Consider the following 144,179-nt stretch of genomic DNA (forward strand, 5'->3'; position numbering starts at 1 on the left):
GTTCTCCATCAATACCTCAGATAGTTCTCCCTCAGTACCTCAGAGTGTGCTTCTTCAATACCTCAGAACCTGCTCCCTCAGTACCTCAGATAGTGCTCCCTCAATACCTCAGAAAATGCTCCCTCAATACCTCAGAAAGTGCTTCCTCAATACCTCAGAAAGTGCTCCCTCAATACCTCAGAAAGTGCTTCCTCAATACCTCAGAAAGTGCTCCCTCAATACCTCAGATAGTGCTTCCTCAGTACCTCAGAAAGTGTTCCCTCAATACCTCAGGTAGTTCTCTCTCAATACCTCGAAAGTGCTCCCTCAATACCTCAGAGAGTGTTCCATCAGTACCTCAGAGAGTGCTCCCTCAATACCTCAGAAAATGCTCCCCCAGTACCTCAGATAGTCCTCCCTCAATACCTCAGAAAGTGCTCCCTCAATACTTCAGAAAGTGGTCCCTCAGTACCTCAGATAGTTCTCCCTCAGTACCTCAGAAAGTGCTCCCTCAGAACCTCAGATCGTGCTTCCTCAGTACCTCAGAAAGTGCTCCCTCAATACCTCAGGTAGTTCTCCCTCAATACCTCGAAAGTGCTCCCTCAATACCTCAGAGAGTGTTCCATCAGTACCTCAGAGAGTGCTCCCTCAATAGCTCAGAAAATGCTCCCTCAGTACCTCAGATAGTCCTCCTTCAATACCTCAGAAACTGCTCCATCAATACCTCAGAAAGTGCTTCCTCAATACCTCAGAAAGTGCTTCCTCAGTACCTCAGATAGTGCTCCATCAATACCTCAGAAAGTGCTTCCTCAAAACCTCAGAAAGTGCTCCCTCTGTACCTCAGATAGTGCTCCCTCAATACCTCAGAAGGTGCTCCCTCAATACCTCAGATAGTGCTTCCTCAGTACCTCAGAAAGTGCTCCCTCAATACCTCAGGTAGTTCTCCCTCAATAACTCGAAAGTGCTCCCTCAATACCTCAGAGAGTGTTCCATCAGTACCTCAGAGAGTGCTCCCTCAATACCTCAGAAAATGCTCGCTCAGTACCTCAGATAGTCATCCTTCAATACCTCAGAAAGTGCTCCCTCAATACCTCAGAAAGTGCTTCCTCAATACCTCAGAAAGTGCTTCCTCAACACCGCAGATAGTGCTCCATCAATACCTCAGAAAATGATTCCTCAATACCTCAGAAAGTGCTCCCTCAGTACCTCAGATAGTGCTCCCTCAATACCTCAGAAAGTGCTCCCTCAATACCTCAGAAAGTGCGCCCTCAGTACCTCATAAAGTGCTTGCTCAATACATCAGATTGTGTTCCCTCAATACCTCAGAAAGTGCTTCCACAATACCTCAGAAAATGCTCCCTCAGTACTTCAGATAGTGCTCCCTCAATACCTCAGAAAGTGCTCCATCAATACCTCAGATAGTTCTCCCTCAGTACCTCAGATAGTTCTCCCTCAGTACCTCAGATAATTCTCCCTCAGTACCTCAGAAAATGCTTCATCAATACGGCAGAAATTGCTTCCTAAACACCTCAGAAAGTGCACCCTCAGTACCTTAGATAGTGCTCCCTCAATACCTCATAAAGTGCTTCCTCAATACATCAGATTGAGTTCCCTCAATACCTCAGAAAGTGCTTCATCAATACCTCAGAAAGTGCTCCCTCAGTACCTCAGATAGTGCTCCCTCAATACCTCAGAAAGTGTTCCTTCAATACCTCAGATATTTCTCCCTCAGTACCTCAGATAGTGCTCCCTGAATACCTCAGAAAGTGCTCCCTCAATATCTCAGAAAGTGCTTCCTCAATAACTCATAACTTGCTCCCTCAGTACCTCAGATAGTGCTCCCACAATACCTCAGAAAATGCTCCCTCAATACCTCAGAAAGTGCTTCCTCAATACCTCAGAAAGTGCTCTCTCAATAACTCAGAAAGTGCTTTCTCAATACCTCAGAAAGTGCTCCCTCAATTCCTCAAAATGTGCTTCCTCAATACCTCAGATAGAGGTCCCTCAATACCTCAGAATGTGCTCTCTCAATACTTCAGAAAGTGGTCCCTCAGTACCTCAGATAGTCCTCACTCAGAACCGCAGCTAGTGCTTCCTCAGGACGTCAGAATGTGCTCCCTCAATACCTCAGAAACTGCTCCCTCAGTACCTCAGAGAGTTCTCCCTCAGTACCTCAGATAGTTTTCACTCAGTACCTCAGAAAGTGCTCCCTAAATACCTCAGAAAGTGCTCCCTCAGTACCTCAGATATTGCTCCCTCAATGCCTCATATAGTGCTCCCTTAATACCTCAGAATGTGCTCCCTCAGTACCTCAGATAGTTCTCCCTCAGTACCTCAGAGAGTACTTCATCAATACCTCAGAACTTGTTCCCTCAGTACCTCAGATAGTGCTCCCTCAATTCCTCAGAACTTTCTCCCTCAGTACCTCAGAAAATGCTCCCTCAATACCTCAGAAAATGCTCCATCAATACCAAAGATAGTTCTCCCTCAGTACCTCAGAGTGTGCTTCCCTCAATACCTCAGAACTTGCTCCCTCAGTACCTCATGAAGTGCTCCCTCAATACTTCAGAAAGTTATCCCTCAGTACCTCTGATAGTTCTCCCTCAGTACCTCAGAAAATGCTCCCTCAGTACGTCAGATCGTGCTTCCTCAGTACCTCAGAAGGTGCTCCCTCAATATCTCAGATAGTGCTACCTCAGTACCACAGAGAGTGCTCCCTCAATGCCTCAGAAAGTGCTTCCTCAAAACCTCAGAAAGTGCTCCCTCTGTACCTCAGATAGTGCTCCCTCAATAACTCAGAAAGTGCTCCCTCAATACCTCAGGTACTTCTCCCTCAATACCTCGAAAGTGCTCCCTCAATACCTCAGACAGTGTTCCATCAGTACCTCAGAGAGTGCTCCCTCAATACCTCAGAAAATGCTCGCTCAGTACCTCAGATAGTCATCCTTCAATACCTCAGAAAGTGCTCCCTCAATACCTCAGAAAGTGCTTCCTCAATACCTCAGAAAGTGCTTCCTCAACACCTCAGATAGTGCTCCATCAATACCTCAGAAAATGCTTCCTCAATACCTCAGAAAGTGCTCCCTCAGTACCTCAGATAGTGCTCCCTCAATACCTCAGAAAGTGCTCCCTCAATACCTCAGAAAGTGCGCCCTCAGTACCTCATAAAGTGCTTGCTCAATACATCAGATTGTGTTCCCTCAATACCTCAGAAAGTGCTTCCACAATAACTCAAAAAATGCTCCCTCAGTACTTCAGATAGTGCTCCCTCAATACCTCAGAAAGTGCTCCATCAATACCTCAGATAGTTCTCCCTCAGTACCTCAGATAGTTCTCCCTCAGTACCTCAGATAATTCTCCCTCAGTACCTCAGAAAATGCTTCATCAATACGGCAGAAATTGCTTCCTAAACACCTCAGAAAGTGCACCCTCAGTACCTTAGATAGTGCTCCCTCAATACCTCATAAAGTGCTTCCTCAATACATCAGATTGAGTTCCCTCAATACCTCAGAAAGTGCTTCATCAATACCTCAGAAAGTGCTCCCTCAGTACCTCAGATAGTGCTCCCTCAATACCTCGGAGAATGTTCCTTCAATACCTCAGATATGTCTCCCTCAGAACCTCAGATAGTGCTCCCTGAATACCTCAGAAAGTGCTCCCTCAATACCTCAGAAAGTGCTCTCTCAATAACTCAGAAAGTGCTTCCTCAATACCTCAGAAAGTGCTCTCTCAATAACTCAGAAAGTGCTTCCTCAATACCTCAGAAAGTGCTCCCTCAATTCCTCAAAAAGTGCTTCCTCAATACCTCAGAAAGTGCTTCCTCAATACCTCAGAAAGTGCTCCCTCAATACCTCATAAAGTGCTTCCTCAATACCTCAGATAGTGCTCCCTCAGTACCTCAGAAAGTTCTCCATCAATACCTCAGATAGTTCTCCCTCAGTACCTCAGAGTGTGCTTCCTCAATACCTCAGAACTTGCTCCCTCAGTACCTCAGATAGTGCTCCCTCAATACCTCAGAAAATGCTCCCTCAATACCTCAGAAAGTGCTTCCTCAATACCTCAGAAAGTGCTCCCTCAATACCTCAGAAAGTGCTTCCTCAATACCTCAGATAGTGCTTCCTCAGTACCTCAGATAGTGCTCCCTCAATACCTCAGAAAATGCTCCCTCAATACCTCAGAAAGTGCTTCCTCAATACCTCAGAAAGTGCTCCCTCAATACCTCAGAAAGTGCTCCCTCAATACCTCAGATAGTGCTTCCTCAGTACCTCAGAAAGTGTTCCCGCAATACCTCAGGTAGTTCTCTCTCAATACCTCGAAAGTGCTCCCTCAATACCTCAGAGAGTGTTCCATCAGTACCTCAGAGAGTGCTCCCTCAATACCTCAGAAAATGCTCCCCCAGTACCTCAGATAGTCCTCCCTCAATACCTCAGAAAGTGCTCCCTCAATACTTCAGAAAGTGGTCCCTCAGTACCTCAGATAGTTCTCCCTCAGTACCTCAGAAAGTGCTCCCTCAGAACCTCAGATCGTGCTTCCTCAGTACCTCAGAAAGTGCTCCCTCAATACCTCAGGTAGTTCTCCCTCAATACCTCGAAAGTGCTCCCTCAATACCTCAGATAGTGTTCCATCAGTACCTCAGAGAGTGCTCCCTCAATAGCTCAGAAAATGCTCCCTCAGTACCTCAGATAGTCCTCCTTCAATACCTCAGAAACTGCTCCATCAATACCTCAGAAAGTGCTTCCTCAATACCTCAGAAAGTGCTTCCTCAGTACCTCAGATAGTGCTCCATCAATACCTCAGAAAGTGCTTCCTCAAAACCTCAGAAAGTGCTCCCTCTGTACCTCAGATAGTGCTCCCTCAATACCTCAGAAGGTGCTCCCTCAATACCTCAGATAGTGCTTCCTCAGTACCTCAGAAAGTGCTCCCTCAATACCTCAGGTAGTTCTCCCTCAATAACTCGAAAGTGCTCCCTCAATACCTCAGAGAGTGTTCCATCAGTACCTCAGAGAGTGCTCCCTCAATACCTCAGAAAATGCTCGCTCAGTACCTCAGATAGTCATCCTTCAATACCTCAGAAAGTGCTCGCTCAATACCTCAGAAAGTGCTTCCTCAATACCTCAGAAAGTGCTTCCTCAACACCGCAGATAGTGCTCCATCAATACCTCAGAAAATGCTTCCTCAATACCTCAGAAAGTGCTCCCTCAGTACCTCAGATAGTGCTCCCTCAATACCTCAGAAAGTGCTCCCTCAATACCTCAGAAAGTGCGCCCTCAGTACCTCATAAAGTGCTTGCTCAATACATCAGATTGTGTTCCCTCAATACCTCAGAAAGTGCTTCCACAATACCTCAGAAAATGCTCCCTCAGTACTTCAGATAGTTCTCCCTCAGTACCTCAGATAATTCTCCCTCAGTACCTCAGAAAATGCTTCATCAATACGGCAGAAATTGCTTCCTAAACACCTCAGAAAGTGCACCCTCAGTACCTTAGATAGTGCTCCCTCAATACCTCATAAAGTGCTTCCTCAATACATCAGATTGAGTTCCCTCAATACCTCAGAAAGTGCTTCATCAATACCTCAGAAAGTGCTCCCTCAGTACCTCAGATAGTGCTCCCTCAATACCTCAGAAAGTGTTCCTTCAATACCTCAGATATTTCTCCCTCAGAACCTCAGATAGTGCTCCCTGAATACCTCAGAAAGTGCTCCCTCAATACCTCAGAAAATGCTCTCTCAATAACTCAGAAAGTGCTTCCTCAATACCTCAGAAAGTGCTCTCTCAATAACTCAGAAAGTGCTTCCTCAATACCTCAGAAAGTGCTCCCTCAATTCCTCAAAAAGTGCTTCCTCAATACCTCTGATAGAGGTCTCACAATACCTCAGAAAGTGCTCTCTCAATACTTCAGAAAGTGGTCCCTCAGTACCTCAGATAGTTCTCCCTCAGTACCTCAGAAAGTGCTCCCTCAGTACGTCGGGTAGTGCTCCCTCAGTACCTCAGATAGTCCTCCCTCAATACCTCATAAAGTGCTCCCTCAATACCTCAGAAAGTGCTTCCTCAATACCTCAGAAAGTGCTTCCTCAGTACCTCAGATAGTGCTCCCTCAATACCTCAGAAACTGCTCCCTCAATACCTCAGAAAGTGCACCCTCAGTACCTCAGATAGTGCTACCTCAATACCACAGAAAGTGCTCCCTCAATACCTCATAAAGTGCTTCCTCAATACAACAGATTGTGTTCCCTCAATACCTCAGAAAGTGGTCCATCAATACCTCAGATAGTTCTCCCTCAGTGCCTCAGATAGTTCTCCCTCAGTACCTCAGGTAGTTCTCCCTCAGTACTTCAGAAAGTGCTTCATCAATACCTCAGAAATTGCTTCCTAAACACCTCAGAAAGTGCACCCTCAGTACCTTAGATATTGCTCCCTCAATACCTCATAAAGTGCTTCCTCAATACATCAGATTGTGTTCCCTCAATACCTCAGAAAGTGCTTCCTCAATACCTCAGAAAGTGCTCCCAAAGTACCTCAGATAGTGCTCCCTCAATACCTCAGATAGTGCCCCCTCAATACCTCAGAAAGTGCTCCCTTAGTACCTCGGAAAGTGCTACCTCAATACCTCAGAACTTGCTCCCTCAGTACCTTAGATAGTGCTCCCACAATACCTCAGAAAATGCTTACTCAATACCTCAGAAAGTGCTCCCTCAATACCTCAGAAAGTGCTTCCTCAATACCTCAGAAAGTGCTCGCTCAGTACCTCAGATAGTCCTCCCTCAATACCTCAGAAAGTGCTCCCTCAATTCCTCAAAAAGTGCTTCCTCAATACCTCAGATAGAGGTCCCTCAATACCTCAGAAAGTGCTCTCTCAAAACTTCAGAAAGTGGTCCCTGAGTACCTCAGATAGTTCTCCCTCAGTACCTCAGAAAGTGCTCCCTCAGTACGTCAGATCGTGCTTCCTCAGTACCTCAGAAAGTGCTCCCTCAGTACTTCAGATAGTCCTCCCTCAATACCTCAGAAAGTGCTCCCTCAATACCTCAGAAAGTGCTTCCTCAATACCTCAGAAAGTGCTTCCTCAATACTTCAGATAGTGCTCCCTCAATACCTCAGAAAGTGCTTCGTCAAAACCTCAGAAAGTGCTTCCTCAGTACCTCAGATAGTGCTCCCTCAATACCTCAGAAAGTGTCCCCTCAGTACCTCAGAAAATGCTACCTCAGAAAGTGCTCCATCAATACCTCAGAGAGTGCTCCCGCAATACCTAAGATAGTTCTCCTTCAATACTTCAGATAGTTCTCCCTCAAAACCTCTGAAAGTGCTCGCTCAATACCTCAGATAGTTCTCCCTCACTACCTCAGATAGTGTTCCCCAATACCTCAGATAGTTCTGCCTCAATACCTCAGATAGTGCTCCCTCAATACCTCAGATAGTTCTCCCTCAATACCTCTGAAAGTGCTCCCTCAATACCTCAGATAGTTCTCCCTCAATACCACAGAAAGTGCTCGCTCAATACCTCATAAAGTGCTTCCTCAATACAACAGATTGTGTTCCCTCAATACCACAGAAAGTGCTTCCTCAATACCTCAGAAAGTGCTCCCTCAGTACCTCAGATAGTGCTCCCTCAATACCTCAGAAAGTGGTCCATCAATACCTCAGATAGTTCTCCCTCAGTGCCTCAGATAGTTCTCCCTCAGTACCTCAGGTAGTTCTCCCTCAGTACTTCAGAAAGTGCTTCATCAATACCTCAGAAATTGCTTCCTAAACACCTCAGAAAGTGCACCCTCAGTACCTTAGATATTGCTCCCTCAATATCTCATAAAGTGCTTCCTCAATACATCAGATTGTGTTCCCTCAATACCTCAGAAAGTGCTTCCTCAATACCTCAGAAAGTGCTCCCAAAGTACCTCAGATAGTGCTCCCTCAATACCTCAGATAGTGCCCCCTCAATACCTCAGAAAGTGCTCCCTCAATACCTCGGAAAGTGCTACCTCAATACCTCAGAACTTGCTCCCTCAGTACCTTAGATAGTGCTCCCACAATACCTCAGAAAATGCTTACTCAATACCTCAGAAAGTGCTCCCTCAATACCTCAGAAAGTGCTTCCTCAATCCCTCAGAAAGTGCTCGCTCAGTACCTCAGATAGTCCTCCCTCAATACCTCAGAAAGTGCTCCCTCAATTCCTCAAAAAGTGCTTCCTCAATACCTCAGATAGAGGTCCCTCAATACCTCAGAAAGTGCTCTCTCAAAACTTCAGAAAGTGGTCCCTGAGTACCTCAGATAGTTCTCCCTCAGTACCTCAGAAAGTGCTCCCTCAGTACGTCAGATCGTGCTTCCTCAGTACCTCAGAAAGTGCTCCCTCAGTACTTCAGATAGTCCTCCCTCAATACCTCAGAAAGTGCTCCCTCAATACCTCAGAAAGTGCTTCCTCAATACCTCAGAAAGTGCTTCCTCAATACTTCAGATAGTGCTCCCTCAATACCTCAGAAAGTGCTTCGTCAAAACCTCAGAAAGTGCTTCCTCAGTACCTCAGATAGTGCTCCCTCAATACCTCAGAAAGTGTCCCCTCAGTACCTCAGAAAATGCTACCTCAGAAAGTGCTCCATCAATACCTCAGAGAGTGCTCCCGCAATACCTAAGATAGTTCTCCTTCAATACTTCAGATAGTTCTCCCTCAAAACCTCTGAAAGTGCTCGCTCAATACCTCAGATAGTTCTCCCTCACTACCTCAGATAGTGTTCCCCAATACCTCAGATAGTTCTGCCTCAATACCTCAGATAGTGCTCCCTCAATACCTCAGATAGTTCTCCCTCAATACCTCTGAAAGTGCTCCCTCAATACCTCAGATAGTTCTCCCTCAATACCTCAGAAAGTGCTCCCTCAATACTTCAGAAAGTGCTCCCTCAATACCTCAGAAAGTGCTTCCTCAATACCTCAGAAAGTGCTCCATCAGTACCTCAGATAGTTCTCCTTCAGTACCTCAGAAAGTGCTCCCTCAGTACCTCAGATCGTGCTTCCTCAGTACCTCAGAAAGTGCTCCCTCAATACCTCAGGTAGTTCTCCCTCAATACCTAGAAAGTGCTCCCTCAATACCTCAGAGAATTTTCCATCAGTACCTCAGAAAGTGACCCCTCAATACCTCAGAAAGTGCTCAATCAATACCTCAGATAGTTCTCCATCAGTACCTCTGATAGTGCTTCCTCGGTACGTCAGATAGTGCTCCCTCAATACCTCAGAAAGTGTCCCCTCAGTACCTCAGAAAATGCTACCTCAGAAAGTGCTCCATCAATGTGGGCGGCAAGGTGGCACAGTGGTTAGCACTGCTGCCTAACAGCGCCTGAGACCCGGGTTCAATTCCCGCCTCAGGCGACTGACTGTTTGGAGTTTGCACGTTCTCCCCGTGTCTGCGTGGTTTCCTCCGGGTGCTCCGGTTTCCTCCCACTGTCCAAAAGATGTGCAGGGTCAGGTGAATTGGCCATGCTAAATTGCCCGTAGTGTTATGTAAGGGGTAAATGTAGGGGTATGGGTGGGTGTCGCTTCGGCGGGTCGGTGTGGACTTGTTGGGCCGAAGGGCCTGTTTCCACGCTGTAATCTAATCTAATCTAATCTAAAAACCTCAGAGAGTGCTCCCGCAATACCTAAGATAGTTCTCCTTCAATACTTCAGATAGTTCTCCCTCAATACCTCAGATAGTTCTTCCTCAATACCTCTGAAAGTGCTCCCTCAATACATCAGATGGTTCTCCCTCAATGCCTCAGATCGTGCTCCCACAATACCTCAGATAGTTCTCCCTTAATACCTCAGATAGTGCTCCCGCAGTACTTCTCAATGTGCTCCCTCAATACCTCAGAAAGTGCTCGCTCAGTACCTCAGATAGTACTCACTCAGAACCTCAGCTTGTGCTTCCTCAGTACGTCAGAAAGTGCTCCCTCAACACCTCAGAAACTGCTCCCTCAGTACCTCAGATAGTTCTCCCTCAGTACCTCAGATAGTTTTCACTCAGTACCTCAGAAAGTGCTCCCTAAATACCTCAGAAAGTGCTCCCTCAGTACCTCAGAAAGTGCTCCCTAAATACCTCAGATAGTTTTCACTCAGTACCTCAGAAAGTGCTCCCTAAATACCTCAGAAAGTGCTCCCTCAGTACCTCAGATATTGCTCCCTCAATGCCTCAGATAGTGCTCCCTTAGTACCTCAGATAGTGCTCCCTCAGTACCTCAGATAGTTCTCCCTCAATTCCTCAGAACTTGCTCCCTCAGTACCTCAGAAAAGGCTCCCACAATACTTCAGAAAGTGGTCCCTCAGTACCTCAGATAGTTCTCCCTTAGTACCTCAGAACGTGCTCCCTCAATACCTCAGATAGTGCTACCTCAGTACCTCAGAAAGTGCTCCCACAATACCTCAGGTAGTTCTCCCTCAGTCCCTCGAATGTGCTCCCTCAATACCTCAGAGAGTGTTCCATCAACACCTCAGAAAGTGCTCCCTCAATACCTCAGAAAGTGTTCCATCAATACCACAGGTAGTTCTCCCTCAATACCTCGAAAGTGCTCCCTCAATACCTCAGAGAGTGTTCCATCAGTACCTCAGAAAGTGCTCCCTCATTACCTCAGAAACTGCTCCCTCAATACCTCAGGTACATCTCCCTAATACCTCGAAAGTGCTCCCTCAATACCTCAGAGAGTGTTCCATCAGTACCTCAGAAAGTGCTCCCTCAATACCTCAGAAAGTGCTCCATCAATACCTCAGAAAGTGTCCCCTCAGTACCTCAGAAAGTGCTACCTCAATACCTCAGAAAGTGCTCCATCAATACCTCAGAGAGTGCTCCCTCAATACCTAAGATAGTTCTCCTTCAATACCTCAGATAGTTCTCCCTCAAAACCTCTGAAAGTGCTCGCTCAATACCTCAGATAGTTCTCCCTCAATACCTCAGATAGTGCTCCTCAATACCTCAGATAGTTCTCCCTCAATACCTCAGATAGTGCTCAATCAATACCACAGATAGTTCTCCCTCAATACCTCTGAAAGTGCTCCCTCAATATCTCAGATAGTTCTCCCTCAATGCCTCAGATAGTGCTCCCGCAGTACCTCAGAAAGTGATCCCGCAATACCTCAGAAAGTGCTCCCTCAGTACCTCAGATAGTACTCACTCAGAACCTCAGCTAGTGCTTCCTCAGTACGTCAGAAAGTGCTCCCTCAATACCTCAGAAACTGCTCCCTCAATATCTCAGATAGTTCTCCCTCAGTACCTCAGATAGTTCTCACTCAGTACCTCAGAAAGCGCTCACTAAATACCTCAGAAAGTGCTCCCTCAGTACCTCAGATATTGCTCCCTCAATGCGTCAGATAGTGCTCCCTTAATACCTCAGAAAGTGCTCCCTCAGTACCTCAGATAGTTCTCCCTCAGTACCTCAGATAGTTCTCCCTCAGTACCTCAGAGAGTGCTTCCTCAATACCTCAGAACTTGTTCCCTCAGTACCTCAGATAGTGCTCCCTCAATACCTCAGAAACTGCTCCCTCAGTACCTCGGAAAATGCTTCCTCAGTACCTCAGAAAGTGCTCAATCAATACCACAGATAGTTCTCCCTCAGTACCTCAGAGAGTGCTTCCTCAATACCTCGGAAAGTGCTCCATCAATACCACAGATAGTTCTCCCTCAGTACTTCAGATAGTTCCCCCTCAATTCCTCAGAAAGTGTTCCTCAGTACCTCATAAAGTGCTCCCTCAATACCTCAGAAAGTGCTTCCTCAATACCTCAGAAAGTGCTCCCTCAGTACCTCAGAAAGTGATCCCTCAATACCTCAGAAAGTGCTTCCTCAATACCTCAGAAAGTGCTTCCTCTGACCCTCAGAAATTGCTCCCTCAGTACCTCAGATATCTCAGAAAGTGCTCCCTCAATGCCTCGGAAAGTGCTTCCTCAATACCTCAGATAGTGCGCCCTCAATACCTCAGAAAGTGCTTCCTCTGACCCTCAGAAAGTGCTCCCTCAGTACCTCAGATAGTGCTCCCTCAATACCTCAGAAAGTGGTCCATCAATACCTCAGATAGTTCTCCTTCAGTACCTCAGAAATGCTTACTCAATACCTCAGAAAGTGCTCGCTCTGTACCTCAGATAGTTCTCCCTCAGTACCTCAGAAACTGCTTACTCAATACCTCAGAAAGTGCTCCCTCAATACTTCAGAAAGTGGTCTCTCAGTACCTCAGATAGTTCTCCCTCAGTCCCTCAGATAGTACTCGCTCAGAACCTCAGATAGTTTACACTCAGTACCTCAGAAAGTGCTCCCTAAATACCTCAGAAAGTGCTCCCTCAGTACCTCAGATATTGCTCCCTCAATGCGTCAGATAGTGCTCCCTTAATACCTCAGAAAGTGCTCCCTCAGTACCTCAGATAGTTCTCCCTCAGTACCTCAGAGAGTGCTTCCTCAATACTACAGAACTTGTCCCGTCAGTACCTCAGATAGTTCTCACTCAGTACCTCAGAAAGTGCTCCCTAAATACCTCAGAATGTGCTCCCTCAGTACCTCAGATATTGCTCCCTCAATGCGTTAGACAGTGCTCCCTTAATACCTCAGAAAGTGCTCCCTCAGTACCTCAGATAGTTCTCCCTCAGTACCTCAGATAGTTCTCCCTCAGTACCTCAGAGAGTGCTTCCTCAATACCTCAGAACTTGTTCCCTCAGTACCTCAGATAGTCCTCCCTCAATACCTCAGAATGTGCTCCCTCAGTACCTCAGAAAATGCTTCCACAATACCTCAGAAAGTGCTCCATCAATACCACAGATAGTTCTCCCTCAGTACCTCAGAGAGTGCTTCCTCAATACCTCAGAAAGTGCTCCATCAATACCACAGATAGTTCTCCCTCAGTACTTCAGATAGTGCTCCCTCAATTACTCAGAAAGTGCTCCCTAAGTACCTCAGAAAGTGATCCCTCAATACCTCAGAAAGTGCTTCCTCAATACCTCAGAAAGTGCTTCCTCTGATCCTCAGAAATTGCTCCCTCAGTACCTCAGATACCTCAGAACGTGCTCCCTCAATGCCTCAGAAATTGCTTCCTCAATACCTCAGATAGTGCTCCCTCAATACCTCAGAAAGTGCTTCCTCTGACCCTCAGAAAGTGCTCCCTCAGTACCTCAGATAGTGCTCCCTCAATACCTCAGAAAGTGGTCCATCAATACCTCAGATAATTCTCCCTCAGTACCTCAGATAGTGCTCCCTCAATACCTCACAAAATGCACCCTCAATATCTCAGATAGTTCTCCCTCAGTACCTCAGATAGTTCTCACTCAGTACCTCAGAAAGTGCTCCCTCAGTACCTCAGGTATTGCTCCCAAAATGCGTCAGATAGTGCTCCCTTAATACCTCAGAAAGTGCTCCCTCAGTACCTCAGATAGTTCTCCCTCAGTACCTCAGATAGTTCTCACTCAGTACCTCAGAGAGTGCTTCCTCAATACCTCAGAACTTGTTCCCTCAGTACCTCAGATAGTGCTCCCTCAATACCTCAGAAAGTGCTCCCTCAGTACCTCGGAAAGTGCTTCCTCAATACCTCAGAAAGTGCTCCATCAATACCACAGATAGTTCTCCCTCAGTACCTCAGAGAGTGCTTCCTCAATACCTCAGAAAGTGCTCCCTCAGTACTTCAGATAGTGCTCACTCAATACCTCAGAAAGTGCTTCCTCAATACCTCAGAAAGTGCTCCCTCAGTACCTCAGAAAGTGATCCCTCAATACCTCAGAAAGTGCTTCCTCTGACCCTCAGAAATTGCTCCCTCAGTACCTCAGATAGTGCTCCCTCTATACCTCAGAAAGTGCTCCGTCAATGCCTCAGAAAGTGCTTCCACAATACCTCAGATAGTGCTCCCTCAATACCTCAGAAAGCGCTTCCTCTGACCCTCAGAAAGTGCTCCCTCAATACCTCAGAAAGTGGTCCATCAATACCTCAGATAGTTCTCCCTCAGTACCTCAGATAGTGCTCCCTCAATACCTCAGAACTTGCTCGCTCAGTACCTCAGATAGTTCTCCCTCAGTACCTCAGAAAGTGCTTACTCAATATCTCAGAAAGTGCTCCCTCAATACTTCAGAAAGTGGTCCCTCAGTACCTCAGATAGTTCTCCCTCAGTACCTCAGATGGTACTCGCTCAGAAGGTACTGAGGGAGCACTATCTGAGGTACTGAGGGAGCAGTTTCTCAGGTATTGAGGGAGCACTTTCTGACGTACTGAGGAAGCTCCGATAGTGCTTCCTCAGTACGTCAGAAAGTGCTCCCTCAATACCTGAGAAACTGCTCCCTCAGTACCTCAGATAGTTCTCCCTCAGTACCTCAGATAGTTCTTACTCAGTACCTCAGAAAGTGCTCCCTCAGGACTTCAGATATTGCTCCCTCAATGCCTTAGATAGTGCTTCCTTAATACCTCAGAAAGTGCTCCCTCAGTAACTCAGATAGTTCTCCCTCAGTACCGCAGATAGTTCTCCCTCAGTACCTCTGAGTGTGCTTCCTCAATACCTCAGAAAGTGCTCCCTCAATACCTGAGATATTTCTCCCTGAGTACATCAGATAGTGCTCCCTCAATACCTCAGAAAGTGCTCCCTCAGTAACTCAGAAAGTGCTTCCTCAATACCTCAGAAAGTGCTACCTCAGTACCTCAGATAGTGCTCCGCCAATACCTCAGAAATTGAACCATCAATACCTCAGAAAGTGCTTCCTCAATACCACAGAAAGTCCTTCCTCAATACCTCAGAAAGTGCTACCACAATACCTCAGAAAGTGATCCCTCAGTACCTCAGAAAGTGCTCCCTCAGTACCTCAGATAATGCTCCCTCAATACCTCAGAAAGTGCTCGCTCAATACCTCAGATAGTTCTCCCACAATGCCTCAGATAGTGCTTCCTCAATACCTCAGATAGTGCTCCCACAATACCTCAGATAGTACTCCCTCAGTACCTCAGAGAGTGCTTCCTCAGTACGTCAGAAAGTGCCCGCTCAATACCTCAGAAAGTGCACCCTCAATACCTCAGATACGTCTCCGTCAGTACCTCAGAAAGTGCTCCCTCAATACCTCTGAAAGAGCTCCCTCAGTACCTCAGATAGTGCTTCCTCAGTAGGTCAGAAAGTGTTCCCTCAATACCTCAGAAAGTGTTCCCTCAGTACCTCAGATAGTTCTCCCTCAGTACCTCAGATACGTCTCCGTCAGTACCTCAGAAAGTGCTCCCTCAATAACTCAGAATGTGCTCCATCAATACCTCAGATGGTTCTCCCTCAATACCTCAGAGAGTGCTTCCTCAATACCTCAGAAAGAGCTTCATCAATACATCTGAAAGTGCTCCCCCCATACCTCAGAAAGTACTCCCTCAATACTCAGAAAGTGCTTCCTCAATACCTCAGAGAGTGCTTCCTCAATACCTCAGATAGTGCTCTCTCAATACCTCAAAAAGTGCTCCCTCGCTACCTCAGATAATTCTCACTCAGTCCCTCAGAACGTGCTTCCTCAATACCTCAGAAAGTGCTTCCTCAATACCTCAGAAAGTGCTCACTCAGTACCTCAGATAGTTCTCCCTCATTTCCTCAGATAGTTCTCCCTCAGTACCTCAGAAAGTGCTCCCTGAATACTTCAGAAAAATGGTCCCTCAGTACCTCAGATAGTTCTCCCTCAGTACCTCAGATAATGCTCCCTCAGTACCTCAGATAGTGTTTCCTCAGTACCTCAGAAAGTGCTCCCTCAAAACCTCCGAAAGTGCTCCCTCAATACCTCAGAAAGTGCTCCCTCAATACCTCAGATAGTGCTCCCTCAGTACCTCAGAACGTGGTCCCTCAATACCTCAGAGAGTGCTACCTCAATACCTCTGAAAGTGCTTCATCAATACCTCAGAAAGTGCTCCCTCAATACCTCAGAAAGTACTCCCTCAATACTCAGAAAGTGCTTCCTCAATACCTCAGAAAGTGCTTCCTCAATACCTCAGATAGTGCTTTCTCAATACCTCAAAAAGTGCTCCCTCAGTACCTCAGATAATTCTCCCTCAGTACCTCAGAACGTGCTCCCTCAATACCTCAGAAAGTGCTTCCTCAATACCTCAGAAAGTGCTCACTCAGTACCTCAGATAGTTCTCCCTCATTTCCTCAGATAGTTCTCCCTCAGTACCTCAGAAAGTGCTCCCTCAATACTTCAGAAAAATGGTCCCTCAGTACCTCAGATAGTTCTCCCTCAGTACCTCAGATAGTGCTCCCTCAGTACCTCAGATAGTGTTTCCTCAGTACCTCAGAAAGTGCTCCCTCAATACCTCTGAAAGTGCTCCCTCAATACCTCAGAAAGTGCTCCCTCAGTACCTCAGATAGTGCTCCCTCAGTACCTCAGATAGTGCTTCCTCAGTACCTCAGAAAGTGCTCCCTCAATACCTCTGAAAGTGCTCCCTCAACACCTCAGAAAGTGCTCCCTCAGTACCTCAAATAGTGCTTCCTCAGTACTTCAGAAAGTCCTCCATCAATACTTCAGATAGTGCTCCCTCAATACCTCTGAAAGTGCTCCCTCAATACCTCAGATATTTTTCCCTCAATGCCTCAGATAGTGCTCCCTCAAAACTCAGATAGTGCTCCATCAATACCTCAGATAGTTCTGCCTCAATACCTCAGAAAGTGCTCCCTCAGTACCTCTGATAGTTCTCCCTCAGTACCTCAGATAGTTCTCCCAAAATGCCTCAGATAGTGCTCCCTCAATACCACATAAAGTGCTCCCTCAATACCTCAGAATGTGCTCCCTCAATAACTTAGAAAGTGCTCCCTCAATAACTCAGAAAGTGCTCCCTTAATACCGAAGAATTCATCACTTTGTTGTGTTTAACCCCAAAGCCCCTTAGACAGTATGTCCACAAAACATTCACATCCTCAACACTTCAGGGCTCAGGGCTCAGGGCTCAGCCCCCCCCCCCCCCCCCCCCCCCCCCCCAGACTGTAAGGACCCACATCCACCCCTGTCCAAGATTGGAGTCCAGGTCCCCAGAACATTACTTGTCTCTCTGATCCTCAGCATCCCACCCAGACTCACACCCTCTACTCTATCCCTGTAATGCTGCATTTCCCATGGCATCTTTGGGCGGTGGGAGGAAACTGGAGCACCCGGAGGGAACCCGCACAGATACAGAGAGAATGTGTAATCTCCACACAGACAGTCACCGGGAGTTAGAATCAAACCACTGGGGCACCGTGCTGTCCTCTCTCCTTGGATGCCATCTCATCTAACCTTTTACTAAGCAGTCTCCCATGTGAAACCTTCTCATCTGTCTCCTTGGTCATCCCTTCAAAAGCTCTATCAAGTTGGACACATTATTTCCACAAACAAAGCCAAGCTGACCATCCCTAATCAATTCTTGCTTTTCCAAATGCATGTAAGTTGTCTCTCAGAATGCCCTCCAACAGCTTACCCCCCACTGCCATCAGGCTCACAGCTCCATAGTTCAATGGCTGTTCCTTGCAGCCTTACTTCAATAATGGCCCATCATTAATCACCCTCCAATCTTCAGGCACAACACCCGTTGTCACTGATCGGTCCATCTGACAAGGCCATCTCCATCCTTCTGTAACCTAAGGCTATCCTCCTCAGTATTTATCACCCAACCAATCCCCATATCATTCATGACCCCAATGATTAACCCTCCACCATACATATCTAAATCTTTTCTAACAACCACATCAGCAAGACCCCAACAGTGAGACATGAACAGACAGAGATTTCTAACTGGGCCATCACTGTCTGCTTCCTGCCACTCAGCATTCTGCGCCAAATTCCTTGGATCTTGAGTTTTTATGTTCACTATCAGTTTCCAGTATGGGTCCTGATAAAAGCCTTACTGACCTCCAAGCAGACGACAGGAAAGTATTGCCCTTATTTACACACCTGGTCACCTCCTTAAAAAGTGCAATCCCATTGGTCAGACCTGCCCTCCCCTTAACACAACCATTCTGACTGTTCATCATGAACTCCAGTCTCTGTAAATGCTGATTAATTCTATCTCCCAAAATTGCTTCCAACAGACGTCCCACCCACGATATTAGCCTAACTGGCCTGTAGCTGCCTGGTATATCCCATGTTCCTACTTGAATAACAGTACCACATGGTCAGTCCGACGGCACCTCTCCTGTGGCCAGATGGGATTTGAAAATGTTTGCAAGTGTCCCTGCTACTTCCTCCATCCCCTCATTCGGTAAACTGAGATACATTTCCACTGTCTTTGGAGATTTATTGGTTTGTCAGAAGGCCAGACCACTCAGAACCATCTCTCTCTCTATATATGCTAATACATTTAATTGTATCACAGAGCATCTCCACGATTTCATACCGTCCCTGTCCCAATGAGCATTGACAAAATGCATCCATTCACTGTAGCCTCTGGGTCCATGCACAACTTCTCACTGTGTTCCACAACCTACTCTTTCTCTCATTATCAATTCACCCTTAATGTCACTGTAAAGTCCTTTCAGATTTTTATTTCCTCTCTTAACACTCCTCGCTCCCAGGCAAATAGCCTGCGATACGATTTGGAGGAGTGTGGCATGTCAGTCTGGATGTGGATTAGCATTGGGAAGCTCAGAAATAAGGAACACACGACTGTGCTGAGTGTGGGGCAGTGGGATTCATTTGGGATGAGCAGACGGAAGCTGAGGAATAAGCCTCAGCCCTGTCGGCTGCAAAGGGACTTAGATATGATGCAGAGTTGGGCTGAGGAGTGGCAGATGGAGTTCTACCCTGCCAGGTGTGAGGTTGTCCATTTTGGAAAGACAAATAAGAATGCGGAATACAGGGTTAACGGTAAGGTTCTTAGTAAGGTTCTTAGTAAGGAGCAGAGGGATCTTGGGGTCTATGTTCATAGATCTTTGAAAGTTGCCACTCAGGAGGATAGAGCTTGTAAGAAGGCCTATGGTGTATTAGCGTTCATTAGCAGAGGGATTAATTCAAGAGTCGTGAAGTGATGTTACAGCTGTACAGGACTTTGGTTAGGCCACATTTGGAGTACTGTGTGCAGTTCTGGTCGCCTCACTTTAGGAAATATGTGGAAGCTTTGGAGAGGGTGCAGAGAAGATTTACCAGGATGTTGCCTGGAATGGAGAATAGGTCGTACAAGGATAGGTTGAGAGTGCTAGGCCTTTTCTAGTTGGAACGGAGAAGGATGAGGGGTGACTTGATAGAGGTTTATAATATGATCAGGGGAATAGATAGAGTAGACAGTCAGAAACTTTTTCCCCGGGTACAACAGAGTGTTACAAGGGGACATAAATTTGAGGTGAAGGGTGGAAGGTATAGGGGAGATGTCAGGGGTCGGTTCTTTACCCAGAGAGTGGGGGGGGGGGGGGGGGGGGGGCATGGAATGCGCTGCCTGTGGGAGTTGTAGAGTCAGAATCTTTGGTGACCTTTAAGCGGCAATTGGATAGGTACATGGATGGGTGCTTAAGCTAGGACAAATGTTCGGCACAACATCGTGGGCCAAAGGGCCTGTTCTGTGCTGTATTGTTCTATGTTCTATGTTCTATATCCTCTGACAGTGCAGCGCTCCCTCAGTACTGACCCTCTGACAATGCAGCTCTCCCTCAGCACTGCTCCTTTGACCCTGCAGCACACCCTCAGAAATGACGCTCTGACACAACAGCTTTCCCTCAGTACTGACCCTCTGACTCTGCAGCACTCTCTTTGTTCTGACATTTCCACTGTGCAGCATTCCCTCAGTACTGACACTCATACAGTGTGGCATCCCCTCAGTACTGACCCTCCGACAATGTGGCACTCCCTCAATACAGATGCTCTTACAGTGCAGCACTCCCTCGGTACTGACCGTCCGATAACGTGGCATTTTCTCAGTACCAACCCTCCGGCAGAGCAGAACTCCCTCAGTACTGACAATCTGACAGTGCGGCACTGCCTCATTCCTGCACTTCTGATAGTCCAGCAATTCCTCAGTACTGACCCTTTGGCAGTGCAGCACTCCCTCAGTACTGACCCTTTGGCAGTGCAGCACTCCCTCAGTACTGACCCTCTGAAACAACACTCCCTCAGAACTAACACACTGACCGTGTAGCTCTCCCTCAGTAATGACCCTTTGCGTGTACATCAATCTCTCAGTACTGACCCCCTGGCAATGCAGCAATCACTCAGTACTGACTGTCCGACAGATAGCATGGCACTCCCTCAGTACTGACCCCTCACAGGGTGGTGATCCCTCAGTACTCATCCCCTCAGAGTGCGTTGCTCCCTCAGTTCTAACCCTTTTTTCAGTGCAGCGCTCCCTCAGTAGTAACCGTCTCAAAGTGCGACACTCTGACAGCATGGCCATCCATTAGTACTGACCCTCAGAGAGTGCGCACTTCATCATTACTGACCCTCTCCCTGCACAGCAATCCCTCCATCCTGACGTTCTGACAATGCAGCACTCCCTCCACACTGACCCCCTGACAATGCTGCACTCGTTCCATACTGACCCTCTGACAATGCTGCACTACCTCCACACTGACCCTCTGACAATGCTGCACTCCCTCCATACTGACCCTCTGACAATCCTGCACTCCCTCCACACTGACCCTCTGACAATGCTGCACTCCCTCCACACTGACCCTCTGACAATGCTGCACTCCCTTCACATTGATCCTCTGACAATGCTGCACTCCCTCCATACAGACCCTCTGACAATGCTGCACTCCCTCCACACTGATCCTCTGACAATGCCGTACACCCTCCACACTGACCCTCTGACAATGCTGCACTCCCTCCACACTGACCCTCTGACAATGCTGCACTCCCTCCATACTGACCCTCTGACAGTGCGGCACTCACTCAGTACTGACGCTCACACAGTGCAGAACCTCCTCAGTACTGACCATCTGACACTGTGGCAGTGCCCCCATACCGACCGTGTGACAGTGCGGTACACCCTCAGTACTGACCCTCTGGCAGTGCTGCTCTTTGACTGAGCAGCGCACCTTTAGTTCTGAAATTCTTACAGTGCAGCGCTCCCTCAGTACTAACTCTTTGAGAGTGCAGCACTCCCTCACTACAGACACGCTGACAGTGCTGCACTCTCTCAGTAATGACCCTCCGACAGTGCAACACTCCCTCAGTACTGACCCTCTGACAGTGCAGCACTACCTCAGTACTGAGCCTCTGACAGTGCAGTACTCCCTCAGCACTGACCCTCTGACAGTGCAGCACTCCCTCAGTACTGACCCTCTGACAGTGCAACACTCCCTCAGTACTGACCCTCTGACAGTGCAGCACTCCCTCAGTACTGACCCTCTGACAATGCTGCACTCCCTCAGTACTGATCCTCTGACAGTGCAGCACTCCCTCAGTACTGACCCTCTGACAGTGCAGCACTCCCTCAGTACTGATCCTCTGACAGTGCAGCACTCCCTCAGTACTGATCCTCTGACAGTGCAGCACTCCCTCAGTACTGACCCTCTGACAGTGCAGCACTCCCTCAGTACTGACCCTCTGACAGTGCAGCACTCCCTTAGTACTGATCCTCTGACAGTGCAGCACTTCCTCAGTACTGACCATCTGACAGTGCAACACACCCTCAGTACTGATCTTCCGACAGTGCAGCACTCCCTCATTACTGACCCTCTGACTGTGCACCGCTCCCTCAGTACTGACCCTCTGACAGTGCAGCACTCCCTCAATACTGACCCTCTCACAGTGCAGCACTCCCTCAGTACTGACCCTCTGACAGTGCAGCACTCCCTCAGTACTGACCCTCTGTCAGAGCTGCACTCCCCCAGTACTGACCCTCTGACAGTGCTGCACTCCCTCAGTACTGACCGTCTGACAGTGCAGCACTCCCTCAGGACTGACACTCTGACAGTGCAGCACTCCCTCAGTTCTGATCCTCTGACAGTGCAGCACTCCCTCAGGACTGACCCTCTGACAGTGCAGCACTCCCTCAGTACTGACCCTCTTTTCTTCTATTTCATAGAGTCTTGTGGAAATTTGGAGACATTGAGTCTGCAGATTCTGAGGAAGCCTGAGAGAGACACACAAACCAAACCATGTCTGAAACTCTCTGTAATAGACTATTCAGAGGCACTGAGTCACAGAGGTGCACAGCTTGGAACCAGTCCCTCCTGTCCAACTCGTCCATACCCACCTGATATTCTCATCTCAATTCATTCATTAGCTAGCACTTGGCTGATACCCCTCTAAACCCTTCCTATTCACATACTCATCCTGATGCCTTTTAAATATCACAATTGTACCAGCCCCCATCACTTCCTCTGGCAGCTACCTGCATGCCCTTGAATAAGTGCTCAAACATTCTTACTGTCGATACATACTCTCATAAACACCAACCTACGAAAGCTATCATTGTCAATTTCAACCCACCCTTGGCTTCTTGATTATGCTGATTTCAACACAGGGAAAGAAACAGAGTTAGTGACCATCCACCGTAACCCTGTTATAAAACTTATTTTCACACGTGGCTTGTATGTGATTCCCACACCCTCTAATAGTTGTCTGGAAGGTGGGGGTGAGCTGTACTCTCCTGCTGCAGTCCTTGGGTGTCCCCCAGTGATGTTAGGGAGGGAGCTCCAGGATTTTGACCTGAACCACGTAAAGAGCTCTCTTACTGTAGTGCCCTTTTAAAGTTGGGAAGTTATTATAGACCAGGAGGACCCGAGAGCTGCTGTCTTGTCAGAGAGAGTGGCCTGGTGGGTCACCTCAGGTGAGGGGCGATGTTGAGAAGCTGGGGCCTTCATGGTAATTTCAGACATGATAGAGATTGAGCCAACAATGTTGGCATCACGAACCTGTTAGCTGTGGGACGTGATCCTCCTTTGTAGCAGAGTGATTCAATCCCTTTAATCGACCAAGCTTGAGAATTCAACCCTAAAATCAATCTGTATGGACGCGCTGGAGACCTGAACCATCAATCCCGAGATTGCTGAAGAAACCTAACATGTCCGGCAGCATCTCTGAAGGGAGAGGGAGAAAGAGACAGAGACAGAGTTCACCTTTCAATCCAGTGATTTCTGCGGGAAGGTTCCATCAGAACAGACCGTTTGAGGAAGGGTCACTTGAAATGCGAATTGTTCCTCTCTCTCTTCACCGTTGCTACCTGCTGAATTCTGCTGAATTTCCCCACCATCTGTTTGCTTGAGAATTTGACCTGATCCAAGCGTCACTGAGTAATTCAGTCTGTGTTCAATGTCCTAAGGCTGCTCCTGTAGAAAGTTGACAAACAGGTTTAAGGCTTTGTAAGGTATTGTATTCGGAGGGCGGGGTACATGGGAGAACAGATACAGAACACAGGCACTTCACAAAGATCCTTCTCAATGTAACTTTGTGATGTTAATTCAGAAGAAACAGCTCAGACCTAACATTTCAGTTAATCAGCCAAGGGGAGTATATATGTCATGGCAAAGACTTGTTTTAAAGACTGTACAGAACAGAACTTTAGTGACTATGTTTGTACGTAAAGTTTTTTTTGTGAATAAAGTCTCTTTTTGAAATTGATATAAATATTTTTTCGAGGGGGACCAAGCATCTTGAGCTTGTGGAGGCATTGCCCTTGTCCCTAATCTTTCTTAAATAAACGCTAGACAAGTTCGATACTCCCCGGGTACAGACATCAAACGGTCATCAACGGGGAGGAGATGGTGGGATGGTCACGGGGGCTCAGTGTTGCCTCACCCCACCCGGGTTCGATTCCAGCCTCGGGTGACTGTCTGTGTGGAGTTGGCACATTCTCCCCGTGTCAGCCTCCGGGTGCTCCAGTTCCCACCCACTGTCCAAAGATGTGCAGGCTGGGTGGGTTAGCCAGAGGAAATGAAGGGATCCAGGGACAGAGAAGGTGGGTGGGATGCTCTGCCAAGGGTCAGTGCGAACCTGATAGGCCGAATGGCCTGCTTCCATTTTCTATGATCAATCCAGAAACTCAAATACTGTTCTGGGCCCTGGGCTCCAATCTTGGAGGTGGCTGTGGGTCATCACAGTGAGAACAGGTTTGGGAATGAACACGGTCCAAGGGGGCAACAGGTTTGCTTTCTGAGCTGTTGAGGGCATGAATGTTCTGTCGAGGTGCTTTGGGGATAAACATACTGAGGGGATGGTTTCTAAGGTATTGAAGGAGCACTATCTGTCAGTGCAGGGTGCAGATGGTCGAAAGGTCCAGATACACTTCACAGAACATAGAACAGTACAGCACAGAACAGGCCCTTCAGCCCACGATGTTGTGCCAAACATTGATCCTCATGTAAGGGAAACCTAAAGTATGAACACTCAAATTTCTGTGACCATATGCATGTCCAGCAGTCTCTTAAATATCCCCAATGACCTTGCTTCCACAACTGCTGCTTGCAACGCATTCCATGCTCTCACAACTCTCTGCTTAAAGAACCCGCCTCTGACATCCCCTCTATACTTTCCGCCAAACAGCTTAAAACTATGACCCATGGTGTTAACAATTTCTGCCTTGGGAAAAAACAGTCTCTGGCTATCAACTATATCTATGCCTCTCATTATCTTGTACACCTCAATTAGGTCCCCTGTCTTCCTCCTTCTTTCCACTGAAAAAAGTCCGAGCTCAGTCAATCTCTCTTTGTTAGATAAGCCCTCCATTCCAGGCAGCATTCTGGTAAACCTCCTCTGAACCCTCTCCATAGCATCCACATCTTTCCTATAATAGGGCGACCAGAACTGGACACAGTATTCCAAGTGCGTTCCAACCAAAGTTTTATAGAGCTGTATCAAGATCTCACGGCTCTTAAACACAATCCTCCTGTTAATGAAAGCCAAAACACCATATGCTTTCTTAACAACCCTGTCCACTTGGGTAGCCATTTTAAGGGATCTATGTACCTGCACACCAAGATCCCTCTGTTCCTCCACACTGCCAAGAGTCCTGTCTTTAATCCTGTACTCAGTTTTCAAATTTGACATTCCAAAATGCATCACCTCCATTTATCCAGGTTGAACTCCATCTGCCACCTCTCAGCCCATCTCTGCATCCTGTCAATGTCCCGCTGCAGCATACAATAACCCTCTATACTGTCAACGACACCTCCAACCTTTGTGTGGTCTGCAAACTTGCTGACCCCTCCTTCAATCCCCTCATCCAAGTCATTAATAAAAATTACAAACAGTAGAGGCCCAAGGACAGAGCCCTGTGGAACACCACTCACCACTGACTCCCAGGCAGAATATTTTCCTTCTACTACCACTCGCTGTCTTCTGTAGGCCAGCCAATTCTGTATCCAGACAGCTAAGTTCCTCTGTATCCCATTCCTCCTGACCTTCTGAATGAACCTACCATGGGGAATCTTATCAAATGCCTTACTGAAGTCCATATACACCACATCCACAGCTCGACCCTCATCAACTTGCCTAGTAACATCCTCAAAGAACTCAGTAAGGTTTGTGAGGCATGACCTGCCCCTCACAAAGCCGTGTTGATTGCATTAAATCAAGCCATGCTCTTCCAGATGGTCATAAATCCTGTCCCTCAGAATCCTTTCTTACTCCTTACAGACGACAGACGTGAGAGTGTGTGGTCTGTAATTGCCGGGGATTTCCCTATTTCCTTTCTTGAAGAGAGGAATTATATTTGCCTCCCTCCAGTCCTCAGGTATCACTCCAATGGAGAGCGAGGATGTAAGGATCTTCGCAAGCAGCGAAGCAATCACATTTCTCACTTCCCAAAGCAGCCGAGGACAAATCTGGTTTGGCCCTGGCGACTTGTCAATCTTAATGTTTGTCAAAATGTTCAGCACATCAACTTCCTGAATACCTATCTGTTCCAGCATGATTACCTGCTCCTCAATGGTTTCATTCACTACAAGGTCCTTTTCTTTAGTAACGACAGAAGCAAAAAACTCATTTAGGGGGTTCCCCTGCCTCCTCAGACTCTACACACAAGTTCCCCATGCTATCCCTGAGCGGCCCTACTCTTTCTTTGATCATTGTCTTACTCCTCACATCCGTGTAAAATGTCTTTGGATTCTCCCTAATCCTTCCTGTCAAGCCTTTTTCCTGCCCCCTCCTGGCTCTCCTCAGGCCATTATTGAGCTCCTTCCTCGCCTGACTGTAATCCTCTAGAGCTGAGCAAGACCCTTCCTTCCTCCACCTTACGTAAGCTGCCTTCTTTCTTTCGAAAAGAAGCTCCTCCGCTCTCGACATCCAAGGTTCCTTTATCTTACCCCTTCTTGCCTGTCTCAGAGGGACATATTTATGCATCACTCGCAACAACTGTTCCTTAAACCGTCTCCACACGTCTACAGTGGCCTTGCCATGGAATAATTGCTCCCAGTCCATGGTTCCCAACTCACGTCTGATAGTATCATAGTTTCCTTTTCCCCAATTAAATATCCTCCCATTGTGCCAGCTTCTCTCCTTCTCCATGGCTATATACAATGTGAGGCAGTTGTGGTCACTATCACCAAAATGCTCTCCCACCGCAAGATCTGACACCTGTCCCAGCTCATTGCCGAGCACCAAAATCAAAATGGCCTCTCCCCTCGTCACCCGCTTCAATGTGCTGAGTTAGGAAACCCTAATGAAACACCTTACAAAAATAGCTCCTTCCAAACCATCTGCTCGAAGGAGGTTTCCAATCTATATTGGGAAAGTTAAAGTCACCCATTGCAACAACCCTATTACATTCACTCTTTACCAAAATCTGCTGACCTATGCTTTCTTCAATCTCCCTGCTGCTGTTGGGGGGGTGGGCCTGTAGTAAACCCCTAATAAGGTGACTGCTGCCTTACTGTTTCTAATTTCCACCAATACTGACTCAGTAGGCAGACCCTCCTCGACAATGGTAACTTCTGCAGCTGTGATACCCTCTCTGATTTCCTTTCTGAATTCATTGCATGTGGTGCCCCTCAAGGGTTGGCCAGCACGGTGGCTCAATGGTGAGAACTGCTGCCTCACAGCATCAGGGACCCAGCTTCGATTCCAGACTCGGGCGACTGTCTGTGTGGAGTTTGCACATTCTCCCAGTGTCTGCGTGGGTTTCCTTCGGGTGCTGCGGTTTCTTCCCACAGTCCAAAGATGTGCAAGTTAGGTGAAATGGCCATGCTAAAGTGCCTGTAGTGTTAGGTGCATCAATCAGTGGTAAACGTAGGGGAATGGGTCTGGATGGGTTCCTCTTCGGAGGGTCGGTGTGGACTTGTTGGGCCGAAGGGACTGTTTCCACACTGTAGGGAATCTAAGGGTCTATCCTTGGACCCTACTTTTTCTCACCTACATACTGCCAGGAGGTGACATTGTCCGAAAGCACCGTGTTAGGTTTCACATATACACTGACACTGCCCAGTTCTCCCTCCCCATCATCCCTCTCCATTACTCCACTGTTACTCAGTTATCAAACTGCTTATACCGCTCCCACTACTCGATTAGCTGAAATTTTCTCCAATGGCTACACGGTGGCACAGTGGTTAGCACTGCTGCCTCCCAGCGCCAGAGACCCAGGTTCAGTTCCCGCCTCAGGCGACTGACTGTGTGGAGTTTGGACGTTCTCCCCATGTCTGCGTGGGTTTCCTCCGGGTGCTCCGGTTTCCTCCCACAGTCCAAAGATGTGCAGGTCAGGTGTATTGGCCATGCTAAAGTGCCTGTAGTGTTCGGTAAGGGGTAAATGTATGGGTGGGTTGCGCTTCGGCGGGTCGGTGTGGACTTGTTGGACCGAAATGCCTGTTTCCACACTGTAGGTAATCTAATCTAATCTAATTGTTATGGTTAAACCCATTGCCTTCAGTTGCTATTACAAATTCCTTTCCCTTCCTGCTGAGCCCCTCCCTCCCACTGGGAAATATCTGAGGTAGAACTCCATTCTTTCCAATATTGCTGTAATATCTGACCCCAAGGTGACCTTCTGATCAGACATCCACACAATCACAAACATCAGGAATTCCATTCTCTAAAATGTTGCTTGTCTCCCGCTCACCCCTGCTCCATTGCTACTGAAACCCCTTACCCGTGTCGGTGTTGCCTTAAACTTGATGAATCTGAAGCCGAACCCTTGATTCCGTGACTGACCCAGAATCTGCGAGCTTTCTGTGTTTCCTGCACAATTCCCCCTGGTCCCTTTGTGGTGCCACTTTCTACAGTTTCCACCATTTAAATAGCACTGTTCTTTTATTATCTCCCCCAAAATGACCAATTCCCATTTTCCCAAATTATACTCCATCTGGCAACTTGTTGCCCCCTTCTCCTGTGCATCTCTCTCTCTCTTCACAATCCTCTTAGACCTTTACAGTTATGCCTTTTCTGACAGATTCCCCCCACCCCCCAATTCTTCTAACCGTTTACTGGGAACCCTGGGCAGTGGGAAGCGTGCAGTGTTGCTCTGTTTTCCATGAGACTCTATGGGATGACTGGGAGGAGCTTGCTGCCCATTGGTCAGAATGGAGACAACTTGCCCATCGAGCTGCATGAGCCTTTCACCCCCCATGTCTTATTGATGAGGCACAGCGGCAACATGGAAGGAAAGAAAAGGAAGGAAATCCTGCTCTCCGCATCTCACTGACTCTTGGATCATTCTGTCCCATGTGTAAAACATCTGCCCTGTTCAATCACATGAAATTCCAAGGTGGAAACTCCTAGAAAGCCACATAGATTTCCCCCTGAACTAACTGCTGACCTCCACAAGGGGTAATGTGTCCAGTCATCCTGGGCCAGGAGGAGGGGATGGTGTGAGTTTCTAACCTGAACTGACAGTGATAGATTTTATAAACTTGTATTACAGGATACTACAGGTGGGTATTCAGATGGTAATCTCAGTAACTGTAACGCCAAACTCTTACTCAATTCATCAGGACCTGGATATTCACATTGTGCGTGAACATTGTGTTCCAGCTCAATCCCATTTACTGCAGAAAAGTTCTCCTTTCAATCATCCCATTCTCTCAATAGTTCTCCCCACACCTTCAATGTGTCCTGTAATCCTTGTATAATGAGCTGATGGGTGTCAGGTTTATTATTATAACGGGTAACTTTTGTAAACCCCTCTGTCACAGTTCCCCTCAATTTCCTTTGCTGCAAGGAGAGCAATCTCAGTTTCTCCAAACCCCTGATTCCCCAATGTCTGTTTGCTCTCTATAAGGTACACATCAGAGTTGTGTTGGAACAGTGTCCACTCACCTACATCAGTGCAGCCCCCCTCCCCCCCCCCCCCCCCCCCCCCCAGCAATGTTAAAGAAAGTGAACATCCTCCAGGACAAAGCACTGTGCCTGAGTGGTGTCCCATCCACCACCCTCAGCATTCCCTCTCTCCACCCCCGCGGTACAGTGACATCACTGTGTAGAGGCAAAGTCAGTAATGTCCTACCAGACCACAGGGCTGCTCTCTCATTAGGGAGAGATGACTGGTGGTGGTTTAACCTGAAGGTTACCCCAGCCCAGGCAAGGGGAGAGGTTGGGAAGGAGAGTCCATCTATTGTATATCGATATTATCTACCCAAAGTATCAGCAACAACTATATCATGCCAATGAATAATGTAAAATAATATCCAAAACATGCTACTACAATCCCCCATTCCTTGAACCATCCTGGTAAATCTCCTGTGCCCCATCTCAGGGACCCTGCCATCCTTCCCAATGTGTGGGCGATCTCTGGTTTGCACAGACCCAGCTGCTCTGTGTTCCTGTGGGTGATGCCATCATCGAGCAACAGTTGCACTAAACCTCACTGTCTGTGAGGGTGGGAGACACAGAATTCCCAACAGCATTTAAGACACATTTCGGTGCACACTTGTGATACCAAGACAGATGGTGCGAATGACAGTGTATTGGAAAATGGATCAGGATAGTTTGGTTATAGTTTTCTTTACTGGCACAGACTCAATGGCCCACAGAGCCTTTTTCTTTGCTGTAAACCTCGAGACACTTAATATAGGAATATGACCGGCCACCTTTGAAACCAGGTCAGAAAAAATGATAGTAGAATAGATGACACATGATTGGTCAATGTGTTTGGGAGGAAAGTAAGATGGAGCGGTCTAGGAGGAAATTCTGGAGCTCGATGCAGGAATCTGAAAGAGCCATCATCAAGTGAGAAATAAAAATGGGATATCCTCAAGGCTGGAATCAAAGAAAGGCACATATAGCACAGCTTTGAGAGACTGGAGGGGATTAGAGGTAGGGAGGAGTCTGAGGCTGGAGAGGAATTATTAGAGATAAGGAAGATGTTCGCCGAGCTGGAAATTTGTCTTGCAGACGTTTCGTCCCCTGTCTCGGTGACATCCTCAGTGCTTGGGAGCCTCCTGTGAAGCGCTTCTGTGATGTTTCCTCCGGTATTTATAGTGGCCTGTCCCTGCCGCTTCCGGTTGTCAGTTCCTGAACCACTATAAATGTCGGAGGAAATATCACAGAAGGGCTTCACAGGAAGCTCCCAAGCCCTGAGGATGTCACCTAGACAGGGGACGAAACGTCTGCAAGACAAATTCCCAGCTCGGCGAACAAAACCACAACAACGATCACCCAAGCTACAAATCTTCTCACAAACTTGGAAGATAAGGAAGAGTTGTGAGGCTGGGTGAGGTGACAGAGATAGGGAGAGATGTGAAGAGGGAGGGATGCAGAGATAGCAAGAATTAGAGTCGTAATGTTATGTAGCATGGAAACAGACCCTGTGATCCAATCAATCCATGTCAAACATAATTCCAAACTGAGGTAATCTCACCTGCCTCCCCTTGGTCCACATGTATCCAAACATTTCCTATTAGGTGCCTGTCCAAATGGGTTTCCCGTAGAGTCACTGTGGTGTGGAAACTGGCCATTTAGTGTCAGAGCCATTGAGATGTACAACATGGAAACAGACCCTTCCATCCAACCCATCCATGCTGACCAGATATCCTAAGCTGAAAATGTGTTGTTGGAAAAGCGCAGCAGGTCAGGCAGCATTCAGGGAACAGGAGAATCAACATTTCGGGCATAAGCCCTTCTTCGGGAAGCTTATGAGAAAGGTGGTAAGGAAAAGTCAGCAAACTATAGACCGGTGAGCCTGTAGTCAGTAGAAGGCAAGTTGTTGGAAGGGCTTATAAGGGGTAGGATGTACATGTAATTGGAAAGACAAGAATGATTAGGGATAGTCAGCATGGTTTTGTGCACGGAAATCACTAACTTGGATTTCAGAAAGATGGTCAGCAAGGTTCCACATAACAGACGGGTTAGCAAGTTCATCACCATAGAATACTAGGAGATGGGGAGACTTGGATACAAAATTGGCTGGAAGGTCATAGAGTCATAGAGATATACAGCACAGAAATAGACCCTTCGGTCCAACCCGTCCATGCTGACCAGGCATCCCAATCCATTCTAGTCCCACCTGCCAGCATCTGGCCCATATCCCTCTAAACCCTTACAAAGCATGTTCCCACCGACAGAGGAACCTCAATTATGTGAACGAGTTGGGTGGGCACTAATTCATTCGGACAATCAATGATTCGGTGAATCGATTAAATGCCTTTCCTCTGGGGCTCGGAGTTTTCAAAGTCTGCTCCCCATTCAGGAGACTGCAGCAGCACACAGCACGATTGCCCACTCACACACAGCCCCCAGCCTGACCCTCACTGCCATCCTCACACCGCCCCCAGCCTGACCCTCACTGCCGCCCACATACCACTACCAGCCTGACCCTCATTGCTGTCCAATACCTCCCCCAGCTTGACCCACACTGCCGCCCACACACCGCCCCAGCTTGACCCTCACTGCCGCCCACACACCAACACCAGCCTGACCCTCATCGTCGTCCAACACCGCTCCCAGTCTGACACTCGCTGCTAACAAGATTCCGCCTCCAGCCTGACCCTTACTGCCACCCACACATTGCCCCACAGCCTGACACTCACCGCTATCCACTCAACACCCCCAGCCTGACCCTCACTGCTGCTCACACAACACCCCCAGCCTGACCCTCAGCATTGTCGAACACCGCTCCCAGCCTGAACCTCAACACTGCCCACACATTGTCCCACAGCCTGACACTCACTACCGTCCACTCTTCGCCCTCAGCCTGACCCTCACCATCATCCACCACCGCTCCCAGCCTGACCCTCAATGCTGCCCACACATTGTGCCACACCCTAACCATCACCACCCCCCGCCTAACCATCACCAGCATCCGCACACCACCCCAGTCTCACTCTCACCGGAATCCACATTGCCCCCAGCCTGATCCTCACTGCCATCCACACACCACCCTCAACCTGACCTTCTCCGCTGTCCACACATCGCCCCCAGCCTGACCTTCACCGGCATCCACACACCACCCCCAGCCTGACCCTCACTGCCATCCACACACCGACCCAGCCTGACCCTTACCACCGTCCACTGTCCGCACACCACCCCAGTATGACTCTCACCAGAATCCACACTGCCCCCAGACTGACCCTCACTGCCGTCCACACACCGCCCCCAACCTGACCTTCGCCGCCATCCACACATCGCCCCAGCCTGACCTTCACTGGCATTCACACACCACCCCCAGCCTCACCCTCACTGCCATCCACACACCGACCCAGCCTGACCCTTACTGCCATCCACACACCGACCCAGACTGATCTTCACTGCCACCCAAACAATGCCCCCAAGACTGACCCTCAGCGCCATCCATACACCGCCCACAGCCTGACTCTCACCACCTTCCAAAGACCTCCCCCAGGCTGGCCCTCACTGATGCCCACACACCGCACTCAGCCTGACCCTTACTGCTACCCACAAACCACCCCATCCTGACCCTAAGCGCCATCCACACACTGCCAACAACCTGACCCTCACCACCATCCACACACTGCCCTCAGCCTGACTCTCAGCGCCGTCCACACACCGCCCCAACCTGACACTCACCACCCTCCACACACTAGCCACAGCCTGACCCTCACCACCGTCCACACCCTGCCCCCAGCCTGACACTCACCACCGCTGACACTCCACCCCCAGTCTGAACCTCACTGCCGTCCACACACCACTGCAGCCTGTCCCTCACTGCCGTGCACACACCGCCCCCAGCCTGACCCTTACCACCGTCCACACACCGCCCCCTGCCCGACCCTCACCACCGTCCACACACCGCCCCCAGCCTGACCCTCACCACCATCCCCACGCTACCCCCAGCCTGACCCTCACCGCCCTCGACTCACTACCCCCAGCTGGACTCTCACCGCACCCTGCCTGACCTTACTGCCCCGAGCCTGTCCCTCACCGCCGTCCAACATTGCCCCCAGCCTGACCCTCACCGCCAGCCTGACTCTCACTGCCCTCCACACACCGCCCCCAGCCTGACCCTCACTGCCGTCCAACACCGCCCCCGCCTGACCCTCACTGCCATCCACACACCGCCCCCAGCCTGACCCTCACCGCGAACCACTCAACGCCCCTAGCCTGACCCTCAGCACCGTCCACACACAGCCCCCAACCATGCCCTCACTGGCGCCCACACACCGCCCCCGTCCTGACCCTCACTGCTGTCCAACACTGCCCTCAGCCTGGCCCTCACTGCTGCCCACATACCACCCCAAGCCTGGCCCTCACTGCTGCCCTCATACCATCCCCAGACTGACCCTCAATGCCATTCACACACCGCTCCCAGCCTCACCCTCAGTACCATCCACACACTGCCCCCAGGCTGACCCTCACTGCCACCCACACACCACCCCCAGACTGACCCTGAATGTCATTCACACACCGCCCCCAGCCTGACCCTCACTGCCGCCCACACACCAATCCCAGCCTGACCCTCATCGTCGTCCAACACTGCTCCCAGGCTGACACTCACTGCTAACGACATTCCGCCTCCAGCCTGACCCTCGCTGCCACCCACACATTGCCCCACAGCCTGACACTCACCGCCGTCCACTCACCACCCCCAGCCTGATCCTCACTGCTGCTCACACAACCCCCCCAGCCTGACCCTCAGCATTGTCGAACACCGCTCCCAGCCTGAACCTCAACGCTGCCCACACATTGTCCCACAGCCTGACACTCACCACCGTCCACTCTTCGCCCTCAGCCTGACCCTCACCATCATCCAACACCGCTCCCAGCCTCACCCTCAATGCTGCCCACACATTGTGCCACACCCTGACACTCACCACCCCCCCGCCTAGCCATCACCAGCATTCGCACACCACCCCAGTCTCACTCTCACCGGAATCCACATTGCCCCCAGCCTGACCCTCACTGCCATCCACACACCACCCTCAACCTGACCTTCTCCGCTGTCCACACATCGTCCCCAGCCTGACCTTCACCGGCATCCACACACCACCCCCAGCCTGACCCTCGCTGCCATCCACACACCGACCCAGCCTGACCCTTACCACCGTCCACTGTCTGCATACCACCCCAGTCTGACTCTCACCAGAATCCACATTGCCCCCAGACTGACCCTCACTGCCGTCCACACACCGCCCCCAACCTGACCTTCGCCGCCATCCACACATAGCCCCAGCCTGACCTTCACCGGCATCCACACACCACCCCCAGCCTCACCCTCACTGCCATCCACACACCGACCCAGCCTGACCCTTACTGCCATCCACACACCGACCCAGACTGATCTTCACTGCCACCCAAACAATGCCCCCAAGACTGACCCTCAGCGCCATCCATACACCGCCCCCAGCCTGACTCTCACCACCTTCCAAAGACCGCCCCCAGGCTGGCCCTCACTGATGCCCACACACCACACTCAGCCTGACCCTTACTGCTACCCACAAACCACCCCATCCTGACCCTAAGCGCCATCCACACACTGCCAACAACCTGACCCTCACCACCATCCACACACTGCCCTCAGCCTGACTCTCAGCGCCGTCCACACACCGCCCCAACCTGACACTCACCACCCTCCACACACTAGCCACAGCCTGACCCTCACCACCGTCCACACCCTGCCCCCAGCCTGACACTCACCACCGCTGACACTCCACCCCCAGTCTGAACCTCACTGCCGTCCACACACCACTGCAGGCTGTCCCTCACTGCCGTGCACACACCGCCCCCAGCCTGACCCTTACCACCGTCCACACACCGCCCCCTGCCCGACCCTCACCACCGTCCACACACCGCCCCCAGCCTGACCCTCACCACCATCCACACGCTACCCCCAGCCTGGCCCTCACCGCCCTCGACTCACTGCCCCCAGCTGGACCCTCACCGCCCCCAGCCTGACCTTACCGCCCCAAGCCTGACCTTACTGCCCCCAGACTGTCCCTCACCGCCGTCCAACTTTGCCCCCAGCCTGACCCTCACCGCCGTTCAACACCACCCCCAGCCTGACCCTCACTGCCGCCCACACACCGCCCCCAGCCTGACCCTCAGCGCCGTCCAACACCGCCCCCGCCTGACCCTCACTGCCGCCCACTCACCGCCCCTAGCCTGACCCTCAGCACCATCCACACACAGCCCCCAACCATGCCCTCACTGACGACCACACACCGCCCCCGTCCTGACCCTCACTGCTGTCCAACACTGCCCTCAGCCTGACCCTCACTGCTGTCCAACACTGCCCTCAGCCTGGCCCTCACTGCTGCCCACATACCACCCCCAGCCTGGCCCTCACTGCTGCCCTCATACCACCCCCAGACTGACCCTCAATCCCATTCACACACTGCCCCAAGCCTCACCCTCAGTACCATCCACACACTGCCCCCAGGCTGACCCTCACTGCCACCCACACACCACCCCCAGACTGACCCTGAATGTCATTCACACACCGCCCCCAGCCTGACCCTCACTGCCGCCCACACACCACCCCCAGACTGACCCTGAATTTCATTCACACACCGCCCCCAGCCTGACCCTCACTGCCACCCACACACCACCCCCAGACTGACCCTGAATGTCATTCACACACCGCCCCCAGCCTGACCCTCACTGCCACCCACACACCACCCCCAGACTGACCCTGAATGTCATTCACACACCGCCCCCAGCCTGACCCTCACTGCCGCCCACACACCACCCCCAGACTGACCCTGAATGTCATTCACACATCGCCCCCAGCCTGACCCTCACTGCCGCCCACACACCGCCCCCAAACTACCCTCTATATCGGCCACACCCCACCCCACAGCCTGACCCTCACCGCCCCGGACGCACTGCCCCCAGCCGGACCCTAACGCACCCAGCCTGACCTTACCGCCCTCAGCCTGACCCTCAGCGCCGTCTACACACAGCCCCAGCTTGACCCTCACCACAGTCTACACACTACCCAAGCATTACCATCGCTGCCACCCACACACCACCCCTAGACTGACCCTCAGTGCCATCCATACACCACCCCCAGTCTGACCCTCGCTGCCGCCCACACACGGTTCTCAGTCTGACCCTCACCACCACGCAAATGCCGTCTCCAGTCTGATCCTTTCTGCCATCCACACATCACCCCCAGCCTGACCCTCGCCGCCGTCTACACTCCATGCCCAGCCTGACCCTCACAGGGTCCCTCACAGGGACAGCGGTGAGGGTCAGGCTGGGGGCCATAAGGTCAGGCTGGGTGTGGTGAGGGTCCGGCTGGGGGCAGTGCGTCTGGGGCGGTGAGGGTCAGGCTGGGGGTGGTAAGGTCAGGCTTGGGGCGGAAAGGTCAGGCTGGGTGCAGTGAGGGTCCGGCTGGGGGCACTGCGTCCAGGGTGGTGAGGGTCAGGCTAGGGGGTGGGGTGTGGTGGAGCAGTGAGGTTCTGGCTGGGGGTGGTGTGTGGACGATGGTGAGGGTTAGTTTGGGGGTGGTGTGTGGGCGGCAGAGAGGGCCAGTCTGGGGGCGGTTGGTGGTTGGCGGTGAGGATCAGGCTTGGATGGTGTTGAATGGCGGTGAGGGTTAAGCTGGTGGCGGTAAGGTCAAGCTGGGGGCGGTAAGGTCAGGCTGGGTGTGGTGAGGGTCCGGCTGGGGGCAGTGCGTCTGGGGCGGTGAGGGTCAGGCTGGGGGTGGTAAGGTCAGGCTTGGGGCGGAAAGGTCAGGCTGGGTGCAGTGAGGGTCCGGCTGGGGGCACTGCGTCCAGGGTGGTGAGGGTCAGGCTAGGGGGTGGGGTGTGGTGGAGCAGTGAGGTTCTGGCTGGGGGTGGTGTGTGGACGATGGTGAGGGTTAGTTTGGGGGTGGTGTGTGGGCGGCAGAGAGGGCCAGTCTGGAGGCGGTTGGTGGTTGGCGGTGAGGATCAGGCTTGGATGGTGTTGAATGGCGGTGAGGGTTAAGCTGGTGGCGGTAAGGTCAAGCTGGGGGCGGTAAGGTCAGGCTGGGTGTGGTGAGGGTCCGGCTGGGGGCAGTGCGTCCGGGGCAGTGAGGGTCAGGCTGTGGGGTGGTGTGTGGCGGAGCATTGAGGGTCTGGCTGGGGGCGGTGAGTGGACGATGGTGAGGGTTAGTTTGGGGCGGTGTGTGGGCGGCAGTGAGGGGCGGTGTGTGGATGGCGGTGAGGGTCAAACTGGGGATGGAGTCTGGGCAGCAGTGAGGGTCAGGCTGGGGGCGGTTGTGAATGGCATTGAGGGTCAGTCTGGGGGTGGTTTGTGGGTGGCAGTGAGGGTCAGCCTGGGGCAGTGTGCGGATGGCACTGAGGGTCAGGCTGGGGGTGGTGAGTGGACGGCGGTGAGTGTCAGGCTGTGGGGCAATGTGTGGGCGACATTGAGGGTCAGGTTGGGAGCGAGGTTGGATGACGGTGAAGGTCAGGCTGGGGGTGGTGTGTGGGTGGCAGTGAGGGTCAGGCTGGGGGCGGTATTGAACGGTGGTGAGGGTCAGGCTGGGGGTGGTGTGTGGGTGGCAGTGAGTGTCAGGCTGGGAGCGGTATTGAACGGTGGTGAGAGTCAGGCTGGGGATGGTGTATGGGTGGCAGTGAGGGTCAGGCTGGGGGTTTTGTTGGACGGCGGTGAGGGTCAGGCTGGGGGTGGTGTTGGACATTGGTGAGGGTCAGGCTAAGGGCAGTGTGTGGATGGCAGTGAGGGCCAGCCTGGGGGCGGTCTTTGGAAGGTGGTGAAGGTTAGGCTGGGGGCAGTGTGTGGACGATGGTGAGGGTCAGGCTGGGGGGCGGTGTGTGGACAGTAGTGAGAGACAGGCTGGGGGTGCTGTGTGAACAGCATTGAGGGTCACCTGGGGACGGCGTGTCGGCGGTGGTGAGTGTCAGGCTGGGGGCACTATGTGGACGGGGGTGAGTGTCAGGCTGGGGGCGGTGTGTGGATGGTGGTGAGAGTCAGGCTGTTGGCTGTGTGTGAGCGGCAGTGAGGGTCAGGCGGGGGGCAGTGTTGGATGGCAGTAAGAGTCAGGATGGGGTGATTTGTGGGTAGCAGTAAGGGTCAGGTTGAGGGCGGTGTGTGGGCATCAGTGAGGGCCAGCCTGGGGGCGGTCTTTGGAAGGTGGTGAGGGTCAGGCTGGGGGCGGTGTATAGATGGCGCTGAGGGTCAGTCTGGGGGCATTGTGTTGATGGCAGTAAGGGTCAGGCTGCCCTTACTGGCACGGTGTGTGGGACGGTGTGTGGGACGGAGTGAGGGTCAGGCTGGGGACGGTGTGTGGGACGCAGTGAAGGTCAGGCTGGGGACGGTGTGAGGGACACAGTGAGGGTCAGGCTGGGGACGGTGTGTGGGAGGCAGTGAGGGTCAGGCTGTGGACGGTGTGTGGACAGCAGTGAGGGTCAGGCTGGGGGCGGTGTGTGGGACGGAGTGAGGGTCAGGCTGGGGACGGTGTGTGGACAGCAGTGAGGGTCAGGCTGGGGACGGTGTGTGGGCGGCAGTGGGGTCAGGCTGGGGGCGGTGTGTGGGAGGCAGTGAGGGTCAGGCTGTGGACGGTGTGTGGGACGGAGTGAGGGTCAGTCTGGGGACGGTGTGTGGACAGCAGGGAGGGTCAGGCTGGGGGCGGTGTGTGGGCGGCAGTGGGGGTCAGGCTGGGGACGGTGTGTGGACAGCAGTGAGGGTCAGGCTGGGGGCAGTGTGTGGGCGGCAGTGGGGGTCAGGCTGGGGGCGGTGTGTGGGACGGAGTGAGGGTCAGGCTGGGGACGGTGTGTGGGACGGAGTGAGGGTCAGGCTGGGGACGGTGTGTGGGACGGAGTGAGGGTCAGGCTGGGGACGGTGTGTGGGACGCAGTGAGGGTCAGGCTGGGGACGGTGTGTGGGACGGAGTGAGGGTCAGGCTGGGGGCTGTGTGTGGGACGCAGTGAGGGTCAGGCTGGGGACGGTGTGAGGGACACAGTGAGGGTCAGGCTGGGGGTGGTGTGTGGACGATGGTGAGGGTTAGTTTGGGGGTGGTGTGTGGGCGGCAGAGAGGGCCAGTCTGGGGGCGGTTGGTGGTTGGCGGTGAGGATCAGGCTTGGATGGTGTTGAATGGCGGTGAGGGTTAGGCTGGTGGCGGTAAGGTCAGGCTGGGGGCGGTAAGGTCAGGCTGGGTGTGGTGAGGGTCCGGCTGGGGGCAGTGCGTCCGGGGCAGTGAGGGTCAGGCTGTGGGGTGGTGTGTGGCGGAGCATTGAGGGTCTGGCTGGGGGCGGTGAGTGGACGATGGTGAGGGTTAGTTTGGGGCGGTGTGTGGGCGGCAGTGAGGGGCGGTGTGTGGATGGCGGTGAGTGTCAAACTGGGGATGGAGTCTGGGCAGCAGTGAGGGTCAGGCTGGGGGCGGTTGTGAATGGCATTGAGGGTCAGTCTGGGGGTGGTTTGTGGGTGGCAGTGAGGGTCAGCCTGCGGCAGTGTGCGGATGGCACTGAGGGTCAGGCTGGGGGTGGTGAGTGGACGGCGGTGAGTGTCAGGCTGTGGGGCAATGTGTGGGCGACATTGAGGGTCAGGTTGGGAGCGAGGTTGGATGACGGTGAAGGTCAGGCTGGGGGTGGTGTGTGGGTGGCAGTGAGGGTCAGGCTGGGGGCGGTATTGAACGGTGGTGAGGGTCAGGCTGGGGGTGGTGTGTGGGTGGCAGTGAGTGTCAGGCTGGGAGCGGTATTGAACGGTGGTGAGGGTCAGGCTGGGGATGGTGTATGGGTGGCAGTGAGGGTCAGGCTGGGGGTTTTGTTGGACGGCGGTGAGGGTCAGGCTGGGGGTGGTGTTGGACATTGGTGAGGGTCAGGCTAAGGGCAGTGTGTGGATGGCAGTGAGGGCCAGCCTGGGGGCGGTCTTTGGAAGGTGGTGAAGGTTAGGCTGGGGGCAGTGTGTGGACGATGGTGAGGGTCAGGCTGGGGGGCGGTGTGTGGACAGTAGTGAGAGACAGGCTGGGGGTGCTGTGTGAACAGCATTGAGGGTCACCTGGGGACGGCGTGTCGGCGGTGGTGAGTGTCAGGCTGGAGGCACTATGTGGACGGGGGTGAGTGTCAGGCTGGGGGCGGTGTGTGGGAGGAAGTGAGGGTCAGGCTGTGGACGGTGTGTGGGACGGAGAGAGGGTCAGTCTGGGGACGGTGTGTGGACAGCAGGGAGGGTCAGGCTGGGGACGGTGTGTGGACAGCAGTGAGGGTCAGGCTGGGGGCGGTGTGTGGGACGGAGTGAGGGTCAGGCTGGGGACGGTGTGTGGACAGCAGTGAGGGTCAGGCTGGGGACGGTGTGTGGGCGGCAGTGGGGTCAGGCTGGGGGCGGTGTGTGGGAGGCAGTGAGGGTCAGGCTGTGGACGGTGTGTGGGACGGAGTGAGGGTCAGTCTGGGGACGGTGTGTGGACAGCAGGGAGGGTCAGGCTGGGGGCGGTGTGTGGGCGGCAGTGGGGGTCAGGCTGGGGACGGTGTGTGGACAGCAGTGAGGGTCAGGCTGGGGGCAGTGTGTGGGCGGCAGTGGGGGTCAGGCTGGGGGCGGTGTGTGGGACGGAGTGAGGGTCAGGCTGGGGACGGTGTGTGGGACGGAGTGAGGGTCAGGCTGGGGACGGTGTGTGGGACGGAGTGAGGGTCAGGCTGGGGACGGTGTGTGGGACGCAGTGAGGGTCAGGCTGGGGACGGTGTGTGGGACGGAGTGAGGGTCAGGCTGGGGGCTGTGTGTGGGACGCAGTGAGGGTCAGGCTGGGGACGGTGTGAGGGACACAGTGAGGGTCAGGCTGGGGGTGGTGTGTGGACGATGGTGAGGGTTAGTTTGGGGGTGGTGTGTGGGCGGCAGAGAGGGCCAGTCTGGGGGCGGTTGGTGGTTGGCGGTGAGGATCAGGCTTGGATGGTGTTGAATGGCGGTGAGGGTTAGGCTGGTGGTGGTAAGGTCAGGCTGGGGGCGGTAAGGTCAGGCTGGGTGTGGTGAGGGTCCGGCTGGGGGCAGTGCGTCCGGGGCAGTGAGGGTCAGGCTGTGGGGTGGTGTGTGGCGGAGCATTGAGGGTCTGGCTGGGGGCGGTGAGTGGACGATGGTGAGGGTTAGTTTGGGGCGGTGTGTGGGCGGCAGTGAGGGGCGGTGTGTGGATGGCGGTGAGGGTCAAACTGGGGATGGAGTCTGGGCAGCAGTGAGGGTCAGGCTGGGGGCGGTTGTGAATGGCATTGAGGGTCAGTCTGGGGGTGGTTTGTGGGTGGCAGTGAGGGTCAGCCTGGGGCAGTGTGCGGATGGCACTGAGGGTCAGGCTGGGGGTGGTGAGTGGACGGCGGTGAGTGTCAGGCTGTGGGGCAATGTGTGGGCGACATTGAGGGTCAGGTTGGGAGCGAGGTTGGATGACGGTGAAGGTCAGGCTGGGGGTGGTGTGTGGGTGGCAGTGAGGGTCAGGCTGGGGGCGGTATTGAACGGTGGTGAGGGTCAGGCTGGGGGTGGTGTGTGGGTGGCAGTGAGTGTCAGGCTGGGAGCGGTATTGAACGGTGGTGAGGGTCAGGCTGGGGATGGTGTATGGGTGGCAGTGAGGGTCAGGCTGGGGGTTTTGTTGGACGGCGGTGAGGGTCAGGCTGGGGGTGGTGTTGGACATTGGTGAGGGTCAGGCTAAGGGCAGTGTGTGGATGGCAGTGAGGGCCAGCCTGGGGGCGGTCTTTGGAAGGTGGTGAAGGTTAGGCTGGGGGCAGTGTGTGGACGATGGTGAGGGTCAGGCTGGGGGGCGGTGTGTGGACAGTAGTGAGAGACAGGCTGGGGGTGCTGTGTGAACAGCATTGAGGGTCACCTGGGGACGGCGTGTCGGCGGTGGTGAGTGTCAGGCTGGGGGCACTATGTGGACGGGGGTGAGTGTCAGGCTGGGGGCGGTGTGTGGATGGTGGTGAGAGTCAGGCTGTTGGCTGTGTGTGAGCGGCAGTGAGGGTCAGGCGGGGGGCAGTGTTGGATGGCAGTAAGAGTCAGGATGGGGTGATTTGTGGGTAGCAGTAAGGGTCAGGTTGAGGGCGGTGTGTGGGCATCAGTGAGGGCCAGCCTGGGGGCGGTCTTTGGAAGGTGGTGAGGGTCAGGCTGGGGGCGGTGTATAGATGGCGCTGAGGGTCAGTCTGGGGGCATTGTGTTGATGGCAGTAAGGGTCAGGCTGCCCTTACTGGCACGGTGTGTGGGACGGTGTGTGGGACGGAGTGAGGGTCAGGCTGGGGACGGTGTGTGGGACGCAGTGAAGGTCAGGCTGGGGACGGTGTGAGGGACACAGTGAGGGTCAGGCTGGGGACGGTGTGTGGGAGGCAGTGAGGGTCAGGCTGTGGACGGTGTGTGGACAGCAGTGAGGGTCAGGCTGGGGGCGGTGTGTGGGACGGAGTGAGGGTCAGGCTGGGGACGGTGTGTGGACAGCAGTGAGGGTCAGGCTGGGGACGGTGTGTGGGCGGCAGTGGGGTCAGGCTGGGGGCGGTGTGTGGGAGGCAGTGAGGGTCAGGCTGTGGACGGTGTGTGGGACGGAGAGAGGGTCAGTCTGGGGACGGTGTGTGGACAGCAGGGAGGGTCAGGCTGGGGGCGGTGTGTGGGCGGCAGTGGGGGTCAGGCTGGGGACGGTGTGTGGACAGCAGTGAGGGTCAGGCTGGGGGCAGTGTGTGGGCGGCAGTGGGGGTCAGGCTGGGGGCGGTGTGTGGGACGGAGTGAGGGTCAGGCTGGGGACGGTGTGTGGGACGGAGTGAGGGTCAGGCTGGGGACGGTGTGTGGGACGGAGTGAGGGTCAGGCTGGGGACGGTGTGTGGGACGCAGTGAGGGTCAGGCTGGGGACGGTGTGTGGGACGGAGTGAGGGTCAGGCTGGGGGCTGTGTGTGGGACGCAGTGAGAGTCAGGCTGGGGACGGTGTGAGGGACACAGTGAGGGTCAGGCTGGGTTGGTGTGTGGATGGCAGAGAAGGTCGGGTTGGGAGCGGTGTGTGGACGGCGGTTAGGGTCAGGCTGGGGGCAGTGTGGATTCTGACTGGGGTGGTGTGCAGACGGTGGTAAGGGTCAGGCTGGGCGTGGTGTGTAGATGCTGGTGATGGTTAGGATAAGGGCGGTGAGTGTCAGGCTGTGGATCAATGTGTGGGCAGCGTTGAGGGTCAGGCTGGGAGTAGTTTTTGACAATGCTGAGGGTCAGGCTGGGGGTGTTGTGTGAGCGGCAGTGAGGGTCAGGCGGGGGGGGGTGAGTCTACGGCGGTGAGTGTCAGGCTGTGGGGCAATGTGTGGTTGGCAGTGAGTGTCAGCCTGGGAGCGGTGTTGGACGACGATGAGGGTCAGGCTGGGGTTGGTGTGTGGCCGGCAGTGAGCGTCAAGCTGGGGGCGTTATTAGACAGCGATGAGGGTCAGGCTGGTGCTGGTGTGTGGGCGGCAGTGAGGGTCAGGCTGGGGGCAGTGTGTGGGAGGCAGTGAGGGTCAGGCTGTGGACGGTGTGTGGACAGCAGTGAGGGTCAGGCTGGGGGCGGTGTGTGGGACGGAGTGAGGGTCAGGCTGGGGACGGTGTGTGGGATGGAGTGAGGGTCAGGCTGGGGACGGTGTGTGGGACGCAGTGAGGGTCAGGCTGGGGACGGTGTGAGGGACACAGTGAGGGTCAGGCTGGGGACGGTGTGTGGGACGGAGTGAGGGTCAGGCTGGGGACGGTGTGTGGGATGGCAGTGAGGGTCAGGCTGGGGATGGTGTGTGGGGTACAGTGAGGGACAGGCTGGGGACGGTGTGTGGGACGGAGTGAGGGTCAGGCTGGGGACGGTGTGTGGGACGCAGTGAAGGTCAGGCTGTGGACGGTGTGAGGGACACAGTGAGGGTCAGGCTGGGGACGGTGTGTGGGACGGAGTGAGGGTCAGGCTGGGGACGGTGTGTGGGAGGCAGTGAGTGTCAGGCTGGGGACGTTGTGTGGGACGGAGTGAGGGTCAGGCTGGGGACGGTGTGTGGGAGGCAGTGAGTGTCAGGCTGGGGACGGTGTGTGGGACGGAGTGAGGGCCAGCCTGGGGGCGGTCTTTGGAAGGTGGTGATGGTCAGGCTGGGGGCGGTGTATAGATGGCGCTGAGGGTCAGTCTGGGGGCATTCTATGGGCGGCAGTGAAGATCAGTCTGGGGCGGTGTGTGGATGGCGCTGAGGGTAAGCCTGGGGGCATTGTGTTGATGGCAGTAAGGGTCAGGCTGGGGGTGGTGTGTGGATGCCGGTGAAGGCCAGGCTGGGGCGATGTGTGGATGGTGGAGAAGGTCGGGTTGGGGGCGGTGTGTGGACGGCGGTTAGGGTCAGGCTTGGGGCAGTGTGGATTCTGGTGAGAGTCAGACTAAGGTGGTGTGCAGATGGTGGTAAGGGTCAGGCTGGGTCAATGTGTGGATGGCAGTGAGGGTCAGGCTGGGTTGGTGTGTGGATGGCAGAGAAGGTCGGGTTGGGAGCGGTGTGTGGACGGCGGTTAGGGTCAGGCTGGGGGCAGTGTGGATTCTGACTGGGGTGGTGTGCAGACGGTGGTAAGGGTCAGGCTGGGCGTGGTGTGTAGATGCTGGTGATGGTTAGGATGAGGGCGGTGAGTGTCAGGCTGTGGATCAATGTGTGGGCAGCGTTGAGGGTCAGGCTGGGAGTAGTTTTTGACAATGCTGAGGGTCAGGCTGGGGGTGTTGTGTGAGCGGCAGTGAGGGTCAGGCGGGGGGGGGTGAGTCTACGGCGGTGAGTGTCAGGCTGTGGGGCAATGTGTGGTTGGCAGTGAGTGTCAGCCTGGGAGCGGTGTTGGACGACGATGAGGATCAGGCTGGGGTTGGTGTGTGGCCGGCAGTGAGCGTCAAGCTGGGGGCGTTATTAGACAGCGATGAGGGTCAGGCTGGTGCTGGTGTGTGGGCGGCAGTGAGGGTCAGGCTGGGGGCGGTGTGTGGGAGGCAGTGAGGGTCAGGCTGTGGACGGTGTGTGGACAGCAGTGAGGGTCAGGCTGGGGGCGGTGTGTGGGACGGAGTGAGGGTCAGGCTGGGGACGGTGTGTGGGACGCAGTGAGGGTCAGGCTGGGGGCGGTGTGTGGGATGGAGTGAGGGTCAGGCTGGGGACGGTGTGTGGGACGGAGTGAGGGTTAGGCTGGGGACGGTGTGTGGAACGCAGTGAGGGTCAAGCTGGGGACGGTGTGTGGGACGGAGTGAGGGTCAGGCTGGGGGCGGTGTGTGGGACGCAGTGAGGGTCAGGCTGGGGGCGGTGTGTGGGACGGAGTGAGGGTCAGGCTGGGGACGGTGTGTGGGACGCAGTGAGGGTCAGGCTGGGGGCGGTGTGTGGGATGGAGTGAGGGTCAGGCTGGGGACGGTGTGTGGGACGGAGTGAGGGTTAGGCTGGGGACGGTGTGTGGGACGCAGTGAGGATCAGGCTGGGGGCGGTGTGTGGGACGGAGTGAGGGTCAGGCTGGGGACGGTGTGTGGGACGGAGTGAGGGTCAGGATGAGGGCGGTGTGTGGGACGCAGTGAGGGTCAGGCTAGGGGCGGTGTGTGGGACGGAGTGAGGGTCAGGCTGGGGGCGGTGTGTGGGACGGAGTGAGGGTCAGGCTGGGGACGGTGTGTGGGACAGAGTGAGGGTCATGCTGGGGACGGTGTGTGGGACGGAGTGAGGGTCAGGCTGGGGGTGGTGTGTGGGACGGAGTGTGGGTCAGGCTGGGGACGGTGTGTGGGACAGAGTGAGGGTCAGGCTGGGGACGGTGTTTGGGACGCAGTGAGGGTCAGGCTGGGGGCAGTGTGTGGGATGGAGTGAGGGTCAGGCTGGGGGTGGTGTGTGGGACGGAGTGTGGGTCAGGCTGGGGACGGTGTGTGGGACGCAGTGAGGGTCAGGCTGGGGACGGTGTGTGTGACGGAGTGAGGGTCAGGCTGGGGACGGTGTGTGGGACACAGTGAAGGTCAGGCTGGGTACGGTGTGTGGGACGGAGTGAGGTTCAGGCTAGGGGCGGTGTGTGGGAGGCAGTGAGGGTCAGGCTGGGAACGGTGTGTGGGACGGAGTGAGGGTCAGGCTGTGGACGGTGTGTGGGCGGCCGTGAGGGTCAGGCTGGGGGCAGTGTGTGGGACGCAGTGAGGGTCAGGCTGGGAACGGTGTGTGGTACGGAGTGAGGGTCAGGCTGGGGACGGTGTGTGGGACGGAGTGAGGGTCAGGCTGGGGACGGTGTGTGGGAGGCAGTGAGGGTCAGGCTGGGGGCGGTGTGTGGACAACAGTGAGGGTCAGGCTGGTGGCGGTGTGTGGGAGGCAGTGTGGGTCAGGCTGGGGACGGTGTGTGGGAGGCAGTGAGGGTCAGGCTGTGGACGGTGTGTGGACAGCAGTGAGGGTCAGGCAGGGGGCGGTGTGTGGACAGAAGTGAGGGTCAGGCTGGGGGCGGTGTGTGGACAGCAGTGAGGGTCAGGCTGGGGGCAGTGTGTGGGACGGAGTGAGGGTCAGGCTGGGGACGGTGTGTGGACAGCAGTGAGGGTCAGGCTGGGGTCGGTGTGTCGGCGGCAGTGGGGATCAGGCTGGGGGCGGTGTGAGGATAGCAGTGAGGTTCAGGCTGGGGACGGTGTGTGGGACGGAGTGAGGGTCAGGCTTGGGACGGTATGTGGGAGGCAGTGAGGGTCACTGTGTGGGTGGGCATTCGTGCTGTGTGCTGTTGCAGTCTCCTGAATGGGGAGCAGACTTTGAAAACTCCGAGCCCCAGAGGAAAGGCATTTAATCGATTCACCGAATCATTGATTGTCCGAATGAATTAGTGCCCACCCAACTCGTTCACATAATTGAGGTTCCTCTGTCGGTGGGAACATGATTTGTAAGGGTTTAGAGGAATATGGGCCAGGTGCTGGCAGGTGGGACTAGAATGGGTTGGGATACCTGGTCAGCATGGACGGGTTGGCCCGAAGGGTCTGTTTCTGTGCTGTATATCTCTATGACTCTATGACCTTCCAGCAAATTTTGTATCCAAATCTCCCCATCTCCTTGTATTCTATGGTGATGGACTTTTATACCCGTGTGTTATGTGAACCCTTGCTCAACGTCTTTCTGAAGTCCAAGTAAGTGATTTCCATGCACAAAACCATGCTGACTATCCCTAATCAATCTTGTCTTTCCAATTACATGTACATCCTACCCCTTATAAGCCCTTCCAACAACTTGCCTTCTACTGACTACAGCCTCACCGGTCTATAGTTTGCTGACTTTTCCTTACCACCTTTCTCAAATAATGGCACCAGTCTTCCCGCAACTAGTCCAGAACCAGAGGGCATAGGTTTAGGGTGACAGGGTAAAGATATAAAAGAGACTGAAGGGGCAACTGTTTCACACAGAGGGTGGTACGTGCATGGAATGACCTGCCAGAGGAAGTGGTAGAGGCTGGTACAATTGCAACATTTAGGAGGCATTTGGATGGATATATGAATAGGAAGGGTTTGGAGGGATATGGGCTGGGTGCTGGCGGGTGGGACGAGATTGGGTTGGGATACCTGGTCAGCATGGATGGGTTGGATGGAAGGGTCTGTTTCCATGTTGTACATCTCAATGACTCTGACTCGAAATGGCCAGTTTCCACACCACAGTGACTCTACAGGAAACCCATTTGGACAGGTACCTCATAGGAAATGTTTGGATACATGTGGACCAAGGGGAGGCAGGTGAGATTACCTCAGTTTGGAATTATGTTTGACATGGATTGATTGGATCACAGGGTCTGTTTCCATGCTACATAACATTACGACTCTAATTCTTGCTATCTCTGCATCCCTCCCTCTTCACATCTCTCCCTATCTCTGTCACCTCACCCAGCCTCACAACTCTTCCTTATCTTCCAAGTTTGTGAGAAGATTTGTAGCTCGGGTGATCGTTGTTGTGGTTCTGTTCGCCGAGCTGGGAATTTGTGTTGCAGATGTTTTGTCCCCTGTCTAGGTGACATCCTCAGGGCTTGGGAGCTTCCTGTGAAGCCCTTCTGTGATGTTTCCTCCGACATTTATAGTGGTTCAGGAACTGACAACCGGAAGCGGCAGAGACAGGCCACTATAAATACAGGAGGAAAAATCACAGAAGCGCTTCACAGTAGGCTCCGAAGCACTGAGGATGTCACCTAGACAGGGGACGCAACGTCTGCAAGACAAATTCCCAGCTCGGCGAACATCTTCCTTACCTCTAATAATTCCTCTCCAGCCTCCGACACCTCCCTAACTCTAATCCCCTCCAGTCTCTGAAAGTTGTGCTATATGTGCCTTTCTTTGATTCCAGCCTTTAGGATATCCCATTTTTATTTCTCACTTGATGACGGCCCTTTCAGATTCCTGCATCGAGCTCCAGAATTTCCTCCTAAACCGCTCCATCTCACTTTCCTCCCAAACACATTGACCAATCATGTGTCATCTATTCTACTATCATTTTTTCTGACCTGGTTTCAAAGGTGGCCGGTCATATTCCTATATTAAGTTTGTTGAGGTTTACAGCAAAGAAATAGGCTCTGTGGGCCATTGAGTCTGTGCCAGTAAAGAAAACTATAACCAAACTATCCTGATCCATTTTCCAATACACAGTCATTGGCAGCATCTGTCTTGGTATCACAGTGTACACCGAAATGTGTCTTAAATGCTGTTGGGAATTCTGTGTCTCCCACCCTTCCGGACAGTGAGGTTTAGTGCAACTGTTGCTCGATGATGGCATCACCCACAGGAACACAGAGCAGCTGGGTCTGTGCAAACCAGAGATCGCCCACACATTGGGAAGGATGGCAGGGTCCCTGAGATGGGGCACAGGGTATTTACCAGGATGGTTCAAGGAATGGGGGATTGTAGTAGCATGTTTTGGATATTATTTTACATTATTCATTGGCTTGATATAGTTGTTGCTGATACTTTGGGTAGATAATATCGATATACAATAGATGGACTCTCCTTCCCAACCTCTCCCCTTGCCTGGGCTGGGTTAACCTTCAGGTTAAACCACCACCAGTCATCTCTCCCTAATGAGAGAGCAGCCCTGTGGTCTGGTAGGACATTACTGACTTTGCCTCTACACAGTGATGTCACTGTACCGCGGGGGTGGAGAGAGGGAATGCTGAGGGTGGTGGATGGGACACCACTCAGGCACAGTGCTTTGTCCTGGAGGATGTTCCCTTTCTTTAACATTGCTGGGGGGGGGGGAGGGGGGCTGCACTGATGTAGGTGAGTGGACACTGTTCCAACACAACCCTGATGTGTGCCTTATAGAGAGCAAACAGACATTGGGAATCAGGGGTTTGGAGAAACTGAGATTGCTCTCCTTGCAGCAAAGGAAATTGAGGGGAACTGTGACAGAGGGGTTTACAAACGTTACCCGTTATAATAATAAACCTTACACCCATCAGCTCATTATACAAGGAGTACAGGACACATTGAAGGTGTGGGGAGAACTATTGAGAGAATGGGATGATTTAAAGGAGAACTTTTATGCAGTAAATGGGATTGAGCTGGAACACAATGTTCACGCACAATGTGAATATCCAGGTCCTGATGAATTGAGTAAGAGTTTGGCGTTACAGTTGCTGAGATTACCATCTGAATACCCACCTGTAGTATCCTGTAATACAAGTTTATAAAATCCATCACTGTCAGTTCAGGTTAGAAACTCACACCATCCCCTCCTCCTGGCCCAGGATGACTGGACACATTACCCCTTGTGGAGGACAGCAGTTAGTTCAGGGGGAAATCTATGTGGGTTTCTAGGAGTTTCCACCTTGGGACTTCATGTGACTGAACAGGGCACATCTTTCATAGATGGGACAGAATGATCCAAGAGTCAGTGAGATGTGGAGAGCAGGATTTCCTTCCTTTTCTTTCCTTCCATGCTGCCACTGTGCCTCATCAATAAGACATGGGGGGGCGGTTGTGAAAGGCTCATGCAGCTCGATGGGCAAGTTGTCTCCATTCTGACCAATGGGCAGCAAGCTCCTCCCAGTCATCTCATAGAGTCTCACGAAAAACAGAGCAACACTGCACGCTTCCCACTGCCCAGGATTCACAGTAAACGGTTAGAAGAATGGGGGGTGGGGATATCTGTCAGAAAAGGCATAACTGTAAAGGTCTAAGAGGATTGTGAAGTGAGAGAGATGCACAGGAGAAGGGGGCAACAAGTTGCCAGATGGAGTATAATTTGGGAAAATGGGAAGTTGGTCATTTTGGAGGGGATAATAAAAGAACAGAGTGCTATTTAAATGATGGAAACTGTAGAAAGTTGCACCACAAAGGGACCGGGAGGCAATTGTGCAGGAAACACAGGAAGCAGCAGATTCTGGGTCAGTCACGGAATCAAGGGTTCTGTTTCAGATTCGTCAAGTTTAAGGTAACACCGACACGGGTAAGGGGTTTCAGTAACAATGGAGCTGGGGTGAGGGGGATGTGGGATATTGGTAAATTAATGTTATTTCTGCAATTATAATTTCTGATACAAGGTAAATGAACTCACACCAGTGTGTAATTGTTTCAGCCAAGAGCTGAGTCATCAAGAATGGAAACTATGTGGAGGAAATATACAATTGTTTTTGTATTAGCTAGCATTGTATGTCAGCATGAAACGTGATTGCAGAACAATGGTAGATTTTATGGGCAAATAGATAAGATGTTGTGAGGGGATGCAGTCAAGTTCGAAAGCCTGTATAAACAGTAGGTTTTCCATTTTTACAGAGACACAGGGACAAAACCTAACTAAAGAGGTCATAGAGATCAGAGTGTTCTCGGGAGAGGCCCAGATGGAAATAGTAGATACTGATGAAGAAAGAATATGCCTAACAATGACCTGCAGTGGGATGAGGTCAAACGGCCTTGTGAGGCCAGAACTAAGCATTTTTTCACAGACAAGGCCGGATGAGCAGGAGTGATGGGATCAGTCTTCGGGAAGTGGAGGATGTAAACGGGGGGGGGGGGGGGAAGGGGGGAAACAATGAAATAAGAAACCCTATGTAGGAACCAAATGATATAAATATCGAAAGTTTGTTGAATTTGGTGTGTGTATGTCCTCTGCCTTGCCTGGCACTGGACATCACACCCAATTGCAAGTGTAAAAATAAAGGACACTACTGATTCCGATCTTGTCTCAGACTGCAATGATTGAAGTGTGTGAGCTTTGTTTCTCACAGGGAGACAAGCAACGTTTAACAGAATGGAATTCCTGGTGTTTGTGATTGTGTGGATGTCTGATCAGAAGGTCACCTTGGGGTCAGATATAACAGCAATATTGTGAAGAATGTAGTTCTACCTCAGATATGTCCCAGTGGGAGGGAGCGGCTCAGCAGTAAGGGAAAGTTATTTGTAATAGCAACTGAAGGCAATGGTTCTAACCATTACAATGTTTCACTGGAGAAAATTGCAGCTAATCGAGTAGTGGGAGCGTGGTAAGCAGTTTGATAACTGAGTAACAGTGGAGTAATGGAGAGGGATGATGGGGAGGGAGAACTGGGCAGTGTCAGTGTATATGTGAAACCTAACACGGTGTTTTCGGACAATGTCACCTCCTGGCAGTATGTAGGTGAGAAAAAGGAGAGTCCAAGGATAGACCCTTAGATTCCCTACAGTGTGGAAACAGTCCCTTCGGCCTGTAAAGTCCACACCGACCTCTGAAGAGGAACCCATCCAGACCCATTCCCCTACGTTTACCACTGATTGATGCACCTAACACTACAGGCACTTTAGCATGGCCATTTCACCTAACCTGCACATCTTTGGACTGTGGGAAGAAACCGCAGCACCCGGAGGAAACCCACGCAGACACTGGGAGAATGTGCAAACTCCACACAATCGCCCGAGTCTGGAATCGAACCTGGGTCCCTGGTCCTGTGAGACAGCAGTGCTCACCATTGAGCCACCGTGCTGGCCAACCCTTGAGGGACACCACTTGCAATGAATAAAGAAAGGAAATCAGAGAGGGTATCACAGCTGCAGAAGTTACCATTGTCGAGGACGGTCTGCCTACTGAGTCAGTATGGGTGGAAATTAGGATCAGTAAGGGAGCAGTCACCTCAGTAGGGGTTTACTACAGGCCCCCCCCCCCCCCCCCCCACCCGCCCCAACAGCAGCAGGGAGATTGAAGAAAGCATAGGTCAGCAGATTTTGGTAAAGAGTGAATGTAATAGGGTTGTTGTAATGGGTGACTTTAACTTTCCCAATATAGATTGGAAACCTCCTTCGAGCAGATGGTTTGGAAGGAGCTATTTTTGTAAGGTGTGTTCAGGAGGGTTTCCTAACTCAGCACATTGAAGCGGGTGACGAGGGGAGAGGCCATTTTGATTTTGGTGCTCGGCAATGAGCTGGGGCAGCTGTCCGATCTTGCGGTGGGAGAGCATTTTGGTGATAGTGACCACAACTGCCTCACATTCTATATGGCCATGGAGAAGGAGAGAAGCAGGCACAATGGGAGGATATTTAATTGGGGAAAAGGAAACTATGGTACTATCAGACGTGAGTTGGGAACCATGGACTGGGAGCAATTATTCCATGGAAAGGCCACTATAAACATGTGGAGACGGTTTAAGGAACAGTTGTTGCGAGTGATGCATAAATATGTCCCTCTGAGACAGGCAAGAAGGGGTAAGATAAAGGAACCTTGGATGTCGAGAGCGGAGGAGCTTCTTTTCGAAAGAAAGAAGGCAGCTTACGTAAGGTGGAGGAAGGAAGGGTCTTGCTCAGCTCTAGAGGATTACAGGCAGGCGAGGAAGGAGCTCAAAAATGGCCTGAGGAGAGTCAGGAGGGGGCAGGAAAAAGGCTTGACAGGAAGGATTAGGGAGAATCCAAAGACATTTTACACGGATGTGAGGAGTAAGACAATGATCAAAGAAAGAGTAGGGCCGCTCAGGGATAGCATAGGGAACTTGTGTGTAGAGTCTGAGGAGGCAGGGGAACCCCCTACATGAGTTTTTTGCTTCTGTCGTTACTAAAGAAAAGGACCTTGTAGTGAATGAAACCATTGAGGAGCAGGTAAGCATGCTGGAACAGATAGGGATTGAGGAAGCTGATGTGCTGAACATTTTGACAAACATTAAGATTGAAAAGTCACCAGGGCCAGACCAGATTTGTCCTCGGCTGCTTTGGGAAGTGAGAAATGTGATTGCTTCGCTGCTTGCGAAGATCCTTACATCCTCGGTCTCCATTGAAGTCGTACCTGAGGACTGGAGGGAGGCAAATATAATTCCACTCTTCAAGAAAGGAAATAGGGAAATCCCTAGCAATTACAGACCAGAAACTCTCACGTCTGTCGTCTGTAAGGAGTTAGAAAGGATTCTGAGGTACAGGATTTATGAGCATCTGGAAGAGCATGGCTTGATTTAATGCAATCAACACGGCTTTGTGAGGGGCAGGTCATGCCTCACAAACCTTACTGAGTGCTTTGAGGATGTTACTAGGCAAGTTGATGAGGGTCGAGCTGTGGATGTGGTGTATATGGACTTCAGTAAGGCATTTGATAAGGTTCCCCATGGTAGGTTCATTCAGAAGGTCAGGAGGAATGGGATACCGGGAAACTTATTTGTCTGGATACAGAATTGGCTGGCCTACAGAAGACAGCGAGTGGTAGTAGAAGAAAAATATTCTGCCTGGAAGTCTGTGGTGAGTGGTGTTCCACAGGGCTCTGTCCTTGGGCCTCTACTGTTTGTAATTTTTATTAATGACTTGGATGAGGGGATTGAAGGAGGGGTCAGCAAGTTTGCAGACGACACAAAGGTTGGAGTGTCGTTGACAGTATGGAGGGCTGTTGTTGGCTGCAGCGGGACATTGACAGGATGCAGAGATGGGCTGAGAGGTGGCAGATGGAGTTCAACCTGAATAAATGGAGGTGATGCATTTTGGAAGGTCGAACTTGAAAACTGAGTACAGGATTAAAGACAGGATTCTTGGCAGTGTGACGGAACAGAGGGATCTTGGTGTGCAGGTACATAGATCCCTTAAAATGGCTACCCAAGTGGACAGGGTTGTTAAGAAAGCATATGGTGTTTTGGCTTTCATTAACAGGAGGATTGTGTTTAAGAGTCGTGAAATCTTGATACAGCTCGATAAAACTTTGGTTAGAACGCACTTGGAATACTGTGTCCAGTTCTGGTCGCCCTATTAAAGGAAAGATGTGGATGCTTTGGAGAGGATTCAGAGGAGGTTTACCAGGATGCTGCCTGGAATGGAGGGCTTATCTAACAAAGAGAGGTTGACTGGGCTCGGACTTCTTTCAGTGGAAAAAAAAAAGGAAGACAGGGGACCTAATTGAGGTGTACAAGATAATGAGAGGCATAGATAGAGTTGATAGCCAGACACTTTTTTTCCCAGGACAGAAATTGCTAACACGAGAGGTCATAGTTTTAAGCTGTTTGGAGGAAAATATAGAGGGGATGTCAGAGGCGGGTTCTTTAAGCAGAGAGTTGCGAGAGCATGGAATGCGTTGCAAGCAGCAGTTGTGGAAGCAAGGTCATTGGGGATATTAAAGTGACTGCTGGACATGCATATGGTCATAGAAATTTGAGGGTTCATACTTTAGGTTTCCCTTTCATGAGGATCGATGGTCAGCACAGCATCAAGGGCTGAAGGGCCTGTTCTGTGCTGTACTGTTCGATGTCCTATGTTCTCTGTTCTATGAAGTGTATCTGTACCTTTCGACCATCTGCACCCTGTACTGACAGATAGTGCTCCCTCAATACCTTAGAAACCATCCCCTCAGTATGTTTATCCCCAAAGCACCTCGACAGAACATTCATGCCCTCAACACCTCAGAAAGCAAACCTGTTGCCCCCTTGGACCGTGTTCATCCCCAAACCTGTTCTCACTGTGATGACCCACAGCCACCTCCATGATTGGAGCCCAGGGCCCCGAACATTATTTAGGTTCTGGTTTGATCATACAATCCCTAAGATGTGGAAGCAGGTCATTCGGCCTATCAGGTTCACACTGCCCTCGGCAGAGCATCCCACCCTACCCCCTCTATCCCCGGATCCCTTCATTTCCTCTGGCTAACCCACCCAGCCTGCACATCTTTGGACAGTGGGTGGGAACTGGAGCACCCGGAGGCTGACACGGGGAGAATGTGCCAACTCCACACAGACAGTCGCCCGAGGCTGGAATCGAACCCGGGTGGGGTGAGGCAACACTGAGCCCCGGTGACCATCCCACCATCTCCTCCCTGTTGATGACTGTTTGATGTCTGTACCCGGGGAGTATCGAAATTGTCTAGCGTTTATTTAAGAAAGATTAGGGACAAGGGCAATGCCTCCACAAGCTCAAGATGCTTGGTCCCCCTCGAAAAAATATTTATATCAATTTCAAAAAGAGACTTTATTCACAAAAAACTTTACGTACAAACATAGTCACTAAAGTTCGGTTCTGTTCAGTCTTTAAAACAAGTCTTTACCATGAAATATATACTCCCCTTGGCTGATAAACTGAAATGTTAGCTCTGAGCTGTTCCTTCTGAATGAACATCACAAAGTTACATTGAGAAGGATCTTTGTGAAGTGCCTGTGTTCTGTATCTGTTCTCCCATGTACCCCGCCCTCCGAATACAATACCTTACAAAGCCTTAAACCTGTTTGTCAACTTTCAGCAGAAGCAGCCTCAGGGCATTGAACACAGACTGAATGACTCAGTGACGCTTGGATCAGGTCAAATTCTCAATCAAACAGATGGCTGGGGATATTCAGCAGAATTCAGCAGGTAGCAACGGTGAAGAGAGAGAGGAACAATTCGCATTTCAAGTGACCCTTCCTCAAAACGGTCTGTTCTGATGGAACGTTCCCGCAGAAATCACTGGATTGAAAGGTGAACTCTCTGTCTGTCTCTTTCTCCCTCTCCCTTCAGAGATGCTGCCGGACATGCTGAGTTTCTTCAGCAATCTCTGTATTGATGTTTCAGGTCTCCAGCGCGTCCGTACAGATTAACTTTAGTGTTGCATTCTCAAGCTTGCTCTATTAAAGGGATTGAATCCCTCTGCTTCAAAGGGGGGTCACTTACCACAGCTAACAGGTTCGTGATGCCAACACTGTTGGCTCAATCTCTATCATGTCTGAAATTACAATGAAGGCCCCAGCTTCTCAACCTCACCCCTCACCTGAGGTGTGTGACCCACCAGGCCTCTCTCTCTGACAAGACAGCAGCTCTCGGGTCCTCCTGGTCCATACTAACTTCCCAACTTTAAAAGGGCACTCCAGTAAGAGAGCTATTTCCATGGTTCAGGTCAAAATCCTGGAGCTCCCTCCCTAACATCACTGTGGGACATCCAAGGACTGCAGCAGGAGAGTACAGCTCATCCACACCTTCCAGACAACTATTAGAGGGTGTGGGAATCACATACAAGCCACATGTGAAAATAAGTTTTATAACAGGGTTACGGTGGATGGTCACTAACTCCGTTTCTTTCCCTGTGTTGAAATCAGCATAATGAAGAAGCCAAGGGTGGGTTGAAAATGACAATGATAGCTTTCGTAGGTTGGTGTTTATGAGAGTTTGTATCGACAGTAAGAATGTTTGAGCACTTATTCAAGGGCATGCAGGTAGCTGCCAGAGGAAGTGATGGGGGCTGGTACAATTGTGACATTTAAAAGGCATCAGGATGAGTATGTGAATAGGAAGGGTTTAGAGGGATATCAGCCAAGTGCTAGCTAATGGAATGAAATGAGATGAGAATATCTGGTTGGTATGGACGAGTTGGACAGGAGGGGCTGGTTCCAAGATGTACACCTCTGTGACTCTGTGCCTCTGAATAGTCTATAACAGAGAGTTTCAGACAGGGTTTGGTTTGTGTGTCTCTCTCATGATTCCTCAGAATCTGCAAATGCCATGTCTCCAAATTTCCACAAGACTCTATGAAATAGAAAAAAAGAGGGTCAGTGCTGAAGGATTGCTGCACTGTCAGAGGGTCAGTGTTGAGGGAGTGCTGCACTGTCAGAGGGTCAGTACTGAGGGAGTGCTGCACTGTCAGAGGGTCAGTACTGAGGGAGTGCTGCACTGTCAGAGGGTCAACACTGAGGGAGTGCTGCACTGTGGGAGGATCAGTACTGAGGGAGTGCTGCACTGTCAGAGGGTCAGTACTGAGGGAGTGCTGCAGTGTCAGAGGGTCAGTACTGAGGGAGTGCTGCACTGTCAGAAGGTCAGTACTGAGGGAGTGCTGCACTGTCAGAGGGTCAGTACTGAGGGAGTGCTGCACTGTCAGAGGGTCAGTACTGAGGGAGTGCTGCACTGTCAGAGGGTCAGTACTGAGGGAGTGCTGCACTGTCAGAGGGTCAACACTGAGGGAGTGCTGCACTGTCGGAGGATCAGTACTGAGGGAGTGCTGCACTGTCAGAGGGTTAGTACTGAGGGAGTGCTGCACTGTCAGAGGGTCAGTTCTGAGGGAGTGCTGCACTGTCAGAGAGTCAGCACTGCGGGTGTGCCGTACTGTCGAGGGTCAGTACTGAGGGAGTGCTGCACTGTCAGAGGGTCAGTACTGAGGGAGTGCTGCATTGTCAGAGGGTCAGTACGGAGGGAGTGCTGCACTGTCAGAGGGTCAGTACTGAGGGAGTGCTGCAGTGTCAGAGGGTCAGAACTGAGGGAGTGCTGCACTGTCAGAGGGTTAGTACTGAGGGAGTGCTGCACTGTCAGAGGGAGTGCTGCACTGTCAGAGGGTCAGTACTGAGGGAGTGCTGTACTCTCAGAGGGTCAACACTGATAGAGTGCTGCACTGTCGGAGGATCAGTACTGAGGGAGTGCTGCACTGTCAGAGGGTTAGTACTGAGGGAGTGCTGCACTGTCAGAGGGTCAGTTCTGAGGGAGTGCTGCACTGTCAGAGAGTCAGCACTGCGGGTGTGCCGTACTGTCGAGGGTCAGTACTGAGGGAGTGCTGCACTGTCAGAGGGTCAGTACTGAGGGAGTGCTGCATTGTCAGAGGGTCAGTACGGAGGGAGTGCTGCACTGTCAGAGGGTTAGTACTGAGGGAGTGCTGCACTGTCAGAGGGAGTGCTGCACTGTCAGAGGGTCAGTACTGAGGGAGTGCTGCACTGTCAGAGGGTCAGTACTGAGGGAGTGCTGCACTGTCAGAGGGTCAGTACTGAGGGAGTGCTGTACTGTCAGAGGGTCAGTACTGAGGGAGTGCTGCATTGTCAGAGGGTCAGTACTGAGGGAGTGCTGCACTGTCAGAGGGTCAGTACTGAGGGAGTGCTGTACTGTCAGAGGGTCAGTACTGAGGGAGTGCTGCATTGTCAGAGGGTCAGTACGGAGGGAGTGCTGCATTGTCAGAGGGTCAGTACGGAGGGAGTGCTGCACTGTCAGAGGGAGTGCTGCACTGTCAGAGGGTCAGTACTGAGGGAGTGCTGCACTGTCAGAGGGTCAGTACTGAGGGAGTGCTGCACTGTCAGAGGGTCAGTACTGAGGGAGTGCTGTACTGTCAGAGGGTCAGTACTGAGGGAGTGCTGCATTGTCAGAGGGTCAGTACGGAGGGAGTGCTGCACTATCAGAGGGTCAGTACTGAGGGAGTGCTGCAGTGTCAGATGGTCAGAACTGAGGGAGTGCTGCACTGTCAGAGGGTTAGTACTGAGGGAGTGCTGCACTGTCAGAGGGAGTGCTGCACTGTCAGAGGGTCAGTACTGAGGGAGTGCTGCACTGTCAGAGGGTCAGAACTGAGGGAGTGCTGCACTGTCAAAGGGTCAGTACTGAGGGAGTGCTGCACTGTCAGAGGGTCAGTACTGAGGGAGTGCTGCACTGTCGGAGGGTCAGTACTGAGGGAGTGCTGCACTGTCAGAGGGTCAGAACTGAGGGAGTGCTGCACTGTCAGAGGGTTAGTACTGAGGGAGTGCTGCACTGTCAGAGGGAGTGCTGCACTGTCAGATGGTCAGTACTGAGGGAGTGCTGCACTGTCAGAGGGTCAGTACTGAGGGAGTGCTGCACTGTCAGAGGGTCAGTACTGAGGAAATGCTGCACTGTCAGAGGGTCAGTACTGAGGGAGTGCTCCACTGTCAGAGGGTCAGTACTGAGGGAGTGCTGCACTGTCAGAGGGTCAGTACTGAGGGAGCGCTGCACTATCAGAGGATCAGTCTGGGGGATACCTGCATTGTAAGAGAGTCAGTACTGAGTGCCACTCTATCAGATGAACTGAATGGCCTAATTTATGCTCCGATGTCTTGTGGTCTGAGAAGAACATGTGGAATTGTTCAGTCCATTTCTGCCTCTGCTTCCTACAGACCCTGCTCAGTAATGATTCCCACGTCCAGGTTCCAGAGACTGCGTTCTAACAGACTGTCTTCATTTGGTGACCACCTTCTTTTCCCAGGGATCAAGTTTTCGTTTCACGTGACTGACCTGCCAGCTCAAAGGGATATTTTCATGCTGCAGGGCTGAGGTTTATTCCTCAGCTTCCATGTGCTCATCCCAAATGAATCTCACTGCCCCACACTCAGCACAGTCGTGTGTTCCTTATTTCTGAGCTTCCCAATGCTAATCCACATCCAGAATGACATCCCACACTCCTCCAAATCGTATCGCAGGCTATTTGTCTGGGAGCGAGGAGTGCTAAGAGAGGAAATAAAAATCTGACAGGACTTTACAGTGACATGAAGGGTGAATTGATAATGAGAGAAAGAGTCGGTTGTGGAACACAGTGAGAATTTGTGCATGGACCCAGAGGCTACAGTGAATGGATGCATTGTGTCAATGCTCATTGTTACAGGGTTGATATGAAATCGTGGAGATGCTCTGTGATACAATTAAATGAATTAGCATATATATAGAGAGAGAGATGGTTCTGAGTGGTCTGGCCTGCTTACAACCCAATACATCTCCAAAGACGGTGGAAATGTATCTCCGTTTACCGAATGAGGTGATGAAGGAAGTAGCAGGGACACTTGCAAACATTTTCAAATCCCCTCTGGCCACAGGAGAGGTGCCGTCGGACTGACCATGTGGTACTGTTATTCAAGTAGGAACATGGGATATACCAGGCAGCTCCAGGCCAGTCAGGCTAATATCGTGGGTGGGACGTCTGTTGGAAGCAATTTTGGGAGATAGAATTAATCAGCATTTACAGAGACTGGAGTTCATGAAGAACAGTCAGAATGGTTGTGTTAAGGGGAGGGCAGGTCTGACCAATGGGAGTGCACTTTTTAAGGAGGTGACCAGCTGTGTAAATAAGGACAATACTTTCCTGTCGCCTGCTTGGAGGTCAGTAAGGCTTTTATCAAGACCCAGACTGGAAACTGATAGTGAACATAAAAACTCAAGATCCAAGGAATTTGGCGTAGAATGCTGAGTGGCAGGAAGCAGACAGTGATGGCCCAGTTAGAAATCTCTGCCTGTTCATGTCTCACTGTTGGGGTCTTGCTGATGTGGTTGATAGAAAAGATTTAGATTTGAATGGTGGAGGGTTAATCATTGGGTTCATGAATGATATGGGGATTGGTGGGGTGATAAATACTGAGGAGGATAGCCTTAGGTTACAGAAGGATGGAGATGGCCTTGTAGGATGGACCGATCAGTGACAACGGGTGAGGTGCCTGAAGGCTGGAGGGTGATTAATGATGGGCCATTATTGAAGTAAGGCTGCAAGGAACAGCCATTGAACTATGGAGCTGTGAGCCTGATGGCAGTGGTGGGTAAGCTGTTGGAGGGCATTCTGAGAGACAACTTACATGCATTTGGAAAAGCAAGAATTGATTAGGGATGGTCAGCTTGGCTTTGTTTGTGGAAATGATGTACCCAACTTGATAGAGCTTTTGAAGGGTAGACCATGGAGACAGATGAGAAGGTTTCACATGGGAGACTGCTTAGTATAAGGTTAGATGAGATGGCATCCAAGGAGAGAGGACAGCACGGTGCCTCAGTGGTTTGATTCTAACTCCCGGTGACTGTCTATGTGGAGTTTAAACATTCTCTCTGTATCTGTGCGGGTTCCCTCAGGGTGATCCAGTTCCCTCCCACCGCCCAAAGATGCCATGGGAAATGCAGTATTACAGGGATAGAGTAGAGGATGTGAGTCTGGGTGGGATGCTGTTCAGACAGTCAGTGTGGAGCCAATGGACGGAATGGCTTGCTTCTACACTGTAGGAATTCTAAAATTAATCCAGAGAGACAAGTAATGTTCTGGGGACCTGGGCTCCAATCTTGGACAGGGGTGGATGTGGGTCCTTACAGTCTGAAGGGGTTTGAACACAGTCTGAGGGGGGAGCTGGGCTGAGCCCTGAAGTGTTGAGGATGTGAATGTTTTGTGGAACTACTGTCTGAGGGGCTTTGGGGGTTAAACACATCAAAGTGATGCTTTCTTCGGTATTGACGGAGCACTTTCTGAGGTATTGAGGGAGAACTATCTGAGGTACTGAGGGTGCACTTCCTGAGGTACTGAGGGAGCACTATCTGAGGTACTGAGTGAGAACTATCTCAGGTATTGAGGGAGAACTATCTGAGGTATTGAGGGAGCACTATCTGAGGTATTGAGGGAGCACTATCTGAGGTACTGAGGGAGCACTATCTCCTGGTACAGAGTGCAGAGGATAGAAAGGAATAGATGCAATTCCCTGATCATTTCCTCAGGGTCCCCGGGGCACTCTGGTGTCGTAATTTGAAATGGAAGCCACTCCCCATTTCAGCAGATCCAGATCATTTTACACAATCAGTGAAAAATAACAGCAGCATGTGTCTGAAACATGGTTTGGGGGAAAACATTCATCAATCTATTGTTACTTGTTGCTTGGAGACATTTTAGAAAAGCAGCACCCAAACAGACTAATGCTGTCGATGCAAGAGGTGGTGCACAGGAAGATCCAACAAGTCTCTGCAGCTGCTGCCTGTCTCCCTGGAGCAGTCATCATGTGAGATCATGGCTCAGTCCTCGGAGAAATCATTTCTCCATCAAAACCTCAACCATTCCTTTACTGCTGTGTGTATGTGTGTGTGTGTGTGTGTGAGAGAGAGAGAGACAGAGAGAGAGAGAGACAGAGAGAGAGAGAGACTGCCCGTGTTTGTGTGTGTGAAAGAGTAGATGCATGTGTATCTCTGTGTGTCTGTATATTTGTGCGTGAGAGAGAAAGTGCATGTTCATGTGAGTGAGTGGCTGTGTGTGTGTTTGAGGGTGTGTGTGTCTCTGTGTGCATGTGTGTGAGTGAGGGTGTGTGAGAGAGAGTGTGTCTGTGTGTATGTGTGTGTGTGAGTGTGCCTGTGTGTGAGAGAGTGTGTCTGTGTGTGAGAGAATGTGTCTGTGTGTCTAGTTGTGTGTGTGTCTGTGTGTCTATGGGTGTGTATGACAGTGTGTCTTGTGTGAGAGAGAGTGTGTATGTGTGTGTGAGAGAGTGTGTGTGTGTGCATGTGTGTGAGAGTGAGTGTGTCTGTGTGTGAGAGAGAGTCTGTGTGTCCATGTGTGTGTGTGAGAGAGAGTGTGTGTGTGTCAATGTGTGTGTGTGAGAGAGAGAGTGTGTCTATGTATATTTCAGGGAGTGTGTGTCTGCGTGTGTGTGAGAGAGAATGTAACTGTGTGTTTTTGTGTGTGTGAGGGAGAGTGTCTGTGTGCGTGAGAGAGTGTGTCAGTGTGTGTGTGTGAGAGAGAGTGTGTCTATGTGTGTTTAAGGGAGCGTGTGTCTGCGTGTGTATGTGTGTGAGAGAGAGAGTAACTGTGTGTTTATGTGTGTGTGAGAGAGTGTGTCTGTGTGTGTTTGAGGGAGCGTGTGTCTGTGTGTATGTGTGTGAGAGACAGTGTGCGTGTGTGAGAGAGAGTGTGTCTGTGTGCGTGAGAGTGAGTGGGTGTGTGAGAGAATGAGATTGTGTGTGTGAGAGTGTGTGTGTAAATGAGAGAGCGTGTGTGTATGTGTGTGTGAGAGAGAGTGTGTCTGTGTGAGAGAGAGTGTGTGTCTGTGTGTGCGTGAGAGAGAGTGTCTGTGTGTGTGAGTGTGAGTGTGTCTGTGAGAGAGAGTGTGTCTGCGTGTATGTGTGAGAGAGCGTGTCCAGGTGTGTATTTGAGGGAGCGTATATGTGTGTGAGAGAGAAAGTGTGTGCTTGTGTGTGTATGTGTGAGAGAGAAAGTTGTGCCTGTGTGTATGTGTTTGTGAGAGTGTGTCTGTGTTTGTATTTGAGGGAGTGTGTGTCTGTGTGTGTGTGTGTGAGTGTGTGTATGTATGTGTGTGTATGTAAACTAGCCAATCTTATTGGGTGCCCATAAATATAAAATCCAGCAGCTGTTTCAGGTGAATTGGTCCTTGTGTCTCCAAAGACACAAAAGCTGCAAGAGTGACTTAACTGGGGGAAAGGGAGTGCTGTTCAGTCCAGTGGGGATTCATCCAGTAAACCTTCCCCACACACTAACATCCCTCTGGCAATGCAGTGACTAATCCTGCACACAGTGCTCCAGGTACAAACCAATGTAATGTCACCGTAGTCTTACCAGAGCATGGGGCAGCTCCGCATTACAGAACGGTGTCTGGTGGGGATTTAAACAGAGGGTCACCATGGCCCGGCTGAGGGGAGAGGTTGGGAAGAAGAGTCCTTCAGAGTAACTCTAGCTAGTGTGGTAAGCTAACTGCCCAGCCAACTGAGCTAACTGACTTCACTCCAGGGGCATGCCCTGTATAACCCAATCATAGCCAGCCTGCACCTTATTAGGAGCTAGGAGCAAGGCCATTCGGCCCCACTCTAACCCAGAAGGGAGAGCACGGGAAGCTGATGAAGGAAACAAGCCCCTCCCATGTTGCATTCTGAAATGGAGCTGGAGGACAGGGCACATCTGGCCTGCTGTTTGCTTCCCCGTGACTGCCCTGCTCCACCTTACAGTGAGAGACTGAGGGGAACCTCAAGGAGATTTCACTTCTCACTGAGAGGCTGCAACTCCAATCCAAATCAGGCTGGTTCCCTCCGAGACTCACAGAAGAGTGCAGCACTCTACAGATCAGGTCCTTGTGTCGTCCTAACCTCCAGTGTGTGGGCCAAGAGCTGGGAGGTAGTGTTAACAACATCCGACCATCCGAAATAGGAACAGGAGACCATCCAGCCCCTCGAGCCTGCTCTGGTATTCAATAGGATCGTGGATGATTCAACATTCAATTTGGGAGCTGAAACTAGGACAATACGGAGACAGAGAATCAAATTATTCTGCCATGAGGAATCATCAGACTAAAGCACACACACACACACGCACACACAACACACACGCACACGCACACGCACACACAACACGCACACACACACACACACACACGAATTGTGGGATTCAAGCCGTCTGTGGGAACGGGGAGAGACAAAAGAGACAAAGGAGCAAAATGCTAGAGAGGGATCTGATCCCACAGATTTCACTGCTTCCCTCTCTCTCTGCGGCTCTCATGTCTATTTTTGTGTTCCCAGTTCTCTCTCCCACATCTTTCCTTCAATCCCTATCTCTCAACATCCTTCACATCTCTGTCCTGTTTACATTTCCCAGTAGATTCCCTTCCTCCTTTGTCACCTCACCAGATTTTTAAGGAATGCTTAATCATTCAGTCTTTCACAAAACTAACACCTTGCTCTTCTCTCTCTGCATCTGTCCCTCTGCTCGGTGGGATCTTGCTATTCCTGTCTGTACATCCTTCTAGCCACATCACAGCAGCCTCCACCACCACCCAATTCTCTCAGCTCCATCTCTCTGCTGTTGCAACTCATCTCTCTCTCTCTCTGTCCTATATCTCTCCCTGGGATTTCTGTCTTGCTGTCTGCCTGAACTTCTCTCCCTGTCTTTCTCTCCCCATTTTCACCTTGCATCTGTCTGACATTGTATTTCTCTTCCTGGAGTTTCACTGTCTCTCTCTCTCTGTCTGTCTCTCTCCTGCTCTCTCTCAGTTCTTCTCACTTTCTCTCCCCCCCCCCCCCCCCTCTGCCTGCCTGTCTTTCTCTTGTTCTCTCCCTCCCTCTCACTGTCTGTCCGTCCATCTTTCTTTCTTTTCTGTAGTTTCTCTCCCTCTTTCTCCCTGGACCCCTCTGCTCTGTCCCAGTGACTGGGGAAGGGGCATTGGGAAGAGTTTGCCTCAGTGCCTGGTCTCTCTCAGGTTTTACCCCGACTGTAGGGGAGGAACATGAAGTACTTTTCTGAGTGAGTCTGAAATAGAGAAAAAAAGAGAGAAAGGGACAGTGACAAAAAGAGAAAGAGACATAGAGAGAGTTGAGATGGAGAAAGTGGAGAGAGAGAAATGGGCAGTAAGAGTCAGGGAGGCGGAGTGAGAAAAGGACAGAGTGAGAGAGACAGGGAGAGAGAGAGTGAGAAGGACATATATTGAGGGAGAAGGAGAGTGTGTGTACTTTGCGATGGTTGTAGAGTGGGATCTTGTTGTGCATTACAGCAGTCAGTCAAAAGGTGAGTTAGAGTCTGCACTATGTCCTCCAGCCCAGGGGCTGTGAGTCTGCATGGGAAGGGGGAGAGTGGGAGACACGGAGGGATGGGACAGCGAGAGACAGGGGGAGGGTTTGATGGGGCTTTGGGGCTGGTGGAGAAAGGAGGGGCTGTTGCCCGAGAGAGATGAAGGGAGGGATAGCATGTGATGCAAAGTCTGAGACAGGGTGGAGAAGAGGTCTCCACACGAAGGATAGTCAATGAGGCCATTCAGGGGCCAATCCTGAGGATCCTGAACCGGATCAGGATTATTTAATGGGGCAGGGGGATGATGGGCAGAAAGGACTCCATCTGTGATGCAAACCTTCTGTAATTCTCGGGCTGGGATCTTGCTGTACATTAAAATAAGTCACAGACCAGTCAGTCAACCCAGACTCATTTACCGGTGTGAGAAAGTGAGGACTGCAGATGCTGGAGAGTCAGAGTTACAAAGTGAGGAGCTGGAGAAGCCCAGCAGGTCAGCCAGGAGAGTCGATGGTTCAGGCCTGACCTGCTGGGCTTTTCCAGCTCCACACTTTTCCACTCAACTCCCTCTGCCCCAGGAGTGGGGCTCACAGCAATGTTGGGGGCAGCAAAATATTTGAGGGAGGCACAGTTGGTGAGGTAGGTATTTTGGAGGGAAGGTATTTGGGGAAGGGAATAAATTTGGGAGGAATGTAACGTTTACACAGATAGGGGTCTAAGAGCTGAAAAAGGTTATGGAGATGATTAGATTGGTGGGGAGACTGGAGAAGCTTACATTGACAGGGCTGGTGATAGCGACAGGAGGATGTTACATAGATAGCCAGTCTTGTAGAAACTGATCGGGAAAGTCACAAGCATTGGAGTTGTTTCCACAGATCGGGGGTTTTACAGGGACCTGAGAGGTTTACGCAGATAGGGAGGTTTGTAGGATGTCCACATTTTCAGAGTGTTTCAGAAATGGAAAAGGTTACACAGTGAAGGAGGGATGTTGGAGCTGTGGGAGTTCACAGAGTCTTGAGGTGTGAAGGGTTTGGGACTGTTTATGGATAGAGGGATATATTTAGGACAGTAATATGGAACGCAGAGGGAGAGTTTAGATTAGATTCCCTACAGCATGAGAACAGGTACTTTGGCCCAACAAGTCCACACCAACTCTCCAAAGAGTAACCCACACAGACCCGCTTCTCTCCGACAATTTACCTAACACTATGGGCAATTTAGCATGGCCAATTCCCCTGAGCTGCACATCTTTGGACCGTGGGAGGAAACCGAAGCACCCGGAGGAAACCCACGCAGACACGGGGAGAATGCGCAGACTCCACACCGACAGTCACCCGAGGCTGGGGTCGAACCTGGGTCTCTGGTGCTGTGAAGCACTATTGTACCCCACTGAGCCACCGTGCTGCCCCAAATTGCAGAATTACGCAAACAGAGAGTGTTTGAGGTGCTGGGAGGACTGTAGGGAGTGGACGAACAAACAGAGATGTGGCCTGCTGTTGTGGCTTGAAAAAGGTCTGGAGGTGTTTATACAGATAAGGAAGGTGGTAGGGATGGGAGAAGGTTACTGAAATCGTGTGGTGCTAAAGGCCAAGATTCAGGAGTGTGATCGGAACTGCAGAAGGTTACAGTGACATCATGTTCTCTTGGGGCTTGAGGAAAGTACACTCATGGGTATTTTGGTCCCGGCTGGATGATTTTACAGAGATGGGGGCACTGTAAGTATTGTGCAAAACTACAGAAATAGGAATTATTGTACTGGGTGCAGGATGAGATTATTGAGATTGGCATGTTATCGACATGGGAGCAATTTACACATAGGGAGTGTTGTCAGCATCGGAGTAGGTTTCAAATATACAGCGGGAATATGATAGTGGTGGAGGTTACAGAAATAGGAAAAATTCTGGGAATTACAAGCATTCAAGACATTGGCACAAACAAGTCGGACCGAAAGGCATGTTTCCTTGCTGTATGACTCTATCACATGACAAGAGACAGCGTGAGGAGGGAATATAGAACGGAAAGATCCCAGGATTCAATACCATCACCTTGAGGAAGGCCTGCTTTCCCCTCTATTGTATAGATCCTTACTAAGACAGCACAGGCCTGGATTGACACAGGAAGGCTCAGTACAGCAGAGTTAAAAATTAACAAGAGGGGGGTGTTTGAGCCTGGGACCATCATGCACTGTGTTCCTTCTTCAACACTGTATCTATGTCATGTCTTCTAGACCAAAGTTCGATCCCTTAAATACACTCTGCTCTGTTCACTGTGAGTGATCTTACAGATCTGCAGGGTTTTTTGAAGGCTCCATATGTCTCTCTTCATCTCTCTGGCTGACCGATTGTCTTCAATGTGGTGATGAATGAAACAGGAATTGGGAATTCTGCTGAGTCAGGAGCATCCTGAATACTTACAGGAGTCAGAGAAATGAACAGAATGGGACATTAGACTGATACAGTGAGGGTTACACATGGAGAATGGCACTGAGTCCCACAGAGACCTGGAAAATCCAGTCTCCATCCCTGGCCTGTGCTGCTGCGTCTCCCTGGAGTGGAGAATACTGTTGGGTCAGGATCTGGAATAACAGCAAAAGGTGCAGCCACGGGCAGCAATTATACCCTCACAGTGACAGATACCACATGGAGAGATACTGAGTGATAGCACGAGAGTGCTGAAAGGTATCAGGATCAAATCACGGTCAGGACGAAGGTGCACTGGGAGCAGTACTCAGGGATAAGTGAGCAATCAGTGGGCTAGGCAATGGCCTCGTGTTACCCTCAATCGATTCCTCATCCAGAATTTAACGCCAGTAGCAGGGATACCCATCTAACTTACTTAATACCCTTTAAGTAAGGAAATCTGTTATGGACTGCCGGTCTGGCCTACATATGAATCCAGACCCAGAGCAAGGATGTTGACTCTCAACTGCCCCCTGAAATGATCGGGAAGTCACTCGCTAAACGGCAGCTTGGGTGTGGTCATGAAATGCTGGCCAGCCAGAGACAGCAACATCCCATGAGTGAATTAAAAACAACACTGCAGGGAGCAGTGTCCTGGCCAAACATTTCAGTGGGTTTCTGGACAGGGCTTTCAACTGACAGAGAGGATGCAGGGACAGAGTTCAGGTGAAAGGAGCTTTCCAAATCCAAAGTGAGAAGGTGACGCATCAGGACAGCATGGCGATGTGACTGAAGACAAGCAGAAAGGAACAGGAACGGACAGTGAATTAGGCTCTGACAGGAAATTCTAGGAAAAAGTCAATTTCAGTTTTTTTTTGGAATTGTCAAAGTATCAGCAAGGTTTGGTCACCAGAAAGATGTGGTGACAGGAGAAACTGTGCTGTACTGTTCTGTGTTCCAAACAGGGTGGGTTACAATGGCAGGAAGAGGTTTCACGAGGCTGAACGGGATCAGATGTGAATGAATAGACACAATTAGGAAGGTTTTCTCGGAGTGCCAGAGGTAACAGAAACACCAGTGGCCTGATCTGAAGCAGATGACCCAGACTGGGCTGGGTGTGGGGATTGGAGGTGGTTTCACAGGGAAGGAGGACCATAGAGCCATAGGAGAGAACAGAAATGCGGAGAGCTGTAGGGCCTGCAGGATTTCAGGGAGATGGAGAGGTTGGGAGGGATGGGCCAGGTGACAGGGATAAGGACGTTGATTGGATGGAGCGGTTTATACAGGCAGGAATGTTTCAGGCGAATCGAGCAGATTACAGTGATAAAGTGGGTTGTATAGACTGGAGGAACAAATAGAGATATGGAGGGTAGTCATGGCTGAAGATGTTTATAGATACAGGAAGGTTTAGGCTCTGCAGGTGAGCCAGATATGAAGGGTATGGTGTCTGACAGATTTACCAGAAGGGCAGTAATTTTGGTTGAAGACAGTTTCACAGATAAGGGAGCATTAGTAACCATCTCCAGAATGGTCAAAGTGGGAAGGGTTGTAGGGTATTTTCCCTTCACACTAACAGGGACATACTGGATTCTTGAGATCACACTTTTAAAAGCCTCCCATTTGCCAGTTATTCCTTTTCCATCAAACAGACTCACCCATGATTTGGACGTGTCGGTGTTGGACTGGGATCGGCAAAGTTAAAAATCACACAACACCAGCTTACAGGTGCACTAGGTCTATTTAGAAGCACTGGCTTTCGAAGCACTGCTTCTTCATCAGGTGGTTGTGGAGCACAGTCATAAGACACAGAATTTATAGTAACTGGATGGTAGTGTCATGGAATGAAATATTAAACAAGTTTTGATTAAGTCTTTCATCTTTTGAATGATCACCAGTGCTTCTAAATCTAATGCTTCCAAACACAGTGGGTCATCGATTATCCAAATATCAATTGTCTGAATATCGGATTATCCAAAGGAGATCTCGAGGTCCCGATAGAAACATTACATCAAAGAGCTGCTTGAACCCTGACTGTGTGTTTTTTTGTTCACACTGATTAAAACAGATCTCAGCTACTGAAATACTGCTGAGATATTGAGCCCAGGTTACATCTCCAAATGACTGACCTCCCATCCTCTCTGGCTCTCCAGACTTAGACTGGAGTTCTGCATAGGGCTAAATCCTAAATCCCCCTTCCCCAGATATTCTCTCGAACATTGTCCTGCACAGGGCAGACGTGTAACTTTTCAAAATGTTGAAGGAAAAGTTGTGTGTAGCTATGTGTGCATGTGCGCGCGCGTGTATGTGTGCATGTGCGCGCGCGTGTATGTGTGCATGTGCGCGCGCGTGTATGTGTGCATGTGCGCGCGCGTGTATGTGTGCATGTGCGCGCGCGTGTATGTGTGCATGTGCGCGCGCGTGTATGTGTGCATGTGCGCGTGCGCTATTTGGAGACTTACCCACCTGTCTTACTGTTGGTGTCCGTTCTGGCTGCCCAGGAGGGGGAGGAGATGATAGGGCAGGGGCGCACGGGGGGGCGGGGCAGCTGGGGGTATGGGAACACATGGTAGGTGGGGCGGGCGGGGGGTGTAATGTTGGATGGGTTTGGGGCCGGGTGGGGGGGCGCTTTTAGAGGCGGGCGGGGCAGTATTTGACAGGTTTGTGGGAGCTGAGGGGGAGGTTGGATGGGTTTGGAGGCAAGCGGGGTGATCTGTTGGAGACAGGCGGAGGGGGATGTTGGATGGGTTTGGGGGCAGGTGGGGTGCTCTGTTGGAGGCGGGCGGAGGGTGATGATGGATGGGTTTGGGGGCAGACAGGGTCTCTGTTGGAGGCGGGCAGAGGGTGATGTTGGATGGGTATGGGATGGATAGGGTGATCTGTTGGAGGCGGGCGGAGTGTGGTGTTGCATGGGTTTGGGGCGGGTGGGGTGCTCTGTTGGAGGTGGGCAGAGGGTGAAGTTGGATGGGTTTGGGGGCAGGCAGGGTGCTCAGTTGGGGCGGGCGGAGGGTGATGTTGGATGGGTTTGGGGGCGGGCAGGGTGCTCAGTTGGGGCGGGCGGAGGGTGATGTTGGAGGCGAGCGGAGGGTGATGTTGGAGGCGAGCGGAGGGTGATGTTGGATGCGTTTGGGGCAGTTGGGGTGCTCTGTTGTAGGCGAGCGGAGGGTGATGTTGGATGGGTTTGGGGGCGGGCGGGATGATCTGTTGTAGGCGAGCGGAGGGTGATGTTGGATGGGTTTGGGGGCAGACAGGGTCTCTGTTGGAGGTGGGCAGAGGGTGATGTTGGATGGGTTTGGGATGGATAGGGTGATCTGTTGGAGGCGGGCGGAGTGTGGTGTTGCATGGGTTTGGGCCGGGTGGGGTGCTCTGTTGGAGGTGGGCGGAGGGTGATGTTGGATGGGTTTGGGGGCAGGCAGGGTGCTCAGTTGGGGCGGGCGGAGGGTGATGTTGGATGGGTTTGGAGGCGGGCAGGGTGCTCAGTTGGGGCGGGCAGAGGGTGATGTTGGAGGCGAGCGGAGGGTGATGTTGGAGGCGAGCGGAGGGTGATGTTGGAGGCGAGCGGAGGGTGATGTTGGATGCGTTTGGGGCGGTCGGGGTGCTCTGTTGGAGGCGAGCGGAGGGTGATGTTGGATGGGTTTGGAGGCGGGCGGGATGATCTGTTGGAGGTGGGCGGAGGGTGATGTTGGATGGGTTTGGAGGCGGGCGGGATGATCTGTTGGAGGTGGGCGGAGGGTGATGGGTTTGGGGGCGGGCGGGATGATCTGTTGGAGGTGGGCGGAGGGTGATGTTGGATGGGTTTGGGGGCGGGCGGGATGATCTGTTGGAGGTGGGCGGAGGGTGATGTTGGATGGGTTTGGGGGCGGGCGGGATGATCTGTTGGAGGTGGGCGGAGGGTAATGTTGGATGGGTTTTGGGGCGGGCGGGATGATCTGTTGGAGGTGGGTGGAGGGTGATGTTGGATGGGTTTGGGGGCGGGCGGGATGATCTGTTGGAGGTGGGCGGAGGGTGATGTTGGATGTGTTTGGGGCGGTCGGGGTGCTCTGTTGGAGGCGAGCGGAGGGTGATGTTGGATGGATTTGGGGGCGGGCGGGATGATCTGTTGGAGGTGGGCGGAGGTTGATGTTGGATGGGTTTGGGGGCGGGCGGGATGATCTGTTGGAGGTGGGCGGAGGGTGATGTTGGATGGGTTTGGGGGCGGGCGGGATGATCTGTTGGAGGTGGGCGGAGGGTGATGTTGGATGGGTTTGGAGGTGGGCGGGATGATCTGTTGGAGGTGGGTGGAGGGTGATGTTGAATGGATTTGGAGGTGGGCGGGATGATCTGTTGGAGGTGGGCGGAGGGTGATTTTGGATGGATTTGGGGGCGGGCGGTGTGCTCTGTTGGAGGTTGGCGGAGGGTGATGTTGGATGGACTTGGGGGCGGGCGGGATGATCTGTTGGAGGCGGGCGGAGGGTGATGATGGATGGGTTTGGGGACAGACAGGGTCTCTGTTGGAGGCGGGCAGAGGGTGATGTTGGATGGGTATGGGATGGATAGGGTGATCTGTTGGAGGCGGGCGGAGTGTGGTGTTGCATGGGTTTGGGCCGGGTGGGGTGCTCTGTTGGAGGTGGGCGGAGGGTGATGTTGGATGGGTTTGGGGGCAGGCAGGGTGCTCAGTTGGGGCGGGCAGAGGGTGATGTTGGATGGGTTTGGGGGCGGGCAGGGTGCTCAGTTGGGGCGGGCGGAGGGTGATGTTGGAGGCGAGCGGAGGGTGATGGTGGAGGCGAGCGGAGGGTGATGTTGGATGCGTTTGGGGCGGTCGGGGTGCTCTGTTGGAGGCGAGCGGAGGGTGATGTTGGATGGGTTTGGAGGCGGGCGGGATGATCTGTTGGAGGCGGGCGGAGGGTGATGTTGGATGGGTTTGGAGGTGGGCGGGATGATCTGTTGGAGGTGGGCGGAGGGTGATGTTGGATGGGTTTGGGGGCGGGCGGGATGATCTGTTGGAGGTGGGCGGAGGGTGATGTTGGATGGGTTTGGGGGCGGGCGGGATGATCTGTTGGAGGTGGGTGGAGGGTGATGTTGGATGGGTTTGGGGGCGGGCGGGATGATCTGTTGGAGGTGGGCGGAGGGTGATGTTGGATGTGTTTGGGGGCGGGCGGGGTGCTCTGTTGGAAGCGAGCGGAGGGTGATGTTGGATGCGTTTGGGGCGGGCGGGGTGCTCTGTTGGAGGCGAGCGGAGGGTGATGTTGGATGCGTTTGGGGCGGGCGGGGTGCTCTGTTGGAGGTGGGCGGAGGGTGATGTTGGATGGATTTGGGGGCGGGCGGTGTGCTCTGTTGGAGGTGGGCGGAGGGTGATGTTGAATGTGTTTGGGGTGGGCAGGGTGATCTGTTGGAGGTGGGCGGAGGGTGGTGTTGGATGGGTTTGCGAGCGGGCGGGGGAGCGATGTTGAGGGGTGGGGGGGCGGTGCTGGAAGAGTTTGGGGGCGAGCAGTGGGAAGTTTTGGGGGGCTGATGGGGCGTGAGGCCTCACGCATGGTTTGCTGCTGCCTAGTCACCTCAACGGGGACTAGGCATTACCGAAAACTCTGAGCCCTCAACGAACGACATGCAATCGATTATTCGAATAACCAATTATCTGAATGTACTATTGCCCGCCCATCTCGTTCAGATAATCAAGGTTCCTGTGTAAACAGCTGGATGTTAACCTGGTGTTGTGTGATTTTTCCCTTCACCCAATCAACCCTTGCTTGATCCTTCTGAATGGCCCCAATATTGACCCTGTTCCAGTTTAAGACCTGAATCTGTGGACCTGTCTGATCTTTTTCCATAACTATGTTAAAACAAAGACAGTTGTGGTCACTGGACACAAAGTGCTCTCTGACTGACACTTCAGTCACTTGCCCAACCTCGGTTTCTGACGGGAGGTCCAGTGTTGCATCCGTCTGAGTAGCGTGGAACCCTCTATATCTTGGTTTAGGAAACTTTCTTAGACATATTTGACAAATTCCACCTCGTATGGTCCTTTTACAATGTGGGTGACCCAGTCAATCCATCGTAAGTTAAAATCTCCAACCAATACTACTCTATTATTTTTATACGCATTTTCTCCTCTCGTATCTGCTGGCTATTTGGGCATCTAGAACACCAACCCAGCAGACTGACCATCCCCTTTTTGTTTCTAACTTTTGAAAATATGGCCTCATTTAATGACTGCTCAACAATACTGTCTCTCAGCACTGTTGTTCTGTCCTCCCTAATCAGAGGGAGAACTTCCCCTCCTCACTTACTTGTCCTTCTGTCACGCCTGTAGCTTCTGTATCCTGGAACCCTGCTCTGCCAGTCCTGCCCTTCTCTCAGCTATGTTTCTGTTGTGGCTATAATATCCCAGTCCGCAGAGCTAATTCATGGTCTGAACTTGTCTGCCTTACCAGTCAGGCCTCGTGCATTGAAATTAATGTATTGAAAACCATAATTCTTTTCCCTTCCTATTCTGTGCCCCGGATATCCTGGATAGGAAACATGCTCTCGATGGCTGATGTATTTTCCCCTGACGAGTTGATGGCCCCTGTCTTATTCAGAGTCTCAACTTCCTGCCAAAATAGTTTAAATTCTGCAAGGTAATACAAGCAAATCTCCTCCCTGGGATGCTGGTGCCCCTCTGCATCCAGTGCCTTTCATCCTCTGGTACAGGTCACCTCTACCCAAGAAGTGATCCCAATGTCCCAATTCTGAGGGACAGTTTGAATTAATAACTGGAAAGGTAAGGATTGATTAGGGATAGTCAGCACGGATTTGATACAGGAATATCTTGTCTGATGAAATGGTGTCTGAAAATATTAATGAGGGCAGTGCAGATGATGTGGATACCATGGAGTTCATTAAGGCCTTCGACAAGGTCCCACAAGGAAGGCTGGTCCAAAAGGGAAGATCCTATGGGATTGAAGGCATGTTGGCAAATTGGCACCACAATTAGTGGAGGGTTGTTTTTGTAATTGAAAGCCTTTGTCCAGCAGGTGTACCACAGGGATCTGTGCAGGACCCATTGCTGTTCCTAATGGACATTAATCACTCGGAAGTGAAAGCAGAAGGTATCATTATCAGGATTTCAAAAGACAGGAAAGATGAGGGTGTTGTCTACAGAGAGGGGGACGGTCTCTGGCTGCAGTCTGAAGGTTGAGGCTGGGACAGAATTTCAACAAAGTAATTTCAATTGATAACCAGGCAAGAGCACAGCAGGCAATGAGGGAATACTCATCAATTAAATTACATTTACTTTGATGTAAAATGCCTGACAGGTAAGGCAGATGAACGCACGGCATGGATGCGAAGATGGGACTGGGAAATGACAGGAATTACAGATACACAGCTGAGGGAGGGACAGGACTCGCAGATCATTGTTCCAGAGGACAGATTCAACAGGATGGATAGATGGGGAGGCAAGGGAGGAGGGGGAGTGGAGTTTTTGATCAGTGAAAACATCACTGCAGCACTGAGACAGGATATTCCTGGGGATCGCCCACTGAAACTATGTAATGGAACTGAGAAATAAGAATGAATAATCAGTTTGATATGACTGTACTACAGGCCTGCAGTAGTCAGCAGGAAATTGAACAGCAAATATGTCAGAGATCTCAGATATCTGTAAGAAGGATGGGTTGTAATGGTGGGGGATTTTAACTTTCCAAACCTAGACTGGGACTGCCAGAGTGTTCCATAGGTTGGATGGGAGGGATTTGTTCAGTGCGTTCAAGAAAACTGTCTCAATCAGTATGTGACTGGCCCGACTGGAGAAAGGGATAAAACCTGACCTCCCCTTGGGAAATAAGGTTGTGAAAGGGGCTGAAGAGTTTGTGGGGGAGCACTTTTGCAAAGTCACCACAATTCTATTAGTTTGAAAATAGCGATGGAAAAGGACACGCCTGGTCCGCAAGTGAAACGTCAAAACTGGCCTTGCTGCAATCTAGAAGGTATTAGACAAGACTGTCTAAAAATTGCAGATAAAGGGACGTTGGTCAAGTAGGATTCTTTCAAAAGAGAGATAAATTAAGATTTCAGGGGCAGCATATTGCTGTTAGTGTGAAGGACAATGCTGACACCAGTGGGAAATACTGGATGACTTGGGATGTTGAGGCTCTGGTCAAGGCAAAAGGGGGTACATATCCTATATAGCCAGCTGGATTAAGTCAATACTTTGAAGAAAATTGTGGGTGTCGTAATGCTCTTAAGAGGAAAACCATGAGGGCCTAAAGGGGAACTGACAGCTTTGGCAGAGAAGGTTCAGGAAAACCCAGAGAGATTCTACAAGTATATTAGCAACATAAGATTACCATTAACTCTGAACAGAATGTGACTCCTTAAAGATTAATGAAGCCATCCATGTGTGAACCCATAGGAAATGGGTGAGATCCAAGACAAAACTTCACGTCAGAACTTACTGTGGAAGACACACTGGAGAAGCAGGGAAATAAACAGTGATGTTTTCAAAAGAGTCCACATTGGAGGACAGGAGGTGCTGAAGGTTTTCAAACACATTAAAATTAGACAACTCCCTGGGAACTAATCAAGTTTTTCCTAGGACATTGGGGTAAGTTCAGGAAGAAACTTACAATGATATTTCTATCACTGACAGCCACGGGTGATGAGCTCGGAGCCTGGAGCTTGCCTAATGTTGTGCCAATATTTAGGAAAGGCTGCGACGAAAAGCTAGGGACATAAACACCAATTAGCTTGGTGTCAGTGGTGCCAATGTTGTTGGAAGCGATTCCACGGGACAGGACTTACATGCATTTGGAAAGGCAACGATTGATTAGGGATAGTCAGCATAGCTTTGTGCATACAAAGTCGTGCCTCTCAAACATGATAGAGTTTGTTGAAGAGGTGACCAAGAAGATGGATGAAGGCAGAGCAGTAGACGTCCCTATCCTGACTTCAGAAGACCTTAGACAGGGGTTAGCGTGGTGCACTGGTTGGTAAGGTTAGATCACATGGGATCAGGGAGAGCGAGACAAACGGACACAAAATTGGCTTGACAGTAGGAGACAGAGGATGCTGGGAGAGGGTTGTTGTGCAGACTGGGGGCCTCTGACCAGCGGTGTGCCATAAGCATTGGTGTTGGGGCCACGCATGTGCATTATTGACATAAACTAGAATATATGAATTATTGTTAGTAAGTTTGTCGATAGTAAAATAAGTGTTATAGTGGGCAGTGATTACAGTTATCAAAGGTGATCTGAACCAACTGAGCCAGTGGGTCAAGAAATGAAAGATGGAGCTGAATTCAGGTGTTGGATTTTGTTAAGACAAACCAGAGACGACTAATACAATTAATGGCAGAGCTCTGGACAGTGTCGTTGAACAGAGAGAGACCAAGGGGTGCAATTACATTGTTCCTTGAAAGTGGCGTCACAGGTGGACAGGGCAGGGAAAGCGGTTAGGCACACTAGCCCTCATGGGTCAGAGCATTCAGTACCTGAGTTGGTCCATCATGATACGGCTGTATCAGACATTGCTGGGTCTCCAGTTGGAGTACTGTGTAGAATTCTGATCCTCCTGCTTTAGGAAGCATATTCTGAAACTGAAAATGGAGCAAAGATTGATGAAGATGTTACTGATACTGGAGGATTTGACAGAAACAGGGAGGCTGGATAAACTGGAAAGCAACATGGGTGGAATGAGATAGATTTGGCAAATAAGGTTAGGGATAATTCAAAAAGATTCTACAGCATACAAGTACAAAAAAGCAACTAGAGAGACAATAGAGCCCGTCAAAGATCAATGAGGCATCCATGCCTGGAACAACAGGATATGGTCGCGACCCAAAATGAATATTTCATGTCAGAAAGTACTGTGGACAAAGATTATGAAACAAAAGAAAGAAACAGTGATGTATTGAAAAGAGTCCCCATTACAGAAGAGTTGGTGCTGGAAGTCTTTGAACACAAATGCGGAGAAAGCCCTAGATCCTGAACAAGTGTATCTCAGAACATTGCAGCAAAGTCGCAGTGGGGACCGTGGCAGAGATATTTGTATCAATATCCTTCGTATTTCCATTGGGTGTAGGTGGCTGAGGGGTGACCTTATAAAGGTTTATAAAAAACATGAGGGGTATACGTAGGGTGAATAGTGAAGGTCTCTACCCCAGGGTAAGGGAATCCATAACTAGAGGGCAAAAATATGAGGTGGGAGAGGAAATACTTAAAAGCGACCAGAGGAGCACATTTCCACACAGAGAATGGTGCACATTTTGAATGAGCTGCCGCTGAAGTGGTAGAGAAATGTACAATTACATCATGGAAAAGACATTTGGGCAGGTACATGCAGAGGAGAAGGTTTGACGGAATAGGGACCAAACGCAGGCAAATGCGACTCGTTCAGGAACCGTGGTCAGCATGGACTAGTTGGATCGAAGGAACCGTTTCTGTTCTGCATGGCTCTTTCTCCAGTTATTGGAGGAGGAGACTACTGAGATAAGGCATGCTATAGGCACTGAAGCAAGTTACAGCGATACAGATGGTACTCTGGAATGCAGTATATTTCAAACATGTGGAGGGACTATCAGGAATGGAGGAGGTTACAGGGACAGAAACTGTTATAGGAGTTAAAAAGTATTGAAGACACTGGTCCAGGAGACATTGTATATGTACAGTGTTGGAGGGGGAACACAGAACAGAAAGATCCCAGGCAGCATTCCCACACACTCATGGGAAGTCTGCTTTCACCTCTGTTATACTGATGTTCACTAAGACCTCACAAGCCTGGATGGATAACTGTGACACTCCGATGCTGTATCAGTACAACAAAATTTACAGTAAGGGTGGTGATTGTCTTAGGGTGTGTCAGTACTGTGCTCCCCCTCCAGCACTGTATCAAAGTCGTGTCTTGTTAGCTGATGTTTGGAGCCCTCTCATTGATCTCTGCTCTGCTCACTGTGAATGATCTTACCTCACTGCAGGATTTACTGAAGGCTCCAGATCTCCCTGCCCTTTCTCTCTCTGGCTGGCCAACAATCTTCAATGTGGCGATGGACGAGATACCCAGGAGTTGGGAAGTCTATTTTTCCCGATTACCTGCAGGAGACAGAGAAATAGGCAGGATGGGAAATTAGACTGATGTAGTGAGGATTACACATGGAGAATGGCACTGAGTCCCACAGAGATCTGGAAAATCACAGTCTCCATTCCTGGCCTGTGCTGTTGTGTCACCCTGGAGTGGAGAATTCTGTTGGCTCAGGATCTGAAGTAGCTGTAAGAGTGAGCGACACTGACAGAGGCAGAAATTGGACCCACACAATGAGGAATACCACATGGAGAGATACTGAGTGATATCACCAGAGTGCAGGAAGGTATCAGGATCAAACAATCATGAAGCAAAAACAGGTGTGGCTCCATGATGCACTGGTATCAGTGTTCAGGGATGAATAGCTTGTGAGCAGGTGAAGTGATGGCCTAGTGGTATTATTGCTAGAGCATATATCCAAACCCTCAGCTAATGTTCAGGGGAGGCAGGTTTGAACCTCACCAGCTGAAATGGTGGAATTTGAAATAAATTATTTTTAAAATCGTAATTGACAATCAATACATACCATTACTGCGGTACAATAAATTCAAACACTTCTCCTTTCGAGATGGACATCTGCCCATCCTCACGTAGTCTGCACGACGTCCCCACAGCAAAGTGTTTGCCTCTTAATTACCCTCTGAAATGACCGAGCAAGTTAATCAGCTTTAGTGCAGCTAGGTCTGAGCAAGAAAGGCTGGTCAGCCAGAGACACCCACATCGCATACCAGATTTTAAAAAAAAATCCATTCGGATGGCCCCACTGGAACCATGCAGGGAGCAGTGTCCTGGCCAATCATGTCAGTATGTTTATGGACAGGGCTTTAAACTGACAGAGAGGATGCAGGGACAGGGTTCAGGTGAAAGGAGCTTTCCAAATCCAAAGAGAAAAGGTGACGCTTTGGAACTGCAAGGGGATGTGGCTGAAGACAAGCAGAAAGGTACAGGATGAGTCAAAGTTTAACTAAATCTGTACATCAGTGAATCGATTTGTGACAGGAAATTGTGGGAACGAGTAAATTATGTTTTTATTGGAATGGACAAATTGTCTGCGATAAGATAGACTGATTTGTGACGCAGAGATTTAGACACCAGGGACACGTGGTTATAGGGCGAACAAAAGTTGTAACATAAATATTCAATGGATCACAAGCTTGCGGAAACTCAGTCAAAATGGGCAACACGAACAATAAGGATAACAAAGGTATTACAGAGAAAGCATTTGGTCTCAGATCATGAAATAGAGTCAGTCTGAATGTAATTCTGGCTGCTACTTGCCAAGGACACAAGCAGCAGAACAGTTTTAGCCACTGAACAGCATTGCATTGCTTATCACTGCATTAAGCAGGAACTCATTGGAATTTTTAATAAGAGCATTGTGATAATTCAGTGCAACTTCAATATTCATATAATCTTGACAATCACACTGACAAGAGTGATATTCGAAGAGGAGATTGTAGAATTTTTTCAGTGTTCCTTTAAATAACACATTGTGCAACTGGCGAGGGACGTAACTATCTCAGAGCGACCGTTGTGTGATAGAACTTAGTGAATGAGTAATGTCACCTGGAGAGATCCTCTGGGAAATTGTGAGTAAGTGCAGTTTAAAGAAATATAAAGTTTTAAAGTGAATTACAAATACGACAAGATACAACTAGAAACAAAAACAGCCAATTACATGAGTGTGAGAGGAGAACTGACCAAGGTAAACAGGCTAAACAGACTGAAACATGTGTCTGTAAATGAACAGTGGAAAACATTTGAAGGAACAGTGTAAAAAACACTCAACAAAAGGACATCCTATTGAAACAGAAAATCCTCAGCAAGAAATTCACACCATTCACTCACTGAGGACAAAATGGATCATATTAGATTATGAGGCTTACAAGATCACTACAAAGTATTTAAAATCCTGAAATCAGAGAGAGTTTAACCAGTAAGTGTTAAAGGTATTGCAAAGTGGCTGCTAACATGAGGAGAGCAGTGGGAAGGGGAATCATTGTCAGGAGCTAATGACACTACAGGAACAGGGAGAAATGAAGTTGCTGAAGGTGGTGAGAGTGTTACAGAGAGTGGTCAGGGCCTGAACGGTGTTACAAAGCCAGTATGGATTGCTGCAGCTGGAGGTGTTTGCAGAGGTAGTGAGGAGCATATACATATTTATTCATGGGATGAAGTTGTCATTGATTAGACCAGCATACTTTGCCCCACAGTTAATTGTCCAGAGGGCAGTTAAGAGGCAGCCATATTGCTGTGGACTGGATGCACATGTCAGCCAGACCAGGTTAGAATTTCAGATGTCCTTCCCTCAAGGAGGTAAGTGAACGAGAGGAGTTCTTCAGACTGATCAACAATGCTTTTATAGTGGCCTCACCAATGTCTTGTACAGCCACAACATGACATCCCAACTCCTACTCTCAATGCTCTGCCCAGTCAAGGTAACCATACCAAAGGCCTGCTTCACCAGCCTGTCTACCTGTGACACCACTTTCAAAGAACTGTCTACCTGCATCCCTGGGTCTCTGACTGACAACACTACCCAGGGTCCGAGCATTAACTGTACAAGTCCCACCCTGATTTGTTTCACCAAAATGGAACACTTCACATTTATCTAATTAAACTCCATCTGCTATTCTTCACCCACTATCCCAGCAGTACTGTTCATCCTGTTGAATCAGATAACCTCCTTCACTGTCCACTTTACCACCAATTTCAGTACCACCCAAAAAAACTTACCAGGAAACCAGTACTCCCATCCAAACCATTTATCCACATCACAACAACTCTGCAGCCACTGCACCGCTGGTCCTATATCTCCAGTCAGAAAAACATGTCTGCCACCGCCTTCTGCCTCCAACCATCAAGCCAATTTTGTATCTAGTTGACTAGCTCCTCCTGAATGCCATATCCTTTTAGATTGACCTGAGCTTATTACTCAGTTTACCATACGGGACGTAGAACACAGAACAGTACAGCACAAGACCCCTAAGCCATGATGCCATGCCAAACTTTATCCGACGGTAAGATCAAACTAACCTACATATCCTTCATTTTACTGCCATCCATGTGTCTATCCTAGAGTGTATTAAATGTCCCGAATGTATCTGACTCTCCTACCACTGCTGGCAGTGCATTCCACCCATCTAACAGCTTTTTTGTAAAGAGCCTATCTCTCCTTAACCATCCACCAATCACCTTAAAATTATGCCTGCTCATAATAGCCATTTATGCTATGGTATAAAGAAGTGTCTCACTATTCACTCTCTCTGTGTCTCACATCATGTTGTTCACCTCTACCAAGTCGCCCCTCACCCTTCTTCACTCCAATGAGAAAAGCCTTACCTCCCTCAAACTTTCTTCATAAGACATGCCCTCCAGCACAGGCAGCATCCTGGTAAATCTCCAACTTAACCTCCCTAAAGCTTCCACTGTCTTCCTGTAATGAGGGGACCAGAACTGAACACAATATTCCAAGTGGGGTCTAACCAGGGCTCTATCGATCTGCAGCATAACCTCACAGCTTTAAAACTCAAACCCCCAGCTAATGAAAGCCAACACAACATATTCCTTCTTAACAACCCTGTAAGCTTGGGTGGCAACTTTGAGGGATCGATAGATGTGGAACCCAAGATCCCTCTGTTCCACAACACAACCAAATATTCTGCATTTAACCCATTCAACTTTGATCTTCCCCCAATGAATCATTTCACAATTTTCCAGATTGAACTCCATCTACCACTTCTCAGTCCAGCTCTGCATCCTGTCAAAATCCGGCTGCAACCAACAACAGACCTCCACACTATCCACCACTCCACCAACCTCCATGTCATTGGCAAAATTACTAACCCACTCTTCCACACCCACATCCAAGTCATTTAAAAAAAAAAATCACAAAAAGCAGAGGTCCTGGAACCGGTCCCTGCAGAATACCACTGGTCACCGAGCTCCAGGCTGAATGCTTCCCATCTATCATTCCTCTCTGTCTTCTATGAGCCAGGAATTCTGTATCCAGACAGACAGCTTTCCTGTATCCCATGCCTCTGTAATTTCTGAATGAGCCATAAATGTGTTTTATCACATTCTCAAAGGATTCAATAAGATTTGTGAGGCACGATCTGGCCCTACCAAAGCCATGCTGACTATCTGTAACCAAACTATGGTTTTCCAAGGAGTCATAAATCCTGTCTCTCATAGTCCTCTCCAATAATCTGCACACCACAGACATAAGAACATGATGTCTGTAATTCCCAGGATTATCCTTACTCCCTTTCTTGAACAAGGGAGTAACATTTGACACCCTCCAATCATCTGGTATGACTCCGGTGGACAGTGAGGGTGCAAAGGTCATCGCCAAAGGCGCAGCAATCCCTTCCCTTGATTACTGCAGTAACTTTGGGTACATCCCGTCTGGTATATACCTATCCTTATGTTTAGAAAACATACAGCACATCCTCCTTCTTAACATCAACCTGTTCACATACATCAGTCCTTTTCATGCTGTCCTCACAAATGACAAGGCCCCTCTCAGTATGAATCCTGAAGCACAGTATACATTAAGGAACTCCCCTACCTCCTGTGACTCCAGGCACAAGTTCCCTCCACTATCCCTGACCGGCCCTACCCCCACTCTGGCCATCCTCTTGTTTCTCACATAAGTGGAGAATGCCTTACGGTTTTCCTTAATCCTTCCCAACAAAGCTTTTTCATGCCCCCTTCGGGCAGTCCTAAGTCCATTCTTCAGTTCCTTCCTGGCTACCTTCAGAGTCCCCAGAGTGTGGAAACAGGCCATTTGGCCCAACAACGCTATACCGACCCTCTAATGAACATCCCACACAAAACCATTCCCCGACCCTATTTCTCTCCATGTACCTTAACTAACGTGTCAATACTACACATCCCTGAACACTATGGATAATTTAGTATGGCTGATTTGGGCTGTGGGTGGAAACTGGAGCCCCTGGGGGAACCCCACGGAGACATGGGGAGAATGTACAAACTCCACACGGACAGTCGCCCGGGGCTGGAATTGAAATCGGGTCCCGGGTGCTATAAGGCAGCCGTGCTAACTACTCAGGCATTGTGCCGCTCCCATATAACCCTATAGAAGTCTAATGATCCTTGCGTCCTTAACCTTATGTAAGCTTCCTTCTTCCTCTTGACTAGATGTTCTACACGTTGGAACCTTGTCAAATGCTTTGCTGAAGTCCATGTGGACAACGTTGACTTTCTGCCTTCATCTATCTCTTGGCCACCTCCTCGAAGAGTCAATCCAGTTTGTGAAATACGGTTTCCCACTCACAAATCCATGCTGACCATCTGTAATCAGCCCTTACCTTTCCAAATATGCGTAGCTCCTTTCTCTCAGAATCTCCACCAACAACGTCCCCATGACTGGGCTCACTCCTGGCTTTTCCCTGCAGCCCTTAAGTGATGGAACAGCATTAGCCACCCTCCAGTCTTCCTGTAACTCACTGTGTCTGTTGATAATATACATATCTCTGTTAGAGACACGGCAATCTCTTCCCCAGCTTCCCATAATATTCGAGGATAAACCGAATGAGCTACTGAGGATTGATCTATCTTTATTTGTTTTAAGATTCCAGTACTTTCCCTTCTCTGTTGAGGATTCTTTCCAAGACATCACTATTTATTTCCCCAAGCTCCTGATCTTCCATGTCTTTCTACATAGTAAATTCAGACAAGATTTTTTTTTGTTTAAGATCTCACTCATCTCTTCTGGTTCAACACATAGGCGACCTTATTGATATTGAAGGGGCCCTATTCTCTTCCTAGTTATTCTTAAGCCCTTACGGAAACTTGCATAAAGGCTTCTGTAAATTCAAATAGCACATTTCCCCCATACCGTCACCCACCACACCCTTATCTATTCTGCCATTCATATTCACACCAACATTTAAAATCCAACAGGCTCAAAAACACATTCTTCTTTATAAAATGTGTTTCTAAGGGTCCAGTTATTTTTTATTGATAGGTCCTTTCTCACTCATTTCAGCATGCTCCTCACTTACTGTCAGGCAAACATTGTTTGGTTTCAGACTGACAGCAGAAAGGGTTGTACGAGTTCTTGTTTATCAATCTGAAAAAGGTAACTTACAGGGTCAGCAGGTCATAGAGAAGGCAAATCAAATGCTGCCACTTATTAGAAAGGGAATGGAGTCTAAAAATAGGAAGGTCTTGCTAAAACTATGCAAGGTACAAGTCAGACCACACCCAGAATACTATGAACAGTGTGAGTGCCCGAAGGAATGATATTCTTCTATTGGAGGCAGGTCAGAGAAGGGTCGCTTGGCTGATCCTGGAAATGGATGAATTTTCCAATAAGAGGTGGATTAGATTGAGTTTGCACCCAACTGATGTTTAGAAAACATGAAAGAAAAATTGAATGCAAGATTCAAGATTCGGAAGAGCTTTGATCAAGTACATGCTGGGAAGTAGGAAATTAGAAAGTACAGCACAGCAATAGGCCCTTCGGCCCACCATGGCTGTGCCGACCATGATGATATTCTCAACACATGCCACCTGCCCCGACATGGTCCATATCCCTCTATTCTCTGCCTGTTCAATGATGTTATCGTAAACAATCTAGTACACAATCCAGGATGCTATCTAATACAGCACTGACACTTATTAGTTATCTAGTGTGGATGGAGACCACTGTCACACACAGTTGCTGTACTACCCTTGCTGTAAGTATATTCAGTGTTCTGACTGTAACCACATTTGCATTCCCACCACTGGTTGGTCCCTATAAAAGAATTCCGGCCAATGATTGTTGCTGCTTGTTTATTCCCAGCTCCATCCAATAGCCTCCAAATTTTGGATTTCAGTTCCACGTCGCAATTTCATTAAAGCATTAAGCTCATCCTTTCTTCACTCCTTGGTGGCTTTTTGCCAAGCCTGCCTCGATCCCAACAAACCTTCAATATTTCCTTCCCAGCAATTATCATTCTGTTTTTACATCGCCAGAATGACAGTTCCATCATATCTGCTCTATGTCATTCCATCTGCCTTATGTCGAATGCAGGGAGTCATTCCTCAGTAGTGTGAGGTTGAACAGATGGTACAGGTTACAGAGATAGTGAGGCTTACAGGGGCTGGAGGATGTTAGAGTTAAACAAAGTTACATCTGGTCAAGAATGTCAGTGGGACAAAGGAGTTTGGGGATTGGAGGAATTTATACAGATAGATGGAGCTGGATTAGCTTCTGGAGATAGGGATAGGGATGGATATAGGGAGAGGCAGGCAGACTGTGAGGCACAGACAGGTGGTGTTTCAGAGAGAAGAGTTTTGTGTGTATAACAGAGATATGGAAGGTTATAGCGACTGAACACGTTCACAGATATAAGAAGGCTTCTAGGTTCAGGAAGGCTCCATAGATCGGAAGGCAATGGAGAATGCCAGGTTACGGGGTTGGAGACAGTAACACAGATGGGGAGGGTTGCACAAATTGGAAGAGGTTCCTGTGGTCAGGCGGGTTGGTGGAGACAGGGTGAAGTTTATGTAGATTAAGATTGAAGGTTTGGAGAACGATAAGGAAGTTACGATTTTTTTCACAGAAAAGGATGGGTTGTAGGAACTGGAGAAGTTTACCCAGATAGGGACGGATGGAGAGGTTAGAGGCAAATACATAGACATAGAGAGTGGTTTTGTTATGAGGGGCTTACAGGGACAGACAGGACTGTGAGGTTTACAGGGATGAAGGAATTTAGTATCCACTGGAGAAGTTTCTGGATTAGGGTGTTAGGGATTGGAGAACCTGACAGAAACAGAGAGCATTGTGTGGACTAGAAGAGCTTCCAAACAGAGGAAGGATTATCGGGACTGGAGGATATTACAGAGATCACTAGTCCAACATGGGCCAGGATTGATGCTTGGGGCTTCTGTGCTGTCTCAGTGAGGACCAGTACAGCAAAGGTGAATGCAGGACCCTGACAAGATGATGTGAATGAAGCCTAGAATGTTGCTGTTCCTTGCCCAGTTCTGTGTCTATATCCTGTCTTCTGGGTCTGAATACAGAAGGCCACAAACTCCTCCCTGTGCTGTTTACTGTGAGTGATCTTACCGGCTGCAGGATTTACTGAAGGCTCCAGACCTCCCACTCCATCTCTCTCTGGCTGACTAAGCATCTTCAATGAGGTGATGGATGAGAGAGGGGTTAGCAACATCCTGATTACCTGCATGAGACAGAAATAGACAGAATGGAAAATTAGACTGATGCAGTGAGGATAACTCATCTAGAGTAGCACTGAGTCCGGCAGAGATCACGAAAATCCCAGTCTCTGTCCCTGGTCTGTGCTATTGCTGATCAGAGGATTATTTTGGATCAGGATCTCAGACCAGCTGCAAGAGTGAGAGGAGCTGACAGAGGCAGCAATTAGAACCACACAGTGAGGGATACCACATGGAGAGATAATGAGTGATATCACCAAAGTGCATGAAGGTGTCAGGATCAAACAACAGTCATGGTGAAAGGGTTTCGATTCATGGTGCACGGGGATCAGTACTCAGTGATGGGTGAACTACGAGTGGGACAGGTGATAACCTCAGGTTATTCTCACCCGACTGTTCATCCAGAATTTAATGCCGATGTCAACTACACCAATCTAACTGATTAATATCCTTTAAGGAAGGAAATCGGTTATCGACAGCAGGTCTGGCCTACATGTGACTCCAGACGCAAAGTAACGAGATTTACTCTCAACTGTCCCCTGAAGTTACCTGGCAAGCAACTCAGCTCTAGGGCAGCTCATGGGGTGGGCATAAAATGCTGGCCAGAAAGAGACAGCAACATCCCACGATGGAATTAAAAACAACCGTGCTGGGAGCAGTGTCCTGGCCAATCGTGTCAGTAGGTTTATGGACAGGACTTTAAATTGACAGAGAGGATGCAGGGACAAGGTTCAGGTGAAAGGAACTTTCCAAATCCAAATAGAAATGGTGAAGCATCGGAACAGCACGGGGTTGTGACTGAAGACAAGCAGAAATGAACAGGAAGGGACAGAGTTTAACTATAACTGTACATCAGGGAATTAGGCTGTGACAGGAAATTGTGGGAAAAAGTCAATTACAATGTTCTTTCTTTGGAATGGACAAAGTACCTGCCATAAGGTACTTGTGACACCGAGATAAATAATATTCGGTCACCAGAAAGGTGTGGTTATAGGAGAAACAAAAGGTGGAACATAAATATTGAATTGTACACATCCTTGAGGGGTCTCAGGGAGTGCAGGATGGGTAACCCTGACAGGAATGGGTAACAAAGGCATTACAGAGAAAGACTTTGACATCAGATGATGCAGCTGAATCAGCCTGAATGCAGAATCTGGGTAACATGTGTCAAAAACACAAGGAGGAGAACAGTTTTGAGGCGGCCTGACAATATTTCATTGCTCAACACTGTTACACATTCCAATGAATTCCTGTGTAATGCAAAGGCACTGTGATAATTTTGGGAGACTTCAATGTTTGTCAAAAATGATATTCTCCGAACTCCGCTCCGAATGTTTTTGTCAGTGTTTCTTTAAATAACACATTGAGTAAATGGCCAGGGATATGATTATCTCAGATCGACCATTGGGTGATGAAGCTGAGTGAAGGAGTAATGTCACACTGAGATATCCGCGGGGAAATTGTCGTGTAGTGGAATTCAAAGGGCTGATGGATTTTTAAAGTGACCATAAAGCACACTCTGCAATCACAACCAAAGCCATTTACATGTATTTGAGAGGAAAACTGACCAAGGTAAACAGGGGAAATAGTGAAGTGTATGGCTGGAAATGGACAGTGGAAAACATTCAGTCATGGAGGTGTACAGCACAGAATCAGGGCCTTCGGTGTCCAACTCGTTCATGCCACCCATATATCCTAAAATAATCTCGTCTTATTTGCCAACACTTGGCCCTAATCCCTCTCAACCCTTCCTGTTCGTATACCCATCCAGATGCCTTTTAAATGCAGTCATTGTACCAGTCTCCACCACTTCCTCTAGCAGTTCATTCCATACACACATCACCCTCTGCCTGAAAACATTGTCCCTTAGGTTCCTTTTATATCTTTCCCCTCTCACCCTGAAGCTAGGCTGTCCGGTTCTGGGCTCCACTACCTCAGAGAAAAGACCTTGTCTGTTAAACCTATCCATGCTTCTCTTGTGGGCGGCACGGTGGCACGGTGGGCGGCACGGTGGCACAGTGGGTGGCACGGTGGCACAGTGGTTAGCACTGCTGCCTCACAGCGCCTGAGACCCGGGTTCAATTCCCGCCTCAGGCGACTGACTGTGTGGAGTTTGCACGTTCTCCCCGCGTCTCCGTGGGTTTCCTCCGGGGGCTCCGGTTTCCTGCCACAGTCCAAAGATGTGCAGGTCAGGTGAATTGGCCATGCTGAATTGCCCGTAGTGTTAGGTAAGGGGTAAATGTAGGGGTATGGGTGGGTTGCGCTTCGGCGGGTCGGTGTGGACTTGGTGGGCCGAAGGGCCTGTTTCCACACTGTAATGTAATGTAAAAAAAAATAATGTAATGAGTTTATAAATCTCTGTATGGTCACCCATCAGCCTCAAATACCCCAGCCCATTTAACCTCTCCCTAAAGCACAAATCTTCCAATCCTAGCAACATCCTTGCAAATCTTTTCTGAAACCATTAAATTTACAAAAAATCCTTCCGATAGGAAGGAGACAAGTATTGCACACAATATTCCAAAAGTCACTTATCCAATGTCCTGTACAGCCAGAACATGACCTCCCAACTCCTCTAATCAATGCTCTGATCAGTAAAAGCAAACATACCAAACACCTTCTTCACTATCCTATCTACCTGCGACTCTATTTTCAAGGAGCTATGAATCTGCATTCCAAAGTTTCTTTGTTCAGCAACACTCTCTAGGAACATACCATTAAGTGAGTAAGTCCTGCTGAGATTTTCTTTCCCAAAATGCAGCACCTCACATTTATCTAAATTAAACTCCATCTGCCACACCTCAGCCCATTGGCCCATCGGATACAGATCCCGTTGTAATCTGAGGTAACATTCTTTGCTATCCACAACACCTCCAATTTTGGTGTCATCTATAAACTTACTAATTACACCTCGTATGTTCACATCCAAAACATTTATATAAATAACAAAAATAGTGGATCCAGCACTGATCCTTGTAGCGCTCCACTGGTCTCAGGTCTCCAGTCTGAAAAACAACTTTCCACCACCACCCTCTGTCTTCTACCTTCGGGCGAGTTCTGTATCCAAATGGCTGGTTTTCCTTGTATTCCATGAGATTTAACATTGCTCACCAATTTCACATGTGGAAACTTTGCGAACACCTTATTGAATTCCATACCGCTCACATTGACTGCTCTGCCCTCATCAATCCTTTTTGTTATTTTTTCAAAAACCTCAATTCAATTTCTTGAGACATGATTTCCCATGCATAAAGCAATGCTGACTATCCATAATTAGACACTGACTTTCTAAACACATGCAAATCCTGTCCCTCATGATTCCCTCCTTTAACGTGCCCACCACTGACGTCAGGCGAACCGGTCTGTAGTTCCCTGGCTTCTTCTTACCACCTTGCTTAAATAGTGGCACCACGTTAGCCAACCTCCAGTCTTCTGGCACCTCACCTGGGACAATCGATGATACAAATATTTCAGCACGGGGCCCAGCAATCACTTCCCTTGCTTCCCACAGAGTTCGAGGGTACACCTGATCAGGCCCTGGTAAGGTCCGAAGGAGTGTTGCAGAACAAAGAGTCCTTGGAGTGCAGGTTCATAGCTCCTCGAAAGTGGAGTTGCAGGTAGATAGGATAGTGAAGAAGCGTTTGGTATGCTTTCCTTTATTGGTCAGCGTATTGAGTACAGGAGTTGGGAGGTCATGTTGCGACTGTACAGGACATTGGTTAGGCCACTGTTGGAATATTGCTTGCAATTCTGGTCTCCTTCCTAACCGGAAGATGTTGTGAAATTTGAAAGGGCTCGGAAAAGCTTTACAAGGATGTTGCCAGGGTTGGAGGATTTGAGCTCTAGGGAGAGGCTGAACAGGCTGGGGCTGTTTTACCTGGAGCATCGGAGGCTGAGGGGAGACCTTATGGAGGTTTACAAAATTATGAGGGGCCCGTATGGGATAAATATACAAAGTCTTTTCCCTGGTGTCGGGGAGTACAGAACTAGAGGGCATAGATTTAGGGTGCGGGGGAAAGATATGAAAGAGACTGAGGGGCAACTTTTTCACACAGAGGGTAGTACGTGTATGGAATGAGCTGCCAGAGGAAGTGGTGGAGACTCAGGTGGTACTAGATTGGGTTGGGATATCTGGTCGGCGTGGATGGGTTGGACTGAAGGATCTTTTTTCATATTGTACATCTCTATGACCTGATAAGGTCCTGAGAGTTTATCCATCTTTATGCATTTCAAGACATCCAGCACCTCCTCCTCTGTAATATGGACATTTTGCAAGTTGACACCATCTATTTCCCTACATTCTATATCTTCCATGTCCTCCCCACAGTAAATACTGATGTATAACACTTGTTTAATATCTCCCAATCTCCTGCAGATCCACGTGCAGGCTGCCTTGCTGATCTTCAAGGGGCCCTATTCTCTCCCTAGTTACCATTTTGTCCTTTATATTTTTATAAAAACCCTTTGGATTCTCCTTAATCCTATTTGCCAAAGCTATCTCATGTCCCCCTTTCGCCCTCCTGATCTTCAGCTTTAGTATACGCCTGCTGCCTTTATATTCTCCTAAGGATTCACACTCTCTCCTGAGATATGTTTACTTCTCTCTTAACTTAAACCTCAATTTCTCTCCTCATCCAGCATTCCAAACACCTACTGGCCTAGCCTTTCACCCTCACAGGAATATGTCTCCTGCCTCCAAACTGCTGTTCTCATTTTAGAAGGCATTACAATTTCCAGTGATAAAGGTGTCATTCTCTCAAAATGGAAACTTCCCAGTTCCTGCATCTCATGAAATGTTTGCTGGAAAATAATGACAAAACAAAGAACTTTCCAAAGAAAGGCTTCGATAAGGCGAGCTCTGATCAGTTACATAGATCTGGAGGTTACCAAATGCACGGAGAGTGCTTTCTACCAGAGCAGCACCAGGTCAGTATCAGGCATACAGACAGAATGGGCAAATAGATTCACATCTGAACTCCCATCTCCCGGCCTGGGAACCTGAAGGGTGCATAGCCATTCTACAGAGTTATGCAGATATCTGGAATGTTGCTGTGGCAAAAAGAGGTTTCAGTAATTTTGAAGGTTTATGCTAATAAAGGAGGTTACAGAGGTAAGGGGGATTATCGGGACTTTAAGAGGTTTCCCAGTTTATGATGTTGGAGGGATTGGAGGAAGTTACCAAGATAGGGTGGGTTTAAGATTGAGGAATTCCGCGGACAACCTTTACAGGGAGAAAGGCAGTATTTTTGACAGTGTGGAGGAACAGAAGAATCTTGGGGTCCACATCCATTGATCCCTCAAAGCTGCTACTCAAGTGGTTAGCCTTATTCAGAATGCATGTGGTGTGTTGGCTTTCATTAGCAGAGAGATTGAGTTTAAGAGCGATGAGGTTATGCTGCAGCTCTATCAAGACAAGTGTGGTTAGACAACACTTGGTATATTGCGTTCAGTTCTGGTTGCCTCATCATCAGAAAGATGTAGAAGCTATAGAGAGGGTGTAGAGGAGATTTACCAGATGCTGCCTGGACTGGAGGGGAGATCTTATGGAGAAAGGTTGAGGAAGTTAGGGCTTTTCTTTTTGGAATGAAAAGGGACAAGAGATGACTTACTGGAGGTGAACGAGATGATTTGAGGCTTAGATAGAGAGGATAGCCACATACTTTTCCCATTGCAAAAATGGAAATAAGAAGGGGACATAAAGTGAAGGTGATCAGAGGAAGATTTTACAGGAGATATCAGGGGTGGGTTCTTTACACACAGTGTAGCAGGTGCGTACAATGCACTGCCAACAGCGGTAGTAGAGTCCGATACATTAGGGACATTTAGTGAACTCTTAGACAAGCAAATGGCTGATAGTAAAATGTAGGGTCAGTAGGATAAATGATCGGCACAACATTGAGGGCCAAAGGGCCTTTCGCTGTGCTGTACTGTTCTTCGATCTAAATAGGGAGGGTTACAATGGCACAAAGAGGTTTCAGAAAGCTGCAGAGGATGGGATCTGAATGAAGAGACACAAATAGGAAGGTGTGCTCGGATTGTCAGAGGTAACACAGACAGCAATGGTCTGATCTGGAGCAGACAACCCAGACTGGGGGTGCTGTGGGGACTGGAGGTAACTTCACAGGGAGGGAGGACCATAGAGCCACAAGAGGTTACAGAGCTATAGGGCCTGCAGGAGTTCATGGAGATGGGGAGGTTGGGAGAGATGGAGCAGTTTACACAGAAAAGGATGTTGGTAGGATGGGATGTTTCACACAGACAGGAGTGTTTGAGGTGAATGGAGCAGATTGTGGAAATCAAGACGGTTTTATAGATTAGAAGAACACACAGCTATGTGGATAGCAGTCGCGACTGAAGATGTTTATAGTTATAGAAAGGCTAAGTTTCTGCAGGTTATTTAGATATAGAGGATGTGGAGTTAGACAATTTTACCAGGAGGAAAGCACAGCAATTTTGGTTAGAGACAGTTTCACGGATGAGGGAGCATTAGTAACCTCCTCCAGTTTGGTCAAAGTGGGAAGGGTTGTAGGGGAGGGTGACGTTTCCACAGATAGGGGTGTTAGAGCTGGAGATGGTTCTGGAGATGAGTAGATGGATGGAGAGACTGGAACAGCTTGCATTGACAGGGTGGGAGATAGCCACGGGAGGATGTTACACATATAGTGAGTCTTTTTGGAAGTGGATCAGATAGTCACAGGCATTGGAGTGAGTTCTACAGATCAGGGATGCTGCACGTACCCGAGAGGATTGTACGGTCTAAAAAATTGATTGTATCTTTCGGTCTGGAAAAAGATACAAATAACTTAAAGTCAATGTATGGGTGGATGATGAACAGACTGGAAGACCTGACATTGACAGGATGGGTGATAGGCAAGGGAGGATGTTACACAGATAGTGAGTCTTTTTGGAACTGGATCAGATAGTCACAGTCATTGCAGTGAGATCTACAGATCAGGAGTGCTGCAGGGACCTGAGAGGATTGCAAGGTCTCCACAGATTGATGATATCTTTAGGACTGGAAGAAGAAACGAATAGCTTAAACTCTATGTATACTGTTTTCTTTTTCCTGAACAGAGCCTCAATATCCCTCAGCAGCCAGGGATCTCTGAACCTGCCAGATTCTCCCTTCACTGGAACACACTGGCCCAGGATTCTTGAGATCACCCTTTTAAAAGCCTCCCATTTGTCAGTCATTCCTTTTCCTTCACACAGACTCACCCAATCGATGGTAATCATAATGTAGAGGAGACGTTGTTGGACTGGGGTGGACAATGTTAAAAATCACACAACACCAGGTTCCAGTCCAGCAGGTTTATTTGGAGGCACTAGGCTTCAGAGCACTGCTTCTTCATCAGGTGGTTGTGGAGCACAGTCGTACGGCACAGAATTTATAGCAACAGGATGGCAATATCATGGAACGTAATATCAAACACATTTAGTTTCTGCCTTTCACTTTTAGGATGACCACCTGCGCTTCGAAAGCTGGTGCTTCGAAATAAACCTGTTGGACTATAACCTGGTGTTGTGCGATTTTTTAATTCACCCGATCAACCTCTGCTCGATTCTGCCAAATAGCCCCAAAATTGGCCCTGCTCCAGTTTCACACCTTATTCTGTGGACCTGTTTGATCTTTTTCCATAACTATGTTAAAACTAAGACAGTTGTGGTCACTGGACCCAAAGTGTTCTCTGATTGATTATTCAGTGACTTGCCTGACCACGCTGTCTGAGGGGAGGTCCGGTGTTGCACCCACCTGAGTAGAGTTAGGCCTTGTTCGAGTTACATCTTGATTTCAGAAAACTTCTTGGACACATTTGACAAATTGAATTCCGTATGGGCCTTTTAGTCTGTGGGTGGCCTAGTCCATCCAGGGGAAGTTAACATCTCCAACCAATACTACATTATTATTTCATTAGGTACCTGCAATCTCTCTACACATCTGTTCCTCTCACATCCGCTGGCTATTTGGGAATCTTGAAGACTGTCAGAACAGAGTGCACACCCCCTTTTTGTTTCTAACGTCTAAACATATGGCCTCATTTGATGACTCTTAAAGAGTATCCTCTCGAAGCGCTGTTGTTCTGCCATCCCTTATCAAAAGGGCAGCTCCCCCTCCTCACTTAATTGTCCTTCTGTCACGCCTGAAGCATCTGTATCCTGGAACACTGAGCTGCCAGTCCTGCCCTTCTCTCAGCCATGTTTCTGTTATGGTTATAATATCCCAGTCCCCAGAGCAAATCCACGCTCTGAGCTCGTCTTCGTTACCAGTCAGGCCTCGTGCATTGAAATAAATGCATGTTAAACCAAAAGTCTTTTCCCTACCTTGGCTGTGCCCTTGGATATCCTGAATAGCAAACTTGTTCTCGATGGCTGATGCATTTTTCCGCTGACTGGTCGATAGGCCCTCCCTTATTGAGAGTCCCTGCCAAACCTTTTTAAACCCTCCCCGAATAACACTAACAAATCTCCCCGCTGGGATACTGGCGTCCCTCTGGTTCAAGTCAAACCCATCATCTTGTATAGGTCACCTCTATCCCAAAAGAGATCTCAGTGATCCAAACCTTAACCCCACCCCCACCAGCTCCTCAGCCACACATGTATCTGGCCTATCTTTCTATTTCTATCCTCACTGGGGCAGGTGGCACTGAGAGCAATCTGGAGATCACTTCCCTTGAGGTCCTGCTTTTTAACTTCGTACCTAACTCCTGATACTCATTTCACAGGACCCCATCCCATCGTCTACCTCTGTCATGTGGACCGATGTGCACAATGACTTCTGGATGTTCATCCTCCCCTTCAGAATGTTCAGTAACCGCTCAGAGACATCCTTGACCCTGGTTACCAGGAGGCAGCACACCACCTGGGGTCTCTTCTGCGGGCACACAGTTTCCTGTCTGTCCCCCTCACAACTGAGTCTCCTATCAGTATCTCTTTCTTCGAGAGGTTCTGGCAAACATATACTGGGAAGACTATCTGCAGTTTGTCCATATTTGGAAAGTGGGAGTATGTTAAAGTGATACAGTGAGAATTCAGGGACAGTGTGTTCCTGACGAGGGAATAGTAAAGGCAGCAAATCCAGTAAATACTGATCAAGCGACATCGTGAGTTTTAAAAAGAAAACACAGTGCAATAAAACCAGGTGAAGCCATTCAAAAGTGTAGGGACTGCAAGGATATCCTTAGAAATGAGGGACACACAATGACCATAAAATATCCTTGTCAGATACTATTAAGGAAAAGTCACAAGGTATCTTATCAATATGTTTAGAATAAGAGGATTACTGAGGAAGTAATGAGGCCTGTTAGAAATAAAAGAGACAATCTGTGCATGTAGGTGAGGTCTTCAATGAATAATTCTCATCTGTATTCACACAGGAGCCAGGGATTTTAGTTGGGATGGTGAGGTTCGAGAACATGTTAAGATCAATACGGAGGAGGTATTAAATGTTTTCATAGGCATAAAGCTGGAGAAATCCCCAGTGCCCAATAAAATGTATCCCAGGCTGCTATGGGAGGTAAGGGAGGAGGTTGCTGGGGCCCTGGTGGATATATTTAATAGTTTTCTGGTCACAGATGAAGTGCCGAATGACTGGAGGATCACTAATGTGGTTCCTTTGTTCAGGAGCAGCAGGGATAGGCCAGGTAATTACAGAGCAGATAGTCTGACAGCAGGGGGAGGGACATTATTGGAAACAATTCTGAGGACAAATCAACACTTAAAAAGGTAAAGATCATCTCGGCTCAATCCTCACGGATTTGGGAGAGGAGGATACTGTCTGAGAAAGTCAGTGGAGTGTTTTGAAATGGTGTCTAAACGTATTGATGAGGGCAATGCAGATGTTACATGGAATTGAATAAGGCCTTTGACAAGTTCACACACGGAAGGCTGATCCAAAAGTAAAAAGCCATTGGGTTCCAAGGCAAGTTGGTAAATTGGATCCACAATTGGTGGACAGACTGCTTCGTGTTTGAAATTCCTTCACCAGTGGGTGTACCACAGGGATCTGTGCAGGAACCATTGCTGTTTATAATGGGCATTAACAACTCGGATGTGAAAGCAGAATGAACCATTAGTAGGCTCGCAAATGACATGAAAGGTGAGGTTCTGTCCACAGTGCGACGGTTGATCTCAGTCTACAGTTCAATGTCTTTCAGATGATAATTTGAGCAGGGTTTAGAGTGATCGAAGTGAGATAATACCCTGTGGGAGGAATGATAAGCGACAGACAGACATAATGAATGTTAGGTCCTTGTGGAGTGCTGAGGAATACAGGGACCTTGGTGGACAAGTCCATAGATCCCTGAAGGGGTTAGCACAGGGAGACAGGGTGGGGAATGGACCTGACCTTTTTTAGATTACTTTTTTTAGATTTTTAGATTACTTTTAGATTACTTACAGTGTGGAAACAGGCCCTTCGGCCCAACAAGTCCACACCGCCCCGCCGAAGCGCAACCCACCCATACCCCTACATTTACCCCTTACCTAACACTATGGGCAATTTAGCATGGCCAATTCACCTGACCCTGCACATCTTTGGACTGTGGGAGGAAACCGGAGCACCCGGAGAAAACCCACGCAGACACGGGGAGAATGTGCAAACTCCACACAGTCAGTCGCCTGAGGCGGGAATTGAACCCGGGTCTCTGGCGCTGTGAGGCAGCGGTGCTAACCACTGTGCCACCGTGCTGACCTGGGGGTGGGATGTGGACCAACATTCTGGTGGGGCAAATTAGAGAAGCGGCTTGAGAGTGTATAAACTAGTGGACCTTAAACTGTCATAAAGACAGAAAGAAGATTGAGACTGTTACACAAGTTAAAGAGAGCAATTCCAACAGACAAGGCAGGCAAGAACATAGCAGGGAATAGGGAAAAACTGATGATTAACCTGCATTTATTTCAATGCAAGGGGCCTGACAGCTAAGGAAGATGAACACGGGGATGGATGGGTATATGGGACTTGGAGATTATAGTTATCATTGTGCTACTATCTGTGTGGAATATGCACATTCTCCCCGTGTCTGCGTGGGTTTCCTCCGGGTGCTCTGGTTTCCTCCCACAGTCACAAAGATGTGCAGTTTAGGTGAATTGGCTATGCTAAGTTGCCCGTCATGTTTGGTGAAGATGTAAATGTAGGGGAATGGGTCTTGGTGGGTTGCTCTTCGGAGAGTCAGTGTAGACTTTTTGGACCAAAGGGCCTGTTTCCACACTGTAAGTAAACTAATCTAATCAAATCATTACAGAAACACTGCTGAGGGAGGGATAGGACCAACAAATCATTGTTTCAAGGTAGAGAGACCACAGGAAGCATGGAAGGGTTGGCAAGAGAGGAAGGACACGTGGTGGTGGGTTTTGAGTGCATGAACCATCACAGCAATACTTAGAGAGGACATTCTTATGGGATTGGCCACTGTGTTAGTGGAACTGTGAAATAAGAATGGGTCATCAATTTGATACGAGTGTACAGACCCTGAATAACCTGTGGCAGACTGAGGAACAAATATGTTGGGAGACCTCCTGTCTGTATCTGACATATAGGTAAAAACAATGACTGCAGATGCTGGAAACCAGATTCTGGATTAGTGGTGCTGGAAGAGCACAGCAGTTCAGGCAGCATCCGAGGACAGGCAAAATCCGAGTACAGGCGATTTTGCCTGTCCTCGGATTTTGCCTGTCCTCGGATGCTGCCTGAAGTGCTGTGCTCTTCCAGCACCACTAATCCTGTATCTGACATATGCTTACTTCTTTTTCTGAAATAAAACCTCAAATTTTCTAATCATCCAGCATTCCCTACACCTTACCAGCCTTTCCTTTCACCCTAACAGGAATGCTGGATACTGTCTCTGGACTGCCGTTATCTCATTTTGGAAGGCTTCCCAATTTCCAATGGTAAAGGTTTCATTCTCTCAAAATGGAAACTCCCCAATTACGGCATCTTGCGGAATTGTCACTTGAAAATAATGAAAAAAATAAAGAACATTCCAAACAAAGGCTTGGATGTGGTGAGCTCTGGTCAGTCACGTAAATATACACGGAGAATGCTTTCTACCTGAGCAGCACCAGGTCAGTGTCAGGCACACAGTCAGAATGGGCAAATAGATTCACATCTGAGCTCACATCTCCCAGCCTGGCAATCTGAAGCTGTGCACAGCCATCATGATAAATATCTGCATAAATAGTCCAATCAAAAAGAGTCAGTCATTTAAATTGTAATATCCTTCAGGTTCCACAAACCATTCTCGGTACCATCCTGTAGGTTCTATGAATCCTGCTCCCTCTAGCCTCCTCAGGATCCACGTCCCTTCATACATTTGTACCACCCTCCAGGTTCTGCAGGCCTTCCTACTTCTGTAACATGACCCGGACTCTACAACCCTTCCTTTACTCTGCAATATTCCCCAGAGGGGACTAGAGGGTGATGGGGTTGCAGAGACAGTGAATGAGATCAGGATGAGACGGTATTGCAGATATTAGGAATACTGCTGTGGTAAAAAAAGGAGGCTTCAGGACTTTTGAGGGCAGATGCTAATAAAGGAGGTTACAGAGCGAAGGAGGATTGTCGGGATATGAAGAGGTTTCACTGTTTGCGAGAGTTGTAGGGATCACAGGAAGTTACCAAGATAGGGAGGGTTTAAGATTGCAGGATTCCACAGACAACCTTTACAGGGTGAAAGGCAGGATTCTTGACAGTGTAGAGGAACAGAAGAATCTTGAAGTCCACGTCCATAGATCCCTCAATGTTATCACTCAAGTTGATTGCCTTGTTCAGAAGGTGTTTGTTGTGTTGGCTTTCATTAGCAGCGGGATTGAGTTTAAGTTCCATGAAGTTATGCTGCAGCTCTATCTGGTTAGAGAACATTTGGTATATTGTGTTCAGTTCTGGCTGCCTCATTATCAGAAAGATGTGGAAGCTTTAGAGAGGGTGCAGAGTAGATTTATCAGGAGTGGAGGTCTAATGAAGGTAGGTTGAGAGCATTTGGGCTTTTCTCATTGGAATGAAAAAGGATGAGGAGTGACTTGATAGAAGTGAACGAGATGATTTGAGGCCTCGATAGAGAGGATAACCAGATACTTCTCCCATTGCAAAAATGGCTATAACGAGGGAACATAAATGGAAGGTGATTGGAGAATGTTTAACGGGAGATGTGATAGGGTTTTTTTTTACACACAGAGTGGCAGATGCATGGAATGGACCGCCAATATTTGTAGTGGAGACCAATACATTAGTTACATAAGCAACACTTAGATAGGCACTTGGATGATAGTAAAATGTGGGGCCTTTAGTTTAGTTTAATCTGAGAGTAGGATAAAGGGTCAGTGCAACATCGAGGGCCGAAGGGCCTGCTCTGTGCTGTACCGCTCTATATTCTAAATAAGGAGGCTCACAATGGCACAAAGAGGTTTCAGAAAGCTGGAGAGATGGGATCGGAATTAAGAGACACAAATAGGAATGGTTGCTAGGATTGTCAGGAGGTAACAGACACAGCAATGGTCTGACCTGGAGCAAACGACCCAGACTGGGAGGGGTGTGGGGACTGGAGGTGGTTTCACAGGGAGGGAGGACCAGAGAGTCACAGGGTGTTACAGAAATGTGGAGAGCTGTAGGGTCTACAGGAGTTCATGGAGATGAGGAGGTGGGGAGGGATGCAGCAGTTACAGGCATAAGGATGTTGATAGGATGGGGTGGTTTGCACAGACAGGGGTGTTTTATGTGAATGGAGCAGATTACAGAAATCTAGACGGTTTTATAGATTAGAAGAACAAACAGACATGTGGAGGGCAGTCGTGACTGAAGATGTTTATAGTTATTGAAAGGCTTAGGTTCTGCAAGTTATTTAGGTATAGAGGGTGTGGTGTCTTACAATTTTAGCAGGAGATAAGGACATCCATTTTGGTGGGAGGCAGTTTCACAGATAAGGGAGCATTAGTAACTCCTGCAGTTTGGTCAAAGTGGGAAAGTTTGTAGGGGAAGGTGACATTTACACAGATAGGGGTGTAAGAGATGGAGAAGGTTATGGAGATGAGTAGATGAGGGACAGAATGGAAGACCTGACATTGACAGGATGGGTGAAAGGCAAGGGAGGATGTTACACAGATAGTGAGTCTTTTCGGAACTGGATCAGATAGTCACAGGCATTGCAGTGAGTTATAAAGATCAGGAGTGCTGCAGGGACCTGAGATTGATCATGTCCTTAGGACTGGAAGAAGATATGAATAGCTGAAACTCTATGTATGCTGTTTGCTTTTTCCTGAACAGAGCCACAATATCCCTCATCAGCCAGGGATCCCTGAACCTGCCAGATTTTCCCTTCACTCTAACAGGGACATACTGGCCCTGGATTCTTGAGATCACACTTTTAGAAGCATCCCGTTTTCCAGTCATTCATTTTTCTTCAAACAGTCTTGCCCAATCGATGATAGTCATAATGTGGAGGAGCCGGTGGTGGCTGGGATGGGCAAAGTTAAAAATCACACAACCCCAGCTTCCAGTCCAGCAGGTTTATTCGGAGGCACTAGGTTTCGGAGCGCTACTTCATCAGGTGGTTGTGGAGCACAATCTTAAGGCTCAGAATTTATAGCAACATGATAGCAGTGTCATGGAATGTAATATCAAACACATGTTGTCTAAGCCTTTCATCTTTTAGGCTGATCACCTGCGCTTTGAAAGCTAGTGCTTTGAAATAAACCTGTTGGACTATAACTTGGTGTTGTGTGATTTTTAATTCACCCAATTCACCTCTGCTCAATCCTGCCTCATGTCCCCAAATCTGGCCCTGCTCCAGTTTCACACCTTAATCTGTCAATCTGCCTGATCTTTTTCCATAACAATGTTAAAACGAAGACAGTTGTGGTCACTGGACCCAAAGGATAGGCCAGGTAATTACAGAGCAGACAGTCTGACAACAGGGGGAGGGAAATTATTGGGAACAATTCTGAGGGACAGTTTGAATCAATAACTGGAAAGGCAGGAAGCAATTAGGGATATTCAGCATGGATTTGGCAAAGGAAGATCCTGTCTGATGAATTCAGCTGAGTTTTCTTTGAAATTATGATTGAAAAATCTTGATGAGGGCAGTGCAGATGATGTGGGTTCCATTGGGTTCAGTACTGCCTTTGACAAGGTCCCACATGGAAGGCTGGTCCAAAAGGGAAGAGCCACTAGGATCCAAGGCAAGTTGGCAAATTGGATCCAACACTGGTGGAAGGTTGTTTCGGTGATGAGGAGCCTTTCACCAGCGGATGTACCACAGGGATCTGTGCAGGAACCATCGCTGTTTATTATGTACATTAATGAGTTGGATGTGATAGCAGAAGGTTTACAGATGACATGAAGGGTGAGGGTGTTGTCCACAGTGAGGGGGATTGTCTCAGGCTAGAGACTGAAGTTTGAAGTTGGGACTGAATTTCAAAGAGTCATTTCAAGCGATAAGGCAGGCAAGAGCAGAGCAGGCAATGAGGGAAAACCGATCAATAAAACTGCACTGACTTTGATGTAAAAGGCCTGACAGTTAAGGCAGATGAGCGCATGGCATGGATGGGAACATGGGACTGAAAATTCACAGGTATTACAGAACAACAGCAGAGGGAGGGAGGGGACCGGCAGCACAATGTTCCAGGGGACAGATGCTGCAGGAAGGACAGAAGGGGAGCTGAGAGAGGAGGAGAGCTGCTGGTTCTGATTGGGTGAAACATCCCAGCAGGACTGACAGAGGATATTCCTGCGGGACCGCCCAGTGAGGACAAAAAGGGGACATGACATAGCTTTGGCAAATAGAATTAAGGAGAATGCAAAGGGTTTTTACAAATATACTAAGGACAAAAGGGTAACTGGGGAGAGAATAGGGCCCCACAAAGATCAGCAAGGCGGCCTTTGTGTGGAGCCACAGAAAATGGGGGAGCTACTAAATGAATATTTGCATCAGTATTTACTGTGGAAAAGGATATCGAAGATATAAACTGTAGGGAAATCGATGATGACATCTTTCAAAAAGTCCAGATATACAGAGGAGGAAGTGCCGGATATCTTGAAATGCTTAAAGGTGGATAAATCCCCAGGACTTGGTCAGGTGTACTCGAGAACTCTGTGAGAAGCTAGAGAAGTGATTGCTGGGCCTCTTGCTGAGATAGTTGTATCATCGATAGTCACAGGTGACATGCCGGAAGACTGGAGGTTGGCAAAAGTGGTGCCACTGTTTAAGACGGGCGGTAAAGACAAATCAGGGAACTATAGACCGGTGAGCCTGACCTCGGCGGTGGGCACGTTGTTGGAGGGAATCCTGAGGGACAGGATGTACATGTATTTGGAAAGGCAAGGACTGATTAGGGATAGTCAACATTGCTTTGTGCGTGGGAAATCAAGAAGTAACAAAGTAACAAAGACGATTGATGAGGGCAGAGTGATAGATGTGATCTGTATGGATTTCAGTAAGGCATTCAACAAGGTTTCCCCATGGGAGACTGATTAGCAAGGTTAGATCTCATGGATTACAGGGAAAACTAGCCATTTGGATACAGAACTGGCTCAAAGGTAAAAGAGTGGTGGTGGAGGGTTGTTTTTCAGATTGGAGACCTGAAACCAGTGGAGTGCCACAAGGATTGGTGCTGGGTCCTCTACATTTTGTCAATTACATAAATGATTTGGATGCGAGCATAAGAGGTACAGTTAGTAAGTTTGCAGATGACACCAAAATTGGAGGTGCAGTGGACAGCGAAGACGGTTTCCTCAGATCTGGAACAGGTGGGCCAATGGGCTAAGTGGCAGATGGAGTTTAATTCAGATAAATACAAGGTGTTGCATTTTGGGAAAGCAAATCTTAGCAGGACTTAGACGTAATGGTAAGATGCACGGGAGTGTTGCTGAACAAACAGACCTTGGAGTGCAGGTTCATAGCTCTTTGGCAGTGGAGTCACAGGTAGATAGGATAGTGAAGAAGGGATTTTGTATGCTTTCCTTTATTGGTCAGAGTATTGAGTACAGGAGTTGGGAGGTCATGTTGCGGCTGCACAGGACATTGGTTAGGCCACTGTTGGAGTATTTTGTGCAATTCTGGTCTCCTTGCTATTGGAAAGATGTTGTGAAACTTGAAAGGGATCAGAAAAGATTTACAAGGATTTTGCCTGGGTTGGAGTGTTTGAGCCAGTGGGAGAGGCTGAACAGGTTGGAGCTGTTTTCCCTGGAGTGTCGGAGGCTGAGGGGTGACCTTACAGTGGTTTACAAAATTATGAGGGGTATGGATAAATGGATGATAGGATAAATAGACAAACTCTTTTCCCTGGGGTTGGGGAGTGCAGAACTAGAGGGCATAGATTTAGGGTGAGAGGAGAAAGATATAAAAGAGACCTAAGGGGCAACTTTTTCACACAGAGAATGGTACGTGTATGGAGTGAGCTGCCAGAGGATGTGGTGGAGGCTGGTACAATTGCAACATTTAAGAGGCATTTGGATGGGTATATGAATAGGAAGGGTTTGGAGGGATATGGGCCGGATATGGCAGGTGGGACTAGATTGGGTTGGGATATCTGGTCGGCGTGGATGGGTTGTTTCCATATTGTACATCTCTATGACTCTATGACTCATGGGGGTTATAGAAATAAACTGCGTGGTTGCATCTGGAGGAGATTAAAGGCATAGAGGTTTGCAGTTTCTGAAGGAAATTACATGAAGCGGGACCAGCAGAGTTTACAGAGACTGAGTGCGTTTTAGAGACAGGAAGAGTTCATAGTCATCATTAGAAATGTAGAAACCAATTTATGAGAGAAGCAGAGTCACTCTGCTTTGTGTCCAGAGACAAGGAGGAGTCTAACAGCTGGTGGAGTTACGAAGATACAGAACTTTTTTGTTGTCGTGACTGGAAGGTTACAGAGATCATGAAGGTAATAGGAGTTCAAAAAAGTCACAAAGACAGGGAAGTTTTTCAGGTCTGGAAAGGGCTACACTGACAGGGATGGCTTAAGGAACTGACAAGTTGTTTTTCACAGTTAAGGAGAGATGTGACAGAACCCGGGATTAAAGGCAAAGGCAGAAACTTGGAGAGTTTTACTGATATGAGGAGCTTACAGGGATAAGCAGGATTGTAGGGGCTGATAGAGATAGGGGAAGTGGTATCGATGAAACAGACAGCAGAGATACTGACAGACATAGGGAGGGTTCTGTGGAACAGATGAATTTACAGACAAGATGGTGATAATGAAGCCTGAGAATTTTCTCATGTTCCTTGCCCAGCATTGTTCCTACATCATGCCCTCAGGGTCTGAATTAAAGTCCACTAACTCCTCCCTGTGCTGTTTACTGTGAGTGATCTTACCGGCTGCAGGATTTACTGAAGGCTCCAGATCTCACTCTCCATCTCTCTCTGGCTGACCAACTGTCTTCAATGTGGTGATGGACGAGACAGGAATTGGGAATTCTGTTGAGTCAGGGACATCAGGAATACCTACAGGAGTCAGAGAAGTAGACAGAATGAAAAATTACATTGATGCAATGAAGGTTACACATGGAGAATGGCACTGAGTCCCACAGAGATCTGGAAATTCCCAGTCTCCATCCATGGCCTGTGCAGTTGCTTCCCTCTGGAGTGGAGAATGCTGTTGGCTCAGGATCTGGAATAGCTGGAAGAGCGAGAGACACTGACAGAGACAGCAATTAGACCCACACAGTGAGGGATACCACATGGAGAGAGACAGTGATATCAGCAGAATGCAGGAATGTATCAGGATCACACAACGGGTATTATCAGAAGTGGTTCTGACCAGTGAGCACTGCTACCAGTACTCAGGGAGGACTGAGCTATTTTATTGGGATAGGCTCCTCTGGTACCAGATTATGCAGTGTGTTATAAATGGACACAGATGAGGAGGGGGACAGGTCTGAGGTGAATGGAAATTCCCAAGTCCAAAGAGAAAGGTTGAAATATTGGAACACCATGGAGATGTGAATGAAGACCAAAAGAAAGAAACAGTAAGGGACTGAGTTTAATTGAAATATGACATTGTCAAACAGATTGGTGACAGGAAATTATTGGTTAAAATAAAGTAAATGCCTTTTCTGCCCCTCACAATTCCTCATACACCACAAGTGACATCACTTCCTGAAGAAGGGCTAATGCCCGAAACGTCGATTCTCCTGTTCCCTAGATGCTGCCTGACCTGCTGCGCTTTTCCAGCAACACATTTCCATCTCTGACATCACTTCCACCCCTCACATCATCGCTGATGTCACACACGCAGTGATTTCCACGCTCCCCCACTGCCGTGTTTGCCACCACTTCCGCCCACATCAACGCTACTCACCTGCATTCTGCTGACACCCCCCCCAGGTCCCGTCACCATCCCCGCCCCCAGAACCCTGAGGGGAACACCGCCCCTGCTCATGACTCCATCCCCATTCCCCCTAACACCACACCCACTCCAGTTACAGGCTCCATCGCCTCCTCTACATTGGGGAGACTGGACACCTCCTAGCGGAGCACTTTAGGGAACATCTCTGGTACACCCGCACCAATCAACCCCACCGCCCTATGGCCCAACATTTCAACTCCCCCTCCCACTCTGCCGAGGACATGCAGCTCCTGTGCTTCCTCCACCACCACTTCCTTACCGCCCAACGCCTGGAGGAAGAACGCCTCACCTTCCGGCTCGGAACACTTCAACCCCAGGGCATCAATGTGGTCTTCACCAGTTTCCTCATTTCCCCTTCCCCCATCTCACCCCCCTCCAGCCTTCCAGCTCAGCACCACACTCATGACCTATCTCCCTTTCCACCTATCCATTCCACCCTCGCACCCCCATCCCCACCCCCATTCACCCATTGTACTCTTTGCTACCTTCCTCCATCCTCCACTCTGACCTATCACCTTCTTCCCCACCCCATTCACCTATTGTGCTCTATGCTACTTTCTCCCCATCCCCACTCCCCTCTCATTTATCTCCCCACTCTGCTGGCTCCCGGCATCTGTTCCTGATAAAGGAAACATCAATTTTCCTGTTCCTGGGATGCTGCCTGACCTGCTGAGCTTTTCCAGCACCACTCTAATCTAGACTCTGGTTTCCAGCATCTGTAGTCCTTGTTTTTACCTTATTGGAGGAGCAGACTACCGAGGTAAGGCATGTTGTAGACACTGAAGCAAGTTACAGCGATAGGGCTGGTAGTCTGGAATGCAGTACATTTCAAGTATGTGGAGGGAGTATCGGGAAGGGAGGAGGTTACAGCGATAGGATCTGTTATAGGAATTAAATATTATTGAAGACACTGGACCACAAGACATGCCATAGATACACTGTTGCAGAGTAGTGAGTTTTAATATGACAGAACTTACATTGGGGTGGTGATTGAGCCTGGAGTCTGTGTGTGTGTGTACTGTGCTCCCCCTCCAGCACTGTATCTATGTCATGTTGTGTTAACAGATGTTTGGAGCCCTCTCATTGTTCTTTGCTCTGTGCACTGTGGGTGACCTTACTTCACTACAGGATTTATTGAAGGATCCAGATCTCCTTTCCCTTTGTCTCTCTCTGGCAGACCAACTGCGTTCCATGTGGTGATGGACGATCCACCCAGCAGCTGGGAAGGCTATTGAGTCAGGACTTTCCTGAGTAACTACAGGAGACAGAGAAATAGACAGAATGGGAAATAAAACAGATGCAGTGAGGGTTACACATGGAGGATGGCACTGAGTTCCACAGAGGTCTGGAAAATGGAGCGATATTAAGTAATAGTCCCAGATTGCTGGAAGGTGTCAGGATCACACAATTGTGTCGGAAAAATGGGTTTAGCTTCATGATGCCCTGGTATCAGTGCTCAGGGATGAGCACCCAGTGAGCAGGCGAAGTGATGGCCGAGTGGTATTATTGCGAGAGAATGTATCCAAAACCTCAGCTCATGTTCAGGGGAGGCAGGATTGAATCCCGCCATCTGAAAAGGAGACATTTGAAATCAATAATTTTAAAAATAATAATTAACAATCCACAAATAAGTATGAAACCATTGCTGATATACAACAAATCCAAACACTTGTCCTTTCGAGAAGGACATCTGCCCATCGTCACGTGGTCTGCACAACATCCCCACAGCAAAGTGTTTGCCTCTCGATTACCCTCTGAAATGGCCGAGCACGTTACTCAGTTCAAGGGCTTCTAGGACAGGGGAAGAAAGGCTGGTCAGCCAGAGACTCACACATCCAATACCTGATTTAAAAATCTATTAGGATGGTCCCCCTGGAACTGTGCTGGGACCAGGGTCCTGGCCAATCATGTCGGTAGGTTTATGGACAGGGCATTAAACTGACAGAGAGGATGCAGGTGAAAGGAGCTTTCCAAATCCAAATAGAAAAGGTGAAGCAATGGAACAGCATGGGAATGTGGCTGAAGACAAGCAGAAAGGAACAGGAAGGGATAGAGTTTAACTAAAATTGTACATCAGCGAATAGATTTGTGACAGAAAATTGTGGTAGAGTGTATGTAATTTTTTTTTGAATGGACAACGTTGCTGCAAAAAGGTCAATGGATTTGTGACACAGAGATAAAAGAGATTTAGACACCAGGGAGACATGGATACAGGGTGAACAAAAATATTCAGTGGTTCAGTCTTGTGCAAACTCAGGCAAAATGGGTAACACTAACAATAATGGTTAACAAAGGCATTACAGAGAAAGCATTTGGCCTCAGATCATGAAGTAGAGTCAGTCTAAATTCTGGCTACTACTTGCCAAGGACACAAGCAGCAGAACAGTTTTAGCAACCGAACAGCATTCCGTTGCTCATCACTGCATTAAACAGGAACTCATTGGAATTTTTTAACAACGGCATTGTGATAATTTTGGAAAACTTCAATATTTGTATAATCTGGGACAAACACACGGTCAACATTGATGTTGAAAGGAGTTCGGAGAATTTTTTTTCAGTGTTTCTTTGAAAAACACATTGTGCAACTGGCTCGGGACATAACTATCGCAGAGCGACCGTGTAATGAAACTTAGTGAATGAGTAATGTCACCTGCAGAGATCCTTCGGGAAATTGTGATAAAGTGCAGTTTAAATAAATATAAAGTTTTAAAGAAAGGACAAGCTACAACTAGAAACAAAAATAGCCAATGACATGAGTTTAAGAGGAGAACTGGCCAAGGTAAACAGGCTAAACAGACTGAAATATGTGCCTGTAAATGGACAGTGGAAAACATTTGAAGGAACAGTGTAAAAAACACTCAACAAAAAGACATTCCACTGAAACAGTAAAAACCTCAGCAAGAAATTCCCACTGATCCCTCACTCAGGGCAAAAGGAATCATACTAGATTATGATGCTGAGAAGATCACCAAAAAGTACTTAAAATCCTGAAGTGAGAGTGTGTTTTAGGAGTAAATGTTAATGCATTGCAATGGGTCTGCTCGCAGGAGGAGGGCTGTGGGAAGGGAAGCCACGGTCAGGGTTCATTGACACAATAGGAACAGGGAGATGTGAAGGTGCTGGAGGTGGTGAGAGTGTTACAGAGAGTGGTCAGGGTGTTACAAAGCCAGGACGGATTGCTGCAGCTGGAGGAGTTTGCAGAGGTAGGGAGGGACATATGTATTTTTATATATTCATTCATGGGATGTGGGTGTCACTGCCTGGAACAACATTCTTTGACCCCACTGCTAATTACCCAGAGGGCAGCTCAGAGTCAGTTGTATTGCTGTGGGTCTGGAGTCACATGTCGGCCAGACCAGGTTAGAATATTTGATGTCCTTCCCGAAAGGAAGTTAGTGAACTAGATGAGTTCTTCCTACTGCTCAACAATGTTTTTATGGTGGCCCCACCAACGTCTTTTACAGCCACAACATGACATCCCAACTCTTACTCTTAATGCTCTCCCCAATGAAGGTAACCATCCCAAACGCCTGTTTCACCAGCCTGTCTACCTGTGACACCACATTCAAAGAACTGTGTACTTGGGTCACTGGGTCTCTGACTGACAACACTACCCAGTGCCCAAACATTAACTGTACAAGTCCCACCCTGGTTTGTTTCACCAAAATGGAACACTTCACATTTATCTAATTAAACTCCATCTGCTATTCTTCAGCCCACTACCCCAACTGTACTGTTCATCCTGTTGTATCATATATAACCTTCTTCACTGTCCACATTACCACCAATTTCAGTGTCACCCAAAACAATTACTTACCAGGAAACCAATATTTCCATCCACACCATTTATCCAAATAACAAAAACCAGTGGACCCACGACACCGCTGGTCACATGCCTCCAGTCAGAAAAACAACATGTCTCCCATCACTCTCTGTCTACAACCATCAAGCAAATTTTGTATCCAGTTCACTAGCTCCTCCTGAATGCCATATCCTTTTTACACTGATCTGAGCTTATTACCCAGTTTACCAGACAGAACATAGAACACAGAACAGTTCAGCCCAAAACCCTTCGACCATGATGCTATGCCAACCTTTTATCCGACTGTAAGATCAAACTAACTTACATACCCTTCGTTGTACTATTATCCATGTGTCTGTCCAAGAGTCTATTAAATGTCCCAGATGTGTCTAATTTTACTACCACCATTGACAGTCCATCCAACCACCTACCATTCTCTATCCTCTGATCCATCCTCCATTCACCTTAAAATTACACCCCCTTGTAATAGCCATTTATGCCATAGGAGGAAAAGTCTCTGACTATTCACTCTCTCTGTGCCTCTCATCATCTTGTTCACCTCCACAAAGTCACCCCGCCCCCTTCTTCACTCCAATGAAAAAAACCTTAGCTCCCTTAACCTTTCTTCGTAAGAACTGCCCTCCATTCCAGGCAGCATCTTGGTAAATCTCCTGGGTACGCTCTCTAAAGCTTGCACATCCTTCCTGTAAACAGGGGACCAGAACTGAACACAATATTCCAAGTGTGGTCTCACCAGGACGCTATAAGTATGCAGTGAAACCTCACGGCTCTTACAGTCAATCCCCTTGCTAAGGAAAGCCAATGCAAAATATGCCTTTTTAACAACCCTACCAACGTGCGTGGTGATTTTGAGGGATCTATGGACAAGGACCCCATGATCTCTCTGTTCCTCTGCACTGCCAAGTATTCTGCCTTTCACCCTGTATTCTGTATTCAAATTCGACCTTCCAGAATGAATAACTTCACACTTTTTCCAGATTGAACTCCATCTGCCACTTCCAGCCCAGCTCTGCGTTCTGTCAATGTCCCATTGCAACCTACAACAGCCCTCCTCATTCCCCACCACTCCACCAACCTTCATGTTATTGGCAAACTTACTAACCCACTCTCCAACATCCACATCCAAGTCATTTACAAAAATCACAAAGAGCAGAGTCCCAGAGCCGATTGTTACAGAACACCACTGGTCACTGAGCTCCAGGCTCAATACTGTCCATCTGCTGCCACCCTCTGTCTTCTCCAGGCCATCCAATCCTGTATCCAGACAGACAGATTTCCCTGTATCCCAATTTTCCTTCTTTTCTGAATGAGCCATCAACATATTCTGCCATATCCTCAAAGAATTCAATAAGGTTTGTGAGGCATGACCTGACCCCTCACAAACCCATACTGACTGTGGCTAATTTAACAATGGTTTTCCAAGTAGTCATAAATCCTGTCTTTAGAGTCCTCACAAATAATCTGCACACCACAGACATTCGACCAAATCTGTAATTCCAAGGATTCTATCTCCGTAACATGGCTCGGACTTCACAAATCTTCCCTCCTCTGCCATGTTCCCCAGAAGGACACTGGAGGGTGGTGGGGGTTAAGGAGACAGAGATAAATATCAGGACTGGAGGATTTTGCAGACATTAGGAGGTTTGCAGTGCCAAAAGGAGGCTTCAGTAATTGTGTGGTTTGATGGTGATGAAGGCATTTGAGGAGGGAGGGGGGAGGATTGTAGGGAAATGAGGGGTTTCACAGTTTAGGTGTTTTGTTAGGGCTGCAAGTGGTTACTGAGTTGGGGAGGGTGTAAAGCACTGATGGATATTACATAAACATGTGGTTTTGGTTGCAATGCAGAAAGAGAATTCAGGAAGCTGGAGAGTATGGGATCTGAACGAGGTTACACAAATGGGAAGAGTTGTCAGGAGTGGAGGTGTTTACAGAGACAGCAATGGTCTGATCTGTAGCAGAAGACCCAGATTGGGAGGGATATGGGGACTGGAGGTGGTTTCACAGGGTGGGAGAACCATAGACCCACAGGAGGTTACAGAAATGTGGAGAGTTGTAGTGCTGACCGGGGTTCATGGAGATGAGAATGTTGGGAGGGATGGAGACGTTTACAGGGATAAGGATGTTTGTAGGCCAGGGCTGGATCACTGACAGGGAGTGTTTTAGGGAGCTGAGCAGATTACAGAGATAAAGGTGTTTGTATCGACTGGAAGAACAAACAGAGATATGCTGGGTAGTCGTGACTGAAGATGTTTATAGACATAGAAAGGCTTAGGTTCTAGGGGTTATGGAGGCTGTCGAATCTGGATTTCTTTTCAGAGACTGGGATAACAATTTTGGTCAGAGACAGTTTCACAGATAAGGGAGCATAGCACAAACAGGAGGAAGTTGTAGAGGAAGGTGACGTTTAAACAGATAGTGGTGTAAGAGCTGGACAAGGTTATGAAGATGGGTAGATGGTGGAGACACAGGAGGAGCTTACATTGGCATGGGGGTGATAGTGACAGGAGGGTGTTAAATAGATAGTGGGTTTTGTAGGGACTGGATTGGGAGAGGCACAGGCATAGAGTGAGTTCGACAGATCAGGAGTACTGCAGAGACCTGAGAGGATTGCACTGATAGGGATGGAGGTCGGGTCTCCACAGACTTGGTGTTTAGGGACTGGAAGAGATTTGGTAGATAGGGAGGGATGTAAGAGCTGCAGGAACTTATGGAGAGTTGAAGAGTTGGAGCAATTTGCAGAGAGAGGTTTCTCAGACAGGAGTAGGTTATAGATAGTGAGGGTTGTGTGGTCTGAGTAAGTCAAAAAGGAGGATATTCGTGCCTGGAAGAGGTTACACTGACAGGGACAGTTGAAGAGACTGAAGCAAAAATGCATGGAGAAGGTTACACAGATAGGGAGGTGAGTAGGGACTGAAGGTGAATACACAGACATGGAGGGTTGTATTGTTAGACGGAGCTGAGAGGGACAGGGACTGGTGTAGGGATTTACACAGATAGGGAAGGTTGTGTTTTTGGAGAAGGTTACACTGATACAGACAATGTTAGGGAGTGTTTAGTGGACTACAGAAGAGCTCAGAGAGAATGTATTATGGGGACTGGAGGAGATTACAGACACAGAGATGGCTGTCGGGTTGAAAAGAGCTTCTACAGATCCTCAGTGCTGTAAGGCTGGAGGGAGGTTATAACAGTGAGTGTTGCCAAGAGTTAATTACTTCACTGATATAGAGCAGGTCTCAGCACGTAACTGTCAAAGGAAAGTTGAGACAGTCCAGATGAGTTTTCAGAGATACAAATGTTTATGGGAGTTTCAAGAGGGAACAATGATTGGGAGTGCTGTACCAAATGGTAATAGTTATAGGGAGGGTTCTAAAAGCAGGAAGAGGTGACAGACATATCGATCTTTGCAAGGACTGGAGAAGGTTACCTCGCCAAGGAGGGTTTTAGAGTCTGGAGGAGATTACAGTGTTAAGGAGAATATTGGGGATCAGGCCAAGTGTAAGAGACGGGGATGGTTGACAGGGCTGGACAATAACCTGAATAGAATTGCCATCGTGTGTAACCAGGCCATTCGGCCCAACCAGTCCATTCCAAACCTCTGAAGAGCATCCTACCCAAACCCACCCCTCTACCTGTACATTAAATACTGCATTTCTCGTGGTGAACTTACTTAAAGCACACATTCCTGAATACTACAGTCTATGATGGCTAATTCACTGATGGTGCAAATTTTGGACACACACACACACACTCAGCAATGGAGCGACACGCAAACACAGTGAGGGAGGGACACACACACACACACACACACACACACACACACACAGCGAGGGAAGGACATGCACACACACACACACAGTGAGGGGGATACACGCAGACACACAGCGTGGGAGGGACATGCACACACACACAGCGAGGGGGACACGCACTCCCACAGTGAGGGAGGGACACGCACACACGAAGCGAGGGAGGGACACGCACACACGCAACGAGGGTGGGACACGCACACAGCGAGGGAGGGACACACACAAATACAGCGAGGGCGGGACACACACAGCGAGGGAGGACATACACACACAGTGAGGGTGGGACACGCACACAGCGAGGGTGGGACACGCACACAGCGAGGGTGGGACACGCACACAGCGAGGGTGGGACACGCACACAGCGAGGGTGGGACACGCACACAGCGAGGGTGGGACACGCACACAGCGAGGGTGGGACACGCACACAGCGAGGGTGGGACACGCACACAGCGAGGGTGGGACACGCACACAGCGAGGGTGGGACACGCACAGAGCGAGGGAGGACATACACACACAGTGAGGGAGGGACACTGACACACACAGCGAAGGGGGGGGACATGCATCCGCACACACACACACACATACATATACACACATACAGAGCAAGGGAAGGACACGCACACACAGTGAGGGGAGTACATGCACACACACAGCGAGGGAGGGACACACACACACAGCGAGGGAGGGACACGCTCACACACAGCGAGGGAGGGACACGCTCACACACAGCGAGGGAGGGACACGCTCACACACAGCGAGGGAGGGACACGCACACTCACAGCGAGGGAGGGACACGCACACTCACAGCGAGGGAGGGACACGCACACTCACAGCGAGGGAGGGACACGCTCACTCACAGCGAGGGAGGGACACGCTCACTCACAGCGAGGGAGGGACACGCTCACTCACAGCGAGGGAGGGACACGCTCACTCACAGCGAGGGAGGGACACGCTCACACACAGCGAGGGAGGGACACGCTCACACACAGCGAGGGAGGGACACGCTCACACACAGCGAGGGAGGGACACGCTCACACACACAGTGAGGAAAGGACACACACACACAGCAATGAAGGGACACTCACACAGACAGCGAGGGAGGGACACATAGCGAAGGAGGGACAAGCACACACACCGCAAGGGGGAGGGCATGTGCACACAAATTGAGAGGGGGCACACACACACAAAGCGAGAGAGGGACGCGCAAAGACACACACAGAGAGGGGAATACAGACAGACAGACGGCAAGGGAGGGACACACACACACTGCAAGGGACGGGGACACACAGCGCGAGGGAGGAACACGCACATACACACAGCGAGGGACGGGGACACACACACGTAAAGCGAAGGAGGGACACGCGCACATACACACACACATAAACACAGAGCAAGGGACAGACGCACACACAGCGAGGGAGTGACAAACACACACACTTATGGTGAGGGGAATAGACGCAGACACACTGCAAGGGAGGGATACGCACACATCGTGAAGGAGGGACAAACACACACACATGTCGAGGGGGAGGGCATGTGCACAGAAATTGAGAGGGGGCACGCACACACAGCGATACGGGACACACAGACATGGCAAGGGTGGGACACACGCACACAGCAAGCTGGTCACACACTCACACACAAAGGACGGACACACACACACACACAAACGCAAAGCGAGGGAGGGACACACAGATACACACACACACACAGAGCAAGGAAGGGACAGGTGCACACACAGCGAGGTAGCGATACGTAAACACACACAGTGAGAGGGTTACCCGCAAACACACAGCGAGGGAGGGACACACACACACACACACACACACACCCGCAGCGAGCGAGAAACACACACACAGCAAGGGAGGTACACACACACATACACACACTCTGAGGGAGGGACACGCGCACACACATAGAGCGAGGGAGAGAAGGACATGCACACACACAGCGAGGGAGGGACATACACAAAGACACACAGCGAGGGAGGGACACCTTCATACACAGCAAGGTCGGGACACACACACACAAGGAAGGAGGGACAAGCACACACATGGCGAGGGGGAGGGCATGTTTACAGAAATTGAGAGGGGATATTCACACATTGTGAGAGAGGACACGCACAGACTCGGCGAGGGAGGGACACGCACACATAGCGAGGAGGGACATGCACTCACTAAGCGAGGGGAGAAGCGCACACAGTGAGGGGATATACACAAAGAGCAATGGAGGGACAAACACACACGCACAAGGGACACACACACACACACAAAGAGTGAGGGAGTGACACGCACACACAGAGCTAGAGGGACACACACACACAAAGCGAGGGTGGGGCACGCAGACACACAGCGAGGGAGAGGCACTCACATACACTGCAAGAGGGACACACATACTCACAGCAAGTGGGACACACACATACTGAGGGAGGGGCATGCGCAAGCACACAAACACAGACACACGCAGTGAGAGATGGACACACACACAGCGAGGGGAGGGACACGCGCACACAAACACGCACACACAGAGCAAGAGAGGAACACTCGCAAACACAGCGAGGGGGAGACACATGCACACAGACAGCGAGGGAGGGACACGCACACACAGCGAGGGTGAGACACATACACACAGAGCGAGGGAGGGATACACACACAAACACACACACGCAGACACAAACAGAGCAAGAGAGAGACACTCGCAAACACAGCGAGGGGGAGACACGTGCGCACACAAGAGGGAAGGCTACACACACGCGTGCACATCAACAGGGACACACACACACACACACTCACACAGAGCAAGAGAGGGACACACGTACTCTCAGCCACGGGGAGACATGCACACGCAGCGACGGAGGGCCACGCACACATGCACAGCAAGAGGGACACACACACACAGCATGGGAGGGAGACACACTTACACGAACACACACACACACTCAGAGGGAGGGACACGCACGTAAACACTCACGCACGCACACACACACACACACACACACACACACACACAGAGCGAGGGAGGGACATGCACTCACACAGCGAGAGAGAGACACATACACAACGCGATGGAATGACACACACACAAACAGCGAGTGAGGGACACGCAGTGAAGGGGGGACACACAAGCACATACTGTGACGGTTTGACACGTACACACACACAGCGAGGAAGGAACACACAGACACAGCGAGGGAGGGACGTGCTGAGACACGCAGCGAGGGAGGGTTACACGCACACACAGCGAGGGAGGGACACACACACAGGGAAGGAGGGACAAGCAGACACACGGCGAGGGGGAGGGCATGTGCACAGAAATTGAGAGGGTGCACGCACACACAGCGAGAGGGGACACGCGCAGGCACAGTGAGGGAGGGACACACGCACACACAGCAAGGGGGGACATGCACTCACACACCGAGGGGAGATGCGCACACACAGTGAGGGGGATATACACAAAGAGCAAGGGAGGGACGGACACACACAGACAGCAAGGGAGTGATACGTGCACACACATCCAGGGAGGGACATGCACACACAACGAGAGAGAGACACACACAAACACACACACACTCACACAGAGCTACGGAGGGAAGGACATGCACAAACAGTGTGGGAGTGACATGCACACACAGCGAGGGACGGACATGCACATACACAGCGAGGGAGACATACACACACACACACACACACAGCGAGGGAGGGACACGCGTGCGTGCGCACACACAGACACACACGTACACACAACGAGGGATGGACTCGCACACACAGAGAGTGAGGGACATGCACACACAGTGAAAGAGTGACACACACGCACACACACACACACACACAACACAGCGAGCGTGGGACACAGACACACACAAACAGCGAGGGACACACAAACAGCGAGGGAGTGAAACGTACACACACAGAGTGAGGGAGGGACACACACACACACAGCAAGGGAGGGACACTCACACACAGCGAGGGAGGGACACTCACACACACACACACACAGCGAGGGAGGGACACACACACACACACACAGCGAGGGACACACACACACAGCGAGGGAGGGACACACACACACAGCGAGGGAGGGACACACACACACACAAAGTGAGAGAGGGACACACACACACACAAAGTGAGAGAGGGACACACACTCACAGCGAGGGAGGGACACACACACACACACACACAGCGAGGGAGGGACACACACACACAGCGAGGGAGGGACACACACACACACAGCGAGGGAGGGACACACACACACACACACACAGCGAGGGAGGGACACACACACACAGCGAGGGAGGGACACACACACACACACACACACACACACACAGTGAGAGAGGGACACACACACACAGCGAGGGAGGGACACACACACACAGCGAGGGAGGGACACACACACACAGCGAGGGAGGGACACACACACACAGCGAGGGAGGGACACACACACACACACACACACACGCAGGAAAGGAGGGACAAGCAGACACATGGCGAGGGGGAGGGCATGTGCACAGAAATTGAGAGGGGGCACACACACAGCGAGAGGGGACACGCACAGACATGGCGAGAGAGGGACACACGCACACACAGCAAGGGGGGACAGGCATTCACACAGCGAGGCGCGATGCGGACACACAATGGTGGGGACATGCACAAAGAGCAAGGGAGGGACACACACGCATATAAGGGACGGACACACACTCACAGAGCGACGGAGTGACGCGCACACACAAAGCAAGAGGCGCACACACACGCACAAAGCAAGGGAGGGACACGCACACATACACACAGACACACAGCGAGGGAGGGACACGCATACACACACATACACGCAGCGAGGGAAGGACACTCACATACACTGTAAAAGGGTCACACATACTCATAGCAAGAGGGGACACGTACACAAAACGAGGGATGAACACGCTCATGCTCAAGCACACAAACACAGACACACAGCGAGAGAGCGGCACGCGCACACACAGCCAGTGAGGGACGTGGACACACACAAACACACAGCAAGACAGGGACACGCGCACAAACAGCGAGGGGGGAGACACATGCTCACACAACGAGGGAGGGCCAAGCACACACACGCACACCAAGAGGGACACACACACACATACACAGAGCAAGGGGGGGAAACTCACACATACACAGCAAGGGAGGGACATACACACACAGTGAGGAAGGGATACACCCACAGACAGACACATACACACACACACACACATACAGAGCAAGGGAGGTACACGCACACACACACACACGCACAGCGAGGAAGGGACACACACACAGCGAGGGAGAGACACCCAGCGAAGGGACACAGACACAGCGAGGGAAGGACATGCACGCGCACATACACAGTGAGGGAGGGGCACACACATACACAGTGAGGGAGGGGCACACACATACACAGAGAGTGAGGGACACACACACACACAGTGAGGGAGGGGCACACACACACACAGAGCGAGGGAGGGACACGCTGAAACACGCAGCGAGGGAGGGAGCATGGACACACACAGCGAGGGAGGGACACGCACACACAGCGAGGGAAGGACACACAGCGAAGGAGGGACAAGCACACACACCGTGAGGGGGAGGGCATGTGCACACAAATTGAGAGGGGGCACACAAACGTAAAGCGAGGGAGGGACACGCACAAATATACACACACACACACACAGCGATAGAGGGACACGAACATACACACAGTGAGGGGATACACGGCGAGGAAGGGACACACACACACACACACACACATACTGCGAGGGACGGGGACACACACATGCAAATCGAAGGAGGGTCACGCAAACACACACACAGTGAGGGGGATACAAGCAGACTCACAGCGAAGCAGGGACACGCACACACAAACACACACACAGAGAACAAGAGAGGGACACTCGCAAACACAGCGAGGGGTAAGACACATGCACACACAAGAGGGAAGACCACAAACACGCGTGCACATCTAGAGGGACACACACACACACAGCCAGGGAGGGACATGCACACACAGCGAGGGAGGGTCACACACAAACACACACACACGCACACACAGCGAGGGGGCCACGAACACACACGCACAGCAAGAGGGACAAACACACACACACAGCAAGGGGGAATCTCAAACATACACAGCGAGGGAGGGACATGTACACACACAGCAAAGGAGGGACACGCACACACACAGGGAAGGAGGGACAAGCAGACACACGGCGAGGGGGAGGGCATGTGCACAGAAATTGAGAGAGTGCAGGCACACACAGCGAGAGGGGACACGCGCAGTCACAGTGAGGGAGAGACACACGCACACACAGCAAGGGGGGACATGCACTCACACACCGAGGGGAGATGCACACACACAGTGAGGGGGATATACACAAAGAGCAAGGGAGGGACACACACACACACAAGGGACGACTGTGTTCCCGAGCAACAGCCAGTGAAGCCATCTTCACACTGTTACCACACTAAGTAATCTAATCTAATCTAATCTAATCACACACAGCGAGGGAGTGACATGCACACGCAGCAAGAGGGACACACACACACACACAAAGCGAGGGAGGGACACGCACACATACACACAGTTAAGGGGATATATGCAGATACACAGCGAGGGCGGGACACACACACACAGGCACACACACACAGTGAGCGAGGGACACACAAACAGCGAGGGAGTGAAACGTACACATACAGAGTGAGAGAGTGACACACACACACATACCCACAGCAAGGGAGGGAAGGACATGCACACACAAAGCGATGGAGGGTCATACACAAACACACACACACAAACACACACACATGGAAGGAGGGACAAGCACACACACGGCGAAGGGGAGGATATGTGCACAGAGGGAGGCACGCACACACAGTGAGAGGGGACACGCACTGACACGGCGAGCGAGGGACACACACTCATACAGCGAGGGAGCAACACGCACACACATAGCGAGGGAGAGACACATAGCGAAGGAGGGACAAGCACACACACCGCGAGGGGGAGGGTATGTGCACACAAATTGAGAGGGGCACACACACGCAAAGCGAGGGAGGCACATGCACAAATACACACACACGAGGGAGGGACATGCACATGCACACAGTGAGGGGGATACATGCAGACACACGGCGAGGGAGGGACACACGCAGTGAGGGACAGGGACACACACACGCAAAGCGAAGGAGGGACACGCAAACACACACACGATGAGGGGAATACACGCAGACACACAGCGAGGGAGGGACACACACACTGCGAGGGACGGGGACACACACACGTAAAGCGAAGGAGGGACATGCGCACATACATACACACACGCACAAACACAGAGCAAGGGAGAGACGCGCACACACAGCGAGGGTGGGACAAACACACACACTTACGGTGAGGGGAATACAAGCAGACACACCGAGGGAGGAACATGCACATACACTGCAAGGGAGGGACACGCACACACCGCGAAGGAGGGACACGCACACACCGCGAAGGAGGGACACGCACACACCGCGAAGGAGGGACACGCACACACCGCGAAGGAGGGACAAGAACACACATGTTGAGGGGGAGGGCATGTGCACAAAAATTGAAAGGGAGCACACACACACAGCGAGAGAGCACACACATAGACACGGCAAGGGTGGGACACGTGCACATGGCAAGCTGGTCACACACACAAGGGACGGAGACATACACGCAAAGCGAGGGAGAGACGCATACATACATACACCACACGAACACACAGCAAGGGAAGGGACATGCACACACGCACACATGCACACAAGAGACGGACACACACACGCAAAGCGAGGGAGGGACACGCACACATACACACACACACACACACACATAAACAAAGAGCAAGGGACGGATGCGTGCACACACAGCGAGGGAGCGACATACAAACACACACAGTGAGGGGGTTACCTGCAGACACACAACGAGGGAGGGATACACACACAAACACACACACACACACACACACACAAGGGACGGACACACACAAAGCGAGGGAGGGACACACACACACACACACACATAAACACAGAGCAAGGGATGGACGCGTGCACTCATACAGCGAGTGAGCGACATACAAACACACACAGTGAGAGGGTTACCCGCAGACACACAGCGAGGGAGGGATACACACACAGAGCGAGGTAGGGACACACACACACACACACACACACACACACAGCGAATGAAAGGACACACACATGTCAAGGGGAGGGCATGTGCACAGAAATTGAGAGGAGGCACACAGACACACAGCGAGAGGGAACACACACAGACATGGCAAGGGTGGGACACACAGACACAGCAAGGGTAGGACACACGCACACAGCAAGGGGGACACACACACTCACACACACAAGGGACAGACACGGACACACAAAGCGAGGGAGGGACATGCACACATACACACACACATACACACAGAGCAAGGGAGGGACATTCACACGCGCACACACACACACACAAGGGACGGACAGCCACACGCAAAGCGAGGGAGGGACATGCACACATACACACACAAACACAGAGCAAGGGAGGGACATGCACACACGCATATACACACATACACACGGGACGGAAACACACACGGGACAGAAACACACACGCAAACCGAGGGAGGGATATGCACACATACACACACACACACAAGCACAGAGCAAGGGAGGGACACATGCACACACAGCGAGCGTGGGATACACACAGCGGGAGGGCAACACGCAAACACACACAGTGAGGGGGTTACCTGCAGACACACAGCGAGGAAGGGACACACACACACACACACACAGAGCGAGGGAGGGACACACACACACACACACAGACACAGCGAGGGGTGAGACGCACACACACAGCAAGGGAGGGACACGCACACACACAGCAAGGGAGGGACACGCACACACACACACACACACACACAGGGAAGAACACGCACACACAGCGAGGAAGGGGCAGACACACAGCGAGGGAGGGACATGCTCACACACGCACACACATACAAACACTCAGAGTGAGGGAGGGACACGCATACACAGCGAGGGAAGGACATGCCCACACAGTAAGGGAGGACCATAGACAAACACACACAGCGAAGGAGGGACATGCTCATACAAAGCAAGGGAGGAACACACACACAAACACACACAGGGAAGGAGGGACAAGCACACACACGGCGAGGGGGAGGGCATGTGTACAGGAATTGAGAGGGGACACACACACACAGCAAGAGGGGACATGTAAAGACACAGCGAGGGAGGACATGCACTCACACAGCGAGGGGAGAAGTTCACACACAGTGAGGGGGATATACACAATGTGCAATGGAGGAACACACACAAGGGACTCACACACACACAAAGACCGAGGGAGTGACACGCGCACACACAGCCAGAGGGACACACACACACAAAACAGGGGTGGGACACGCACATAAACTGCAAGAGAGACACACATACGCACAGCAAGAGACACACACACACAGAGCAAGGGAGGGACATGCGGATGTGCAAGCACACAAATAGAAACACACACAGCGAGAGAGAGAGACCAACATACACAGCCAGGGAGGGTCATGCACACACAGCGAGGGAGGGACACACATACAGACACACACACACACATACACACACAGATACACATAGAGCAAGAGAGGGTCACTCGGAAACACAGGCGAGGGGGAGACACATGCACACACAGCGAGGGAGGGCCACGCACGCACAGCAAGAGGGACACACACACACACACAGCAAGAGAGGGATACGTGCACACACAGCGAGAGAGGGCCACGCACACACACGCACACACACACACGCACACACAGCAAGTAGGGGAAACTTACACTTACACAGCGAGGGAGGGGCACACACACACACACACACAGACAGCGAGGGTGGGACCACACAAACACACAGAGCGAGGGAGGGACACACACACTCACATACACACACATACACAGAGCGAGGGAGGGACACACACACACACACAGACAGACACACGCAGAGCAAGAGAGGGTCACTCGCAAACACAGCGAGGGGGAGACACATGCATACACAGCGAGGGAGGGCCACGCACGCACGCGCACAGCAAGAGGGAGGGACACACACACACACACACACACACACACACACACACACAGCAAGAGAGGGACACGCGCGCACACAGCCAGGGAGGGACATGCACACAAACACACACACGTATACACACACACACACACACACACACAGAGCAAGAGAGGGATACGCACACACACACTGAGGTGGAGACACATGCACACGCAGCGAGGGAGGGCCACGCACACACACGCACAGACACACACACCAAGAGAGGGACACTCGCACACACAGCCAGGGAGGGACAAGCACACACAGCGAGGGAGAGTTACACACACACAAACACAGAGCAAGAGAGGGATACGCACACACACAGTGAGGTGGAGACACATGCAGACGCAGCGAGGGAGGGCCACGCACACACAGCAAGAGGGACACACAGACACATACACAACAAGTAGGGTAAACTCACACACACAGAGCGAGGGAGGGACACACATACATACACACACACACACACACACACACACACACACACACACACACAGAGGGAGGGACAAGATGTAAACACACACACAGAGGGAGGGAGGGAGGGAGGGATACGCACACACAGCGAAAGAGAGAAACATACACACAATGCGAGGGAGTGACACACACTCAAACAGCGAGTGAGGGACACGCAGAGAAGGTGGGACACACAAACACATTCAGTGAGGATGTGACACGTACACACAAACAGCGAGGAAGGGACACACAGACACACACACATTGCCACACAGCGAGCGAGGGACTTGCTGACACACGCAGAGAGGGAGGGATGCGCGCACACACAGCGAAGGAGGGACAATCACACGCACAGCGAGGGAGGGATAAGCACACACACAGGGAAGGAGGGACAAGCAGACACACAGCGAGGGGGAGGGCATGTGCACAGAAATTGAGAGGGACACATGCACACACAGCGAGAGAGGACATGCACAGGCACAGCGATGGAGGGACACGCACACACACAGAGCGAGGGTGAGACAGTAAGTGCGGGACACGCTCACACACAGCGAGGGAGGGCCACGCGCACACAGTGTGGGGGACACGCACACACTGCAAGAGTGAGAGACATGCACTCACACAGCGACGGAGGGACACGCACACACAGCGAGGGAGGGACACGAACATACACAGCGAGGGAGGGACACACACACACACACACACACACTGCGAGGGAGGGACACACACACACACAGCGAGGGAGGGACACACACACACACACACACACACACACACACACCGAGGGAGGGACACACACACACACACACACCCCGAGGGAGGGACACACACACACACACACACCCCGAGGGAGGGACACACACACACACACACCCCGAGGGAGGGACACACACACACACACACCCCGAGGGAGGGACACACACACACACACACCCCGAGGGAGGGACACACACACACACACACCCCGAGGGAGGGACACACACACACACACACCCCGAGGGAGGGACACACACACACACACACCCCGAGGGAGGGACACACACACACACAGCGAGGGAGGGGCACGCACACACAGCGAGGGAGGGGCACGCACACACACACACAGCGAGGGAGGGGCACGCACACACACACACAGCGAGGGAGGGACACGCACACACACACACAGCGAGGGAGGGACACGCACACACACACACAGCGAGGGAGGGACACGCACACACACACACAGCGAGGGAGGGACACGCACACACACACACAGCGAGGGAGGGACACGCACACACACACACAGCGAGGGAGGGACACGCACACACACACACAGCGAGGGAGGGACACGCACACACACACACAGCGAGGGAGGGACACGCACACACACACACAGCGAGGGAGGGACACGCACACACACACACAGCGAGGGAGGGACACGCACACACACACACAGCGAGGGAGGGACACACACTCACAGCGAGGGAGGGACACACACTCACAGCGAGGGAGGGACACACACTCACAGCGAGGGAGGGACACACACTCACAGCGAGGGAGGGACACACACTCACAGCGAGGGAGGGACACACACTCACAGCGAGGGAGGGACACACACTCACACACACACACAGCAAGAGGGACGCGCACACACACACACACACACACAAACACACAGCGATGAGGGACACACAGACACACAGTGATGATACGCATACACACACATACAGAGCGAGGGGAGGACACCCTCACACACTGCAAGAGGGCACACACACTAACAGCCAGAGGGGCACACACAGCTAGAGGGGCACACACACACACACACACGAGGGTGGGACACGCAGACACGGCGAGGGTGGGACATGTGCTCAGAAAGCGAGGGGACACACACACACAGAGTGAGGGGACACACATACACAAAGTGAGGGAGGGTGACACGCAGACATATGCACACACAAACACACACACAGTGAGGGAGGGACACGCACACACACACAGTGAGGGATGGAATATGCTAACACACACAGTGAGGGAGGTACAAACACACACAGTGAGGAGAGTTACACACACAGCGAGGGAAGGGGACACACACACACACACAGAGAACAAGGGAGGGACACGTGCACACACAGTGATGTGTCTCCTCGGACGTGTAATCGTCCAGCTCTCACTCCAGTCTGCTCCCTCACAGGGTCACCGTCTCTGTGACCCCCAGGTACAACTAGGCCTCGATCCTCAGTGCTGATTTATATTCTCCCAGGTGTGAGTCAGCCTCAAGCTCCTGCTCCAAGTTGCTCCCTCACACGGTCACTCCCTCTGTGACTCGGTGCTGATTTCGAGCCTCCTGCTCTGCTTTTTATCCAAATCCAAGTCCCAGTCGGCCTTGACCCTCGCTGCTGATGTATATTCTCCCGCTCTGTGCTGCCCTCTCTCAGGTTCTGTCCCCTTGTGACTCCCAGGTAATGGGCGGCATCAAGCCTCAGCTGCGATTTATAACATCCCGTTCCGCACTGCTCTCTTACAGGATCGCCGCTGTGCCTGAAGTGGGGAAAAGAAGGATTAGACTGAGCAGAGGGTGTTATAGTGACTGAGGGAGCTGTAGTGGATGAAACAGGTTATCTGGGGAGCTAGGCAGACCTGCAGTAACTAAAGAACGTTACTGGAAGATACAGCGAGAGTTGCAGACACTGAAGAAGGCAAAGGAAATAGAGAGATGGTGGCTTGTTCAGTCTAAAGGGCTTCAAAGTTTGAGAGAAGATTTGTAGCTCGGGTGCTCATTGTTGTGGTTCTGCTCGCCGAGCTGGGAATTTGTGTTGCAGACGTTTCGTCCCCTCTCTAGGTGACATCCTCAGTGCTTGGGAGCCTCCTGTGTAGTGCTTCAGTGATCTTTCCTCCGGCATTAAGAGTGATTTGCATCTGCTGCTTCCGGTTGTCAGTTCCAGCTGTCCGCTGCATGGTCGGTATATTGGGTCCAGGTCGATGTACTTATTGATTGAAACTGTGGATGAGTGCCATGCCTCTAGGAATTCCCTGGTTGTTCTCTGTTTGGCTTGTCCTATGATAGTAGTGTTGTCCCAGTCGAACTCACATTGCTTGTCATCTGCGTGTGCGCCTACTAAGGATAGCTGGTCGTGTTGTTTCGTAGCTAGTTGGTGTTCATGGATGTGGATCGTGAGCTGTCTTCCTGTTTGTCCTATGTAGTGTTTTGTGCAGTCGTTGCATGGGATTTTGTACACTATATTGGTTTTGCTCATGCTGGGTGTCAGGTCCATCATCCTGATGAGTTGTTGTTTGAGAGTGGCTGTTGGGTTGTGTGCTGTTATGAGTCCTAGTGGTCGCAGTAGTCTGGCTGTCAGTTCGGAAATGTTCTTGATGTATGGTAGTGTGGCTAGTCCTTTGGGTCGTGGCATGTCTTCTTTCCGTTGTCTTTCCCTGAGGCATCTGTGGATGAAATTGCGTGGAGTTAGACCCCACCCCGCAGCTCACCAATAAAATAAACAACACACTGAGAAACCTACAAAAAAAACGGACAGATAACCAGGTTTGACCTATAGAGAATGAAAAATGAAAGCAATGACACCCTCAGATTTTATGGACTACCTAAAGTGCACAAACCAGATATCCCACTCAGACCCATAGTATCACTACCAGGGACACCATCACACAAACTGGCTAAAGAACTACAGCAGAAACTGAAACACCTGATCAGCGGATCCAGACACTCTAATCAGTCAACACAGGAATTCTTAGACATCATCAGAAATAACACACATAGACAAGGAAGAAACTATGGTCTCATTCGATGTAACGGCACTGTTCACGTCTACTGACAAAGCCCTAGCCAGACAAACAATAGCCAACCTGCTGGACATACAGAACAGACAACAAGACGGGGAACCTATCAACAAAGACTGCATACTCAAACTACCGGACCTGTACCTCACAACACACTGCACATTCAACAACCAAATATATGAACAAATCAACGGCACACTCATGGTCTCACCCATCTCTGGACTCATAGCAGAAGCGGTAATGCAAAGATTAGAACAAACAATCTTACCGCAAATTCAACCCAAACTCTGGGTCAGATATGTGGATGACACCTTTGTAATCATTAAAAACACAGAAATAGAGAACACACACCGGATCATCAATGCCACACTCACAGGAATCCGATTCACTAGAGAGGAAGAAAAGGATAACCAACTCCCATTCCTAGATGTGACGGTACAGAGAACATCTAACGGAGAATTCACCACTAAGGTAAACAGGGAAGCCACACACACAGACCGAGTCCTGAACTACGAAAGCAATCACCCCAACACACACAAAAGAAGATGCATCAAGACACTGTTCAAAAGGGCCACAACACACTGCGGTACACCAGAACTGCAAAAAGAGAAAGAAGAACACCTATTCAATGTATTCGCCAAAAATGGATACCCCCGCAATTTCATTAGGGATTATCTGTATGGATTTGCTAGACGACTGTCCTCTGACATTGATACTGGATCAATGGTGCTGGAAGAGCACAGCAGTTCAGGCATTGTTTACCTTTTTACCCTTTGATATTGATGAGGGCAGTGCAGATGATGTGATTTATATGGAGTTCATTAAGGTCTTTGACGAGGTCCCACATGAAAGGCTGGTCCAAAAGGGAAGAGCCCATGGTATCCAAGGCAAGTTGGCAAATTGGGTCCTCAATTGGTGGTTTTTGTGATTGAAAGCCATTGTCCAGAAGATGTACCACAGGGATCTGTGCTGGAACCATTGGTGGCTGTTACATACATTAATAACTTGGATATCAAAGCAGAACGAATCATTAGTAGGTTTGCAGATAACATGAAAGGTGAGGGTGATGTTCACAGTGAGGGGGATGGTCTCAGGCTGCAGTATGATATCGATCTGATGATAAACTGAGCAGTGTAATGTCAGACAGAGTCTACTTCTGATCACCTAATAAGGAAGCCTAATAAATGAATGATATACATCATGAATGGTAGGTCCTCATGGAGTACTGAGGAACACAGGGACCTTGGTGGGCAAGTGCCTGGATGTCTGAAGGTGTCAGCACAGGTAGACAGGGTGGGGAATACACCTGAACTGGGAGCAGGAGGGGGACCCACATCCTGTTGGGGAACGTTTCTGGAGCTACCCGAGAGGATTTAAACTCGTCTGGCAGGGCTGTGTGACCACAAAGAGTCGTAAGGCCAGAAAGAAAGTTGAGGCTGGTACAAATGTTCAAGAGAGCAATATAAGTAGACAAAGCAAGCAAGAGCATAGCAGACAATTAGGGAAAACTGGTGGATTAACCTGCATTTATTTCAATGCAAAGAGCCAGACAGATAAGGCAGATGAAACCAGAGCATGGATGGGAACATGGGATTGGGATACCATAGGTATTACAGAGATACAGCTGAGGGAGCAACAGGACCAGCAGCTCAATGTTCCGGAGACAGATGCTACAGGAAGGATAGAACAGGAGGCTAAACAGGAGGAGAGCTGGTGGTTTTGATTGGGGGAAACATCCCAGCAGTACCCAGAGGGAGTATTCATGCAGGATCGCCCAGTTAAGCGATATTAGTGGAACTGAGAAATAAAAATAGACCATTAGTTTTCTACGGTCGGACTACAGTGATAGGCAATGGGAGATAAAGGAGCAAATATGTCAGGAGATTTCAGATATCTCTTAGAATAATAGGGTTGTAATGATAGGGGATCTTAACCATTCCAAACCTGGACTGGGATTGCTACTAAGTTAAGCATTTGGATGGAAGGAATTTGTTAAGTGTGTTCTGAAAACTCCCAGTCATTATGTAAGTGGCCCAACTGGAGAATGGGGCTAAACCTGACCTCCCCTTGGGAAACAAGGTAGGAACGGGACTGAGGTGTTAGTGGGGGAGCACTTTGGAAAGTTACCACAATTGTATTAGTTTGAAAATAGCGATGGAAAAGGACAGGCCTGGTCCACAAGTTAAAGTTATTCAATGAAGCAAGATAGTATTAGACATGAATTTTTAAAGTAGATCTGGGGAGGCTATTTGCAGATAAAGGGAAGTCTGGCAAGTAGGAATATTTTAAAACCGAGATAAAAGGAGCGTTCAGCGCCAGCGTGTTCCTGTTAGTGTGCAGCTCAATGCTGACTGAATTAGGAAACATTGGCTGAGTTTCGAGGCTATGGACAAGATAAAAAGGGGTCACATGTCAGATATAACTGGCTGATTCAAGGGAATCCCTTCAGGAGCATCGGGGCTGTAGAAATACACTTAGGATGGAAATCAGGAATGTAATAAGGGGACACGAGGTTACACATGTAGAATGGCACTGAGCCCCACAGAGATCTGGAAAATCCCAGTCTCCATTCCTGACCTGTGCTGCCTCATCTCTCTGGAGTGGAGGATTCTGTTAGCTCATGATCTGGAATAGCTTCAAGAGTGAGAGATGCTGATAGAGGCAGCAATTAGACTCACACAGTCAGGGATACCACATGGAGAGGTACTGAGTCACATCACCAGAGTACCGGGTCAAACAATTGTGCAGGAAGAAAGGGTTTTGATTCATGTTGCACTGGGATATACAAACTGTGAGCAGGCGAAGTGATGGCCTGTTGGCATTACTGTGTGACAATTTATCCAGAAACTCAGCAAGTGTTCTCTGGACACAGGTCCAAATCCCACCATTGCAAATCATTGAATGTGAAGTAAATGCTTCAAAAACGATGTAAGTAAACACCTGCAAGTGAGTATTAAACAATTGCTGATGTTAAGAAAAATCCATCGGGTGCATTCCTGTCTTTAGTGAAGTAATCTAAGGTGGGACTGGGATATCACAGGTATTACAGAACAACAGCTGAGGGAGGGACAGGACAGACAGCTCAATGTCCCAGGGGACAGATGCTGCAGGAAGGACAGAAGGGGAGCTGAGAGAGGAGGAGAGCTGCTGGTTCTGACTGGGTGAACCATCCCAGCAGGACTGAGAGAGGATATTCCAGCGGGACCGCCCAATGACGCTGTGTCCGTGGGATTAATCAGTAACAATGGGGTCTTCCCTTTCCTCTGATTGTCCTACAGACCCCGAGAGCCCCGCCCTCCTGCACCTTGACCTTCTCAAGATGGCGGCCCTGAGCGCTCCCTCTTCCCTCAAACAAATGGCGGCCGTGACCCTGGGCCCCTTCCCTGATCAGAGACCGCCGCCTCCTTACACGGACCTGGAGGGTCTTTTCCGAGTTATTTTTAACCTTTATCCGGGACTTGTGAATTCTCTCCGATCTTTTCTCCCAGCGACGCTCCCACACACCGGCTCTGAGCGCCGCTCTCTGAAGCCGATCGCAGCCGCTGCTGGAGAAAGCAGCTCCACCTCTCTCTCTCTCTCTCTCTCTCCTGACCAATGTGACACTGCGCATGCTCCACATAGAAACCAAACTGCGCGTGCGTCTGAGGTTATCAGTGAGTTTATAGAGAATATTTATATCTGCACAGACTCATGGGTAAAATATTAGTCATTAACAATTGCTTTATCGAGTTATCGTCATAGAGCTGTCTAACATGCAAATTGTCCGTTCCAAATCAACCATACCGGCCAGGTATGTAAATTACCAATTGTTCTGGGAGTTTGAAAAGAAGTTTCTTACTCGAGTAGTGTAAATCGATTGGAAATATGTACGTTATCAGATTTACATTTCAACTACAGTATTTTTTAAAATCTCACATTGATTTATGAGAAACGTTTAATGCTCCACTATGTCGTGAGAATGATCAATCCTGCAAAATAGTTTGCTCTCTGACCAATCTTGAAGCGTTCACTCTCGAAAATGCTTTGGCCCCTCTCCTCATTCACTCTGGTGAGAGGACCGGCCGCTACTCGATCCTCCTGTTCCGCCCCTTCCTCCCAGTTGCAGAGTTGATTCAGGTGTGACTTAGCAGGCAAGGGACAAAGGAAGTTCGAGTCGATGTTTTGTGACGCGGTGAAAATATCCCGAATCTTAGACCGAGAGGCCTGGGTTCAATTCACAGCTTGTGCAGATGTGTGTAATAACAACTTTTAGCAGGTTCATTAGGAAAACCAAGGGAAGTCAGGAACAGAGTGAAAACAAGAGAAAATGCATGCAATGTGGTGGGGCTCTCAATGCTCAGATGATTTGACTCCTTACCAAGCGTTTCAGGGTCCCAGTACAGACTGTTGCACTCTTCTTGGTGCACAGCCAGATACCACGATCATGGGGCAAAGTGGTGGGATATAGAGGTGCTTTTCTGGAAGGCGCTCGGTTTTTGTGGTGAAAATAGTTGAGAAGCAGTCCGGTTTTGTATGGAGCTACCTGTCCCCCTCCTGTTGCAGCCTCTTATTATTGCCCTGACTCTACCTCGTACATGGAGAAAGTGAGGACTGCAGATGCTGAAGATCAGAGCTGAAAAATGTGTTGCTGGAAAAGCGCAGCAGGTCAAGCAGCATTCTCTACCTCGTACTTGTTTGGTAGAGATCAGTGACACTTCGTAAGCCCACAATACAAGATCCATCACTCTGTTTAAGACAGTAAAAATCTCTTGTAGCAGAGAACAATACAGCGCAGAACAGGCCCTTCGATCCTTGATGTTGCGCCAACCTGTGAACTATTCACAGCTCGTCCCCCTACCCTATCCTGAAATCACCCATGTGCTTATCTAAAGGATTGTTTAAATCTCACTAATGTGGCTGAGTTAACTACATTAGTAGGTAGTGGATTCCATGCCCTAATCACTCTGAGTAAAGAACCTGCCTCTGACATCTGTCTTAAATCTATCACCCCTCAATTTGTAGATATGCCCCCTCATACACACTAATGTCATCATCCTAGGAAAAAGACTTTCACTGTCTACCCTATCTAAGACTCTGATCATCTTGTATGTCTCTATCAAATCCTCTCTTAGCCTTCTTCTTGCCAATGAGAACACGTTCAAGTCTCTCAACCTTTCCTCATAACACCTTCCCTCCAGACCACACAACATCCTGGTAAATATCCTCTGAACCTTTTCCCATGCTTCCACATCCTTCCAGAAATATGGGCACCAGAACTGCACACAATATTCCAAATATGGCCGCACCAGTTGTATAGTTGCAGCATGATATTGCGGCTCCAGAACTCAATCCATCTACGAATGAAACCTAACACACTGTATGCCGCCTTAACAGTACTGTACACCTGGGTGACAACTTTCAGGCATCTATGTACATGGCCTCCAATATCCTTCTGCACATCTACACTACCCAAGAATCTTTCGATTGACCCAGTACTCTGCCTTCCTGTTGTTCTTCACAAAGTGCATCACCTTACATTTAGCTGCATGTGCCACCATTCAGCCCAATTCTGCAGTTTATCCAAGTCCCCCTGCAACCTGTAACATTCTTCCACACTGTCCACTACTCCACTGACTTTCGTTTCATCTGCAAATTTACTAATCCATCCATCTATGTCTGCATCTAAGACTTTTATAAAAATGACAAACAGCAGTGATCCCAAAACAGATCCTTGTGGCACACCATAAGACCATAAGACAGAGCGGAAGTAAGGCCATTCGGCCCATCGTGTCCACTCCGCCATTCAATCATGGCTGATGGGCATTTCAACTCCACTTACCACATTCTCCCCTTAGCCCTTAATTCCTTGTGACATCAAGAATTTATCAATTTCTGCCTTGAAGACATTTAGCGTCCCAGACTCCATTGCACTCTGTGGCAATGAATTCCACAGGCCCACCACTTTCTGGCTGAAGAAATGTCTCCACATTTCTGTTCTGAATTTACCCCCTCTCATTCTAAGGCTGTGTCCACGGGTCCTAGTCTCCTCGCCTAACGGAAACAATGTTCTAGCGTCAACCCTCTCCAAGCCATGTAGTATCTTGACACCACTATTAACCACACTGGAAGCTGATTATTTTCCATCTTCCTTCTTTCAGAAAGCCAGTTTCTAATCCAAACTGCTAAATCACACTGAATTCCATGTTGCTGCATTTTCTCTAACAGCCTACCATGTGGAACCTTATCAAAGGCTTTACTGAAATCCATGTATACAACGTCAACTGCCCTACCCTCATCTATATGCTTGATCACCATCTCAAAAAACTCAATGAGGTTTGTGAGACACGACCTACCCTTGACAAAACCATATTGACGATCTGAAATCATATTGTTGTTTGTCATATGATTACAAATAGTGTCTCTTATAATCCTTTCCAAAACCTTTCCTACAACAGAAGTAAGACTCACTGGTTTCTAATTACCTGGGTCATCTCTACTGCCCTTCTTGATCAAGGGCATAACATTTGCAATCATCCAGTCCTCTGGTACTGAACTTGTAGGCAATGATGACTCAATATCAAAGCCGAAGTCTTTGCTATCTTCTCCCTAGCTTCCCAGACAATCTACGGATAAATCCCATCTAGTCCAGGGGACTTGTCTACTTTCAATCCTTCTAGCATGAATAACACCTGTTCGTAACTAATCTCGATCCTTTCTAGTCTAGCATCTTCTACCTCATTATTATCTACAATATTCTAATTTTCCTGAGTGAAAACCAATGAGAAATGTTCGTTTAGCACCTCTCCGATTTCCACAGTATCCACACTCAACTTCCCACTTCTGTCTTTGATTGGCCCTATTCCTACTCTATCCTTTATTCCTCACATACCTATAAAAAGCTTTAGGGTTCTCCTTTATTATATTCGCTAAAGACTGCTCGTGTCCTCTCTTTGCTCTTCTTAACTCTCTTTAAATCCTTCCTAGCTGATCTGTAAGTCTCCATCGCCTTATCTGTACCATTTGTCTCATCAACACATAAGCCTCCTACATCTTCTTAACAAGAGATGCAATTTCTGTGGTAAACCACGGTTCCCTTACCTTATCATTTACTCCTTGCCTGACAGGGACATACCTATCAAGGATATGCAATATCTGTTCCATAAAACAGCTCCGCATTTCCATTGTCTGCATCCACTGCTACCCCATCCTATGCATCCTAATTCTTTCTGAATCGCATTATTATTGCCACTGCCCCATCGATAAGTCTTCAGCTGTGGCATGTACCTATCCCTTTTCATCGCTAAACTAAACATAACTGAATTATGATCACTCTTTCCAAAGTGATCACCTACAACTAAATCAAACACCTAGTCCGGTTCTTGACCAAGCACCAGATCCAATGTGGCCTCCCCTCTTGTCGGCCCTTTGACATACTGTGACAGGAAACCCTCCTGTACACATTGGACAAAAACTGATCCATCCGACGTACTAGAGTTATAGCATTTCCGGTCAATGTTGGGGAAGTTAAAGTCCCCCATAATGACCACCTTGTTACTTTCACTCCTACCCAGAGTAGTTTTGCTAATCCTCTCTTCCCCCTCACTGGAACTCTGTGGCGGCGTATAAAAAATCCAAGCAGTGTGACCTCTCCTCTCCTGTTTCTAACCTCAGCCCATACTATTTCAATAGACAAGTCCTCATTAAATGTTCTCTCAGCCACCGTTATACTATCCTTGACTAACATGACATGCATGGGCCCATTGCGGTGCTTCAAACTCCATGAGGCAGCCATAATATCTATGACAGACAGACTCAGTTTGGAACCTCCTCTATCCTTAAGACCTTATGCACTGCCTGCGCCCTTCCATTTCCCCTTTGTACATTCCCTTTTCAACCCACCCCACCTGCGTCATTCCACAATTGGAGCTGTCAAGGGAAGAAGTCTGTGGAAAACCCTCCCTAACCTTCTCTATCCTTCTTTAAGATGTAATTTAAAATCATTCTCCTAAATCAATGTTTTGATCATCCATGAAGCACCTTAGGAGATTTGCCATTGAGAAAGATTCCATACAATGCAAGTAGTTGTTGTTATTGCTGTACGTTAGGAGAAACAGGAATGATGCTTTCAAAATTCTAACAAGAAATTCACTGATAGGCGCAGTGTGTAGGCATCACATTGGGATGGGCAATAAACAAAGAAATAACTAATGCCTGTAAAAATGGCATGTCTATTACCATGGGTGATTTTAATCTACATGTAGATTGGTTGAACCAGCTCAGTCAGGGTAGCCTTGAGGAGTTCATTAAGTGTATCCATGATAGGTTTTTTGAACAGTATGAAATGTAACTGACAAGGCGCAATCTATCCAAAATCTGGCCCCTGTGCAATGGGACAGGAATAATTAATGATCTCAGAGTTCGGGATCCTCTTGGAAGAAGTGATCACTGTATGGTTGAAGTTAGAATACATATGGAGAATGTGAAGATAAAATCTAATACCTTGGTCCTGTGCCTGAACACGGGGAACTAAAATAGAATGAGGGAGAAACTGGATAAAGTAGACTGGAAACAAAGGTTTTATGGTGGGACAGTTGATGAGTAGTGAAAAGTTTTCAAAGACATTTTAGGAAGTGCTCAGCAAAGGCATATTCCAGTGAAAAGGAATAACTGTAAGAAAAGGCAGCGGACAAAAGATAGGGAATTCTACACCAGTTAGTTTATTCTCTGTAGTTGGAAATATGCTTGGGTCTATTATCAAGGAAGAAATAGCAGGGAATCGCGATAGAAATTGTCCCATTGGGCAGACAGAGCATGGATTCATAAAGGGCAGGTCATGCTTGACAAATCGTTTGGAATTCTATGAAGACATTTCGAGCAAGGTGGACAATGGGGACCTAGTGGCTGTGGTGTACCTGGATTTCCAAAGGCCTTCAACAAGGTGCCACGCAGGTGGCTGTTGCATTATATAAGGGCGCATGGGATAGAGTATTAGCATGGATAGAAGATTGGTTGGCTAACAGGAAGCCAAGAGTGGGGATAAATAAGCCTTATTCTGGCTGGCAATCAGTAACTAGTAGTGTGCCTCTAGGATCAGTGTTGGGACTGCAATTATTTAGAATTGATACAGATGATTTGGAGTTGGGGACCACATGTAGGGTATCAAAGTTTGCATATGAGACTAAGATGAGTAGCAGGACAAAGTGTCCGGAGGACTGGGAAACTTTGCGGAGGAACAGAGATACATTGAGTGAGTGGACAATGGTTTGGCAAGTGGAATATTATGTTCATAAATGTAAAGTCATACTCTTTGGTTGGAGTAACATTAATAAAAAGATTATTACTTGAATTTTAAAACGTTGCATTATTTGCTATGCCGAGGCACCTGAACATCCTTCTGCAGGAGGGTTGGTCACCAGGTACAACAATCAGTTCAGAAGGCAAATTGAATTCTGAAGGGATTATGTTTAAAAGCAGAGGTTAATGTTCTAGCTATAGTGGGTGCTGGTGAGGCCACACCTGGAGTACTGCATGCAGTTTTTATCTCCTTACGTGCTCAACGATGTACTGGCACTAGAGCGGGGTGCAGAGGAGGTTAACTATGTTGATTCCGGAGGTGAGGGGTTTGGCTTAACAGAGACAAAGTAGATTGGGATTATATTCATTGGAATTCAGAAGAATGGAAAAATATAAAATAATGAATGGAAAGAATAAAATAGAAGGAGAGAGGATGTTTCCACTGGCAGGTGAAGCTAGGACAAGAGGGCTTCACCACAAGGTTAGAGGCAGCAAATTTAAGAGTGAATTCAGAAGGAACGTCTTGACCTCGATGGAGTGCATTGCCCAGGGAAGTAGTTGATGCTAGTTCAATGAATGTTTTTAAAGCTAAGTTAGTTTTTTTTTTTAAAAAAGAAATAATTAATTAAGGAATACGGTGAGAACGTGGGTAAATGGCTCTGTGTCCACGAAATGATCAGACATGACCTTATTGAATGGTAGAGCAAGCTCAAAGGGCAGGATGGCCTTCTCCTGTTCCTAGTTCTTATGTTATGCATTCCTCCCTCACTCGTGACTTGGAGATGCTGGTGTTGGATTAGGATGGACAAAATTAAAATTCACAGAACACCAGGTTATAGTCCAACAGGTTAATTTGGAAGCACAACTTTGCTGGTCCTTCATCAGGTGGTTGTGTGATATTTAACTTTGTCCCTCAGCGCCGAATCCCCCTCTTGTAACTGAGAAACAGCAGCAAAAGCCACGAAGCAGTGCGCAAGCTCCAGCCAACAGTTGGTATTGTGGACAATCTCAGAGTACAGTGGGATATTGATGAGATGGGCCAATCGGCTGAGGAGTGGCAGATAGGATTTAATTTAGAGAGATTAGGTTAGGATATCTGGTTGGCATGGACAGGTTGGACCGAAGAAGTGATTGATGTCAGCGGCGGACCAATGGAAAGGCAGGGGAAGGAGCTGGAGGACCTGGCGGGGCAGTTAGTCCTCCGACCAATCAGTGAATGAGGGCGGGACTAGACTATACCACGTGATCATCTCGCGGTGGGTGCGGATGTTCGGAGTGTGTGTCCGCAGAGTCCTGTCGGTAAGGAAAGAAATAAACTGCAGGAAGCGGGAGGGAAATGGTGTTGGTATGGTCTGAGAGGTTTTACAATCATTTGGTACACATCGGAAAATACAAATTTGAAACTTACAGTCCCGTTTTTGCAGCAAACGGGAATATGCCTCGTTGAGTAATCGGCCCGAGTGAGCGCCGCCATCTTTATTCGGGGCAATGATTCACTGGACACGTGCGCGGCCGCCAGCTTTGTAGGGGGCAAAGTTCAGAGGGGTGTATGTACAGCCTTCCCTGGTAAAAAGAGTCAGAGGGCAGGATTTACACAGAGCACATTCAAACCCAGAGAAATGTATTTTCTTTTCTGGATTTGTTTCGTCATTCATTTAAATGATTTGGATGTGAATAGAGGCCGTATAGTTAGTAAGTTTGCAGGTGACACCAAAATTGGACGTATTGTGGACAATGAAGAAGGTTATCTCAGAGTCCAGTGGGATATTGATCAGATGGGCCAAAGGGCTGAGGAGTGGCAGATAGGATTTAATTTAGATAGATTAGGTTAGGATATCTGGTTGGCATAGGTTGGACTGAAGAAGTCTGTTTCTGTGCTAGACATCTTTGACTGTGGGTTCATAAAAGTGAACTTTGCTCTGGTTCACCTCTGGGTTCTCTGATGTCCACCTGTTCATTATCTAGCTTCCTCAGTCTCTCATGGGTGTATTTTTGGTCTGTATAATATTTTACTATTACTTTCACAGCTGTTTTGTAAATGAATTGAAAAATGTAGAGCTGGAAAAACACAGCAGGCCAGGCAGCATCCGAGGAGCAGGAGAATCAACGTTTCGGACATAAGCCCTTCTTCAGTAATGTAAATGAATTGTCCACTGCTGCCTGACTCCTGACCATATGCTGTTCCATTATCAGGTTATTTTTTCCACAATATCTTTGACAGTCAAGAATTCTTTTTTCCAATAAGCGAGTGCATTTTCCTTCAATTTCTGACAGTCAAAGTCTGCACCATTTTCATTTCCTATAATTTATATTGCACTCCCTGAAACATCAACTGCAATATGAGTTCTCCTTCCACAGAAACCAGCGATCAATGCCAAATCCTTGTTGCCTGTGGAGAGGGTGATGTTTGATTTCCTTGTACTGCTGCAGTTTGTATTGTATAGGTGCTCCCACAACGTGGTTGGGTAGGAGACATTACAGATTATTCACTCAGCGATATCGAAGAGTAGAAGATATCTGTACAAATCATCATGGTTTTAATTTCACAAAAATATTATTGAAAACTTTTGACATAAGGCAAGAGATGGAGAATATTGTGTCCAGTGACCAAACCCATTGCCAAATAAGCAGTTTTTCAAGAATGCCTTAAAGGAAGAAAGTAGATCTGAGCGGGTTAGAGTGGGGATTCCAGACCATGTTCCCTTGGAGTCTATAGAAACAGTCACACAGGTGAACTCAAAAATAAACACATCATTGAGAGTCTGAACTAAAATGAGTTATTGAGATATGAAAGGGTGTGTGGTGCAGGGAGATAGGAATGCTTACAGCCAGGAATTAATTCAAAGGTGCGAAAGTAAATTGTTGTTGCTTATAAATGGGAGTCTTTTGATTGATCAGTAAGTTTTGGGTACAAGTGAGCACTTCAGCAGTGGAGTTTTCAATATTCTTGAGATTATCGGGAGGGCGAATGTGGGATGCTGGCCAGGAGTGGGTTTAGATAATGAAATCTACAGTTAACAAAAGGAATGAATGAGAGTTTCAGCAAATGAGCTGAGATTGTGGTAAGGTCAGGTGATATCACTGAAGTCAAAATAGTGGTCTTGGAGTGGGACTGGGCTGTCATCCTCACCTCATTTAGCTGTCTGTCAGTTTGTGAATCAAGTCTGGAACAAGCTCAGGAGCTGAGTGGCCCTGGCAGAACCCAAACTGGGCATCGCTGAGCAGGTTATTGCTGAGCAGGTGCTTGACAGCACTGTTGTTGACACCTTCCATCACTTCACTGCTGAGCGAGTGTGGACTGATGGAGGGGAATTGGCTGAGTTGGATCTGCCCTGTGTTTTTGTGTTGGAACATCCCTGAGCAATGTTCCACAAAGTCAGTAGGTGCCAGTGCTGGAGCAGTACTTGCCTTGGTGGGCAGCAGGTGCTGGAGCACAGCCAACAGTATTATTGGCAGGGCCCATACCTTTACACTGCTTATCCATTTCTTGATCTGATTTGAAATGAGTTTTCAACCAAATCGATTCATATCTGTGATGTCAGGGACCAATGGAGAAGGCTCATCCACTTGGCACTGCTGGCTGAAAATCACTGCTAATGCTGTCCTTTATCTGTTGCATGAATGTGTGAGACCCCTCCATCAGTAAGGGTGGGGATATCTGTGATGCTTCCTCCAGTGAGTTGTTTAATTGTCCATCACTCTTCTTGACTAGGTGTGGCAGAACTGCAGAACTCTGATCTAATCTATTGGTTATGGGATCACTTAGTTCTATTTGGTGTTGCTTGTGCTGTTTGGCCATGCAGGTTTGGTAGCTGCACCAGGTTGGCACCTCATTTTTAGGTATGCCTGGTACTGCTCCTGGCATGCCCTCCTGCATTTACCATTGAACCAGGGTTGATTCCCCTGGCTTGATGTTAATGGTTGAGTGGGGGATATCAGGCCATGAGTTTCAGATTAGGCTGGAGTACAGTTCTGCTGCTGTTGTTGGCCCATAGTGAGGCGGAAGTTGCAGAGTCAAAAAGGCTGATTGTGTGGTTGTATTTGCTAATGCATTGGTAGATGTAATGTGATCCATCCAGTTTCATTCCTTTGTTGAGACTGTGCAGTGATTAATGCAATGAGTGACTTGATGGGCCACTGTCGGGTTTTTTCCCCTCAAGGACATTGTCAATGGCAGAAATACATGCCCAATGGTTCCATGGCAAACATTAGATTCTTCATTCCAGTTATTTTTTTCTTGACTTCAGAGCCACCCTCTACCGATTTGGGATTCAAACCTCAACTTCAGTTGTATATTTTAATATTCTTGATAAATGATAAATACGACAGGTTTCTTCACTTGTTTTTAGAATCACTATCACAGGTTATGTTTATTGTTTTGGAAATTAAAAAAATGCCCATTATCCTGTCTCCTCCATCCTCCCCTCCAACAACGAGTGAGGAGCACATGGAGTTTCTCTGTCAATAACATTGAGACAATCCGATCAGCTGCCTCTGCTTCTTTCCGCCCTCTTCACTAGCCCACCGAGCCAAACTGCCTCACAAGGGTGCTCCTCATTTTAGTCCTAAACTTGCATTTCCTAGAGTCTCTTGTCAAGCCTTATTAGAGGTCATCTTGACCATTTACCCTAGTGTAGCCAAATCATGGACATTCGAAATCTCTCTCTCATCCTCCTGCTTGTCACCGCCCTCCCCGCCTTGCAATTCACAGATATTGTTCCATGATCTGTCTGTCTGTCTTTTCTGGTTATGTCCTTCTCTCCCATTCTGCTAAAACCTAATGTTTGACCTCACCATCATTGGAAAATCCTGCTCCATCTCCACTCTCCCTTTCCTTTCTGAATTTATTGTATTTGGTGTCCCTCCAGGATCTATCTTTGGTCCGTCCTGTTTCTCACCTACAGACTGCCAGGAGGTAACATCGCCCAAAAGCACTGAGTTAGGTTTCACATGTACACTGACAATGTCCAGCTCTCCCTCCCCATCATCCGTCTCCATTACTCCACTGTTACTCAGTTATCAAACTGCTTACCACGCTTCGATTAGTTGCAATTCACTCCAATGAAACACTGTAATTGTTAAACCCATTGCCTTCAGTTGCTATTCCAAATTCATTTCCCTTACTGCTGTGTCCCTCCCTCTCACTGGGAAGTGTCTGAGGCAGAACTACATTCTTCACAATATTGCTTTCATATCTGACCCCAAGGTGACCTTCTGATCAGACATCTACACAATCACAAACACCAGGAATTCCAATCTCTAAAACGTTGCTTGTCTCCTTCTCACCCCAGCTCCATCGCTACTGAAACCCTAACCTCTGTCGGTGTTGCCTTTAACTTGACAAATCTGAAACAGAACCCTTGATTCCGCGACTGACCCAGAATCTGGTTCAAAACCCACCCGTAATGGGACACATCCTCTCCATATTTACCCTGTCAAACCTCGACAGAATCCTGTATGTTTCAAAGAGATCACCTCTCATTCTTCCAAAGTCCAGTGAGTAGATTCCCAACTTCAGCCTTTGCTTACAGGATAATCCCTTCAAAACATGGATCATCCCAATGGATCTTCTCTGAAATGCCTCCAATAAACTGCTCTATTTCATTAACTAAAGCGACCAAATCTGTTCATGTTACTCCAGATGTGGTCTCACTCGCCATTTGTTCAGTTGCCCTAAGGTATATACTCCAAACTCTTATATGGCAATCTCTTTGAAATAAGGGACAGCATTCCATTCCCCTACCTGATTCAATGTTATAACTGTGTGCTAGCTTTCTGTGTTTCCTGCTCATTTTCCCCCAGTGTCTTTGTGGTGCAGCTTTCTACAGTTTATCCCAAGTTATACTCTATTTGCCAACTTGTTGCCCACGTTTCCTGTCAATATCTCTCTGTAAGCTGTTTATAATCCTTTTGGAACTTTCCTGTTATACCTTTTCTAGGAGATTTGCCCCCTCATTATTCGAAACATGTACATGTAGTGGGAAGCATGCGTAGTTGCTATCTTTCAGGGATACTCTGTTTCATGACTGGGAGGAGCTTGCTGCCCAATGGTCAGAATGGAGACATCTTGCCCATCAAGCTGCATAAGCCTTTCACACCCCATGTCTTATTGAGGAGGCACAGCGGCAGAACGGAAGGAAAGAAAAGGAAGCAAATCCTGCTCCCCATATCTCACTGAATCTTGGGACATTCTGTCCTATGTTCAATCACATGAAGTCCCAAGGTGGAAACTCAAAGAAACCCACACAGATTTGCCCTTGAAGTGCCTGCTAACCTCCACCAGGGGTAATGTGTACAGTCATCCTGGGCCAGGAGGAGGGGATTGTATGAGTTTCAAACTTGAACTGACAGTGACGGATTTTATAAACTTGTATTACAGGCAGATATTCAGGTGGTAATCTCAGTCATTGTAATGCCAAACTCTTGACAGAATTACTCCATTCATCAGGACCTGGATATTCATATTGTGTGAGAGTATTGTGTTCCAGATCAATACCATTTGCTGCATAAAAATTCTCCTTTGAATCAAACCATCCTCTCAATCAATCTTCCCAAATCTTCAACATGTGTCCTGTAATCCTTGTATAATGAGCTAATGGGTGTAAGGTTTATTATTATAACGTGTAACGTT

The 144,179-nt window shown here is 49.6% G+C and overlaps 1 long non-coding RNA gene across 2 annotated transcripts; it reads right to left on the reverse strand.

Annotated features, from left to right (window-relative positions):
• Positions 1-22,937: 22,937 nt before the first annotated feature.
• Positions 22,938-107,838, reverse strand: LOC148138616 (uncharacterized). Of its 2 annotated transcripts, XR_015753920.1 has the most exons (7): positions 107,417-107,838; positions 105,266-105,394; positions 86,857-86,968; positions 84,107-84,250; positions 78,660-78,784; positions 77,188-77,292; positions 22,938-23,140 (listed from the first exon to the last, which is right to left on the reverse strand). It is a non-coding gene; the product is annotated as an uncharacterized LOC148138616 (long non-coding RNA). The 2 variants fall into 2 exon arrangements; XR_015753919.1 differs by lacking the exon at positions 22,938-23,140 and having other exon boundaries at positions 77,055-77,292.
• Between the last annotated feature and the right edge of the window lie 36,341 nt (positions 107,839-144,179).

The sequence above is a fragment of the Chiloscyllium plagiosum genome, unplaced genomic scaffold (assembly GCF_037043375.1).
Source record: "Chiloscyllium plagiosum isolate Xiang-an unplaced genomic scaffold, Cpla_swu_hap1 HiC_scaffold_40, whole genome shotgun sequence".
NCBI classification, from domain to species: Eukaryota; Metazoa; Chordata; class Chondrichthyes; order Orectolobiformes; family Hemiscylliidae; genus Chiloscyllium; species Chiloscyllium plagiosum.